At 44.5% G+C, this 121,180-nt stretch overlaps 4 protein-coding genes across 13 annotated transcripts; 3 read left to right on the top strand and 1 right to left on the bottom strand.

The window, feature by feature from the left end:
- Window positions 1-354: 354 nt before the first annotated feature.
- Window positions 355-7,877, bottom strand: LOC126635129 (neuroendocrine convertase 1-like; the record flags this gene model as incomplete). Its single annotated transcript, XM_050306074.1, has 4 exons — window positions 7,558-7,877; window positions 5,881-5,985; window positions 2,382-2,492; window positions 355-501 (listed from the first exon to the last, which is right to left on the bottom strand). Coding segments are annotated over exons 1-4 (546 nt in total), but the record flags the coding sequence as incomplete, so codon positions are not given.
- Window positions 7,878-54,400: 46,523 nt separating this feature from the next.
- On the top strand, window positions 54,401-106,042 carry CAST (calpastatin). 10 transcript variants are annotated; one of them, XM_050306063.1, is made up of 30 exons: window positions 54,401-54,523; window positions 59,417-59,482; window positions 67,257-67,328; window positions 76,719-76,799; window positions 82,620-82,673; window positions 86,708-86,758; window positions 87,086-87,142; window positions 87,293-87,409; window positions 88,195-88,287; window positions 88,802-88,903; window positions 89,698-89,781; window positions 89,877-89,924; window positions 90,493-90,588; window positions 90,735-90,830; window positions 91,508-91,603; window positions 92,740-92,823; window positions 93,604-93,651; window positions 96,087-96,191; window positions 96,476-96,577; window positions 96,906-97,007; window positions 98,524-98,571; window positions 98,735-98,830; window positions 99,341-99,439; window positions 100,597-100,698; window positions 101,405-101,497; window positions 101,991-102,044; window positions 102,446-102,535; window positions 103,552-103,626; window positions 104,599-104,667; window positions 104,806-106,042. In XM_050306063.1, exons 1-29 carry the CDS (start codon window positions 54,482-54,484, stop codon window positions 104,647-104,649), a joined length of 2,304 nt encoding a protein of 767 aa, XP_050162020.1. In that variant the 5' UTR covers window positions 54,401-54,481; the 3' UTR covers window positions 104,650-104,667; window positions 104,806-106,042. The 10 variants fall into 10 exon arrangements, with proteins under 10 accessions (XP_050162020.1, XP_050162022.1, XP_050162021.1 ...); XM_050306065.1 differs by lacking the exon at window positions 76,719-76,799 and having other exon boundaries at window positions 103,547-103,626; XM_050306064.1 differs by lacking the exon at window positions 76,719-76,799 and having other exon boundaries at window positions 82,617-82,673; window positions 103,547-103,626.
- Window positions 106,043-107,654: 1,612 nt separating this feature from the next.
- LOC126635127 (M-phase inducer phosphatase 2-like) lies at window positions 107,655-112,664 on the top strand. The gene is given in 21 exon segments (XM_050306073.1): window positions 107,655-107,739; window positions 108,105-108,233; window positions 108,236-108,311; window positions 108,449-108,474; window positions 108,477-108,551; window positions 108,554-108,574; window positions 109,049-109,190; window positions 109,313-109,354; window positions 109,672-109,708; window positions 109,851-109,872; window positions 109,875-109,957; window positions 110,039-110,158; window positions 110,483-110,572; window positions 110,683-110,745; window positions 110,748-110,882; window positions 111,002-111,097; window positions 111,287-111,349; window positions 111,452-111,550; window positions 111,895-112,028; window positions 112,130-112,241; window positions 112,491-112,664. Coding segments are annotated over 21 exon segments (1,791 nt in total). The 3' UTR covers window positions 112,632-112,664.
- Window positions 112,665-118,242: 5,578 nt separating this feature from the next.
- Window positions 118,243-121,177, top strand: LOC126635124 (M-phase inducer phosphatase 2-like; the record flags this gene model as incomplete). Its single annotated transcript, XM_050306062.1, has 10 exons — window positions 118,243-118,352; window positions 118,490-118,617; window positions 119,101-119,152; window positions 119,382-119,423; window positions 119,744-119,780; window positions 119,928-120,035; window positions 120,116-120,235; window positions 120,561-120,650; window positions 120,792-120,965; window positions 121,085-121,177. Coding segments are annotated over exons 1-10 (954 nt in total), but the record flags the coding sequence as incomplete, so codon positions are not given.
- Window positions 121,178-121,180: the final 3 nt, after the last annotated feature.

Genomic DNA, 121,180 nt, shown 5'->3' with positions numbered 1-121,180 from the left:
CCCTCACACTGGCAGCAATCCAGTGAGGAGAACTTGACGGCCACTAAAAATTCCATAATTTTTTCATGGAGCTTTAATAATTCAGCATTAAACCACTGTATACAAACATGCCTTGGAATTAAATTCACTGAAGGAAAAACAAAACAACAAAATAAGCACCCCACTACCATTGCTAAGTAACATTCAGTTTCCCGTGGCACAGATCAAGTTCCAAATCATGCCTCAGACAAATATTTCAGTCCCTGTACTCTAGAACCTGACTTACAGAACAGACAGTGAGCTGCAGATGAGTGTCTGTACATCAGATTTACAACTGGTTAATTTATTCCATAGCACTCTAGTCCTCAAACTTACATAGTTGGCATAGATGTCAGTGTGATTCCACTCCAAGCCATCGTCCAGTACTGTGATAACAACTCCCTTGCCTGTAATCCCTTTTTGCCACACAGGAATAACATGAAGATCCAGCTTGGGCAGGGATGGATTTATTCTTGTATCTTGCTGGGAGAGAGAAAAGATTAAAATATGTCAACATTTTCTCTATTTGTAATAAACAGGTCCAAAGTCATATTTTAAAGACACTGTAAACTATCTCATCCTCAACTTGTATATTTTGCTCTAATTTTTCAAAGATAAAACAAACATTAGTTTCATCAAATACTTCTAGCATTGCAGGATTTACCCCACTACTTGAAGATCCCTGAAGGCCACCTCTGAACAAAGAGCATCTTGTATTTAGTGGAGGAAGGCAGCAGAAACATAGGAATGGTAGGGATGCAGTGATGGACCTTGGAACGCTGAGTTAATAATCAGACCTGCTAATGTTTGTTCTTCTCATTTGACAAGGAGCCAAGACAGTACCCACAGCACAGTGAGCTGGATTTCCTCCAAATGTGTTTTCTCCTCTGACATTAAAGTTAGCCAGAACAAAATAATTAATGGATAAAACAATTAAAGTAGTCGTGTGGTTGGGAGCAACTGTGTTGAATCACAACTTACTGTTTACTACCCTCATTACTGTTCTTGTGGTAAAGCGACTGTAAGTATGAATCATATATAACCTCCTCTTCCACAGTAAGTTTTTTTTGAAGTGTAGCTCCTAAATGGGTCATTTTTCCTCTCTAATTCTAAATGTGCAACATATACATCTAATTTAGAAAACTTGTTTATAACGCCTGTAAAAGCAGAGACGCAAAAAGAAGAATTTTCTTTCTGTTTCTCTATGCATAATTAAGTTAGTTGATTGCAGAGTTTTTTATGTATTTGTTTACAGAGAAATGTTGCATAAAATACGAGGCGTAGAAAAAGAAATTTTTTATGGGAATGACATTTCTTTCATTTTATGCTATCTTTTCAGACTACTGCCATTCAGGAAATTATTTGAGGTTTCATATTTTGTTCTCTGAAATCCATCAAATAAGATTTTCTTCTGGTGATGTGTGAAGGTACACTAAAGGAAGGGAGGGAGGGAGGGAAGGAGGGAAGGAAGGAAGGAAGGATGGAAGGAAGGAAGGAAGGAAGGAAAAGAAGGAAAGGAAGGAAAGGAAGGAAAGGAAGGAAAGGAAGGAAGGAAAGGAAACTATTATGTAAGAAATTATACAGGCAGCCTAGAGTTTGACCTGTTTTCTCTAAGCTGAACTGAAACAGAGAAAAGTATTTCCCAGCCACACAGGCAACATTTGTGCTTGACCTTTCTTCTTGATTTGTTATACCCACATATAATCCCATTCCTATTCTGAGTGAAAATAATGAAGCCTAGACTGAGGGAAGAGGTAGAAGCATAATGAAAACATGGGCTCTTGAAAGAAACCATACAAAACATAAATGATCAATAGTATTTCTGAGTTGTCACATGCAGGCAGAAACTACTGAGCTTAAGAAATGTATTTTCCCTGAGGTTTTTGAATATGTGAGCTGTAGAGACTCTCTCACATATAAATCCTAGTCCAAGAGGCTCAACGTGCTTGTCACATGCATGAATATGTTTTTGTTTTAATCTCAACTATGCATTCTGCACTATCACTTTTAATGAAGAAATACATGGTCAGCTTCAGACATGATAATGGACTTCTTACACACCAACAGCAAACGCTTTAAAATTATCCTAAATGTAGCTTTCCATTGTTAAAATTTCTAGTATCAGCCCCCATCCTAAACAGCAGTCTAAACTGTTTTTTAGAATCTTTGTACAAACAACACTCGAAAGAAAATAGAAGGTTTCCTGAAAATATTATGTACAGTGATCTCTCATTTTTACAGCATGTGCTAATGAAAGGGGCTCTTGATTTACTCCCTTCCATGCAATCACTTCGTTACCAGCAAAATAATGCAGCATAGCCAAAACCCATCATCCCCAGTTCCACAATGCAACAAATTCTTACCAGATACCACTGCTGATTCCACATAGGATCATTGAAAAGACTTTCTGCGGAGTCTCTCACAGTGGCACGCTTAGTTCGCTTCTTTTCATATTGCTGCTCTGCCCATGACACCTACAATTATTTGTAAAAATATGATAAGTGAACCTCCTTGGTTTAGGACTCTAGAGCACAAGGGTTTTTCTCACATGGAGAAATTTTGATGGAAGGATTGTTTATACTGTGGTACAGTGTGATCTGGGGAAGACAGCTTGGTGAAATCACGATGCTGTAGAATCAATTCATAAAAAATCATGAAGTGCAAGTTAACAGTAGAACTTCTGTGAGTGACACAGTGCAGCCTTTTATGCCAAATAAAACCATGCGGTATGGCTAGAAGGTGGTGGTTATCAAAGAGTGGTGGTTATCAAAACAAGGAAAATCATGGCCTGCTTCTTTCTCCTATCTACCCTTTATTCACACTCTATGTCTATGGGGAATTAAAAGGAAAGAAGGATTATCTCTGGCTTTAGTCTAGCAATCATAATGATGCTGTTACTCATAGACCAACTAGACCTTCAAGTCTCCTTCTGAGTGGTGTTTTGAAGTGTGATCAATTAGTAGGATATGAATATTGGACTAACTTCATCACTGGCTTGATTCCACTTAAGGCAACTGAAAGACAAATTCTTCAGCATGTTTTTCTAAAAAAAACACACTGAATTTCATGCACTTGCGCACAGATACAGCAACCTCTAAGTCACTTGGTTGTATTTTAAGTGTGTATTCTGTTCAGCTCCCTTGAAAGTATTACTGAACCCAATTCAAATCAAATCCTGACTATGATACCTCCCTCTGTGCTCTGTGTTCCTTTTGGAAATGGGAATAAAACACTATTCATAGTTCCCACCTGTACAGTCACTCTGACACAGATAAGGTTGTTGCTTTTCATCCCAACTTCTGACTGACCAAGGTAAACTCAAGTTCAGTGGATTGTCAGCATCCTGTGACAAGGCTCACATGCTGACTGCCTTGGATTAACCTTTTGCTTTCAACCTCTGAATAGATTTCATTCCTTTTATGTACTGTGATTGAACGGCTTTATGATCCTTACATTTATCACCACACACGAAACAATAATGACTCAGAAATTATAATGACAAAAAAAGTATTCATTAGATTAGAATGCAATTTTGTATTGAAAGCCTAATGAAAATTCACTACCAGGACATAAATCCTTTAAAATGGTATCTACACTAGGCATGTTTACTACTCTGTTTGCTATATATTTAGTCCTAAAACCCCTACAAATGTTAGTCAGTTATAGAAGATGAATATACCCACGCAAGTGTATTTTAAACTGTCCTATTGATATCTAGTACTATACATACTTGTGCACATGTTAGAGCAATTATCTTTATCTCTCTTCCCTACCTACAGCAAAGCTTGACTTCTTCATCACCCAACAGTAATTAACAATTGACAACCTCCATATTTGGTCATTTTGGTTTTTTTTCACTGTGGACAAGTGCAGCAAGGAAATGAGCTGATGAGCACATATGTCAGACAAACAAGCCAAATGTTTGTCACTCAGCACCTGGGTGAGGTTCCAACATCCACCTACAGCTAATGCTGAAGGCTCTGTGCCAAATCTCCAGTCCTTGATATATCAAGCAGTAAAAACAATCTCAATTCAAGTCTACTTGCAAGAAAGTAGATTTGGAAACTAGTGCAAATACTAGAAGTCATGGAACTGGATAATTATATCCCTTCAATATATTCACAGCCTTTATCTGTTTTACAACAAACACTACAGAAACCAGATAAATATTCAGATTAGAGCCAAGTTTTACCACAGCTCTCACACTTAACATACCGTAAAATTCTTGGAGGCATTATACAAACAAAAAACAGGATTCATTTTTCTTTCCCTTTTTAAAGGCTGAATTTAAAACTTTTTTAAAAAGGCTGTTGCTGAACAAGAACAGCATCTCTAGAGCAAAGGTCTGTATGTAACTACACGTTACATGATTGCTTTGTGTTTATAGACTTACATAAGGCATAATCACATCTCATTCATTCACAGAGTTAATTTGCATGCTAGATGGTAAATAAAGGGGAAATTGGAGTAAATTTAGCAAATCACCTGCAACACTTTGAAGCCCTGTTTCTAGGTCTAAGTATGCAAGTCTGCAGTAATGTCTGGTGGCAATGTGAATAACACAACCACTTCCATTCTGCTACCATTTTAGAATATGATGTATTGATCACTGTCATTCATCCCTGTATAAGAGATGTATTCAATGTATGAAGTCCAAAAAAGGGAGAAACTGCAACCAAAACTGTTCCTTAACATTGTACTATGATGACATTGGGCATCTGATCATGTGTCTTGGCATAAATTAGAACTCTAGTTTACACTGAAGCTGTGGGCTTGAATGTCCCCAAGTTGGAATTATTTCAACTTTAACTGTTAAACCAATGTTTGCAAGGACATAGATGGGAGTATATGGTTTTGAAAGACAAAAGGCAAAAAAAAAACCTGTGTCACCACATAGAGAATATTTCCTCCTGGTTGACATTTGCATCTAAAACCTCCAGCTAGTAAATTATTCATTCTCAAATTATTTGTTCTTATATTGTAAATTGTCAGTTTTTATGATTAGGTTACTTCACGTTTTGGACTGCTCATATTGTCACAATGATCGCTGCAATAATGCTGACCTGTAAATCAAATTATGGTGTTGTAAAATTTGACAGAAAACAATTTTTGAGAGAGGCTGACACCATTCTGGCCTGCTCCTCAAATTTGTCATGAACCTCAGTTGTTCGGTATGCTAACAAACAGGAATGCACCTCTCTTAAATGGAAGCCAGATAAATGGGGAGTCTTCTTCACCAGTGGATCATGCTTGAGATCCCTAGCTCTCCAGTATGCCCATTCTCTGACTGCAGTGGGATCCCAGAGTAAGAAAAGACTGCAAGTCTGGAAAGTGTGATGGATCCTTTGAGAAGGGGCTTTAGCTTGTCATGGAAGCCAATCAGGCAAAACCTCAGCCCTTTCCCCCTACTGCATTTTTTTACTTAATATTCAGCCACTTTAAATCAAACCTAATTCACATAGTAATTGCACAGATGAGGCCTAATTAAATTTAGTGCATGTATGGATTTTTACTTTGAATAAAGCCCTGTGGATCCCCGTTCACATTTTTATCAGTGACACATTAACATCTGAAATTAGAGTGCTGCACATCTTAGATCTTAATTTGGAAAGCTCTTGTAAAATATATGGTAAGGGAGGGTCAGATTCTGCCTGTTAATGACAGAATAGTTAAGTATTATTCAGCATGAGTACAGTTGGCTGAATATATTAGACTTGCAAAACAAGGAAAGCCTGCCTGTGATCTCATTATGAAGCCAGCAATAAAGCAACAGAAAAAAACCCAGACAAAAACAAAAACAAACAAAAAAAAAAACAAACAAAAAAAAAAGAGAGAGAGAAAAAGATTAAATTTAACACTCACTCGCTCATCATCAGAAAGTCTCTTAGTGATATGAATGGCACTTCTTCGGGACCGTCTGGGATGGCTTTTATGTCTGAATAGATAGTGGTTTTTGAGGGATCCAATCTGTAAGACATAGGCATACTTTAACTGCTGAGAGGAATTTCCCCATCGCCAGCAAGTAACAACAATCAGAACCTGACCGAATTAATTTCACTCAAAAGACAAAGGAGTAAGAAACTCACCTTTACATATTTTAATCTAAACTAGAAAAGACTCTCATGTAAGGAGTACCTATCACTGTGGTAAGTAACAAGTGCTTATCATAGTGTGCTGCCAGAAGAAACTGGGGGGATATTTTCATTTAGGCTAGTCAAGTGCGGTCATGACTACTACAGTACTCAGTAAGGTATCACCTCCAGCAGTGACTCACCGACACACCTTGATAGGGCCACAGTTCAAAGGGCAGATTATACATGTCGTCACACCCCAGTTTTATTTGCTCTTCTTTGCTGGACAGGTGTAAAAAGCTTTGAGAGGACTACTACAGTACTCAGTAAGGTATCACCTCCAGCAGTGACTCATGGACACACCTTGATAGGGCCACAGTTCAAAGGGCAGATTATACATGTCGTCACACCCCAGTTTTATTTGCTCTTCTTTGCTGGACAGGTGTAAAAAGCTTTGAGAGGCTGCAGATAACCTCACTGTGTGGCTGGTCTGAACGGGCACCCACTGCAATGGCATTTTCACTTGCACAGTAGCCGGTCACCGGGAGAGCTGGAGTGGTTTTAAACACCCCCCTCCCCCACGGACGGGCTGTTGAAAATCGGTGGTGGCAAAATGCACCGACTACAGAGGCAGAATGACCAAACCCACGAAGCTGGGGTCACACGTATGTGCGAGGGTTGAGAGTTCGGAGAATACGACCGTACCTAGACGTAGGGTAGGCGGTGGGAAGGGGTTCGGAGCGGGGCTGACACCCACCCCGGCCACCCACAGCTCTGGTCGTGGGCGGGTGGAGCGGGGTCCCGGCGCTGCCGGACGTGGTGCCCAGCACAGGACCCTCGCCGGGATGTGAGACAAGGCTGTTCCCTCACGGCGGTTACTCATCCCTGACAACGTTGACGTCACGGCATCCCAAAAAAGCGCCCGAGGGATGGCTGGAGGAGAAGCCCCGCGATGGCGATGAAGCCGACGGGAAGGGGGCGGCGCGGGGCTGGAGCCGGGACTGCCCGCGCCCTCCTCCTGCCCAGACTGCTCGGGGAGAGCCGGGTTGCCCTGAGACCCTCTGGGACAGCCGGGCGCCCGCTCTGTCTCCTCAGGAGAGAGGGGGTGCCCTTCCTGACTCTGTCTGGTCTCCTCGGGCAGAGCCAAGTGCTCTGCCTGGACATCAGGGAGAGCTGGACCCTCCGCCCGAGCCTACCCGGTCCTCTCAAGGAGAGCAGGAGGTCCCTGCCCGGCCCCTGACTGGTCCGCTGAGGAAGAGCCGAATGGCCCTACCCGGTCCCCTCTGGAAGCGCCGTCCCCGTCCAGGCGCCAAATGCAGACCCGGACTCAGATCCGGGCCCGCTACGCTGAGCTGGGGGAGAGGGCGCTTCAAACTCCCCGAAGCTCCGCGGGCGGCAGCCGGGTACAAGTTTGAGGCAGGGAAAAGCAAGGAGCCCCGTGGTGGAGCCGCCCCCCGCCCGGCAGTACCTGCCCCACGAGGTCGTAGTCCAGCTCCTCCGCAATGGCTCTGGCCGCGTCGGGACCGGCAGGGATCTCCGCCGCCCACTCGTTGAGGAAGAGCCTCTCGGCGCTGCCTCCTCGGGGCAGGCTCCAGACTGCCAAAAGCACGGCCAGGGCCGCGCACGGGGCGGCCCAGCGCAGCCCGGCCATGGCCGCGGGAGGGATGCGAGATGCGGGATGCGGGCGGGCTGCGGCGCCGCGTTGCTACGCGATGGCGGGGAGCGGATCCCTGCCTGCCTGCCGGCGCGGCTGCCCGAGGCTCCTAGACCCTCCGGAGCCGGAATGGAAATGAGTGTTTACACGTCAAAACGACGACAGCCATCCTGACGTCAAGTGTACCTGGCCCCCGAGCCGGGGGGGGTGATTCCCGGGAGGGGCGCGGAAACCAGTGGGAAAGGGCAGGAGGGGCGGGGGCGAAGCCTGGCGGGTCCCGGGGGACGGGAGGCGGGGGCGGGATGCAAGGTGATAGAGGGGGAGGCGGAGGCTCGGCGGGACGGGGGTTGACGGCGTCTGGTGCCCGCGGGGAGGGGTGCGGCTGCCCGAACGCAGAGGCTGGGGCTCGGTGCCGTTGTAGGGTCCTATCCATTACTGTAGGTTATCGGTAGGACCGACTCCGAGCCGAAGCAGAAGCAGGAGCGTGTACCCCGCCCGCCCCTCGCACCCATCCCGTCGCCAGCTGGGGTTCTCTCCCAGCCCCGCGTCTCCCCTCGCCTGGGTGCGAGGGTAAAGCACGGGGGAATACAGCATTTTGTATGCAGTAAAGCTCGTAACCCGGGATCCACTGGGAGGCACAGCTTGATTAACACGCGCCGACCCCAGACACCTCCGACACACCACAGATACGCTGCTTTAATGAGCCCCGCTGCCCACCCTGATGATGTAGCAAATACAGTTATCCTGAAGTACACTTACTCATTTTGAACAATTACTCATTTAAAAATAATTTCAAACTATATATGTATATATACTTAATCACATCCAGTGGTCTGCATGTTGCATTTTTCTCAGCAAATACTTCAATTTCTCAAAACTTATTTCCATTTGCATGTGCATTTCCACAGCTCCTTCTGTTTTATTTAACCTTCCATCTACCATTTCACTGTTTATCTCTGCATATTAGAAAATGCCTCTAAACGTTTCCTAATGTTTTCTAAATGCTCTTTCCTTTGCCTCTGAAAATGAACTTTTTAGCAGCTTCAGTATATAGTTCACTATATTTCATTGCTTGACTCTTCCAACTTCTAAACCGTAAATTTTAATAGGCTGCTTTTACATCTGTGCTTCAATACTGTTTTCCTTTTGTTTATTACAGACTGATAGATATGCCTACCCTACTCCTCACTGGCTTCTGAAAATGGGAAGATAACCAAAAACATAAATATGAGACAATGAGGAAAGGAAAACATTGTGCAAGACCAGTGTTTCAGTGTCTGACATCTCAGCCTCAGACATCATTTTGCCAAGGTTCTGAGAATCTCCAGTCCCCTTAAGGATGTGTCCCCATAAGGACCATGGGATTGTATCCACTGCTGCCACTAAGTAGGAGCCCAAAACAATAGGAATCTGAATGGATCTAGAGGGGGGAAAAGGATGAGTGTGTAGTAAGTGTACCAGAAACCCAAGAGAATATCAATAAATATTGTTATAGAACTGAATGCTGATAAAATGGCACTACAGCAGCATCCTGGTGTTCACCCAAACTCACTTTCTGCAACATGGTGAAACAACAGATCAAGGTTTGTCAAAACCAAGCCAGCAACCAGGGCATGTGGTTTCTGCTCATTTTAATTTACTTTATTCTCTGAATGATTTTGTCAGTGTTCACTGCCAAAAATGCATTTTCTTCACTTTCTCGGACAGATGCCTTAAAGATCCCTCTGTTCTATTCTTACCACTGTTTTTGAGGCTTTCTTTAAATGTGGTCATGTCACCAAGCAATTTCTGGTTCCATGGGTTTTTTTCCTGTGAAGTTATAGCCCCACTGTTCTACTCAAAACACAAAGGAATTTTTACCTCTCATTTCTAATCACTGAGACTACAACTTGGCTTGACTTTTACAGCTGGTGTTAAGGACCAGTGCAGAAACATTATCTCCATACAGAAATGAAATGAAAGTCACATGTATGTATAATGACAATAGATATCCTCAAACCTTTAAAGAGGTGTTAGAACATCTGCATCCCTAAGAGTGTTTTGAAAATCTAGGTACTCTTTTCTGAATTATTAATTCATTCACATGTTTTTGTTCATTGGGATATCCTTCTGTGCAGGAAGGTGGACTGTGTACAGGGTTCTGAGCTGTGATGGAGAATGAGCTCTGTGCTACATGGACTTGGTTATCCTATCCATTAAGGAAAGATGCTGTCCAACCCACTACATTCGCATTTAAAAATAGCACAATAAATAATAGTACAAAAAAAAAAAAAAAAAAAAAAAAAAGCTCAGCAGCATCAGGTGCAGTCAAAGATAATTGTTTCATGCTTCATAAACAATTTAGGTTTGTTGTTTATTAGTGAAAGTTTTATTTCACCCCCTAATGCACCCAGTGGCATTCTGCTTGAGTGTAAAATCAGAAACAAACATGAGACCAACTACAAAAATATTATTTCTCATTTGTAACTTCAGTTTAACATGATATTCAAGAGAGTTTCACATTCCTTTAAGGACCTCTTTGTTTCTGGTGCAGAACTGCTAGTAAAGCAGCTCTTGAGGTTTTTTCAGTATGTGGTATCTCAGCGGGAATCATTGCATTTCCCAAGCTGAAATGTCTTCTTGAAGACCAAGCACAAAATGTTCCCTTGCACATAGGTAAGGTATCTATCAATATAGAGTATAATACTGAAGATTGAATCCTAACTCACAAGGACTAGGAGTTTAACCAAGTGGATTTCTCTTCCTTCTTGTCAAAAGACATATAAAGGTTCCAGGCTATCGGTGTGGCTTTGTACCTGCATTTCTGATCCTTCAATGACTTGTCCATGAAAAAGGGAGACAGAGAGGTTTTGAAAAGCCAAGTACTTACACACAACACCCTATTTCCTTCCTTGTTAGTAGAGATAACACATTTGAAACTACTGATCCTTACTTAAGGCTTAAGTCTGTAATCTTGAGCCTTGTTCTGCTTGACTGCTGTGGCATGTCTCCAGATGCCCATTCCTGACTGCTGAGGCTGAGGCTGGTGTGAGGATCACTCCCTGCACCTGGTAGCATGTGTCTTCACCACTTCCACTCTGACCACAAATCTGTCCCATCAGACAGAACTGTGCAGGGGGCAAAATCTGCAGGGGAATATGCAGGGGAAGGATGGGGAGTTCAGAAGCTTCACCACCTCTGAATGGTAGCCAGAACCCTGAGAAATGTGTGGATTACAGGGTGAGAACCTCAGGCACAAAACCCTGAAACTCATGAAGTGAGAAAGCTGTCACTGAAATGAAAGCACCGCAGGAAGTTATAAAGTGAGAACATTACATTTCTTCTTCTTTATAAGCCTTGTAGAAGAGAAACCATTGTCTTTCTTGATGAGGCAAAGAAGGAAAGGGCAGAGATAAACAGTAACAGGGCATAAGAAAAACAAAAAAAAAAAATAATTTTATCAGCAGAAAATTCAGAAGTTTTCAGGGGAATGCTATTATTTTATCCTCCTATTGTTTTGCAGGCATATTTTTGATAAAGAATAAAAGAGTGATGCAGAGGCAGAGACAGAGACCTGCTTGAGGGAACAGATCAAGGCACGGGGATCAACCATCAACCAAGGGGTTTGGCTACTGTATATCACCAGCCTTCGCCATTTAAGAGTAACTCTCAGGGTGTTCTGCCACTTTTCTTTCTCCAAGTGCATTAATCTAGGAGAAAAAGACATTGCTGAAAATCTGTTGAATAAAGCGGCCACTGATATTTCTTCCTGCATGTCATTACAAAATCTCCCTGTTATTGACACTGCAAGACCAGTAGGTCTTATACAGATGTCAGGAGCTAAATGCTTTTGCAAGACAAAACTTCATGTTGCAAAGTATAAAACCAACCAGCTACACAGGTGTCCATATTATTTTATTGATTGCATTTATTTATTAATTGATTCTATCTGGAAAGTCCAATTTGAGAATGTTAACATCATTCAAATGGGAATTTGTTTTACATGTAACTTTAATTCGCTAAGTCAGGGTATCGTGTTTTAAAATGAGAATAGCTGGAAAAGCAGTGGATGTGGTGGTTGCTGTAGTTTAATAACTTAAATACTATAAAAGGCTGTGCTGTTTTTATTTAACTTGGCTGTGGACCAAAGAACACCCTTGAAACCCACTATTTTTCAGTAACACTATTTCTTTTTCTGCAGGAGACAACACTACAAAGTGACCAAAGGATGATATAAAAGAAGCCATATGTGTAGGCAATTCCAGAGAATAGGGAAAACAACTATTTTTCCATCGATTACTGCCTGCAAACTTGTGGGGCATGTTTACTTTGGGGGCATTACATTTGCTTGGGTAATGGCGCATGACACATCTTTACAGCAGGCAAATGCTAGGAACAGCTGATCTTGTCTGTACAAATGAAAGGCAAACAAGCCCTCTTAGGCATATGTGAAGTTAAACAGAGACCTAATGACACCAGGAATTGCTCGTTGCAGGATTCAAAGCCAGCAGGACGTAGCTAGTGAACAACCATCCATTTCTAGCAATCTGGCTTGTTCTGGGTTACCCTTCAGCTACTCTACCAATATTTGTAGAGCTCTTTCTCTTCCAAACAAATCACAGCAACTTTTGCTGAAATACTTGATTGTGAAAAATTCCTTATGTCCACTTGCAAGAACCACTTCAAAGCTTGCATTCCATGTAAAGAAAAGTTGACCTATTTAGCAGGAGGCACTTGGTGAATGATGTCCCAGGTCGGACTTGCCTACCAGCCAAGTGCCTGGACCACAGTGAAAAAGCCTTCCCCCTCCCTCTCCCTCCTCGAACAGACCGAAAAGACTATACAAAATTAAGAGAACCCAAACCAAATGAATTCCAAGTAACACACATTTATATATATAAATAGAATTATATACCAGATATCACTCACAGGGAGCCCCCCAAAAGAGAAAAGGAAAGGGAAAGGAAAAAGGGAAAAAAGGGAAAAAAGGGATAAAAAGCAAACACTTCCCTCAAGATAGCAGAAAAACTGCACCAACAACCACTGTCACTATCTGCTTCTCCAGGCCAACCATGTGCACCAGACCTCACTACTTTGCCCAAGTAGAATGACAGCAAAGAACTTTCGCCTTCAGTCCGCTGGAAGAAAGAGGGCAAGAGCTTCCTTTCCCTTCTTATTTATACTCTTGTTTACATAAAAATCGTATGGAATACTGGGAACATGGCCTTGGTTCCTTGGTTACAACCTGGTCACCAAGGAAGGCCTGGACTCAAAACTACTACACTGTATCTCCCGTCTTATAGTTGCAAGAGACAGCGCTGGGTTCACCATGCCTTATACAAGTCTGGGAAGGGTTGTGCAGATGAGTGGGGCAGATGCTGCAGGCTCTAAACAGTCAGGAAAACTAGCCCTAGCCACACACACTGGGATTACTGAATTTAGGGTGGAACCTGAGCTCAGCTCCTTGACTTCTTTTACTGTTCAATTCCATATGGTGTCTGCCAGTTCTCCTAAGAACTATTTCCTCTGTCATTTACAAAAGTAGCAGCTTCACAGGTCACTCGGTGCTTCATTCCCAAAGAGCCACACAAGAAGGAGAAAAGTGTGTGTCTTCAAAGCACTCTGCCAATCACCTCTCTTAGACCAAACAATCACAGAAGTTTATTCCTCCTGCCTCGAAAAAGACATGTTGGGATTTGCCCAGCTACCACTGCTGAGTGCAGGCAAGAGCAATCTTCCAGCCTTTCCTCTAAAAAAAGACAAGTCAGGAAGATCGCAGTGTCATGGCACTGGGGAGACACGAGAGAGGACCTTGCAGGGCAAACAAAGCTGGCTGTATAAGCAAAAAAATTCAGCTCCCAACAAGATAAAACTAATTCCACTGACAGTGGAAAATATTTGGTGGGTGTCTCAGGGTGTGACGAGGGTGTCTCAGCCCCTGCAGCCACATTCCCCAGCTGCCAAGATGCTACCTTTCATTGGTACTCAATAGGGACTATCTCCAGTGCAGCTTATAAACTTGTATAAACTTGTGGCCATTTCCTCTTTAGTGGTAAAGTTGTATTTCTTACAAGTAAGAAATACAAAATTTTATTTCTTACAATACACTTCTGGAATTGGATTCTTTTTTTTTCCCATTTGTCTCTCACACAAGACAGAGCAGTCACTACGTGTGAACCTGTGTCCCTGGTTCCCATGGTGGGTTTGCAGGTACTTGGACATTTGTGCATTGTTCAGATGGCATCACTGACTTCCCTCTGACAATTTGGCTGCTGCCTGGGCACCATTCCCTAACAGTAACCGAAAGGGATCATTCCCCTAGAATGTTCAGAAACCCTATTGAGAAGGTGTAGAGCAACTGCTTATCATTCTGTTGGCACTGCCTCTGCTACCTAGACCTGTCTGGCAAATAAACAAATAAACAAACAAAATCCCAAAACAAAACAAAACAAAACAAAAGCATTTTTATCAACTGAAAGTGTTCAGGGATGAGTTAAATTGCAGAAAGACACACCATTTGTTATGATACACAGAAAGCTTAGATATTACCTGAATGACAGGCTCGGAAGGGTCATGCAGATGAATGGGGCTCTTCCTCAGGAACTCATCCTATCACTATTCGGAAAAGACAAATTCCACCTGAAGGGTTTTACTGATGGCAATAGAAAGAGGCACTATTGAGGTTCATATCTTCATATCTCTGCCTGAGAGTAGAGGTGATCAAGAAATGGGAATATTTTAAGGGAACACTTTATCACCTTGTGTCAGGGAATGTTGGTATTTTTTGATCTGTGTTTGGCCCAGCCACTTGTGGAAGTTTTGTTCTTTGCCTGTCAAGTTCACTGATAAACGGGAGCTTCGTCCTTGGAGAGAGAGTTTCTTGTGTAAGCTGTTTTAATTGGTGCTCTATGATCAGCTCGTTGTCTGTAGAGGACATTTGAAAGAGAAACTGCAGAGGAGAAGATGAAGTAAAGCCCCCAGACCCAAACAGATAAGACCCCTTGAATGAAACAGTGTGAGTGCGAGGGGAATCCCCAAGTTCTCCCGCATGTGCTGAAGGGGTGCACTCACATAACGGGGGGAGGGACTGAAGGCCTCTGGCTGGGCGGTGCTGCCACACCAGCCCAGGGAGACATCACCGGCTAATTGGATAAAAAATGCAGGTGGCTCGTGCTCGGGGCACTCAAGCTTCACAGGAAGGACAACGTTGCTTCTGCGGGGACGCTCGCTGTCTTTGTGAGCCTGCAGCCTCCTCTATGGGGAATTCTGGTTATCCTGGGGTCGGTAAGACAACCTCGTAAAACACACCTGCATGGGTGAGGGTTTCACTGAGGGCTTAGTTCACTCCCCTCCTTTCCTGTCTCTTGGGTTCCCGTTTACTTGGCCACTTTTGTAATAAATATTGGGCTTATTGCTGAGTTCTCAGCAGCATCTTGGCTTTCAATCTCGGCATCCTTCGAACTCACCTTGCTCAACACCTTTATCTGCATAGATAGAAAACCTGACATTTTAAAATTCTGCATATTTGGGGTTTGCCTCTAGTACTATTTACTCACAGGAAGGACTTTATTGCCCTCACTAACAAGCTTTTCAATAAATCCCTAGAAGACGACCAATAACTTCATAAACTCATGACTTATTTTAAGAACAGCTGTACTGGGTTGATGAAAACATTTCTGAGAATTCAAAATTACCACTTTGGTTATGCATTTATGTTAAAGGGGGTGTTTTTGTAGAAGTCTTTTTAGAAGACTAAGTACGTGGATTAATTATTTTAAATGGCTCTTGTACAGTGTTCTTCCTCTTCATCTTCCATTTCAAGTAGGATGAAACCCAGGAGAGAGTGGAATGAACTAAGAGCATGAATACATGAGAGGAGAGTAAAAATACATGGGAAAACAGAGTAAAGCCTTCACAGAGCCACGTAAAACCTATATTTAAAAGATGTCAAGTTGTTCTGTCTTTTTTTTTTTTTTTTTAACTTATGGATGAGTACCAAGAAATTACAATAAATGGCAACTTTAGATTAAAATTCCAGAAAATTTTTCTTGTGTGAGGAAAGGGTAATCTTGCTGGAGAAAACTCAGAGAAACAACATTACCAATGCTCCCTACCAAAGCCACTCTTGGGCCCATAATATGCACACAGGAGGGAAAATAATCTGAGAACGGAATAGGATCATAGGAAGATTGAGGTTGGAAAAGACCCTTAAGTTCAAGTCCAACCCAGCCACTGCCAAACCCACCACTAAACCATGTCCCTAAAGACCCTGTCAACATATCTACACACTCAATTAAATCCCTCCAGGGATGGTGACCACAACACTGACCAGGCAGCCCATTCCAGTGCTTTGACAAACCTTTCTAGGCAAGTAATGGTTGACAACAGATGGTCATAGAGGGAGGTGCAGAGAGGGAGGTGGTGTCTGTACCCTACCAAGTCCCTTCCGGTCATTACCACAAGAACCATGGGGTGTGTGGAATCCTGTGACTTTCACTGCCACCTTCCCAGGGCAATTCTTTGTGTTCCACCTGACCAAGTGGGATGGTGCACTTCTGAGGCTTTGTCAAAGTCAGAGGTCACCTCACCGGGAGATGCACCAACCCTCTCCAAAACTTGCCTAAAATTGGGCTGATTTGTTCAAACAGCAGAAAATTCCTCCCCTTGTTTCACTGAACACTGGCTTGTATTTTGGTCAATGAAGAATAAGTTTAACCATTCTTAAACTAAAATTAAAATGTCCCCATGTTGGTTTGGCCAATACAGCAACAGGCTGTGGAGAAGCAAGGCTTGTGCCTGCATCTTGGTGCTCCTTGGGGCAGAATCTCAAGTGTCTGTGCTATACATCCTGCCCTGCACAGGACCATCCTCAGGAGTCACACTATGTGCTGTATGTTAAGTTCCGTCTCTCTCTGTGGTTGTGTTGACATCAATTTGGGTAAAATGTTGCTCTAGATTTGATTTCCCCTCCAAAATCATAGAATCGTAGAACTGTAGAAACGCAGAAGCATCAAGTCATAGCATCCTGGAGTTATAGAATCTCTGGATGGTTTGGGTTGGAAGGGACCTTCCAACCCAAGGGATCATCCAGTTCCCGTCTGCCTGCCACTGGCAGTCATATCTTCCACTAGAGCAGACTGGTCAAAGTCCTGTCCAACCTGACCTTCAGTATTTTTCAGACAATCTGTGCCAGTGCCTCACCAGCTTCACAATGAAGAATTCCTTTAAATGTGTATTTCTCTTAAAACAAGTGTTTGTCTAAAACAGGGAAACTCTATGGTTGTGCCATTTGCACAACAATCCTGCCTGCTTTTCATCTTGTGGGGCCCCAGGGACTGCCCACATTCATGGGTCTGAGGCCAGAGGGGAGGACAGAAACCCCCATCGACAATGTCTGGGAATACAGCAGCAAGGGTGCTAGCAGTTTTTTGAGATTGTGTGGCCCCTCCCCTGCTGCTGGTACTCCAACACATCCAGAAGTGTTACCCCGACATCATCCACAGATTTTGCTACTGCATTCAGCAAAGGGCCAGGGCAGTGCCAGGCTTAAGGTCTCTGCTCAAGGCCATTGAGTTATTGTGAATTCATTTTTGTCTGCTGCACTCCTGTGACATAAAGAAGTGCTTGATCCTGGGCCTTTTTTTTCCCTGTGAGGACTCACTGTGCTCTGTCAGAGCAATGATGGTTCTATGATTTCCTCTTCCCTTTGATCCGAGCTAGATGAGAATAAAGGCTCCTTACTTGCTGTATTAATAAGGGGGTTGGAAAACAAGGCACAAGTAGGAAGGATGAAAAAAAAAATTGCATTTAAGAAAGCAGATGCCCTGAAGGCAAGTTTTTTCATGTCAGAACACTTGTTGGCTGCTTGTTTTCAGTGTTTCAATTTAAACAATATACGAAAGGCAGTGGCCTGAATCCTCTCAGTTTGAGCCTTGGGGAGATCAAGGGAAGTGCCACAGCTGCTGCTGCACTTTGCTACTAAGCATATCTCAAGATGCTCGTTTGAATTTATTTTTAGAGATGGAAACCTTTGCTCTTCTATGATACGCAGCATTGCTGCACCAGGAAGGCTGTCAGAAGAAATTCAGTTTCTATGCTCCCTTTTCCTATGACCTTATCATCTACAGCTCTGAGCTCTGATCAACATTTCCAGCTAAACCTTATTCTATAGATTGTCTTGATGTTTTTTTAAGCACTGACGCCACTCATGAAATTTCAGAAAAATAAAATAATTAGTGCTGCTTGTAAGTAACTTTTAAGGAAATGTCATCTGCTTTGCATTCAGCATGTGCTCAAGCAGTGTTCTTCAAGTGCTTGAAATTTCATCTCCAGATTCCTGTGGAGGAACAGGTCACATGCAAGCTGTGTCATGACTCAAGTGGCATCAGAAAATTATAGATATCAGAAACCTTCAGTCTGTGTTAAATATGGAAGACTAAAATTACCACTGAAAAAAATAAAGTGAAGTGAGATATCTGGAAAGAGCTTTGTGCTAGTGGAGGATACTTACGTCACTGATTTTGGGAAGTGTGTTTATCAGAAATTTTGGTAATAGCTCTGATCTCAGATGTCATCTGCCCTTACAAAGTAGTTAGAAGTTGTCCTCCTCCCGTTCCTAGGGGTAAACAGCGCCTCTGAGCCCTTTTGTTTTGCAAGCTGGTTGACTTCTTTTTGAGAGGAAAAGTGTGAGTGAAGGAATCAGGGCAGTGTTGGCCAACCATCCACAGGACATAGGGTCACTGCCAACATCTCCATTGCCCTATTGGGACCACTGGCCTGGGAGAGCAGCTGCTGGCAGACAATCAGCTTCCACTGCTGGATTCATAAAAATGCTGTATCATTCTTCTCAAATGTTGCAGTGGTCCTGTGGTCCTCCATGTATGTTTGAAAATTATAGAACTAGATAAAAATAACGATCCCAACATGAAGGGAAAAGAAAAATAACTAAGCTAAGCAAGGTGCCAATGAGCCAAGATTCCTTTGAAATCAGTTGCATGCTTCAAAGGAGAGATATCTGACTGTATACTTTCTGCCTAATTGATGCAGCTGGCCCATTTCAGGCAGGCTACCTTTCCACTGCTTGTTCCCCCTTGAGAGAAGCAACAGCTTGTTCTTAGGTGAAGCATTTCTCTTGATCGCTGTAGTGCTCTCATGCTAATTGCAGCTATCTCATTTCAAATGTCTTCTTGTCTCACCAATTAGAATTCAGCCCGGGGTTAGATTCCTGTCCTCTTTGCTCCCCGCTAGGGAGTTAGAGGCTTGCAATCACAGCTTGAGCCTTGTTCCCTGTTCCCTGAGCTGACAGGTTGGTTCACAGGGACTGATGAAGGTGGGAGATATTCTTTGTGCGAGGTCCCTATCAGCAAACTCAAGACACAGCCTACAGATATGCACCCGCCTGTGCTACAGCTGACAGGCTGTGCCTTAGTAGCTGCTCAGTGTTACAGAGCCCTCCAGCTCTCTAATTCAAAAAGGGAAAAAAAGAAAAGAAAAGAAAAAAGAAAGAAGGGAAGCTTTCTGCATACTAAAGACCCTCCAGTTCTCTCAGAGCAGATGAAGACATGTTTCTAGCTGTTCCCCAGGGACAGAGAGCAAAAGTGTTGCCAGACATGGCCATGGGAGCAGATCTTTCCTAAAGTCGCCAGGAGGTCATGCCTTGGGTACTTGAAGGTGGAAGGGTTTTTCTTTGTTTGGGCTTCATCCCACGGAGCTGCTGGTACCCACAGCAAGAGACCTCTTGTGGGCAGAGGTGCTGGGCTGCATTCTTGAGGGGGCTCAGCCACCGTATGAATCCAAGGGGAATGATCCCAGAATGAAATTAGAGAGAGAGTAAGCCAACGTAAAGATCAAGGTTCCCATATAAACTATATTGGCTTGATTCTTGTACTCATCCCTCACTCCCCACTGATTCCAGGGATTTGTTCCTGATTTACAGTGGTGCAAAGGAAAGGAGCCCTGGGTGCTCCCACATTAATGGCAATGCCACTGATAATGGTTCACAGAATTGGACATGAGTGATAGAGACTGGGCATGGCCTCCTAGGGTCTGAAAAAAAGCTCAAATGCCCTGACTCCAAGGACTGGTAGGACAGAGCACACTTTAGGAAAATGATTACACATTCGTTTCAGTTCAGAGCTACATTTTTTCTTCCTCCCATATTTCCCCTTGGAGTCTGACTTGACAGGCCAGTTGTCTCATTGCAAGTCTGGATCATTTCTTTTTCTAAAAAAAACCCCAGAACAATTTATTTGAATACATATATGAAAGTTGCAAGACTTACATACAACCCCCACTGCCAAGAAAAAGGAAAAAAACCACCAACATTTGAAATGAATCCTTTTCATTGATGACAGAACTGTGCTTAGTATTCAGGACACTCCATCTGAATACATTGAGTAAATTATATGTGCCAAACTATTCAGGCATCGCCTGACTACAAGATTTACTCACATAAGCAGCCACAGAAACGACATAATAAGGAACCTTCAGCATCCTTCCAGAATGCAGATATCCTAGCTGGGGAGCCAGCCTGACAATACAGCTAGTGCTCCAAAAGAGGAGGGATCCACTTCTCCTTTAGGTACTCAATGGGACTCCAAAATCTGGCATTCAAGGCAGATCTGGTGTTTCCTGCCTATACAAAGCAGGTAACCCATCTCTTTTCCTTTGTCACTTCATTTTTTCCTTTATCCCACCTTTTTTTTTTCTACTAAAACAGGCTGTAGATGATTAAGCTGGATCTGTCAGGAGGTCTGAGTGTGTGCATCTTTTCCACAGAGCTGGTATATGGAAGCTGGACCAGTTGGATGAATGTACAAACCCCCATAGGGGCACTTCAGATCCACGGTCATGAAAATAAAATACACCATGCAGTGGCTATCAAAGGGACAAAAGAAAAAACAATGTTTTCAAGTGGCTTTCACAAAAAAATATCCAGCAAAACCCTGCCTGAAAGATTTTGATTGCATTTCTGATTAGAGCTGATAATCTTCTCTGAAGTGTTTTTCCAGCTCCCAGGTGTGTGAGAACACTGACAGATTTTCCATCTCTGATAAGTGTCCAACACAAGTCATCCCAAACAGAGACTGAGGCTTGCTTTGAAGTGTCAAGTCTCTTTAAACTGAAATCAGACTGAATGAGGGATTGGATCTGTTTCTTGATGATGATCTGAAGCAGCCACTACACACACATTGCCTACCAGAAACTCCACAGGCCTGGCGGCTGTTTTCATATCCTGTGTTGCACATACTCTATTAAACCACATCTTCCCTTCTGTAATGTTGCACTTGCATGTAGCTTTGAAGAAGGCTGAAAACCTGGACATGAAGACAAACCTGGAAGCAGCCAGGTCCCTGCCTGTGTCTACCACCTGAGCTTCTTGCCTCCTTCCTCTCCTCCAGCTGGTCCCAGGGTGCTAAAGAGAAGCCCACCATTAGCAGTCAGTTGGGAGATGGATGCCAAGGAGAACAAAAGAGCAAGTAGACAGGGTATCCAGTGTGTTCTGATTCAGAGGAAAGGTCCAGACACAGACAGCTGGTCATGACCAAAGGTGGGTGAAGCACCACATCTTTGCTATTAGCAAAGCAGCTCAACGGAGAGGACCCAAACAGAAAGCATTGGGTGATGAGTCCTTTGTGTGGTGTGGCCCACAGTGTCCAGGAACCATCACCTCACCCATATGAAATGTGTACAAAGGACAGCGATAAAAAGCAGGTGAAGGCAGCTTGGAAACAGGGATAAATAATCCTGGAGTGGGGAGAGCACAACAGGGTTTGTGCTGCAGGTGATGGCAAGTCTAGTGAAGGCTGAGAGATCTGGGGGTGTTGTCTAAGCTCCAGAGAGCCCTTAGAAACCCTTCCAGGGCCTAAAGGGGTGCCAGGAGAGCTGGAGAGGGACTTGGGACAAGGATGCAGAGTGAAAGGACCAGAAGGAATGGCTCCAAACTGACAGAGGACAGGGTTAGATGGGATATTGGGAGGAAATTTTTTACTCTGATGGTGGTGAGGCTCTGGCACAGGTTGCCCAGAGAAGCTGTGGCTGCCCCATTCCTGGAAGTGTTCAAGGCCAGGCTGGATGAAGCTTTGAGGAACCTGGTCTAGTGAAAGGTATCCCTGCCCATGGTGGAGGTTTGAAACTAGATGGTCTTTAAGGACCCTTGCAATCCAAAACATGCTGTGATTCCATGATTCTGTAAGTTTGCATCTTTGTTTTGCCTCAGGCAACAGAAGCTACAGAGCATTAGATCTGGTCCCAGATGATGGGTAAGGAGAGTACGAACCTTATTTATATATAAACTCTCTGCCTAGGCTGTGCATAATGTTTTTGTATTTACTGAAGCATGATTTTGGTGAGATTTGCCACCCTGCAGGGAAGCAAAGACTAAAGCTGAGATCATTAATCCCTAATACTAAATAGATGCAGCTTGTTAGTTTGCATTTCACCATGTAATTATCACTGCCATGAAACATTCTCAGAAATGCTGGGCTGCAATTCTGCTGCACATCCAACCTGAAAAGCTGGCAGGAGAGGATGTCTAGACGGGACAGAGGCCAATGACGTGATGCTGTGAGTGATGCTCCCTCATTTGTGAGGTGAAAGCTCAGCCAAAGACATTTTCTTCAGAAGCCTCCTTCATGTCTGTGTCAGTGAGAAAACACTGTCAGCAGCTTTGAAATTAACTGCAGATTGGGGCAATTAATCTGAATTTAAACATAATGTGTTCAAGGGTTTCATATGCAATTAATGATCCTAAATCTAATCTTCCCAAATGAAGTCCCAGTCAATCCCTGTGGGATCCCCAGATATAACCTCCCCTTCCTGGGTCCTTGACTGTAGCACCTGGGTCTGATTCTGTTGATCTTCTTGTACAGACTCATTTGCTCATGGATTCATCACACCCACCCTGAGAAGTGTATGACAACACGATACACAGTCTACCCTCTCCCCCACCTTCATCTCCTTAATTGCTCTGTTCAGAGCACTCATTCGGTTTAGAGCTAAAATGCTAAAATGCTTTGTGCGGGTTCTTATTAAAATCTGTGTCTTGAAAGATGGTGACAGTTCCAACCCGCAGGATGGATCCCCTACTGAACAGACACAACCCAGGCAACTTGCACTGTCTGCTCACAGAAGCGTGAAGATGGGTTCACACTTGCTGGGAAGTGACAGTCACTTGATTGGAAGGGGAATCAGCCCCTGTGCCATCAACAAGTAACCAACCAAAATTGTCTTCAGCCACAAAGGTTTTGCGAAACTACCACAGGGCTCTGCAGGGGATCAGTGAACATGTTCGGAAAAATAAGCCTCTGCTTGTCCCTGGCCAGGAGTAATGAAGAGAGCTGTGCTGGCCACAGCAGGACCACAGGATGGATGTGGCAGCAGTCACCAGTGGGTGCAGGGGTGGTAGGGTGTCTGGGTGAAGTTTTGAGATGTGACAGGGGCGTAGACATGAATTCAAAGCCTGGCATGACCAGTCAGGCTGCGGGTGACTGGTCCCCAGTACTGGTGACTGTGGAGCTGCTGGCTTTGCTGTGCACCTGCTCCTCTCAGTCTCCTGCAGCAGAGAGATCATCTCTTGACGCAGATACTCTGAGTATTGCCTTGCCTCATCCAGTCAGTGTGTTAACAGAGCAAATCCAGAGTAGTTTTCATTCCTCATATTCTTTAGAAGTCAGTTTTCAAGCACTGAAATACCTTACTTCGCATGTTCTCAATTTTTCCACTTGGAGCAAGTAATCTTTGCCCTCCAAAGGAAGGAGAAGGTGGTTAATTACTGATAAACAGCAATCTACCTTGCTCAGAGCTTTAACACCCTATGCTCTAGTGTACACTTTGCTGATACTAAATGAAAGTGAATGTCCAGAAAACAGTAGCAATAGGTTGGGGGGAAGGGGGAAGTATTTGTATCTACTGAAAGAGTTCAGAGATTATTTAATTTGCAGAAGACACACCATTTGTTATGATACACAGAAAGCTTAGATATAACCTGAATGACAGGTTACATTTACTTGGGCAAGCAAATTTTGTAAGTTCCCCTCCCAGTTTACTGAGGCAAAGTGGCGGAGGAGGGGGATGAGACCTGGTGTACAGCTACTCATAGAGTTCACTGCTACAGCTTCTTGACAAGGGAGAGAAAGTCAGAGACTTGAGTCAAATCAGGCCTGAGATGACTTCAGTCTCTCAAGCCACTCTCACAGACCCCTCCCTCTGCCACAGTGAGCAGTGGGACACAGGAACCATGGACAAGGCCTGGTTGGTGACACACATAGGGCAAGACTGTGGGCTTTCCTTTGCTGAACATAGATCCAGCTTGGATCATTATTTGCATCCCAATTTCTAGGATTTCATTCAAAAACTTTTCTAAGGTTTATTGAGGGCAGGAGGTAAAATGATATAGATATGCAAAGTCCCACCTCTCTCTGATCATATTGACATCATTTTGTGCAAAGTGTGGCCCTAGATTTGATTTCCCCTTCCAAAATTACAGAACTGTAGAACTGTGGAAGCACAGAAGCATCAAGTCACAGCATCCTGGAATTATAGAATCACTGGATGGTTTGGGTTGGAACGGATCTTAAAGATCATCCAGTTCACCTCTGCCTGCCACTGGCAGTTACACCTTCCACTAGTGCAGGTTGGTCAAAGCCCTGTCCAACCTGACCTTCAGTGTTTCCAGAAGGGGGTTATCCACAGCTTCTCTGGACAACCTTCGGTAGTGCCTCACCACTCCCATTGTAAAAAAGTTCTTCCTTATTACCAATCTAAATCAACCAACCCTCAGGGTTTTTTAGCAGGTTATGTTAGCAGCACACTGGGACAGCACAGCATCCTGATGGCTGTGATGGACAGCCATCACCTTGTGCAAATCCCTTCGTCATCATCACAATCTGGTGCTGAAGAGGATGTACATAGAACTGCATTCAGATAATAGGAAATACCTTTTTAAGAGATGCATCTGCTTGCCCCGTCTTGTGAAATGAAAACATCGAAGAAGGAAATCTGCTGCTGCATGACTCAGGGGCAATCTGTCAGGTATTTATGTCCATCCCTGCCAGCCCCTCTCCCCCCAGCTACCAAAGGCTACCTGCTTCAAGCTGCTGTGTGATGTTCTGGAGAGCCTGCATGTCACCATCATGATATAATCTCCTTCTGAAGATTTAATTAGCACTGTGAAAGAACTGACCTTTCTCAAGATTTTATTTTTCCCACTATGCTAAAAATATCCCAGTGAATATGTCAATAGTATCCTTGATGCACAAAGCACTTCAATGCCCTGTTGTAAAGGAAGAAAGATTTTAAAATTATGATTGTTACAGAGAATGAGAAAAAGAAGATTTTTAAATACCCTTTAAAACAGCATTATTTGGAATCAAAGTTATTGTGAATGTCCTAGGCAAAAGAAAGGGCCATAGAAACAGCACTCACGTTTCTCATGATGCATTTTATAGCAATCCTAGTAATAGATATTTCAGAGCATTTTACAAAAGATCTGTATTTTTTAATCCATCATTCAAGAATAAAGAAGCAGGGAAAACTAAACTGATTTGCCCAAGCCCACCCCCTACACTGCCCTACACTGCCCATCTTGCTGGTTCTGTCCCCTAGGACACACCTGAAATATGCTTCTTTGTCATTTATTAATGTCATCTTTGCCTCCACTGCAAAAGCACTAAATGATGCTGCATAGTGTGATTGGTGTCTTTGCAGTGCAGCAACTACATATATATATATATATATATATCTCTGTATATAATAATGGCCAGTCTTCGCGAGCGAAGATCCGGGGAAGGTCTTTCCACCTCCCAGCCTGGGCACTGGATTTTTTAGGTGAGACACAGTGTGCGCGGAACTGAGCCCACCCTTTAATCCTAAGGTTCATCTGCCGGGGCCAAGCGAGCTTGGACGGTGGCAGCGAGGTCCTTAGGACGTAGGTGGGTTGCCTTTAAGGGCTAACGAGCTCCATCTGCCCGGGAGTGGCCCTGACCGGGAATCGAACCCGGGCCTCGTTGGTGACAGCGCCGCGCCCTTAACCACTAGACCACCAGGGGCTCCATATATGTATATACACACCAAAAAAAGTACTGTTTTAGAGTGTAGGCTATCTACATGCAATTTGTTGGCAATCCCACTGCATCTTGACAAGTGACAGTTTCTTGCTGGCAAACTTAACCTTCAAGATAAGTGAACTGTCAAGATAAGTGAAATATTCTGTATTTCTACACACAATAAAAAAACTTCTATACTCTTCAGATACCTGTTCCTGCTATTTTCTTATGAAAGAAAGTAGCAGGTGGGTGCTCCAGCTGGGACAAGACCCATTTCTACCCTCATAGTAGGTAGTGGGAAAGCCACCCTGAGCTCAGAAAGCTCAAATCTTCATCTTTGGCACGAACCAAACACCTCACCTCTAAAGTAAACATACATTTCAAAATGGGGATTTTTTTTTTTTAATGCATTTATGGAAATAGTACTAGGCAGTGCTAGTCTTCAGACACAACACTCTGCTCAGAAAAGTTGTCAAATTTTATGGTGAAACATGCTCAGATTTTCTCCTCCACCTTGTTTTTGGAATCTCTTAAATATCATGGTTCTTTCCAGGCAGTCTGGCTTGAAAAGGAAGTTGAGCTTCATCATGGACTCAACCCTGCAGCTGGAAAATAACATACACCTGGCCTTAATGCTACTAGTTGCTGTGCTGTACAGTGTCAGTGTGGCTGTGACCTGGTGCTTTGACTCCCTGGGTCTATAATAGCCAAGGACATGAAGAGATATGCACTGAACAAAATCTATAAACCTTGTGAGCACTCAGCCATGAGATCAATAAGGACCAGAGAAGTGCCCAGATGGACCATGTGCATTGGAAAAAACAAAAATGCCAAAGGGACTAAATGGTAGAAAAAGAAAGTGCATCCACACTTTCAGGGGGCAATTATGACTACTGGTAAATGGAAAAAAAAAAAAAAAAAGGTCAGAAGTCTGTGTCATGCCCACGTAAGTGACTTATACCAGCTTCACCTCAGTATCATAAAACTGACATTGAGCCTTCTCATTTGCCAGCAGCTATTTATAACGCCTTACTTTCCTCCTTTGGCATTGCTCAGGGAACAAAACAGCAGCACCACGACTGTAAAACAGCCCAAGCAATTTTGCCTTTTTTCTGTTACTGTTCAGGCTCCTCTGCCTCCTGAAGAGTTAAAAATGTTTGTGTTTTCAATGTTCTCAAAATGAATAACATTCTTCTGATTTTTGTAGGCATTTCGAGGTTCCATAGCAGTATATAGCAATGTCATGCAGCTGTTCATAACGAGCCTTGGTGACATTACAGCATCAAACTAAATAAGGATTTTAGCAGATATAAAAATTGGCTTTTGGTGCAGGTGCAGGACAAATGATAGTAGGACCAACAAGAAACGGAAACAACACGTGTTTTTTTTTCATGAAATTGTGGAGGTTTATTTAGTATGCAGTTCCATGAAATGGAAATACTTTTAATTTAAAATTAAAGTGGGAATTGATCTAGAATTTGCCCTTCAGTGCCTTCTTTGTGAATTGATAGCACACTGCAGGCTTGGAGGACCTGTAAAAGCAATTCATAATGATAACTGTCACCCAACAGCCATCACTTCCAGGGTGGCGCTGCAATTCCAAATGTAGCCTATCCAAAAATAGAAATATATGGTTACTCTAGCAAGGTACATAGTTACCATAGTTTCATTTATCTCCTGGGCTGTTGCTCAAAGTTTTTCTTGAAGGTAGAATTTAATACCAGAGTATGTAAAGCAGAGAAAAACCTTCATATGCAGGAAAAGTAACTGCCATGTAATGAAGAGAAGTCAAGGAGACTGACACAATGATGATTAGTCATTTTTCAGATATCCTTTGCATAGCCATTTTTCAATAAAATCTTTATTGTGCTACAGAGTGGAAACTCACAATCTTGAAGAAAGCATCTTGAAGTCATTTTTAAGAATGTTTAAAGAATAATTCACAAAATACAGCATTGAGGGGGCATAGTCATCTGTCCCTGATATGTCCTGCAGCCCTCTCTGACCAGTTGCCACTTAGAGGCATGTTTGGGGTTTTTTTTGTTTGTTTGTCTAAAAAAGGGGTTCTTGCTTACATTAAAAATGAATAGCAAGTAAGTTTCCCAATCAGTTTCATAGACAACTTAGCCACTTCTGTATCTGGGTCAAGTGAATGTGGGCTGTAACCTTCTCATCCAGGGGATGGGATGGGATGGGATGGGATGGGATGGGATGGGATGGGATGGGATGGGATGGGATGGGATGGGATGGGATGGGATGGGATGGGATGGGATGGGATGGGAGCCCTCATGCAGCGTTTAGTGACCTCTAGTGGAAGCACAACAGTTCCACATACGTCCAAAAGGCACACAAAGTTCCATGTCCAGAGGACACTCCACCTGTTACTCAAACCCTGGAACAATCCAGATGACCATGAGTACACAGTAGATGTCCACCCTTGCAGGGATTGTGTGTGCACAATATTCCTGCAGCGGATGTGGGTACAGGAGCTGATGCACCACCACTGCAGGATGGTGCCAGTGGCAGCTCAGATACCTCCTTCACCCCTCTAGGACACAAACATAGGCACACAGACCTCGACAGCCAAAAAGAGAACAGAGCTGGGAAACCTACACTCATGAGCACAAGCCTGTCTCTGGGTGAGCTTCCCTAGGCTGGGAGGTTGTGGACAAACAAACCTCAAAGACAATCCAGCTGGAAATTGCCATTTAAATCTCTTTTCATCAAATTTCCCTCCAGGACCTCCACAGTACCTGCTCCCATTTAACCAGCTAAAGGCAAAGCTCATCCTTGGTATTATTTCAAAGCCTTCCTGTAGTTAACCAAATGTGATGAATTTGCTATAGACCACCAAATCAGTGAAAACAAATTCCAGAAAAATGCGAGCACAAACAGAAGTCAATTAAATTGTACCAGAGGGGCACAGGAATGGCTGTACCTTGCACAAAGTGTTTAATCAGAAATCAGTTATTTTAGTGTGTGATCAATTTTAATTTCTTATTTCCATCCATGATGTCTTGGGTAAAGCTCTTGAAAGATTAAATACTCCCTACTTTTGAAATTATGATGAAATTATGATGAAATTATTTCTACCTTTTTTTACCATTATTTTACTGCTATAATTTTTTTTATTAGTTTAGAGTAGACCAGTTGTGCTTGTTTTCTCACACATATTCTTGGTTGACAGTAGAAGAAACCTTTTTTCTATCCCACAGGATTTTTTTTTTTTTTAATTAAATGCATTTTTGTTTCCTGAACGGATAGGAACACAGTGTCTGTGGGTTGCAGTTGTGAAACCATGTGCCTGGAAGGTAGGATGTCTGTATCAAAGTGCCTTACTTGCAAAGAACAAGACTAATTGTTCATTTTGCTCCAGAAGAGTAGCAGGGAAGTGACAGATGCTCAGAGCACACCACTACAGCCTGGGCAGCCACCTGCTTCAGCCAGGATGTGACCCACAGGCTCACGTGGGATCCGTCCTTGGATGATTTAATCAGCACCAAGAGCACTCTCCCACTGCAATGCCAGATCTGCCTTGTCACTCATCTCTGATTAAGAGTGAGTCACTTTCTCACTCTTCCCTGGCTCTTGTGCCTGCAGAATAATTTGAATTAAATATTTATAAAGAGCTCTGCATCGTCACATAGTTACTGTGAAGATCAAACATATTGGAAAAAGTGTGCAGTGTAGTGAGTGCACTCTGACGCTGTGGTTGTGTAATATCAGGTAATCCTATTGGAAAAGGGTTATTCATAAAAACCAAATTGTTTTAACTCCCCGTATCCAAGAGGATATAGTCAGTAACTCATTTAGATGGTCACTGCATTCCCTGGCTGCCCAAAATATCAGTAAAAAAGACATATGACTTCTCATATGGTGTGTAATAATAATTTTCTTATAAGCCATTTGTTAATGGTCAACAAGTCATATATCAATAAGTTATACTTTATTTGACTCCAAAAAAAGCTGCTCTGTGAATGTTACTTTCCCAACAAGCCTGAAGATCCTGTCACAAGGATGCTTTCACAACCAATCCCCCTGGCTCAGGGCTGTACGTATTCATGATATGGTGACAGGTTGCCAGAAGAAACTACTAATAACAGCCTGCATACTTCAAAATTCAAACATGGGTGGGTTTTTGTTTTCCCTTCCCTGTTCTCTTTTGGGGGTTTTCTGATTTATAGACTTTATTTGCTAAGTTATCTTAGGGTACAAAGTTTTTTCACACCTGTTAGAGAGTATATTGTTTATTACTTTATTGTACTTTATTATAATCTGCTATATAATCTGATTTTGGGTTCCAGGATTTTTGGATAAATGCTTTATCTGTCTGATAACACCAGCTCTCTCTGCTAGTACAGATACCAGATGCACTGCATACTTTCCTTTAAGGATTATTTGTGGTCAAAGGCTTTTTTCTTCCTAATAATGTTTTTATTATTTCACACAAACTACTAATACTTTTACTTTGTATGAGATGTGAGACCATTCAAGACCTTCTGAGAGCACAGTTAAGGGGGTTTTGTCAACTATTTCTAAGCTTTTCCTCCCTCTCCCTACAAGAAAACCTCACAAAAAGAAAAACAAACAAAACCAAAAACAAAACAAAAAAAAGAACCAAAACTAAAAGAAAAAAAAAAAAAGTCATTCTAGTTGTGTTACTCTGGAGAAAAATGAAGAGTGAAAGGCAAGTTATGCTTGAACAAGGAGCATTTTTGCTATACGTACACTTCAAATTAAAATGCTTTAAAGCAATTCCCATTTTTTTTCTGCAGGTTAATTAAGCCTTGGTACAAGATTTTATAATGGTAAATGTAAATATCTTAATTTTGCTGTTGGACACAAATTCAGTTACACTCATCAAGCATAAGGTTGACTGATGAGCAGGCAATCAAATGAGCAAATTTATCTCATTACAGACACCCAGTAACTGATGTAGAATCAACTCTTTTGTGCTAATCACTTTTGCCAAAATATACAATATAATGAGATGTCTTCCCAAAGTAGAATACAGTGAATGAAAATAAGGACGGCAGAGATATGGTTGTGGCTCCTTTCTGGCTACTGACTTTGGTTGCTGTTGATGTGTCTTACATCTTGTGTATGTGCAAAGAAGGGCAGGGTAACTATAAAAGGTCCCAGAGCAAAAGTCTGATGTGGAGTAGCAGAGGGAGATGAGCTTGTTTAGCCTGGAGAAAGTGAGGCTCAGTGGGGACCTTATTTTTCTCTAAAACTATCTGAAAGGAGGTTGTAGCCAGGTGGGAGTAGCTGCCTTCTCCCAAGTTACAAGCAATAGCACAAGAGAAAATGGTCTCAAGTTGTGTCAGAGCAGGTTTAGTTTGAGTATTAGGAAAAATTTCTTCACCAAAAGGGTTGTCAGGCTCTGGAAAAGGTTGTACAGGGAAGAGGTGGAGTCATCATCCCTTGCGGGGAGTGGGTTTAAAAGACTGGTAAATGTGCCACTTGAGGACATGGTTTATTGGTGGGCTTGGCCATGCTGGAGGACTGGCTGGACTTCATGATCTCAAAGGTCTTTCCAATCTCAATGATTCTGTGTCTCTGATTTATAACTGACACAAGGGAAAATGTTCTATTTCAGTATGCAGACTTTATTAACCAGATTATTCATGGCAGGTTTCCTTCTGCAAAATTGAAAGAAGTTGCTGTGCATTGAGCATGAGGATCAGCAAAACAGCCTTGTGTTGCAGTTGACCATGTGTGCCTTCTTAGGACTGAAGTGTGGAGTGAAGACAGGGAGAGTGGGAGAAGGGAAGATTGACTGCTAGTCCTAAGGAAAAAGATGTAATGAAAAATTTTTGAATCCCTACACTGACACATGTTAGTTTTCATTAATATTCATAGAAGGGAAAGAATGTATATGGTTACCTTCATTACTATTAATGATATAGAGAGCTAGGTGGATAAGCTAGCTTCCATTTAAATATTAAATAGGACAGCTTTTTTAACTCATATGAAGATGCAGGCAGGAGGACACCAATAGAGCGCTCAAACAAGCATCAAGGATAGTAACATTTCAGCTTGCTAAGTGTGTCTATTGCTTTCCCAATATTACATCAATAAAATTCCCATTTTCTTGATGTAGGACATCCATTTCCACATGGGTTGTTGCCAATTATGGTAATGAACTGATCAATAAAGTAAAATGATGGGGATTCATGAATGTTAAAAAGTCATGCATAATTTACAGACCATGCTTAATTCCAGCATGCTGGAAATGAGGCAGCTATAAAGCAGTGTAACTGCCATGCAGTGCAGATGCTAGGAAAACCAAGTCAAATTTCTGCTTTTAGTTAAGGTATAGCAAGCATTGTCCTGATATTTTTAAAGCAATCAGGAGATATGGACACAGACAAAGATTTATGACTCTGATTATCTTTTGTCTTGCTGACGTAAATTAGCCTTCTGGGAAACCAAAGTTATTTCTCAATATGCTCTTAATGGTCTGAGTCAGAACTGCAGATGATGTCTCTCCTACAAGGGTTTTATAGTAAAAAACAGAGGTGAGAGCTTCCGTTGCAAAGGACAATAGAAGTGGGAACAGAAATATTTCATGGGTGTGAGCTCATCCTCCAATGTGTCACAGGCACTACTGCTCAGCAAGCATAGCTCTAGCCATGAAAATAAAGTGTTTACTTTTCCGTCTGGATCAAGGCAATGATTATTCCAGTCACTGACATTACCTCTGCAAACAAGGAATCATGCCTTAGACTGGTAGCCAGGGTTTTCAAGGTAATGAAAGTTGCTTCTGTCTTGAGATAATCCCTGTGCTACCAACCCCGTGTCAAGGGGGGGTTGAATGACTGATGCACTCCAGCATCTCCTGTTGTGATTAATTGGCTGATCCTCCCAACCCTGCAGCTGGTTCCAGCCCAGAGTCCCACCTCACACAGCCCCACATTGCAGCAGAAGATGATTAGTGCAGGGTGTCAGTTTGTGGTGTGTAGCCACCACAAAGCCAGGAAAGAAAGGAGCTATAAAGTCAGGACATTGCCATATTCTGGACAAGACCAAGATGTGTTCCTGATGCTTCTGTTTCTTCATGCTGTGACTATCCCTTGTATAAGTATAATAATGGCCAGTCTTCGCGAGCGAAGATCTGGGGAAGGTCTTTACACCTTCCAGCCTGCGCATTGGATTTTTTAGGTGAGACACAGCGTGCACAGAACTGAGCCCACCCTTTAATCCTAAGGTTCATCTGCCGGGGCCAAGCGAGCTTGGACGGTGGCAGCGAGGTCCTCAGGACGTAGATGGGTTGCCTTTAAGGGCTAATGAGCTCCATCTGCCCGGGAGTGGCCCTGACCGGGAATCGAACCCGGGCCTCGTTGGTGACAGCACCGCGCCCTTAACCACTAGACCACCAGGGGCTCCTTCCTTGTATAAGTATGGCAAGTGTAACTGCAGCTGCACAAAAAGGTTTGTATGGACACCTGTAAATGAGCTGAGCAAAGAGGAAAGCCCACGGAATGCATTTAGATGTGCTTATCTTTTCACCAGTGGAATATCTGCCCTCATGACAAAGTTCCAGGATAGTTAGCGCAGTATATTAACCTCGGTGTAAAATGGAATAGCAAAGGTGATGATCAGATGCTGATCCAGGATGATAGCTGGTAACACAGGTAATTGCTAGGTGACCCCAGATCTTGCTGTTACTTGGTTGCTCAAGAGCAATATTTTAATCAAGAAATGGTTTCAGAGTACTTTTACAAAATTACCATCCATAGAAAAGACAAATTAATATCAAGTTTTACTGTTGTGGCTGAAAACCAGACAACCTGACAGTCCATGCTCCCACTCAAGTTGCACCAGGGGAGGTTTAGTTTGGATATTGGGAAAAATTTCTTCACCAAAAGAGTTTTCAAGTTCTGGAACAGGCTTTCCAGGGTACTAGTGGAGTCACCATTTCTAGAGGGATTTAAAAGACATGTGAATGTGGCATTTAGGGGCATGGTTTAGTGGTGGACTTGATGATCTTGGAGGTGTTTTCCAACCTAAAGAATTCTGTGATTCTATGATTCTTCTGTTTGTTCCCTGCCTTGCAATTCCTACAATCCTGCTTGCCAGTGGTGCTCTTGATCTGCCCACAGACACTGTTCTTGCAGTGATGCCAAAGGGGAATGCTCAAACTGAACATGTGATCAGACTGAATGAACCAATCATTTTATATTTTTATTTTACAAAAACATTGTATTGACTTCATGCACAGTTACTTTCAGTCCTACATGGACTAGAAACATCTTTTATTGAACTTCTAATAAGTTTTAATGCATTTAGACAATAAGTTCCCACCTCTCTATGACTTTCCCTCTGATGAATTATTTATTTCCACTTATTTCTTGGAAAAGAAAAAGATGGTGATGTGCTCTCTGCACCACCTACACAGTCCCTTCAAACAGAGCTCCACCTCCTCTCTTCTGTTGAAGCTGCTGCAGTACAAACTCATAGAGACAGATGCTTCCTGACAGCATCCACCTGCCTTGCAAGGATAATGCTTCCAGGTTACCCCAGACTTTGTACAACAAGCCTAGTACACCCTGTTATGGAACTGGGTCCTGCAATGGTGCTGCGTGGTGCTAGGAGAGAAAACGAGGCCCAAAAATACATATCTGAATCCTTAATATAGAATTTTAAAAATAGTAATTCTTTCTGGTTGTGTTAATGGCTTCTGTTCTGGAATAATTTCTTCCTTTTCCTGTATCGTTTTTCCTTACCTTATATAAATTATCTCACATCCTAATCCCCATAAATCACATGACAAAGTTTTCACAGACTCTGATGGACTCAGAAATGCAAAAATTTTTAACGGAGGAGCATGAATTAACCCATTATTCAAATGAGGCAGAAACCCCTCCACTGTTGTTGGGAGCACAGTGATGTTCCTGGGTGCACTGGGGCTGGATCTGCAGCCCCTTCCCCAGGCTGGAACAAAGAGTCAAGGCTGCAGCTGAAGACCTGTTCAGCTCCTTAGCCGCTGCTCTTCCCACTCCTGGCTGGAAGAGAGAGGCTGGGGAAGAGAGACGGCTCAGACAGTTTGTCCATGCTGCTAAGGCACAAATCAGCAAAATTAGTGCTTCTGAAACAATTTAGTCTCTTCCAGGTGGGGTCTCCAAAATGCTGCAGCAGTATCTTCACAAACAGACTACAGAGAATACATCACCTCCTGTGGAAGAAGAACTTCCCTAACCTGATTTTTAAAGACTTTTCTATAAAACACTAAAAACTGCCATTCGCTACCATGCCTCAGAGGCAACGTTTGGAAAACATCAGTAGAAATGCAGCAGCAATTCCTGTTGGGTCCTCCTGTTCCTCCTAAAGGTAGTGGTGAGGTAGAGGTTTCACAGAGCTGGTTTTTTTTCAAGGTTTACAACTCAGCAATAAACACTGGGCACCCTTTCCATGGCACAAGTGCAATTTGGCTGTGCTCTGTCAGATGGTGAAGCTTGTCTGAACCACGTCTGGAGAGGGTAGGAAAGGACAGGAGTTTTTTTGAGATGGTTGCCACTTGACAGAGCAGAGAATGGGGTTGGACAAACCTGCAGAGAGATCTGGCTGCTGCTCTGCAGATCATGGGAGATTGAAGGCTATATAAATCAAACAGTCATGGAAGAGATTATGAAATAGGATTACTGGGGAAAAAAAACTTTCTGTAGAGAGAAGAGCAAACCTTAAATGAAACAGGGATAAAAAGTGAATTAACAGAAGGGCAGCAGAGATGAAAGGTAGTGCTGGAAGGTGTATCTCAGTGGTCTGAAACATGGTGTTAAAATACTGCCTCCATGAGTTCAGAAATAAACCTTTCACCACCTTCAGTCAGGCCACAATTTCCCTTTTAAAACCAGGCTTAGCTGTACAGAAAGTGGGGTTTGGTAGACATCATTTCAGCATGGACAAACTGAGTTTTGTGATATCTTAATAAAGGCTGGACTCAGCTATATCCAGTGTGACTGCTCACACTATGTGTATGCTCATAGAATCACAGTCTCAGAGAATAGCCAAATTGTTTAGACAGGAAAAACCATCTAAAATCATCAAATCCAACTGTTAACACAGCACAGTCAAACCCACCACTAAATCATCTCCCCAGGCACCACATCTACAGATCTACACATGCTTACACACAAGATGGCAGGACCAAAACCCACATCACTGCACACTGGGCTTGTCCAAGTCCCTTCAATGCCCACTGAAACTCAGCAGAGCTGTGTCTCCTGATTCCAGGTGGAGCCTGGCCTTTAGAGTCTGATCATGAGTAGGCCTGCCCCAACATTATCAGCCCTCTGTGCCAGCTGAAGAAATTTCTCTGATTTATTTTCAGAGGTCTGGCTGCCAGTGTAAGGGGAGGGAGGCAAAAAAGGGCCCATTTTTTAACAGAAAAGCTGTTTGCACATCATCCTGGCTGTGCCCAAGGCTGTAGCCAGCCCTATGCAACAGCCACATCCTTTGACTTGCACTCAGCAGAGAAGTTCATCATATCACACAATCCAGCTGGCCTCTCTCATTAACAGCTCTCCCATGGCATTTTAGAGAAAAGTATGAGGAAAAATCTGCTGAGGCAAGCTGGCAGCTTGTAGAGAGGCAGCCAGTGCTCTGCTAACAAGCCATGAATGTACCCACTGATTAAAAAAGACTGGTGAATAGAACAGGTTATTCTTCCTCCTACTTAGCAAATTGATCGTTGTCCCAAAGGTATGACAGCAGGGAAGTAATAGCTTCAATCTTCCAGGATTCATATTCAATTGAAAAAACATGAATAGTTTAAGGCGTATTTCTAACAACAATCTGGAGCATTTGCAAAGGTCCAGGGCAGGATAAAGAAAAAATTTTACAGTTTGGCATCAGCCACTCCAAATAGTCATATATAATGGAAGATATTACAAGTGGAGAAGAAATTAGAAAGGAAATATAACATAACATCTGCTGGGAAATACTTGGTGCTGAAAGAGATAAAGGCACCCTTTATAGTGGAAAGCCCTGAGGAAAGGATTTCAGGATAAAATTTATTCTGCACTACCGTCCCAATAGCTGCAAAAATGCAAATCACTTGCAGAGCCAGTGGTGAAACTCATTTACTTTCCAGTTGTGTTGCCTCTGTAAGATGCAAATGAAGCTTCACAATAAAACCTACAATGGTTAATAATGCAGAGCTGATACAGAGGGAAGACACAGCAATTATTTATATGTCATTATGAATGTCACATTATGTGGAAGAGCTTTGGCTTTTCAAAGAAGGTATGATGAGAACCAATATCAGATTTTTCATCCTGATTGGAGTAAACCTCTGAAAAATTAAGCTTATGCAGAGGAAGGTGTTGCCACATATCGATGGCCTTTTTCTGTCCGTAAGACCTCTGCATTTCTGTAAATGCTAGAAATCAGGCAGTAGCGCTCATCCTGTAGCTCCAGGACAGAGATCAGAGACGTGTTGCTCTGAGAGAATAGCAGTTCTACTTTATCCTCATCCAGCTGCAGCAGCTCAGAGGTTTTTCTCAGTAAGAATGCTGAGAAGCATGGCCCTTCTGGGGTGGACATACACTGTCTCTACTCTGAGAGTCTCATTGAAATTCAAGCTGATGAATTCCCAGCTGTAACCCCAAAACCTTTGGTCACAGCAGCCATGCTCCGTAATGTCCTGTTTTTAAAGCCACAGGGAGTTCATGAATTTAAGTCTCCTCTTAAAGACAGGCAACACCCAAAGCAGTGCTGGAAACAAGCTAAATCTTGTCCAGGATAGTCATCATTACTAACTGCGTTTGTTTCCCAAGATGTTACTTCTGATGCCTACCTGTTCGTTCTCCCAGTTATTTTCCTAAAGCAAAATGTATCTTGCATTCTTAGCCAAATTTCCTAAAGAGCTTTGAACCCTGTGAAACTCTATTTTAAGTTTTTTTCCTAGTTATACAAGAAGTACAACAGATAGAAGGCCATACTAGGAATAACGCTGTGCTTTTACTAATTGTTGTAACTGGTATTATTTGCAAGGAAAATTTCCTTCAGAGTTCACAAATTATTAGACACTTGAGGGCGCTCTGCTTAGTTTCTTTCTTAACTTTTTTTTTTTTTTTAAGTTCAAAAGGCCTTCTAGTCTCTAACAGGCTGAAGCCTCTCTGGATGTGTCTCATCATACCTTCAGCATATACATCCCTTAACATCAATCAAGGAAGGTCCTTCCGCTGCAACCTCATAGCAAGTCAGTAGGAAAGAACTAGAAGGCACAACATTTGAGAATAAGGCACCTTCCACTCCCCGGATCATGGAGCAAGCTGTTTTACTGGACTTTAATTTGGAAAAATTTGCCTTTGGTTTTAAAATTATTTTTCTCTTCCTTAAGAGAAGTATGGTGGCTTGCTAAGATGAACAGAACTTGTGCTTTGGCCAATGTGTTATCTTCTCACTTGCTTTTGGGACTGAGCTTTTACTACAGAACTGCTGACCCTGAGTAGTCACAGACCCTGGGAGAAGGACAGGCACCTGGCCCGGAGCCACAATGAACGAAGTCCATTTGTTGTGGGTTTGAAATCACCCTGAACAATGAGGGAACAATGGACAAACCACAAAAACACTCCTGTACTTCTGGATCATCGCAGCATGTCACCGTTGCTCCACGTGTTACTCTGCTGGGTTGCATTTGTAAGGAGCTAAAAAGGGGTATGAACCGGCTGTGCAAGGGAGTACTTGTCATGTTGGAATCTAACTTCCCTTGTTGGTGGCTGGCTAGTTCTCATTCAGCTGTTCAGCTTTCCAAGAGAATATGCAAACACTGGAGAAGATCTCCAAAGTCCTCACATATGTAGACCTCGGTTCTCAAGGCATTCTAATAGTTGTCAAAAAACACAAACAAACAAACAAACAAAAGTTAAAAAGCCTGTAGCATGCATTAGATTTCAGAAACTATAGATTGCAAGAAAGGTACAAACACTGATACCATTGGCATGTGACCATGACCCAACAGAGCTGCCATGTGTCCACTGGAGTCCAGGTGTCTCACTTGCAGTGACGTTGGTGCTTCCAGTGTGACCACAAAACAACCAGAATGAATCAGTTTCATCATTGCATGCAAATTGTTTCATGAAAACTAGATACAGATTTAGTTTCAATGCATTCACAAGCAGACTTGTAATTATAGGGCAAGTCCTGCTTGACCAACCTGATCCCCTTCTATGACAACAAAGAAAAAGCACTGGTGAGGCTGCACCTCAAATCCTGTGTTCAAATTTTGAGCCCCTCATGATAAGAAACACATTAAGGTGCTAGAGCATGTCCAGAGAAGGGCAACGGAGATGGGGAAGGATCTAAAGGGTAAGTTATATGAGTGGCTGAGGGAGCTCGGGGTGTTTAGCCTGGAGGAAAGAAGGCTCAAGGGAAACCTTATTGCTCCCTACAAATACCTGAAAGGCGGTTGTAACCAATGGAGGACTGATCTCCTCTCAAAGGTAATAAGTGACAAGAGCAGAAGAAATCCAAGAGTACAAGATGAGATGAAGTAGGAGAGTTTTGTCTCTGCCCAGGAGGTCACAACTCTTCTTTGCAAGAAAACTCAGTCAGCCCACATAGTACAGAAAATATCGCACCTCTCTACCTAAGTCAAGGACTTCCACCTACAGTCCCCATGTTCCTTGCAGTTACAGCTTAGGGGAGGGTCTTACTTGATCAAGAGAGCCCCAGGAAGCTCTTGAGACTGGGTTTGCACTCAGGGTGAGGATGCCCAGGACCCACTGAGGCCATGGTGGGAACAAAGCCTGGGGCTTGAGGGCTGGGAGATGTGGGTGTGGGGCATGGATGGGGGCTGGAGCAGAAGCTCAGGGAGTTTCTAACCCAGAGTAAGAGCCAAGCCCATCAGGCCAGGGCACAGTACTGCCCTTGGGACTGGGAACAAATTGGCTCAGGACTCTCAGTGGTGCCAGGTACACCCAGCCCCCTGTTCCCTCCAACCCAGACCTTCTGAGCCCCCTTTCTTCCCACTTCTTCCAGGTCCTGGCTCTGCTGGCCATCTTGCCCAGTCTGAAGCAGGAGTACCAGATCAATGTGGCCACAGCCAAAAGCAGATGCAAGAGTGTGAGGAATATCGGCATCATGAGATGACTCTGCTGCTGCAGGTGACTGAGCAGAAAAGCAGGGGATGTGACAGAAGCCATTCTCCTTTCTGCCCTCCAGCAGCACTTGTTGTTTTGGAGTGCTGCAGCAGCCCCCAGTTCTGCTTGCTGTGGGCTGGCCATGAGAAAGAAGCTTCAGGAACCTCCTCAGTTTCTTTCAGTCTGCTGTTCTGTTCTCCCAGAGGTTGAACTTTATGTCTGCGATTCATTTGTGGACCTTCACAAGAGTCAAACAAGTGTCTGTGTGATGGCACTGATAATCTGACAACAGCCTCCTCTCTTTGGTATAATAACATCCTATGGATTGTTCTGTTTTTCAAGTGCCACCTTTTTTTTTCAGCCAGTCCTATCTCCCCATCTCTACCATCATAAGGGATGTGTGAAACTGGAGATTCACACTATTCCAGAGAAATCATTTCATTAGAAACAACATTTGGTGAGAAACCAAGGGGTGGGGCAGAAATATCAGCACTGCAGATAAGAGCAATGCAGATCCCAGCCTTTTTGCTGGCTTTTGGAAAATGTTGCTCTGCAGGCACAGTGTTGCCTCTTCCAGCAAAGCCAGAATGGCTCCCCAGGGAGCAGTATGAGAATTCTGGAGCTGCAGCTCCTGATTACAGCAATGCTTTTGGGTAGCAGGAGATGAACTGCAGGAGCTGAGCAGCAAGGACAGAGCCATGCCTCTGACCAGACTGCTCCTGTCCTGGTTCTGGTCAGGATATGCCCAAAATTTCCACCCACAGTGGTGCCTTGAAGGAACTATCTCTAGTTCCCCTCACAGCCCTAAGAAGGTGCTGTCAAGATCAAGAGAGTGTTGAGGTTTGTTTTTCTGTAACGTGCTCTCTTTCCTCAGAGCCTTAGGAGGAGAATTCCTCAAGCCAATGAAAGGAAATGGTTTTGGCTGCCCATGTGAATACAGAAGAGTAAACTGAAGTAAAGGTTTTCATTAAGACATCTTCATAAAGAAATTTTCACTGGGGAAGACTGCTGCTGTTATGGGACTATATCTTAAAGGACAACCTGACTCATGCAAGGTATGACAAACGTCTGCAATAACAAACAGCAAGAATTGGAGGAGAAGAATTCCCAGACTGTGTGACTCCATGCTTTAATGCTTTCAGGCTTGCTGCTGCAGCAGGATCAAATCTGTATTATACCCCAGAATACACACCTTAATGAAGATACAGAGAGAAGGTGCATTGTGTCACAGAGCTCTCTCTGTGACAGTAGCAAACCCAAATGGCCTTTCTGAGGAGAATGGCCCTGTTTCCCTGCTCACATTTAAGGAGGAGTCTCATCCAACGTCTCCAGCTCCATACCCCTGGTGTGGATGTGGGAGCACTGCAGGAGGATATGCTGCAGCACATGAGGGTATGCTGCACCTCACAAAGGGATGCTGCAGCTCACAAAAGAAAGCTGTGGCTCACAAAGGGATGCTCGCAAACTCCCCTTCTGATTTCAGCCTCACAGGTGTCTTCTGGGAAACCAGAACAGCCAAGAATAAGCAACTGAGGAGACTCCTGAAGCTTTCTTCTCCTGGCCAGCCAGCATCCCATAGCGAGCAGGACCAGGGCTGCTGCAGGTCCCTGAGGGTGGAAAGCCTCAGGCAGTCCCAGCTCCAGGGCCTGTCTGCGCCTGGCAGTGAGTTCCCATGGCTACAAAATGAGCTGCTTTGAGGGAGAAAAGATGAAGCCTGGCCTGGCTGTCAGTCCACACGAATCCTGGGAGCCGTGGCAATGCGTTATGTGGACTCGACAAGTGACGGAGAAGTTCCGACCTCTCAAAAAGCCGCCATATGCTCCAGGGCTCCCAGTTCCCAGGTGTTGCATGATATAGAGGATTGACCCTGGCCAGATTCAAGATACTCACTAAAGTCATTCCCTCACTCTCCCTTTGCAACTAGACAGAGGAGAGAGAAAACAAAAACAGCTAAGCATTCATGAATAGAGAGAAGAGCCAGGAGAGGTCATTTGCTGATTACCTTCATGGGCAAAACAGACTCAGTGTGGCGATAATACTTAAATATATTACTAAAGGAGCCAAAGAGTTAGAAACAAAACAGTTTTAAAAACACCTTTCCACCACCCCTCCTTCCTTTCATGTTCTCTCTCCTCCCCCATCAGTGGTGCAGGGGGATGGGGAATGAGGGTTGCAGTCAGTTGTTGTGTGAATCCACCCCTGCTTCTGTGGGGTCCCTCCCATGGGAGATAGTCTTTGATGAACCTCTCCAACGTAAGTCCACCCCTCAGGCAGCAGTTCTTCCCAAACTGCTGTCCCATGGGTCACTCCTTCATGGGGTGCAGTCCTTCACAAATGAGCTGTACTGATGTGGGTCCCCCACAGGGACCACAAGTCCTACCCAGGAAAAACCTGCTCCAGTGTGGGCTTCCCTCTCCATGTGCCACACGTCTCCAGCAGGACCCTGCTCCATCTTGGGCCTCCCACGGGGACACAGCCTCCTTCATGCATCCACCTACTCCAGCATGAGCTCCTCCATGGGCTGCAGGCAGGTCTCTGTACCCTGATGGTCCTCCATGGTCCTCCAGGGGGACAACCTGCTTCACCATGGGCTGCACCATGGGCTGCAGGGGCTTCAGCTCTGAGTCCTTCCCCTGCTCCCATGGAGTCCCTCCTCCCACTCCTTCTGCACTGACCTTGGTGTCTATGTTGTTATCTCATGTTCTCCCTCCACTCTTTCCTGGCTGGAATTTCTTCTGTGCAACACTCCTCTGTTCTTATATGTGTTATCACAGGGGCATTACTATTAGTCCTAATTGGCTCAGCCTTGGCCAGCAGCAGGAAGTCCGTCCTGGAGCCATCTGGCATCGGCTCCATGGGACAGGGGAAGCTCCTAGCAGCTTCTAACAGAAGCCAGCCCTGCAGCCACCCCCCCCTACCAAAACCCTGCCACAGAAACCCACGACACATGCGGACTTTGGAAAAGGAAAATGAAGTCATCCTGAGCTGTTAGAGGAAGAACTGAGCACTCCTTTCAACTACACTGTCTTTGGAAGGCTCTTGTCTCACAGACATGGAGACAGGCCTGTCCAGCTCCTGGCACTGAACGAGCCGTGTCTCCTTCTCCAGGGCATCACAAGAGCTGAAGCACAGCAAGGGCCTCCCTGGGCCCCAGCCAGAGCTCTGCCTCACTCCCCAGCATGAGCTGGCAGGCTCAGCATTGCCTCACTCCAAAGTTCACCTCTGCCTTCACAGATCGCTTCAGCAAGGAACTGAAAACATCATGTTAGGGGTGAAGTGTATACACACACACAGCTGCACACAGGAATCTCTTGGCCATGGGGTGGATTTCAGTTGTTTGCTCTGCCTCCAAATGGAAAGAAAGAGAAAAACAAAGGCAAAAACAAAGAGAAAGAAAGAGAAAAATTAGAAAGAAGAAGGAAGAAAAGGAAGCAAAAAGGAAAAGGAAGAGAAATGGAAAGGAAAAAGGAAAAAGAAGATAAAAGGAAGAGAGGAAGAAGAGGAGGAAGAGGAATAGGAAAAGAGAAAGGGAAAAGGAAAGGGAAAGGGAAGAAAAGCTAAAAAAAATTTAAAAATAGCAAACAGACCCTGTGACCTGATCAGATGGCACATGCTTCAGTGTTTCATGAGGAAATAAGGAATGAACCAACAGACTATGCCCTCATGATGGTAATCTCTCTTCATCCATTTTGGCTCCTGTTTGCAATTAGTAGTAAATCCATTAAAAAAATAAACTAAAAAATTAAACAGGCTCTCCATTACTAGTATTTCAGCTATGTCTTCTAATGTGTACTGGCAGAATACTGTCTGCATCAAATTTTAACTGCAATCAGTTCTGAGGTTGGAACCCTGGTGTTTTCATTTATAGCAGTGACCCATCACTGCTACAGTGCTCCCTTTCACCTTCTAAAACTGAATCGAAGTCTGAAAAAATTAGGATGTCTCTGATTGAGTCCACAGCAGTTTGCTCCTTCCCAGCTGTAAGTGGACTGGTAGTTTCCCAATGTGTCTCTCTTCACGCAAGCTGAGATCAGCCTGGACACTGACTTGGCAGATTGATTTTCATTTTTGCAACTTTCACAGCCCCGCTGAATCCTATCACAGGCCCAACGTGATGTCAGTGGTTCAATTCCAGCTGCAGGATCCATCAGCTCATCTCTTTGGATATGCTTAAGTATAGTAGCTCTTCACAGAAGCAAAAAAACTCACTGGCACATCACCAGTGGGCTACTCAAACAGATGAAGAACTGGGGGAAAAACCCTCACCCTAAAAGTCCTTATTTTCCCTTATAATCGTAGGAAGCCAAATCCCGAAGTTCAATTATGCTAAACAGAGACTAAATAATTTTAAGACTCCTACCACTCAGTTTCCTTCTCCTTCTGTCCTAAAATTTATATAAATAATGACACAAACCATTTCTGAGTGATAGGTGAAAACAAATTCAGTAAGGCAAGAGAATAACTAAAATTTTCATGTTTTCAATCCCAGAAAGGATTGTTTTCTTTGGTAAAGAAAGGATCACCTAACCCGAGCAATATTTCTCAAGACAGAATTTCTACTGCACCGTGCACATACAAAGGAAGGATCTCACCCAGAGCAGGAGAAAAACATCTGCACCCTGGTCACTTTTGGGATGCCACTCACCACAAAAACTCTTGCAGTTGGCATTGCCAACACAGTAGTTCTTCCCTTTATTCACCACTTAAGCTATTCATTTATACAACAAATCTGAGACTGAAATTTGAGACTACTTTTTGAGTCATTATTGCCAGTGTCTCCCCGCACATTTGCACAACAGCAATAGAAAATGGGTCTATATGGAGACAGCAGGATTTTCCCCTCACCTGGCCTTACATATCACACTGTATATGAAGCTTCACCAAGGTGCCCACAGGCAAGGTACCCTACTTGCTGCAGGAAAAAAGATCAGATTTCCAACAATGTGATAGTTTCACTAGTTTTTGTGACAAGTTTTGCTGCTGAAGGGGGAAAGAGAGAGCTCTGAGCTCTGGCAGCAGACAAGATGAGATGAGCCACAGGAGGAAATGAGTCATGGACCCAGCGGGACTAACGGAGTTCCCCAGAGAAGAGGCAGCAAAAATCAAAGCCTGCTTCTGGGGCACCCTGAAGAAGAGCAGATGCAAAGAGTACTACTGGAGAAGAGAACCCACCACCATCATACAACTGATGTTCAGAGCCATTTTGAGCAGCTGAAAGGGCTGTACAGGTCTAAGGGCTTAAACTCCTCCTATTCTGTCTTTCTGCTTTTAATATTTCTGAGTATGGGGAGGTTCTTGAGGCTACCCGATGTAATCAAAGTATCAGAAAAAAAGAAAAGTTGAATAATATAATTTAACCAAAGTAATGATGCTTAGTAGATGCTGTTCTGACTCCCAGTGTGAATTGTAGAAACCAGGGTACTCAAAGACCCATTCTGGAAGATTTAGGGGCTGAGGAGATGCAAGCCTGTGTACAGCAAACACTAACCTAGGTATCTGCCACCTTGAAAGAACCTGCACTGCCAGTGGGACAATTCTAAGCACCCAACAGTCCAAAAGGATGTGAAAAGTGCTGTGATGATACTTATTTGGTGAAGTCTACAAGAATCTTAACAGACATCTGCAACTGCAAGAGTATAAAATCTGGTACCTCCTGGGTATGTGGTATAGCTGATGACTTTTGGGGTGTTTTTATAGAGCCTTGTAACAAGTTCTGTGGAGATGGAGAGGAGGGGAGGCAGAGCAGACCCACTGACAGGGGTGAGATCCCCCCAATAGTGCAAGAACAGAAGTGTCTAACTTGTCCCAAACATGCTGTTGCTCTACACTCAGAAATTCAGATCCAAGCCAGAATGAGTTTTGACAACCTTTCTATGCAACATTTCTGGCAAGACGAACAAGAAAAACAAAGAGTACAAGTACAGTAATGTCAACAAGTTTGAGCAGTGGAGCCTGGCTTATCTGCAGAGTTGGGGTATGGACAGGAAAGTTTTGGGTTTACAACCCAGCTCTGCCACAGCCTAGGCACTGCTATGAGTGAGTCATGCTCTTTGCATCTCATAAAAATCTGGGCTGCAGCTCTGCAGTAAACATTCTGGAACACAGGCAGCAAGGAGCAGAGGAGAGCAAGGAGCAGAGGAGAAGGGCAGGGTTGCGGTCAGAGGGAAGAAAATCAGCTGGCAGCCACACACCAGCTCCATCCAACCCTGGAAACATGGCACAGACTGCCTTCTCTCCAGAGATATGCCATCCTCCAAGCAAAGACTGATGCTACTCCCCACCTTATACCATGCTATGATTTCCACTGTGTTTTGGGGGTCCCTTTCGCACTTTGCTTTAGAGGTTTTATTTAGTCTTTCCCCCGCTTCCCCAGAGGTGTTCTGGTTCCCCAGGGATTATCTCTTTGGCATTGTGAAGCCTGCCCCCTGACTTGTGCTGTAAACCTCGTGCTTTGGCAGGAGAGGCAGAGGATGTGGAGGAAATGTCTGCGCTGGCATCACTGCATAGACACAGGCACACTGCCTGTTTAACTGTTTGCTCACCACACATATAAGCACACTATACACTGACAGTGGGTTTGGATTTTTAAAAGGATCTGGTATCTTCTGACAACAATATGCAACACTGAAGTCTTGTTTAAAGCAATTAACAGACTTTGGTGCCCTGATTTATCCTCCTTTTTCCATTTTTCTCCCTGCATGGGGAAAGGGGATTTTCACACATACAGATCTCTTGGCCTAGGTCATGCAAAGTACTGTTTCCACACTTTATTATTGCAGAAATTTTTTTTTTTGAACTTGATCTGAAACTCACTTAGGGCAGTGAGAAGCCATTATTTGCAGTGAGGTTTGAAGTAGGTCCTGGCAAGCATAAGTGACCATGTTTCCTCCAACTATGCCAAATTCTAAATGGAGATGGAGGATTTTAATTTCCCTGATGCCTGGTGTAGGAGGTGGGCACTTGTACTCATAATGTGCTGTTTGCAAAAATGTTGTCTATTTTCAGGGTCTTAGTAGCAGGACACTTTCTAGTTTTTCTCACTTGAGGCCATTAGTTTTGCCACATTTAATTATTGCACATTAATTATTTAGCTTTTTTGCTCCACCCCAGAGCTGCTGTGCTGTTGGCCTGAGGCCTCAGAGAGCAGAGCAGGACAGATCTGTCTGTCATCCTGCTCGCTGTGGGTGAGTCACAGCAGAGGTATGAGGGGAGCAGCAGGCATAGGGCGAGAATGTCTTCCACTTCCCAGCACAGATTCCAGAGGTTCAGTTCCACTTGCCTGACGGGGGTTTTCTCTGCTACTCATCCAGGAAATCTGGAGGTAGCACCTGGGGATCTGGACAGACGGTAGGGGTGCTCTGCTGGTGCCAAGGCAGAGCCCACCATCAGCGTGAGACAGGGTGGCTAGGCTGGTTTTGGCAGCACAAGCCTGGGCATGGTCCTGGGTAGTGTCAGAACGAGTCACTCCACACAAAACAAACGCATTTCCTCATAGAACTTCCTCCTTGTTACTGCTCTCCCATTCTATGGTGCAACACTTCAGGTTTTGCAACATTTGGGGTAGAGCATCAGCAGAGGGAGCAGAGCCTCATCTCCTTGGCTTGCCTGGCTCCATCAGCCTGTCTCAGAGAAACACCATGTGCCTCTGGGTAGAAGTGACAGATATGGGGGGTTGTGATGTGGGAAAAGAAAAAAAATATCTACCCTCTATTACACCTTATAATGATTTGCAATTCAGCTGCATTGAAATTGTGCTGGGTTGTCCTGCCAGAAAACAGGTTTTGCTGCAATGCAGGGCTACCCCACTGCACTTCTCAGGGCAAACACAAAGCCAACATACAGCTTAAAACAGAAAGGAGAGCAGAGAACTACTTCCAAGGGAAAGAGGTGTGTTCTGAGTGGAAATTATCCACACTTTGTCCTCATTAATGCCACATGTCTGTTTTCAGAGGAGCATGGGCAGTAAGGAGAGCTGCTGCAAGCAGAGTTGTCCTGAAGCGATGCACCACAGAGGCTCCCACCTTGAGTCTGGCCACTCAAGTGAACCAGTGCTTTGTATTATTGTACTATTTTGCAGCTACAAAATAGCTGCAATCAGTGACCAAGGTGGGAGTGATCTCTTTAGCACACAGTGAAACTAACAAAAGGTGAGAGTGTTCTGTTTTTTTTTTTTTAACTTGCTCTGAACTAAACATCAAGCCAAGCTTCACTGAGTGATGTAGTTCTGGTGCTCACTTATCTCTAGTTTGGCTCAGTGTTAGTTCAGTTTGCTTTCTTTTGACTATGAGAAATGTATACTGCCTTCAAAACAACAGAAAGCTGTAAAATATTTTCCATGTTACCCATGTTTCCCTTCCAAGCAATCCCAGTTCCTTATTTTTGCACATTTCTGAAACAGGAAATAATTTACTGCAAAGCAGCGTTGCAGTTTTCCATAAAACACTTCTTCACCAGCCCAGCCTTACTTTGGCTTCCCTTCTGTCATTTTTAGTGGAAGTTATGCTTCTTAAAAGGTACCAAGTGTGGTATTAATCTAAGAAGAGACCTGTGAAACTTAGTCTGTGGAGAGTATGCAGTTGCCAGTGAAGGAGAAGAACTTGAACTGAAAAAGAACTTGAACTGAAAAAAATATCTGAACAGGGAAGCAATGGCAGAGCAGTAGATGGCTATAATAGTTGTTAAAATTAATGCAGCTTCTAACATGATACTGTCGCTTTCAGATCAGGCACTAGTCAATCCAGGTTAAGCACAGGATGAACCAGATGCTGGCAAGGCTGTTAAATACTCAGTATCCACCAACCCCCACACCCAATCTGCAGCTATTGAGCAATGTGAAGCTCTCCAAAGGGATGGTATTGCCTGCCCTTATCCCTGTTTCCGGGCTTATCATGCAACTGTGATTGGCAAAGTGTTTAGCAACCTTTTCTTTTTAACTCCAGAGTGTAATTAACAGAATGTGTTTATACTTAAAATTTGTACATGATTGCACCAATGTGTCCATCTGCACGCAAACACATCTTGCAGACCTAATTAGACCATTACACGACTTCATGTTTAGATGGAGCTCAAAGTTGTTTCTCATGCACAGCATACCAAAGAGGACAAGCTATATAATAACTTAATTGCTGATATAGCCCCATGTTTAAGTCCAACAAAGTTTACCAGCAGCACAGGCAACAGCCCATTCCCAAAATGTGAGTGGAAGCCTGGGGTCTTCAAACCCTGCTGAGGCAGAGGCTGCACCCAGCTAAGAACAGTGGAGAAGAGCTAATTTATTTCTCTCTCAACAAGAATTTCTTGTTTTCCAGAGGTTTTTTTTTGTAACCTGTGACAAGTGCAGAGGGAAGCACTGTGGAAGTACTGTCAATAATTACTGACATCTTGTTTCACGGGCAGCTGCTGAAAGAGTATGAGAAGAGTCATAGAATCACAAAACAGTTTAGGTTGGAAAAGACCCTTGAGATCATTGAATCCAACTGTTAACCCAGCACTGCCAAGCCCACCACTAAACCATGTTCCCAAGAGCCACATCCATATGTCTTTTAAATCCCTTCAGGGATGGTGATTCCACCACTGCCGTGAGCAGCATCCCTCTCCCTACAACATAGGATCAGGGAAGAATTTTCAAACATTAGCAGGAAGCAAAAGAGATCTTTAGCAGTGTTGGCAAAAGAGCATTTTGTTTTTTATAAAAAACAATAGTGTCCAGTACTCTCCCAGCAGCAGAGTCCTGAAAGGCCACAAGGAACAGATGAAAAAGTGACCATCTTTTTTTGTATTAAGGGGTCATGGCCATTTTGTGGTGCTTCTGTCACTGATAGCTACAGGTGATATCCAACTACAGGCTGACACCCCTTCAAAAGGCTGAGTAGAGGTAGGTGGAAGAGATTTTTTTTCTCATGTTCCTCACCCTAAAGGATCTCCAAGGTTTCTATCAAAATCCTTTCTTAAGCATAACATTTTGTTATACCTTCAGTGTAAATTAATTATATCTTTCAGTGCTGTTTTGAGTTATTATCATCAGTCTAAATTGTCTTTTATTTTCCCTGTGAATTATGGGAATATTAGCTAGTGCTATAGTGCACTACATCATATACTCATATCACATACTGCAAGACAGACATACAGACGTGTACGTATGAAGGTACAGACACACTATATATAAAGTAGTTGAGTGTTGGGTTTATTTTTGCTTTTGCATTAGCTATTAACCTTCAATCTGGCTTGGGCTTTTTCAGCCCTGATTGTTTGTGTATCTCTGTATGGGTAGGAGAAAAAGAGAAATATAAACCAAAACCCAAGCAGAGATGTGGTGTTATGTAAAACCTCTTCTTTTGTTACCCTGGGATCAAAAGTCACCCTTGTAAATGATTTACTGCATCTTTGCAAGCCTAAGCAAACAGTTTTTAGCTTGTTTTCCTCGGTGCATTTCAGAAAACCACATCTTTTTTTTTCCAACCCTTCCTCTGTGGAGCCTCTATTAATATCAAGAATCTAAGGATTAATTTCACCTGAAAGAGAAAACTCCTCTGAGGGAAGCGTTGTGCAACTGGATGATTAGGGATAAGTGCAGTGTGGCACTGGAGGGGATGCTATCAGTCTCAGGCAAATAATCGTTTCTGTAGCAAGTGGAGATTAGGTGAGAAAATGTCCAAGAAGTATACATAAGTTTTAATCCCCTGCATGCGTTTTATGATTTGCATTGTATAGGGCTGACACAGATTGAAGCGTTTTCCAAAAGTCTACATGCTGACAGTGTAAACTGTACTTAAAAGTATGTGTTTTATTTTATTAACATGGATTTCTATTCATTTTGCAACTCTGGTGTATAAAGACTTTAAAGTTTACTTCTAGAAGCAAACAGTTTTTTTGTCTCACCTATCAAACAGACTTTACCAATCTGCAGTTTCGATTTACAGACTAATCTAATCCTACCGTTTGACAATGCAGGACAAATGCTATTGAAATTTTCGTATGTATAATCTCTACAAATCAGGTTAATAAAAATCAGTGAGGCCTAGTTCATACATTTTGCTGTGATTTCATAATTTAGTTTTAAACTTGAGAGAATACACCTCATCTTGGGCAAGTTCTTTTTAGATAAAACCACCACACAGACATGAGCTGCAGGTGAGCCACTCCTGCATAGCTGCAATGTTTGACATTCACTAGGGCAACGCCCAGCTCATTGTGCTGTTCTTCCTTTTGGACTCCCTTTGGAGTCATAACCTCATCTGTGTCTGCATCCAGTCCAAAGAAATGCCTGTAGTTTGCTAAATGAAGCAAGTTAATGATGGGAAGTACACATTCCTAAGTGGTTTCCAAATCAACAGTGAGAACTATTCTGGGGATAGTGTGGTCTCACCTTAGCTGCCTCAAATCTCTGCTGACTCCCAAAACTGATGGCTTCATTTGGCTTCCCCAGCAGAAACTGCCTGGGGAGAGAAAGGAGGACCAAGCACATGGGAATGACAAAATATCAGTTCTCAAGGAATACTCTCATTTTCTCTTGCTTGATGTCAAAGCTTATGACTTCTGTCTGTGAAAAAGAAATCCTCATTCAGCAGTGAGATGGAGTCCAGCAGGAAATCTTCAGACCACACTTAATGAGCAGAGAACATAGCATTTATATGATAAAAGAGAACATGCTTATAACATGTTCAAAAATATAGGTATTCATAGATATGGAAAGAAACCTTTCTTTTCAATAGTAAGGATTGGAATTACTGATTTTTAGAGCAAGGCTGTTATCAAACTATTCTTATCAACAGATAGGATTTCCAGAACTGAAAATTCCAATTTCCATTTACTGAACACTTTGTGAACAAAAGCAATAGAAGAAGAAATGAAATGTACTTGTCTGTCTTTGTTACAGCGAGTGTGTTAAAACAGGGTAGGACTGAATGCACCAAATAATAATTAAAAAGAAAGTAAATCCTGATGGTTTTGGTTTTGGGAGGAAGACAACAGAACAAAAACTTGGGATGAGTTTCTTGGTAAACCGTAAGAAGAGGAGGAAAGTTTTCATACTTAATTCAGACCTCTTTTAAACTACCCTAGATAAAAATCCAGTTACACAAGAGATTTTGAACTTTATTTTGTAAATTTGGGGAATGACTCATAAACTTGCAGTCATACCATTATGCAAGTCATATTAATAAAATATGTATGCTTGGCAAAAATTCCCTCTGATCCTGCCAGAATTTTGAACACCGTTTTATTCAGAAGCATTTGACGTCAACTGGTGCCCTTTGAAGATGAGGTTCGGTGAGGAAAATGGATCTGTGATTCTGGATTCCAATTTTAGACTCCTAATACTTTGAATTACATGGAAGCATATCCATGATGTATATCTATAAATGACTATTAAAGGCACACAAGCTCTTTTTTGAATACTTGTTCACATTACACATCGCCAGAGTAAAGAACCTGTGTGTCCTGCTCTTTCTCCAGTCAGTATTCATTGAACAAACTGATAGTTGGATAATTACTAGCAAGTGCTCCAATTAAATAGCCAAATCTTGACCCAAATGAGCCAAGTGTTTGAGTGGTGGTTAGGCCTGCAGTACTTCAAAGGCTGACTCAGGTACCCATCAGCTGACATCACTTCTGTCAGAGGAATAAGGACTGGCTATTCCATCCTCAGGTAAATGGGTGCTGTCTAAATCCTTTACATATAAAAGTAATCTCAACTTGTTAAGAGAAAATTTATGCAGAAATTGCCCATAAACAATGGTTTCTTAAAGCAGTGGCAAACCAGAGGAGCCTTCTAATAGAAACAACACTGCCAACCCCTTTACCCTAAAGCAAGATTTCCTTGCAAAGCTGGATGGAGTCCAGTCAGTTCCCAAAACATTGCAGCGTCTGCAGGAACTGGAGCAAGTGTCTGGGCAGCTCTCCTCATTCCTACAGACATTAACCTAACCCACTAGGAGGTCTTAGGTCTGGTGATGTGCTTCTCGGTCAGCAGAACCCTGAATGCCCAGCATGGTACAGACGGATATCACCAAGGGTTTCATTCAGTAGCCTTGCTACTGTGGAGCTCCACCATTTCAATTACTGTCATTTCCAGTTGTTTGTCATCAGGCACAAAGCAGTGAAAGAGGTGAAGCTTGCTGAAGGCTCCCTCGAGTACTGTGCCAGCAGGGAGGGAGGGTCTGCTGCCTGCAGCCGAGGAATGCAGTACAGTTTGTTAGACCTGCCAGAGTGACCCCAGGTAAAAGAGCACACACAGGTGCCCTGTGTAAAAGCCGTGCATTAAACATGGCCCTCACCTCCACCTCCTCTGGAGCTCCTTGCCTAGATGCACATCCTTGTAAGTGGTCCCATGCAACTGCTTTTTCATGGCCAGATGCAATGAAGAGCTCTGGAAAAGGTACTTAAAATTTTAGGCAGATGACCTGTCGAGTGGAATGAAAAACTAATATGTGTCACAGGCTGAAATACTACAGAGACCAGTCACAAATCTGCATGGATCTAATCAGAAAGGATGGGCAGGGGCAGCTTTATGCAGATGGCATGTCTGAACCATCCTCCCTCTACGCATATCAAAGCCATTCCCCAAGGCCTTGAGGGATTCACCCTCACCCACTTGTCTCCTTCATTCTGATAGGAGAGGGCATAGGCATTAACTGGGTTCAAGAGGCTTAGTCCTACTGCCACTTCCCCAAGGAATCAGGGATCGGGAGATGACCATTCCCTAAAAACTGGGGCACTTTTCTTTCCTTCTGCTGACAGGGCCTCCTCACAGGTGTATATGTTCAGGAACTGCTGCTGCTCTAAACTTTTCAGAGTAGTACAACTCATCCAGCAGGTATCCAGACTGAATCTGAGATTCCTTGGCACAGAACACTCCAGACACCTTCTTTTTTTGCTTCTTCGGTGAGACAAAGTCAGTGAACTGTGCCCATTACAGCACACAGGCTCTCGTACTTTCCATTTCATAGCCTCAGCTATGGCAAATTCTCTAGGTGTGTTAAACACCACGCTAATCCACAGGAAATGAGAATGTCTTCAAAACAAGGGGTGTTAGTGTGGCAGGAATGAGTTCAGGCCATGGTTTCGGGCTGATGGAGGAGCCAGGATGGCAAGACTGGAGGAAGGCTTGTAAAGGAGCTGGGATGCCAAGGCTGGGGGGGACGCTGATGGAATAGCCCGGATGCCAAGGCTGGATCAGGGCTGGAGGAGGAGCAGGGTGTTGCAGCAGCCCTAAGCACCCATTGCCCGGCTCCATCCAGGTGAAGAAGGTCGTGAGGGGCAGGACACACCGGTGGGAGCTGCCCTGGAGTCTGGAGCCACCCTAGGGTCGGCTGTCCACACCCAAACACTTTCCCAAGGGGAATGACTTTCGCGAGGAGAAGGAAAGTGTCTGTGCGCTTTTTGTCCCCCCTCACTTTAAGGAAAGCCACCCTTTATTCAGCTGAGCGTCGTCCAGCCAGGCACTCGACGTTCCCTCCCCGCCACATCCCGGCCCTGCAGCTCCCCCACCCCCCCGCCATTCCCCCGTCCCGGCTCGGCGCCCGCAGGAAGGGGAGGGACCGAGCGCCTTTCCAGCCGCCCGTGGAGCCGGGAGTGACTGGCCACCCCTGCTTCTCTTCCCCGGGATCGGTGGCAGGAGCCCCGCCGGCAATGTCGGAGAGCGGGACGGGGCAGCAGCCACTGCCCGCGGCGGTAAGGCGGGACTGGGAGGGACGTGCGGGATCTGGGGACGTGTGTGCGAGGAGGGCGGGGGAGCCGCTCGGCGCTGCCCCGGGCGCCCCGCGGCCCTGGCGGTGGGAGCGGCTCCGCGCCGGGCGCCGCCCTGGGGCGCGTCCCGGGCCGGGCCGGGCCGGGCAGTGCCAGGCAGGGCGGCGGGGAGCAGCAGCGGCAGCGCCATGGCTTTCGCCCGGTGGTGGTACGCCATGGTGAGTGGGGGGGGGGGACCCGGGGAAGAGCCCGGAGCACCCCAGGGAGGGCCCCGTTGGCGGGCGCAGGATGCGGAGGGCTCCGGCGGCCGGGGTGCTCCCTCCGCTCTCCGGCATTCAGGCTGGAGAAGGGGCAAGGAAAGGGTTGTGGTGGCTGCAGGTGAGCCAGTGTCTTTTTTAAAGGCTCCTGTAGCGGTGCTTCAGGTCAAGTGGGAGCGCGATGCCCCTCTTCATCCCCTCCGCAGCCTGACAACCACACTTGGAAACCAAGTGTTTTGGTGCTCTTGGAAGTTTTTCGTCATAACGCGAAATCGAGAGGTGACGAAAGTGCGCCAGGATTTATGTGTACCTGCTCTTGGGGAAAAAAACTCCACACAGTGCCTTATTTCCAGAGGGATGCTCTTCCCTGTAGGTGGGTGGCAGGGCTGCCTGGAAGAGCCAGGGCTTTCCACATCTTCCCTGAGTAAACCACATCTCTTTTGATGGCTCCATGCGATTTGGATGGACTTGCGTCGCTACTCGTTGCTGTGACGAGCCTGTGATTGTATTAAAAAGGCTTTTTAAAAAACCTTTATGGTTTATTAGTCATAGGAGGAAATGGTCCGTCTCTGTATGGAGTAATGGAGAAAAAAAATTTGCATTCTGTTAAAGTTTTACAGAAAGTATACATTGTGCAAGAGAAAACATCACTTAAATGTATTTCCTAAATATATAATCAGGTAGGTGAAACCTGCTGAGTTTATAAGTGTACTTTTAAGTTGCACCGTGTAGCTTGGATCAGTGTTTAGCCGTGTTTTCAGGTGTTGTTTGTTGTCAGATCAAGTCGGTGGTACTGTGGTGGAGGTGACACAAAGTCACAAGGAGGTAAGTTTGGGAATTGCTGCATTGAATGATGAAATGGGTGTTAAAAGCCTTGATAGTTCTGGTCACTGCATCCAGGGTAAGAAAAGATGCTAAGATAGGACTACCTGTGGTCAGAAGGAAACTGTTCCTACACCTGCTCTTTTGGAAACCCATCTTTATGATTTTTGGCACCAGAAGGGCACCTGTGTGAACACACAGGTCTGGAGATCTCTCTTGTCTCCAGACACAAAGGAGTGTGGCTCTAAAAAGGTTTTTGCTGGCTGGTGGATTTAAAGCAGAATGGGTTGGATGTAAGAAGAATCCAGGTTTCGCCATTTCATTTCTTACATGACTTGATTGTGGCTCTCCTGGCAGCTCTTTATATGTCAGTTTTCTGAGCAGTATCAAAGATCTTTATCCTCTTCACCGTTTCAGCTGAAAAGGCAGGTCAGATTCCCATCTCATTTAATACCTGAAGTGCAGAATTGCTTGACTTCGCCTGAGAGTCTTGCAGGGAGGCTTCACTTCTCGCTCAGTTACTGTGTGTCCTCTGAGATGCTGCTCAGTGTCACTGAACAGAAGGCTCGTTAATGCTGACGGGGCTCCCAAGGTTTAGGAGGAATTTCTTGAAGGAAAGGCTTTAGTAAGAGGTTGGATTTTTTGCACACACAGGTGTGTAGTCAGTCGTTAGTAATCTGCTCTGTGCTTTTCACCCAGGTCATTTACTTTCTAGTTTATAAATGCTCTTTGAGTCAGAAGTTAAAGGTGTGTCTCAAAATAATAGCATGGTGACATTTTTGTGCACTTTAGAACAGGATGAAGGTCTCAGGATAAACTTTCTTCTTCATGATGCATCTATATTTTAGTGAATGTGTGATTATAGGTAGGTTTGTGGGTTTGTGTTTTTTTTAGTTAGGAATGTTGGAAAATATTTTGGGCCAACTTAAAAGCTACAAGGAATTGTTCTCAGCTCTTGAGTTAAACTAGACGTGTAACTTCAGCTGTACGTCCACAGCTTGTGTGAGAGGGCTGGAGATGCTCTGACCACTGGCTTGGTTATGGATGTGTACCTTTGGCATTGTAAGGAGAGATGAATAAGAGAAGGAAAGAGTGCCAAAAGAAGAGGACAGCTCATGTCATCAGCTTGTGAATACAAAGGAGCAGTGCATGCACACTGTGCCAGGAAACCTAAGCTTAGCCTCTTGCCAAGCAGATTGATTTACTGTCTTTATTTTATTTCTATATTTATTTTCTTACTGGAGGATTCAAAGCTTGGAAATATAGATAAGGAAGGAGCCGTTGAAGGGCATTTTTGAAACAGGGTCCCTCCTCATAACTTATACATCAACTGTTCAGGGAACCAGCATGGTCTCCTCAGCAAGTGGAAGACGCTGCGCTTCCAAGGTTTCTTCCTCAGGATGGCAGACTTTCCTGCAAGGCAGTACTTTCACAGGCTGTTTAATTATCTGAGGCTGGAGAGTATCAGCACTTGGTGTGTACACAGTGCATGACTCCAACTTACTGGGTAAAAATTTACTTTGGTCAGACTGTATATGCTTTGTTCTCCCAGTAGGAATAAGAAGTATTGGGCCTCTAAGTCAAAGTCTTTTTATTATAGGTACAGTCTGTAACAGCATTCTGGAGGGAAGATGTATGCTTTTAATCTCTCTCTGACTTGAGTTTAGGTGTGGCAAAGTAGTGGTCCTTGTCCTGGTCCATTCCATGTCCTCCCTGGACAGTGAAGCTGCCCTGGGGTCCCTCAGGGACATGGAGTTGATATTCTGCTAGCCCCCTTCCATATCTTCTTCTTCATAGTCCTGGGGCTGGGTGCCCTTTTGGATGCCATGCTCATGTCTGCTTCAGGTTTCTTTGGTATGAAGATGAGGAGATGGACTTAGGGAGGAAGGGTGAGACCAGATTTAGCCCAGGTGAAGGTCTGGCACGTTCAGTAGGAATTACGTATTTAGTTCCTATATTCTCTGACTTGGTTAACTAAAATTAAAAAAAAAAAAAAAAAACACAAAAAAAAAAAAACAAAAACAAAACAAAAAAAAAAAAAAACCTGCACTTTGCTTGGTGTTGATGCTTTTAAAACCATGTCTGAATTTGAAGAAGAAAGTGAATGAAAGCAAGGAAATACACGTGGTGTGCGGAAAGACATGCATGTTTCAATAGCTGGATTAGCTGGATTCAGAGTAGCATTTGGCTTCTAAAGAATTGTGATGCTGAGGATATTCATATAAGACGAGAGCCCCATCAACACACCTTTGCTGGGCAGGAGCTGAAGCTCCTGAACCTTAAAGCACTGCTGTCTCTGGAATTACTGTTCTGTCAGCAACAGCACTCACTGGTGTTGCTTTTACCAGTATGTATGTGGTATGCTTTTATTGTAGCAGTAAAAGCACAGATAAATGGGTTAATTGTATCTATACTTAAAGTGCTGTTACAGGGCACTGAATTAATTCATCTCATACGTGAAAAGACCAACTACAGGACTTGTTTTTCCTCTGAAGAGGCACAATTGAAATATGAGAACAGCATTTTGAATTTTAAAATTTGTCAAGTACCATAGTCATGCCCAACTTATTTTAAAAACTGGAATTATTAGAGGTTGTTCAAAACAATTATTGAAATTTTTATTGTGTTCCAGTATAATGGAAACAATTAGAGACATGCTACGCTTTTATTTTCTAGTTTTATTTTCATTCAGCTGTAGTGTTTTCCCAGCCTGTCTGCTGATGTACTAGAACAGATTTCTGTTGAAGATAGTGCAGTGATACATGGATCATTACTTTCTCCCTATAGCCATGTAAAGAAAAATCTGTAGGAACTCATTACTTAGTGGATTAGCAAACTTTACCCCCTGCTGCTCAGTCCTCAAAACAGAAGGGAATAAATGAGTCTTGAATCATCTCCTGTCTTTACTTAACAAAACAAACCTGACGGGAATCCTTGCTTCCAGATGTCTCACTGGCTGTGGGAAATTACAGTAGCCAAGAGACTAAATAGTAGCTATATTATGTTGCCTTTTATATTAATTTCTTTTTACTTTTAATTTATTATTTTTGGAAAAGGTTTTTTTGAGGGACCATATTCACCACATTTCAGAAGTGCAGAGAGTTGCAATGTGTGATGAGCAAACTGTCTCTTTGTACATTGCTGCACATGGGAAGCAAATGGGGTTGCACATCAGGTTAGGTGAAAGGAAGAGGTTTAGGGTCTTGGAGTACATGAAATTTTCAGGAGGTTTGGGAATCCTGGAAGAACTCTATTTCCTAATGTGTACCCATGCCTGAACTATTAGAGCATTTATTTTTTTCTATATCAGCACCAGAATTATGGAAATCATGATAACAGCTTTCTTTCAGGTAAGGAGGACCGGGAATAATGAGCATTTTAGTGTGTCTGAGGGAAATTCAAGTGTTGGAGAGGATTGTACTTGTCCTGTTGGTCTCCCTGGGAGCTGTTCAGTTTCTGCTGAAACCTGTGAGACTGACAGCATTTCCAAAGCTGTTGAAGAGTGCTGTGCTGGTGAGGAATGAGTGATAAGCTGAATATCTTCCAGACCTTTTCACAAGAGCAGTCATGTTACACATACTGTCCTGGAAGTCCTGAGCTTCTGGCTGATTCCAGATGAAGTTACCCAGCAGGTCATTTAGAAATGCAGTCCATTAGCGAGAAGAAAAATTTCATGCTTCCTTCTGTCATGTCGTATATGATAGAAGTCATACTTGCAGTAAGATGTTTGGGAATTTTGCTATGTAGAAGGTATAATTTAAGGCCTTACTAACTACACATCTATTTTCTCTGCTTACAGCATGGTGACAAGAAGGCAAGTGGAGATTCTTCCAAGCCAGGAGAGAAAAAAGCAGAAGTCGCAGAGGTAAATTCAAGTGTTTGAACATATTAGGAAAAAAAGTCAGGAACAAATTTCATCCTGTACAGATTTTTGCCTTTTGATAGCAAAATGGGAGTTTTCAGAAAATTAACTGGTGACTACAGCCACTCACTGTTCTTTCCAGGAATGTATAGTTTTGTCTTGTGCTGCTGAGAGTCCTACTGGGCATATTTCTTTGCTGTGTTCATATTTTCCCAAATATTTCCTGTTAGTATCTGTGGAAGCTATCTCAGTAGAGTATGTACTGTGCAGTGCCAGGACACTGTGGGACACACATGGTTTTTCCGTTTCCCGGAGGTAAAGGTGAAGTGAGGGCACTGTGACACTTTTCGACCTTGTTTGCACTCTGGCTTTTCTTCCACAGCCAGAAATTCAAATTCATGCATAGATGTTGCACATATGCTGACACACTTGGAAATATGTGGCCTGTGCTATATTTTAAAAAAGGCAGTTTTCTGCCTCCTCAGAAACTGGTATTTACATTGAGTTTACACAAGCAACTTTACGGTTGGAGCACAGCAGCTATTGCACACCATCAGAGGGCATCAAGGGTTGCAGGCAGTGTTTGGAGAGTATTTGGACTGGTCATCTCTCTCCCAGAAGCTCCCTGTTAGCCACTGGGTGGTAGGTCCTTATGTGCTACAGTGAGTCAGGCTGGTGATGCAAAGAGAAGGTATTGTCCAAGCCAGGTCACGAGTGCACTGATCATCATTTCCCCAGAAGCCTCTGCTATTCCAAGGAAGGTATAATAGCAGATTAAAAAAAAGAGTTTGTAGAAATGACTGTTGCAAGTTGTCTACTTGTCTTTAAATGTTAGTCGTTGGTCCAGGGAAGCCAGAAATAGATATGCCTGATGCTTTATCCTTAGGAGAACCTATGTGGGAAATAGCTTTGCCTAAGCTTGTTTAACTGCATTGCAAATAAGGCTAGTGAATGCTTTTATTGCAACCCTCTGAAGTAGATGGTTTAGGCAATTGCCTTTCTTTCCTGTCCAGAAAAGCAAGGAAGGCTGCTCTAGCCTGGGAACACATGCCTCCTTTCCTTTCTATAGATACTTTAGTTTTTTCATAAATCCCATTGTTCATTTATACATTCTTGATTTAATGACAGATTCTTGGACTGTGCATTTTTACTCTTAACAGAGAAGTGCTGACTTTTTTGTGGGAAGTGCAGGAGTTGAGGCCTGTAGGTTGGGGTTGTGGAGTTGCCGTTTCTGACCTCTCACTGAGAAGATCTGTTTCTAGCAGCAGAAGACTCTTACTAAATTTATTGTCTGGATACTTTTGCTTTTTGAGTCCTTGGAATACTGCATGCGTGTTTCCTCTTTTGAATTCTTTCTATGTTTCAATCCTTCCACTGACTTTGCAGTGCTTAAAAGTGAAAGCAGAGCAAAGCCCTTTTCCACAAACTCAGTGAACAGTGTCAGCCCCGCTGTGGTTCACACTTACCTCCAAAACACTTTGATTTGTTAAGCAGTTGAGGTAGTAACTCATAACAGTTGTACACAGCTCCCAAGAGTCTGCTATGTTACATTTTTGTTTAAAAGTCAGAAGTTATTTCCATGGTCTTTTATTTTTTTAAACCGAAGTTTATAATCCATCTGCAGATAGTTTTGGGCAGTTTTGTCTAGATTATCAAGGTTGTTCACCTGCCTACTAGAAAAAGTTTGATAATGCATTATGAAATGGACAAGGAAATAGGAAAGTTCTTTGAAGACTTTATATCCATATTGAAAGGAAAATAGTAAAATCCCATATGGTTATTGTTTAAGTAAAAATAACAATAAAAACCTCTGTTTCTCAGATTTTTGGGTAGATAGTCCTGAAGGAGTGAGAGAAGGAGAGTAAAGATTTAAAAAACTGTGGTAGGAAGAGTGACGCTAGGAGATGCTAATCACCCACAACATCAAGGAAAGCGCAAAATGAATGGTGTTAGGGTATAGAATAGGCTTCTTAAGCTTTACTGCCTCAGAAATTTAAAAGTAGATTGAGAAAAACCAACTGGCTTACTGCAGATAGAAACCTACTTGGTAAGATACACCCTTGTATAGAGCTGCTGAGGAGATTAAATGGTTCCATAGGATTTTTCCAATTTTAGCCTCACAATCCAGTAATATAAAACAATGCTTTAAAAGATTTAGGAATTAGCTGTGTGAAGATGATCTATTTAATAACTCCCTAGGTTTGGAATTACATACACTCATTGCAGGGAGTACATGTAATTTGTGTATTATGTGCCAACAAACACTGGTTCATAGGATTGTTTCTTCAGGAAGTATTTACTTTTTAGGTTTCCAGTGATGTTCTGCTTAATTTTTGGGAGTATTTTCATCCTTGGATCTTGAAGCATTGCATAAAGGAGAATAGACATGTTGTCTGAGTGACATAGATGAAATGTGAGAAAGGTGCTGAAGCACAGAGCTGGAGTTGCCTTACTTCAGGTCATCCTGCTGCTCATCACGACAGAAAAGAACCAGGTCACCAAAGTAGCAGGCTAGTCCACACAGATAAAAGCTCAGTGGGGAAGCCATGAACTCAGTGAAAGCAGTGAGCCTTCCCCTCTGAATCCTGGAACTGACTGCCCTTCCTGCACGTATGAGTAGCACAGCTGCAGCCTGTGTCTGTCACTTCAAAACTTTTCTACAATCCCTTGTGTTCCACTACACTGGCCTGGCTGATGCTGAAGTCACACAGCTGTAGCTTGCAGACTGGCTGGAAGAGACAGATGGCAGGTGTGTTGAGCAGCTGTTTGCAGCAGATGCCGTTCTACTTGGTGTCTTTATAACTTGTAAACTAAAGGATGCACACAGTCCCTCTCTGTAACTCTTCCCAAGGGTCCACTCCCGCCTCTTCTGCTCTGTTGCCAGAAGCATCAGCTTATTGCAGTACTGAGGTTCCAGCTCTTCTGAAGGGCTAAATTTAGTCTGTCCAGTTTCTCAAAACGAAAACAAAGATGTGGCCTTAAGGCTGTAATACCCATTTTACTTTAACACTGATCCTTCACAATAGCCTGTGGTAGTTACTTGGAAGACCTTTGGTCGTGCTAACATTCAGTGCTATTGCATCTAGCAAAGGAGAGAAGTATTGTGCACAGATTTTGGAAGGGACAGAACTCTGATATCATAGCCCTTGTTAGCAAAGGAAAGGTACTGCCATACTTGTTTGTATCATTTCAGGAGTGCTGCTCAAGCTTTCACCATAGACAGAGGTGGGGTGAGGGGGCTATTTGAATGGGAAGGGTCAGCTTTGGGTTGAGGTACACATTGTCAGTCTACTGGTGAGCAACTGAGTGTGTATCTGTGCATGGTGCCTTGTTGAAATAGGCAAAAGACGTGCCGGAGGGACAGAGTTGGAAACTGCAGGTGCATTAAAAAATATAATTGGAAAAAGATAGAGGCAGTTCTTCATCATGGTAATTGACTGTGTTTTATGTTGTATTGGGCACTGCTCGAGGACAAAGGCACAAGTCACAGGGATGTATCTTGTATCTCTATGTCTTGGTTGTTAGAACCTTTACATTTGTTGAATTCACATCCTAAGCAGAATCAGACACTTGTTGAAAATCTACATCAGCTTTAATGAAGTGTTTTCATTTCTTATGAATGTGTGTATGGTAGATGTTAACAGAAACAAAATGATCATTGTGGGAATTGGTGGTTGCTCATGCACTTGAAGCTGTTGCATGGTTTTGCAGCTGGGATGCAGCTGCCATCCAGTGAAGGTGAGTGATGTGCTGCAGTTTTCCCCATATCTGCCCCGTTTTCTCATTGCATTGTTACATAATGGAGCTGAGTCAATATGTCTGCAGCATACCATTGCAAAGTGTATGAAATAATGAATTTCCTTTCTTCTCCTGTTCTCCTGATCTTTCGGGGCTTTCAGCAGTTTGTTAACATGTGAGGGACAGCTGGTGTGGTTTTTCCTTACCCCACAGTCTTCACCTTACATATGCCCCTCTGTCAGTTTCATACCACTTTCTGAGACCATCAGGGCACTGGTACTCTAGAAGCTTTTGGATACTAAAAGATAAATTCTTTCAAGGGGAGATGGGACAAAATCACTGAAGAGAAACCCAGGATGGTTTAAAAAATACACTGAAATTTAGAAGTCCCCAGCCCACACATTATCTGAGTGTGCAAGAGTATTTGGAAGAAATATCGACATGGACCTGACCTATTTCTACATCACTGGTTTTGAGATTTTTTTATATCAGCTGCTAGAGACTACTTCTAGAGACAGGGAAATATTAAAAGTGAAGCTCATCCAAACTCAGTAAGGCAGGTCTTGTTTTGTAATGGATTGCATGGTCCTGGTGTCCTGTTCTTGCCCACCATGTTCAGTGTTGCCCTGTCAGAGGGCTGCCCTTGGGACACAGTGTGGTCTTAATGCTCAACCACATTGTATTCCTAAGATCAAGGCAAAACTAGTGCTCCTGTTGTGTGTGACTGTGCTCTGAAACCCCTCTGCTCTGTTTTGAGTGGATTCAGGCTCGAGTTAATAACTGCATGTAATCTGGAAAGACCTATTCTCTTTTTGCTGTCATAGAGGGAAATACCAAGGAGAGGTTCTTTATCCCTGTAAAAGCCCATCCTGTGCATTGCTGCTGTCAGGATTTGAAAATGTATTAAAAGACGGGCACAGCCATGTATTTCAGGAATTTGAAGCCCCAGCTTAGAGTAAGGTAACATTTTACCAGATATGGTATGAAACTGGACCCACTCTAAAGTGTCCTGACATTCCAAGCCCCGCTTTACAGTAGTGTGGACGAAATCCGTCCTGCTTGCTCAGATCATTATACTTTACTTCGCAGGAAATACATTCTTTACTTTGAGAGGATTATAGTGATAATTGGCGCTGAGGCATTCCTACCCTTTTAGAATTGTTTCTTTTCTCTGAAGCCAGGATTTCGGTGATACTTTTTAATCCTGAAGCTTGTCATTTAGGATTCCTTATCCAGAAAACCATTAGAGTCACTCAAGAGTCCCGGGGCATAGTGCTGAGTAAAGGTATTAATTATGACTGGTGACAGTCTCTTGGAGTGCTCACTGCTGGTCTGAGTTGTGCATGCATTTGTGAGGGGTTTTTGAATGCAGCATTTGTGAGGATTTTTTTCTACTTTGGTACCAAATTGTTTACTTCAAACTGCACTGTTTGTGTGTTTTCTTTCTGCCCCTGTACCCCACAGCACTGTGGGCACTTGGCACAGGGGATTGTGGCCCTCGTCTATCCTCAGTGGAGGGGTTATGAGAAGCTTCTTCGTCATCTCCACTTTCTGTTTTGGTGGTTCTTTGGCTAAAATGCCAAAGGTAGTTGAAAAATAACATTATTTCAGTTAAATTTTTGGTACTCAGTGAGAGCTGTTGTGATGTGAGGCTCTTTCTGCTGTAAGAAGAAATATAGTGTGATTTCTGCTCAAGCAAATCTTGAATGAAAGATTGATAGGAGGAGGCTGAAATGCTGCTGATGGTTGTCAGAGACATTTTCAGAACAGAAATTGCACATACTTTCCTTTTGTGGTTTGGTAGCTTTTTTTTTTCTATTAAGCCAACTGCACCGTGTCTTCCCTTGGAAAATATGCATATCAAAAGGGTTTATATTTCATTTCTCCTTTATTAAACCTGTAAATTAATATTCCACTCTGAAACAGTGTTTTGTCTTTTTGTTTTGAAGCCACTGCTGATAATGAAGAGTAGATTATAGGTACCTATGTGCAACAGCTTTTATTCCTTCTCACACAATTCTTTACAGGCTTGTGATTCTTTTAATTCATTTCACAAAGAAGCTGTGCTTTGATAATTCATTGGCTCTGTTATTATCAGGTTGGAAGGCGAGATGTGAGTACAGCTGCAAGGTAATTCTTCAGCTGTTTGGGTCTGAGACTTTCACAGAGGAAAAATACTGTTCCACTTCTTGGAGGGGAGAAGATGGGAACAGCCCTGATGTATTTGTTGATAAAGGGGGTCAGAGCCGGCTTGCATGGAGAGAGCATTTTGGGAAACACATAATATCATTATATTAATAAGAGTAAAAGAAGGATGAACCGAACAGTATGATGTGGCTAGTCTTTGAGCTTTTACAAATGTTTTAAGTACCAAAGAAGTTATTTTGGAAAGATGATCCTGGGAGCTAACTTTACTTAGTGTGTGGTGGACAGCATTCAGTAAAGAATACTCATTTGTTCTGGTGGCTTAACTTTCCATGTAGCTTATCTCTAGGTAGTCTCTCTCTACTCCAGAGGAGAATGTATTTGCTTATTTTTCTTCTCTCTCTCCTACCTTTATTTCTCTTCTGCTTACCACAAAACAGAGAAACATTTACATTAACAATTTTTTCTTTATTCTCTTTAATGGGTTAACATAAGTTCATATTCAGGGCAAGGATTTATTTCACTCTGTTAGTTGTTTGTTTGTTTTGGGTGGGTTTTTTGTATTTCAGGCTTGGTGGGGGTGAGGAAAGTTAGCCTTGTGCTTGAATTTTTGGAGTGTGTTGATAGGTGTCATAAAAACTCCTTCTGTAAAACAGTACTTTATGTATGGATTTGTGGTATTTTGCGATTCTGAGATTTTTCAGAGCATCACAGTTGTGTGAGACATATTCTTTAGTAACTAAAGTACATCCTGAACACCATGAGCCATGAGACCCTGAACCAAAGGCTGAGCCTGAGGTGTCAGTCAAGATCTGTGGTACTGAAGGCATACACAGAATACTGATTGCTCTTCAGAGGTGTGCTCTTCTCTTTTTGGTGATTTTTTTTAAATTTCTTTTCTCTCTGAAATTGGGAGAGTAGCACTTCAAATTTTTAATTGGACAACCTAATTAGAAGTGGAAGGATCTGTGGATTACAGAGTCTATACTGGGCAGTACTGCTCTGTACTGGGCAACACTGGACTTGAGCAGTTGTGCAGGAGGACCCTGGGCTGGGACACAAGGAGGAGCAGCCACACTCCTCTGTAGCAGGAAAAATCACTTTTACTCTTGGTTTTTGAAACATCCTGTGAAGTTTTACTGGGATGTCGTTGTTTCCAGTATGGCCAGGACTAAGTGTGACATCCTTGATGTACATGTCTCTAATCATTTCCGTTTGTACCTTTGAGAGATATTTTGGTGATGTTAATCTTAGGTAAGTGGCCACAGTGGGTGGCCCACTGCGCAGGCTCTAACTAAAGGTGACTGTTCAATGTGCAGCTTTTTTTACTCCAGATGATCTCCAAATTTTTGAGCTAAATCAGAAAGAGAACAGAAGCTGGAACTGCCTTAATGACAGAGCTCTCCAGATCCCCCAGTCTGTTCCAATATCTGGTTCCCAGTCAATTAAAAAAATGGTGCTACTGAGTTTTCTGGTGGAATCTCTTGTCCTTCTGCAGCCTTGCCTGCTTGTGGAGAGCAGCTGGAAGTGTGAATGCTGTAATTGTGTTATAAATCTTGAACTTCTTAGAAAAACTATAATTTTGCCCTTAGCTTTGTACCTTTACCTCCCTCCCTGAGGGTGTTACCTTCTTGATTATAATTCAAATTATGTCTGAACAGCAATAGCTTGACCTTCTTATTTTTGATATCTTTCATTAAATTATATATGGTTTCTGTTGCTTTAACTGTTACTTAAAATGGAGTCACTCTGCCACAGGAAATAGCACAGACATACCAACCATAAAACAGTGCAAGAGAACTCAGCCTGTTCTGGGCTGGGCAACACTTTTTTTATTTTTTTTTCCCTTCATAAATATTTCTGATGTTTGCTATGTCTTTCTTTTATTTTGTAGAAAAAACAAGTAAGTGCTAATGTTAGCCAACCCCCCAAAACACAGACAAGGGGAGCACCTGCTGCTGCTAAGGTAATGCATACTGAAGGAAGTGGTCTTTCTTACTATTTTAACATTGAAGAGGATATGGTGTGGCTTCACAGAAAACCATTTGTTCAACAGCACTAGGATGCTCTTCATGACTTGATAGAAATCATAGTGAATTGAAATTAAGGGGGAGCACAAGCCACTGTTGACTTCCTGAGGAAACAGATATGGTAGCATTCTCCCCTTTCGCGTGTTCTTTGTTGGTGTCCTAGTTATTTTAAAGAATCCTGGTCCCATTGATATCAGAGGCAAACTTCATTTGACTTTAACGGCACTGTGGTTCTTTATTCGTCATTAGCTGTATTTTTGGATTCTGTTTACTTGGTGGAACCGGGTGAGATTGAAGCGCCGAGAAACTGTCTTTGCTCTCATTGTCCCTGGAGTGCCTGGAGTGTCCATTGTCCCTGGAGAGGCATTATAAAGCTGAGTTGCAAAGGAGCACAGATGATACTCTGAGGAGCAACAGGGTGCTCAGGTCTTGCAGAGTATTGAAAGAAGGTGTTGAAAATCTTCTCATGGTGGTTATGCATGAACTGATGGCTGTGCTTGGTAGTCATTGTTACCTGCTGTTTGTCACAGATGACTGAAATGCAGCTCACTGGAAAGAGAAGCAGCAATATGCTTTATTGAGGTAAATTAATAATTTGACAGTTTGATGGAAATTAATGAAGATTAACGGTGGTTTGACAACATTCAGTAAGTTTGATTGCCAGGTTCACCTCATTAATTACTGCGTGGAAGAAACATAAAAAGGAAAATTGAGTTAGAATTGAGTTGGAATGATTCACACAGAGAGATGAAAAGGGTAATGGAGACCTTCCCGCTGCGTTTCGAGGTTCAGAGTATACCCCCTTGCTTTCTAAATTCCTGATGGACCTTAAGTGTGGCTGAGTTCAGACTTAGTCTCAGATTTGGGCAAGAGTTTATGTCTAGTGGAATTATCCAAATAATGTTTATAACATGATTCAGCAACTGTATATGGATTAGTGCTGTTTCATAGCATTAATTCAGCACACTGTCAATCAATCACTCACCGAGGATCTATAGTGAGTAAAGGGTCTCTCTGCCACCAGTGAGGAAAGATCTCTGTCTCAGGTGAGGGATCCCAAACCTCAACAGGCCTCCTTGCTCAGGGGAAGGGTCTGTGGTGTGCAATCCTGCTGCAGTTCAGGGAGAGCTCAAATCAGGCCTGTCTTGATAGCAGAGTGAATTATTTGGCCGCTGGTCCGTAGCAGAGACAAGATTGATGTCTTTGTTTAGCTCTGGTACCTTGTTCTGCACTTTCATTATCTTGCACTTTCAGGTTTTGAAAGCCCTTTTTAACACATTTTTCAACACACCTTCATTCCTTTGTATGTGAGCCAGGGGCTTTGCAGCTCATCAGTTCACACCAGGGATGTGAGGCTGGCTGCTCCTACAAATTACTCCAAGGAGTCCATTAGTCCACCCCAGAGTTCTATATCTGGAGATAACCCATTGTTTGAAGGACCCTATCAGCAGGAAGTGTTTCTGCTTTTGAATGTGATTTTTATTTTCTTAATCAAAGCTGTTGTAAAATAATACCCCTAAAGATTTCTCTGTGCCACCCAAGTACTTATTTTTTCCTTTCTACCTAAGGAAGGAGGAGACAAGGATATAAATGCTGTTTTCACTTTCTTCCAATGCTTTTGTCTAATGCTTTAAGGACATCCCCAGCTTTTCTTTCTATTCCTTGTGTTTTGCCAGGGCCTTTCTCCTGCTAGTCAAGCTGGATGTAGTTGTCCATATGTAGTTCCCATGATAGGTGAGACAGTCTCAAAGATCATCCTTCTGCTTAAGAATCTGTAGCTGCATAGTCCCGTGGAAGCACGTATCTAATTTTCTAACTAACACAAGTTTTCTTTTGGTATTTGGTGGGGGTTTTTTTTCGGTTCATGTTCTTTTTATGATAATGTGTCCTCAACCATAAGTGTGAAAGGCACGATTTCTGGTGGTGCTGCTAAGCATGAGAACTGGAAGGTAGTGTCATGAAAATAATACAATGCAATTGCCAGGAATTGCTTTATATTGGGTTATGACAACTTAGGCTATGTATTTCATCAGTACTTGGTGTTTCTCCAGTTTCTGTGACATTCCGAAGTATTTATAGGTGAAAATTATATAGTATGAAAATACTCACCTCATGGCTGTCTAATACTGACTGGTTTTGGATAGCTATTTTAAGTTTAACTGTTTTAGTTCCCACTCAGCCTTTTCTGCTTTTCTTCACTAAGGCTAAATCTCTTGTTAATTATATATTTTAATAATATCCTGTGAGTCTGTAGTGTTATTTAAAATAGAGCAAAACTCAGAGATGTCTTGTTCTTGTAGTTTGTGCCACCTGTACCTTTTTCAAGCCATTTGGCTGGCTGTATTCCTTTCTGCCCTTATTTTGGTCTCTAAAAATACTTATTGGAAACAAAAATTTTGCAGAGCTTTTTTTTTTTTTTTTTTTTTTTTTTTAAACAGGAATTTTACAGGAAGAAGAGTATTTCTTGAAGAGCCAAGGCAGTTCTTTCTCTTTTGCTGTAAGCCAATCAGATCTTTTAATGCAATCAGAAATACTCCACCTGCTCTTAAACAATTTGGGACTACTGTTTCTTCCTTTATTTCTTTTCCCCTGATATAGATTTAATGTTTTCTGTGTGCAAAACCTCTTTTGGTTCTTTAATAATTCTGTTGGTCAATAGGACTTGTCATTGGTGCACTTTATCCCAGATAAATTTTAACTCCTTAGAAGAGGCAGAGGAAGTAGGATAGTTAAGTTTGGTTTTTTAACCCATTCGTACACTCCAGTGAAATTACTTACTCTGAACTGAACAGCCAGAGGGGGTTTTGCTGCTCCATGTTAGGCCCAAATAATTTTTCCTTTTAGTTAGTAAGTAATAATAACTGATGGCTTGTTCCTTCTTGGGTCACCTGCATTTTTGAGTTTTAAGGTGCAGGAACTTGTGTGTGATGAAGGTTTGTCATTGTGTCATGGATACGGGTAGTCTGATTGTCCTGTGATGGTACCTGTCACATGGATGACTCCTAAGGGACAGCACTTTGTTTGGCTTTGTTTGTCTGGCTTTGTTTTAGTTTCCATCTGAACAGTTCTTTGTGCCTTCCTTTTACTCCTGTGCTCTTTGTTTGGTCACTCTCGAGTTCCTGGCATTGCAGCCAGGGTGTACTCATTGCTTTTGCTCAGTCTGTTCTTATGGGGATGTTATTTGACTGCCCATGGCAACCTTGATGTGCCTGGTTTCTGCATGACTCAAACCTAAATTAATAATTTAAAGGTGTTTAACAGAAACAGGTGCTCTGACTCCTTTGACTATGTGTGTTTTCAGTAAGCATTTATCTGCCTTGTCAGATAAATGAACTGAAAAGGTAGATTCAGGTAAGGTTGTGATCATCAATATTTAGTGGTTGCCTATGAGCAGCCTCTTCCTTGTATACATTAACTGCAAAGGTGCCCAAACCAGGAGGTCATGGCTTATTAGTATTATCAGACAGCAGTGAGGAGGAAAATCTGATCTAACCTCCTTCCTCTGCAGAGGATGTGTTTTCTTTAAAAGCCTTTAATGATAGTGTTGCCAGTTCCACAGCCATCAGGAAAGCCAGTTTCTAGCTCAGTGTTTAATCATAGCTATTAATAGAAGGCACTGATAATTGAACACAGAGGAATCCAGCCACCTTTCTTGGATCTTTGTGTTCTTTTGTGGTAATTCCATTGATAACAGATGTTTTGCTACTTTTTATGTAGCAGATTTTTTGCATTGCTCGTAATGAGTAATCATTTTCTTGTGGCTGGCTGTAGCTTAGAGAAGTGAGAGTCTTTGTCCATTTTACTATCATGGAGTATTTTTTGAAACCGTGCTGGAAGAGCTCAGCAACAGTGGAAATTCAGTAAGAATTACTTTTATTTCAGATCTTCAGAGAAAAGCTTCTTGACCTTAATGATTTAAGAAATTTAAGGTTAGTTGCTTTCGACTGGCATCCAAATTACTGCTGTCTTAAAGGGGCATTCAGTCTGCTTTCTTATGCAATGAACAGGAATACAAGATAAAAAAAGGGCAGTTACTAAATACCTTTGAGTGAAGTCCCACTGTTTCTGCAGTGGAGAAGTTTATCTAGTTTATCATCAAAAGTGGTTCCTACTATCAGTGTATTTACTGTTTAGGTTTCTTTCTGTTGCATACCTTATTTATCTGTCACCAGTTTTTTATTTGGTAGCCTTTGCAGAGGCACCTTGCGAAGGAAACCATTTTTGAGTAAAAGGTGTCTGAAGTCACAGTCCCATATGACAAGTATTGAGAATTTGATTACGGAGCCAAAAAAAAAAAAAAAAAAAATCAAGAGCGCGTCACTATGGGTATTTCAGGAAGAACCTTGTAACTTATTAATATAAATTAATATAAATTAATATAAATTATTTGGATTTGTTATGCTTAAAAAAATTCCTAGTCAAGTTTTGATGGCCTTGACAATGACTTTCAATTAGTAACATTTGTGTACTCTGGGAGCCTGTTTAATCAGTTCAACTTTAGGGAGGGTATTTTGTAGACTTCTAGTAGGAATATTGGTCTTTTGAGGGGAAGTGAGTAGATTCCTTCCCGTGGCACCAGTGCAACTAACTCTTAAGGTGAAAGGCGAGCACAGCTTTTTGAAAGCTGACTGTTGCACCATCCTAAGCAGGCATTTCAGCCCTGCTTTTGCTGCGTGACGCTCGCCGTGTCAGCCTGGTGACAGCTGTCCCTGCTGGAGGACCTTGGTCCAGCCACCTCCCGAAGTGACCCGGGAGTGGGAGGCAGGCTTGCTCATTGTGGCTTCTCGCTTCCACCGTACTAGCAGAGCCTGAACCTGCCGGTTTGGGTCCCCTCCCCTGGCACGGTGGGGCTGTGCTGGCAGTGAGGAAGCCGTGCTGCTGGGTGGAGATTGTGCCACTCAGCACACGGGCTCGGCTTTGCCAGCGCTCCCGGAAGCCGCAGCCACAGCTGCTCCAGCGCGGGGGCGAAAAACAGCCGCGTCCTGCCATTCCTGATGGAAACAGAAGGCACACGTCTATCCGAAGTGAGTTAGCTATTTTTGTTTGCTCTGCTTTCCTGCTGCCTCTGCTTGAGGCTCCTTTGTGTTCATGTTGCAGTCCGTTTTTTTTTATTGTTTTTCCTTTCTCCCCCTCCCTGTCTTCCGGGAGTTTTGTGGGCTGAAGTAACACAGGCCGCCAGCTTCAGGGCTGCCAACGTGATTCAGTTGTCAGCAGACTTGAAACGCTACAGTGTGTGTAGTTAATTAGCTTCTCAAGTTATTTTAACATGCTGGAAACACCCTTTTTAGACACTGTAGCACCACCTGACAAAAGCAGTTGGAAGAAGAGAGGGAAGGAGAAACAAACTTTTTTAAAGTAGTGTCTAAGTTGTTCTTATATTGCTGTTGTATTTATGTTTTTGTTTTGGGGTGTGGTTTGCATTTTTTCCTTGCTCACAGCCCGCGCTGTTCCTGAGTCCAAGAGCCATGTAATTTTTTGGCATACAAATGCAGAGCCTATATGCCTGTGGCATATACAGGGTATTGCATAGTCAGGGTGTGGTGATCTGTAAGAGCAACGTCTTGGTTGAACTGTGCTTACGTATCAATACTTTATTATTATTAAAAATACATAACCTGAAAGTGCTGAAAAATCTGATACGGCACACATATGGAAAAAATAAGACTTTTCAATAAATTGTATTCTTTCTATAGTAGTAGAAAGTAGGTAGGTGGGTGTTGCTTAAGGTATGCCACTGTTTGCTTATTGTTGGTAGTATACTTACTCCTCTTTTCTTTGGAGAAAGTGCACTAAATAGCCCAGAGTTCTTGAACATTGCAGCCGACTCTGCTGAGTTTTTGATCTCTTTTTTTGTTAGGGTTTCTTAGATTGATATAAAACATACAATAAGAACTTCTACATTAGACATTCTCTTTTCTAGACTAGCTTATTTGTTACTGTCAGCTTTTTGTATAGAGTGGGGCTTTTTTGGTTTAGGGGCTTGAGGGTGGGTCTTGTGGGGTTTTTTTGGATTTTGTGTTTGTTTTTTTTTTTTTAATTTGTTTTTGTTTGGGGGGATTGGGGGTTTTTTTGAGTGATTAGGTATGTAGGGTATGTAGAACTTGAAGAAAATTCTGTTTCTGATCTTGGAGTGGCAGAAACAAGCTCCATGACCAGTTTTTCTCACAACTCTGATTCTAGAGCTTTGCACTTCAGGCAGACACTCCCAGTTTGAAATCTAGGCGAAGCTGTGCTGCTCTGGAGATGGTGGCTCTTGGAGGATGGGGAGTGGGGGTAGAGGAGAAACCTCTGTCTCCAGAAAGCAAAGGAACTGCTTTTTCAGTGAATAGTTCTCCAGCCTCTGCATTCTCACCATTTCTGCCCTTTGTTATCCTGAGATGAGAGTGCACTCACTAATGCTTGAGTCTCATCTGTCAAAGGAAGAGCCTGGCAGGGAGACAGGAGAGTTTGGTCATCTTGGATACTCCTTGGGAGCTCCTTAAGGCTCAGAAACCCTTCTGGTTCTGGAAGAAGTCAGGTCTGTGCCTGGCTTTATGCCATGCTTAGTAAAAGTGCTTGGACCAACTAGGAAATTAACATTTTTGATCCCCAGCAGAGAAGTCATCAGTGAAGCAAGTGCCCCAGTCTGCCTCTTTTTAAGTGGAAATGATAAAACAATGTTGATTTTTTCTAAAATGATTGAAGATAAAATCCCAACCACACACCACCACCCCTGTTTATGCTGCGTTATCCCTAGATTATCTTTTCACAGCGAAGTTCTGTTAAGATTCCTTGACTTGGTGTGTTTTGTTTATTCTCCTTTATTGGTTTCCATTCGTTTTGGTAACTACTGCCACCGTGACCATTTGTGTATCAGTTCATACAGCTTCATGAATAATATTTTGTTTGTGCATCTTCAGGGTGAAAAATGCAATTTCTAATTCAGAGTACTGCTCAGCTTGAGTATGGCCTGGCTTGATTGTTGTAATAGAAGTAATTGAGCTCATAACCTTGGAGATCTTCAGTCCTAAGATGAAGTCCTCTTTTACGTATCATTTCTGTCTTTTTAACCCCACCCTGCCCTCCCTTTAGAGAGTATTGGTTCCGTTTGTAAATTCCCTGGTTCTGGTTGCAATTCCCTGGTTCTGTCCCGTCTCTGCTGAGTAGGGCTTTGCAACACTGCAGACCAAGCGACACAAATCCTAGCTGAGCTCAGCAGCGATGTGTGGCATGTGGCTGGCACCTAATCTCCTGTTTCCCTGGTGTTTACTTATCAGCCTGCAATTTGCAGACACAGATAGGTGTGGAACATTCTCGTTTTTGAAACAACACACAGAAATGGAAGCAGTTAGCTGTAGCTAAATGCTAACAGTGTGCAGGAGGTAGAACTGAAAAGAGGACTTCTGAGCTGCCTACAAAAACAGGAGGGCTCCTCTGCAGTGACCAGCTCATACATTACTGTAATGCTGTATTGTGCAGAGTGGGAACCTGAGAAGAGCTGTGACTGAACTGGGGCATTGCTTCTAATATTTGAGTATGACTGAATGAAAGTGAAATTTCAGTGTGCACCAGCTTGTTGAATTTATGCTCGCAGAAACAGGAAGTTTCCAAGAGGAGGTAATTGAAGAGCACATTTTAAAGAGAAGTAAGAATGGCATGTTTAAAGCAGATTATTGATGTAATTCAAAAGAAACAAGGCGTGTGCAGCCTGTGATATTGACGCGGTCTGTTTGCAGACACACAGATGTGAAGGCAGCAGATGAAGTCTGTACCCTGCTTGGCATGTAATGACCTTCTTTCCAGGTCACTTTCCCTGATTGTGAAAGGACATTACATAGAAGTTGCCTTCGTATGTAGTAAAGCCTTTGAAGCAGGAGCCATGCTGCACACTGGAGTTTAAGTAATTTCTTGTGGTCACAAGTTGCCTTGTGAGTATGTGAAGGTTCTTCGTGTTTAGCTGCTGTGCATGATCTCTGACCAACTATCAAACTCCTTTACTGCTTCCAAAAGAAGTAAACAACCACAAACTAATGCACAGTGCTTCTTATCATCACCTGTGGGATAATTCTAAATTTTCCTGCACAACCCTAACTTCCTGCATATAAGTAGTATAAACAGAGGTGTTGGAAGTTTAAGAAAGAGTCAAATGGTACAAAAACTGTTTAAAGTGAATCGTCATTCACTGTCCTCAGTTATTTTTTAAGCATAAAGCTGATACAGAGACTTAACAGTTAATAAAATAAAGAAGAGCTAACATACCAGTATTAAGCTTTGAACTTGAATTAGATTGCTGAAATCCAGACATCTTAAAATAGACATCTAACCTAAGGGTGGTTTGGCAGATCAGTTAGTTTCTAGGTGGTGTGAAGCCTTGTTCTGCACTGTGGTAAATATAATACAGATTTCATTCACTGGTTTGCTTGATAACATTTGAAGTAGTGTCACCAAATTCAAATAGGTTTTCTCAAAAAACACTGCTTAAAAAACCTGTTATGTTAAAATTGGGCAGTATGGTTAGCCAGCTTTAGCGGATACATAAAATACATTCAGTGATGAAATATTGTCAAGTTTCTTCTGTGTTCCAAAATAGCAGAAATTTTATTCTAGTATTCAAAATAGAAGAAACCAGTAGGAGTGAGTCTGTGTTATGGAAGTTGTCTGGCTCAGTGTTCCATGATGATCAATAAATTTAGCAGCACTTGAGGCTCTAAAAAGGCTTTACAAGCTAATCAGCTTTTCAATTTCCTGGTTCAGACCATTCTCTTATAAAAATCTATCATGTTTTTGTTTTAGGAGCAAATGGCTTTGTTTCCTATGTGTCTTTTAGCATCTCTCAGTGATGGTTGATCTTGCTCCTGGGTACAGACTAGTAATTGCTGCAAATACTTGTTCTGTGGGGTTAGAAAATTGCAGAATAATGAAATTTTGGCATTAATCTTCTCCACAGTAGCAAGCCAGATCATCTTCTGAACTGAGTTTTGCAGAGAGATATGGTTCTGTGTTATCAGCAATCTTTGGATCTGGTCTCTGATTTACTGTGGTCGACTTTCTAATGGGGGAAAGAAGCACTAACATAATCCTCCTGTTTGTTACTAGTTTAACTGTCATTTAGGAGGAGAGTGCATTTGGAGATTTTGGAGGTAGTCAGACAGCAAATCCTCTTCTGGTGGGCTCCTAGGATGGCACTTCAGACAGGAACATCCTGAGTCTTTCTTGGTGGTTCTTCCAGGCATGGTCCCCCCACCCCTCCCCACACATCTTCTCACACACGGACGTTGTTCCCTGAGTCTCAGTGCAGCTTAATTTTGTTCTGAACATACCCTTTGAGGTTTGTCTGTCCTCTGCAGATGCGTGGCCTTCAGCTGTACTTCACCTTATTCTTCACATTTACACTGGGCTGTGAGTGCATATTGGCACAAAGCAAAATCGTAAGTTTCTTAGCTCTAAGGGGCAGTCAGTTTTTCTCTAAAATTACATTTTTTGTTGTCTTTACCAAGTTGTAGAAATTTAAACTCTAATAATAGATTTATTATATATGATATGATCTATAGAATTAATGTATTTATATGTAATTTATTTTATATATTTATAATTATAGTTATATTCACCAATATAATTAATAATATTAATATAATTAATAATATTAATTATATTAATTAATGTATGAGAAATAATTAAATTCCTTATAATTCATGAATTATATGATATAATCTATAGCAACAAGATTTTACACATTTTTCATTTATATTCCTACCAGCTGAGTTCATGAATGATGAAAGCACAGGAAGCATCTGTAGAGAGAGAGTTTCTTCTTGTTGGTTTGGGTTTTTTAAAGACAAATATTTAAAACCAAGTATATTGATGAGTTGATCTGCAATAGCATGAACTAAAAAAACTGCCTCAAGTAACAACTCTACCAAAGAATTTTAGATTGAGGTAGATCATAGCTACAGAAAAAGTAACTACCAACTGTCCTCCGAGAATTGTTTTTTTCCCATCCCCCCTCAGTGGCTGGCAGGAGCAGTAGGCTTTGTTTATAACATGCAGTGTTGGTGAGTTTCAGTAATGATAATTTAGAAGCTTTAGAAGTGAAAGAGGCACGTGGCAAAGTCAGTCATTAGAATTTGCACCGTAAATTGTTTAGAAATCATTCTGATCACTTCTGCATAGAAACTGATCACAACAGGACAACATAATAGGCTGTATATAGTAGCAGTGTTCTATGTAAATATACCAGTCTCCGAGTAATACATAGGTGCTAATTGGAAACCTGTATCCTGCTGCTCCATTTCATTAAGTTCTTAATATTAAACCTCTACAAAATTAACTGAGAGCCTGACATGTTGAAAAGAATATTGTTTTCTTGGTTGTGTGGGGATTTTTACCTTTCTCTTAAAATGGTGGTGTTTTTTTTGTAACAACTTAATAGCATAACTATATATAAGAACAGTAATTAAAAAAAAAAAAAAAAAAATGGAGCCCCTGGTGGTCTAGTGGTAAGGGTGCGGCGCTATCACCGCCGAGACCCGGGTTCGATTCCCGGTCAGGGCCACTCCCGGGCAGGTGGGGCTCGTTAGCCCTTAAAGGCAACCCACCTACGTCCTGAGGACCTCGCTGCCACCGTCCAAGCTCGCTTGGCCCCGGCAGATGAACCTTAGGATTAAAGGGTGGGCTCAGTTCCGCGCACACTGTGTCTCACCTAAAAAATCCAATGCGCAGGCTGGAAGGTGTAAAGACCTTCCCCGGATCTTCACTCGTGAAGACTGGCCATTATAATTAAAAATAATAGATATTTCCAAAATTACTTTGGATGAAAAATGACACAGAAGCACTCAAATTCGTAATTTTAAACTCAGCTGTTATAAATACCACTACAATAAAATTTATATAGTTATTGCTGAATTTTTTGCAGTTTTAAATCACGGCATGTCTTAGCTGCTGCATTGCCTTAATATATATATTTATATCTTTATACTTATGTATTTATTTGTACATGTACACACAGAGAGATGTTGGCTCAGATTATGTACTCACTCCTTGTGGGCTTAATGGAAAATTAATGGAACTGTGTTTATGCCACAGATCACAGAACTGTGTAGCCCTTAGCACATGCTATCAAAGCAAGTGAGACATTTAACCTGTAGCAGCTCAAGTGGTATTTTACACTTCAGTGAAATAACCCATTATTTTTCACAGTAGTTCTCTAGAAGAGCTTTTGCTGCCCACATCTTAAAAGTGCACATCTTAAAGCTTAGTATCAGAACCGTTCCTGTAAAGAGCCATTTCTAATCAAGTAGATTAGGTTTTCCCTCACATTACACAGCTGGTTTGAGGTAACCCTGTAAGTTAGTCATATTAGAATCAGAGTTGATGTCAGCTCTGAACCTGAGAAGCTGTCCCAGCTCATTCATATGTAAGATGTGTTAGGCCCAAAAGAGTATTCGGGTGGCACTTCAGTATCTGTTTTAGTCTAACTTCAAGGTAGATCATTCAGAAAATACTTATATAAATTCTCCCAAGGGCTGCCAGGGCTGGAGGCACCTGGTTCATCTGAGTAGTCTTTGCCACAGAAGGAATTCTTCCTTCTCTCCAGGAGGGCTATCTTTGAGCTCTGACTTGAGAGATTGTTACAGAGTAAGTCAGTTTTTTCTTTGTTTCCCATCTTATTGGCTTCCTGACCAGTGTGCAAAGGATCATGTGCTGACTTGCTTTTCCTGTCACCAAGTTATACCTCATACATACTTTTTCTTCATTTTTCCCCCCCTAAATCTGTCCTCAGATCTTTCTTTATCCATATGTGCTGCAGTGTGATGGCCAGAATTGTCCTAGCATTTGACCTAGAGGAGCTCACGTCAAAAAGGTTGAAAGTTGTATTTCACATTTATGTTGTCACAGTAACAGATTATTTTCTCCCAGATCCCTCTTTCCTTATTTGTTTTTGGCAAGAGTGTCTCAGCCTGTGGCACTACAGCCTTCACATATTTTTGTCAGCATTGCTGCTGGTTTGGGGGTTTTGTGTTGCTGCATCTGATTGTCTTCAGCCTTCCTACAATTGTCAGAGGTCCCTTCAGGCTGGGCACTGATTAACTTCCCTGATTCATTGAGAAAACATCACCTCAAGTACTGTGAGAAGTTGCACTGACAGCATGTCCTCCTCCGAAGGTTCATTGCTTTATTCCTGACCAAACTGTTCATTCTCATTTATTCTCTTGTTATCATCTAAGTGTCTCTGTGCACCCACTAAGTGGGTTGCTTGGCAAATGCTTTCAGCATCTCTTCTGGTTTTGAATGTCTCTACCAGGTGCACTGTGCTCCTTTCTGAGGGTGGGCAGTGACCTCCTCAGTGTGACAAATCTTCTCCATCAATTTCCAGAACTTAAAGTGTTAGTTGACAGTATCTCTCACTGCATTGCATATAGGGTAGTTTCAGTGATTTTTGGCTGTCTGTAACCAAGACCTCTCATGAATTTCTTCACCTGCTGTTCTCTTTTTCCAAAGGGCATCTGCATCCGATCATCTGAGCTGTTAAAATTGTTATCTTTTGGTATTTGTCACCATTTCTTTCTTCTTCTTCTGTCACACTTTTTACTTACAGATTTCTGAAGTACACACAGTGAGACTAGATAACCAATTTTGGGTAGATTTTTTGTGTTGTTTTACTAACTTCTTGGCTTCTATGGCTTTTCTCTTTCAACAGTAGAATAAAGACTAATTTCAGATTAGATTCCAGGTCTCGTCATCAGCTCTTCCTGGAAAGCCATTCTCTAACTCAAGATCACCTGAGGTCCTTTGGTCAGCTCCTGTCCCTGTCCCTGTCCTGCCAGCAGCATGGGCTGGTGAGAGGACAGGCTGTGACCCTACAGCTGTCACACTGCCCATCACCAGAGTGGGGTAATTAACAGGGGACCAGTCTTTACTTAATCACTGTTATCCTGTAGCCTCTTCTCTGTCTTTCAAGTCCCTTCTGTGGTGGTTGTGGGAGTTTGATGCGGGGATCATCTCCATGTGCTCTCTGCCTGTGGACTACTTGTGGTCCTGGATGTTTTGCTGTGGATTTGCCTCCACTCCCAGCTCACAGAACTGTGTGACAGACAACGCTCAGGCTGGGACCCCCCTATGGGTCATGACCAGGGCTGGCACAACACCCTCCAGCACCCATGCCTCTTTCCAGGCAGGAGAACAGGAATCAGCACTGATCACACTTATTTTTCCCTCTGCTGTTGGCTGTGCCCTTCAGGGATTCCTGACAGCTCAAATGACACCCCTCTCTCTCTGCCCAGCTCCAGCCTCCTGGTCCAGTCCATCCCTTGCTGTTTGGCATCCCAACCTTTTAGTGGAGGGGTGTCTGGCCCATGGCATGGTGAGATTCCCCTCCCTGGGAACGAGTAGGGTGTGCCTGCCTGGGCCAGAGCTGCTCAGCAGCTCTGCGTCAGGCTGTTGTTATGCTGGTTGCCAGGCAGCACTTGAATATTTACCTCCACGCCTGACACTCGTCTGAGTGTTGCTTCACCCTTTCTGCAGCCTGGCTGTGGGGCTGCAGCAAACTGCAGAGAACAGCTGGGGCACAGCTGGCAGGATCCTCAGGGACGGGAGCACCAGGACAACCCGTGGTAAGAGGATGACCCCCAGAGCCAGTCTGGTGCTGACAAAGTGGCACAAGGGTGACCAGATGAAGGACTGGATCTCGGCAGCCTCTTGGCTGTCAGCCTGTGAGGCTCAGCTTGGCTGCACATCCCCTCACCTAAGGGCTGGAAGAATGAGGACCCTCTTCTTCCTTGTAGTGGCTTTTCTGGGGGACAGAGTGGAAAATTGGAGGTCTTGAGTATTGTGGAATTAAGGCAGAAAATAAGTGAGACGAGACACTCTGTGGTGGTGTGACGGAAGGTCACGGTGCTTTCTCCCTGTGTGCTCTTCCCCTCTCTGACTCCCCAGGACAAGGCTTTGTTTCCCTGAGTCAACCCCAAGTGTCCACAGGGCTCAGTGTTCTCCACAACCACTGATCAGCAGCTGTTCGTTGAACTGCTTTTCTGCTTTCAAACCACTTCTCTTCCTCCATGAGCATTTACACTCCTTGTTTCTCTTGGTCACTGCCCTCCAGCTGAACAGGGCAGAAAGAAGCAGCTGAGGTTTTGGGAGGTGTTTGCTAGTCTCTGCAGGCTGTAGTGATGCTGATGTGCTGGGACTTGGGAAGGAATTTTTCAGTACATTGTAAGACAGTGGCTTGGTAGGAGTTTTCTGAGGGGAGGAAGGGAGAAGGGCTCAGATAAATGTTTTTATTAAATAGACAGAGACTAGGATGACTAATACGAAGGTGTAGAGCAGATACCTACTTGTTAGTCATGTAGAAGGAATTCAGATTAATTTCTTGGAGAAGAAAGAAAAGGACAGGAAAAACTATTAAGGAGCAAATGAAGAAAAATACTGTGTTGCCTACAGATTTACCTGATGGTATAGAAATATATTAAAGGGTTATTGAAAACCTTTTGTTACTGTGAAGGAGATGGCAAATCATAGAATCATAGAATAGACCTTTGAGCATCTACAAAATACAGCAAAACGCAGCTTTGAGCACAGGAATGTGAAACAGGAATAGAGGAGTAGTATTACATTTGTATAAAGTATTGATGAGACAACTGGAATATTCATGTCTAGGCTTTGAAGTCTGAGGCAGCCACAACAGAAGTACAACATGCTGTTCTTGAATTGACATCCCAGAAGTTAGGGAAGCAGACCATCATGTCCTTTGCAAGAGTTCCAAAAGGGTTACATGACGTGTGGAAACGTTTGTGTGTGTGTGTGCGTTAGGTAGATATTAAGTATTCCTTTTTATCTCAACATATTTGAGTATGCTACTTTAGTATTAAATATTTTGTGTGACAGACTAGTGAATCCAAAAGTACATTTTTGCTAAAAAGAAAAGAAGTGTGGACAAATCCTGCACAGTAAGTGTGTGTGCCTCAGTGTGAGAGCAGGATTCGAGTCTGTCTTGATACTTGATGCAAAATTTGGTATCATTACATGTGCTAGGAAAAAAATAATGTTTCAAGTTCTGTCAGCGTCATCATACTGTCAAAATTCTACATGTATGTATTGTAGAAATAACCGACCAGGCAAAAGATCTAAAATGATAACTAATTTTTAATTTTTAGCTGGATAACTGATGAATTCAGATTGTTTATGCTTGCTTAATGCAAATGTATAACAAAGGTAAAGTTCCTTAATTTATTTTTTTTTTCTCTCAAAAGCAGTCTCCTTCTGCGGATGCATCAAAACCACAAATTATGAAGCCATCTGAAACCAGGGTAAGAACTCCTGAAAAAATTCTACTTGCAGTTAAACACAAATGTATGAAGCCATGGAATTTCTTTTTTTGCACTTGGATACTGATTGACTTTACTTTCTTTATTTCTTATCTGCAGCTTAGTTCCCTCTGCAAAAGGTATTGATAAAATACTATTTGGAGCATTCAGAGGTTTTTATGATAGCAGTAAAAAACAAAATGTTAATGACTGTTTAATTTTAGCTCTGTCACACTTTGTGACACGTATATAGCTCCCCCCAGTGTAGTTGCAGGGTTATTTACCTGGTTATAATTTTTCACGTATTCAACAAATTCAGGACTAGCTTCAGCTTTTTCTGTACATACGATCTTACCTCCTCATTAATTTCCCGTCTTTCTCTGTCTGACAGCTCCCTTGTCTTTGTCCTTTATGCTTGTTTTGTCTTGTTTTATGACTAGAATTTCCTTGGTCAGAGCTGTGTCATCAGTCATGTACTTTACTTGTTAGAAGACAGTCATAATCCTCCCTTACGCCTCCGTTGCCTAACAGAAGTTACCTGTGTTGTTTAAACAAATGATTAATGACTCTCCCCCCTTTCATTTTCCACAATCCTACCAGTGAGACCAGCAGAAACACTGAATACCAAAGCAGGCCAGCAGGGACTTGCATGGCAGTAAAGGTTAGGGCTGCCTGCACTTTGAGTAAGAGCCAATACAGGGATGCCTTCAGTGTCAGGGTGGAAGAGGCCCCTGGAGGTCCTGTTGACCAGACGGAGCCAACTTTGTGGGTAAATGGCACTGCCAGACACCTTTTGAACACCTACAGTGTGTTACACAGGATACCTGGGCAGCCAGATTATGGCATCATTATGATGATTTTTTTCCATTTATCAAATGGAAAATTTCTTTGCTGTAACTTTTGTCTCTGGTCATTCTGACATGTGTCTTCATCTAGGTGGAGCACCTGTCTCCACCTTCTCTGCATTTGAGCTTACCTATTACATTTCCGTCAGCCTTTTAAAACTTATTCCTCTCTGCACACATCTAAGACTGATAACAGCGAGCTGGATGACATTTAAGCCTTTTCCATTCGTGCATGATCATCGTTACTCATAAATGAAGGTATCTGCAAGTCTTTGGTTTCATCCTCCTGTTATGTTTGTGGGCAAACTCCTTTGTATCATGTTCATTACTGCTGCAGTTCTTCATATGGTTTAGCCCAGACAGCGATGGTCTTTCCCTACTTGAAATTTAAAATAACTCTCAGAAGAACATGGTAAATGAGCCAAAAATAGAGGAGCAGAGGCATTCTTCAGCACTGTAAGTCTGGTAAACACAAATCTCTTTGAAACAGTGTCCTGCATTTGCATGTGTTAAGATAATTAGTGTTTTCTTTTAATGTCTGTTGCATTATTGATGTTTTTCCTCTGCTGGATTAAGAAAGTCACTTGCATTTTTGACAGTAGACTTCTTTGAAAAGAAATAAGGTTGCTGAGTCACTTTATTGTCTAGTCCTAAACTTCTTGCAAATTGGTAACTCTTTCCCGACTGCCTGCTGTAACCACACAGTCTCATTTGCCTTTCCTAGAGTCTTTCTAGTGTGCCACTACTCTTAAACATGCTCTGGGCCCTTCTTTAGCTTTCATTTCTCTGTGTGTGTATCCTTGTCTCTGACAAACCCACAGTATTATGTCTCTCTGAGAAAGCTGTGAGCTGCTGCGGCAGAGGAAGGAATGTGGAACTTCTTGTTCTGTAGGCAAAGCCTGGGTTTAGGTGGAGAGTTTAGAGGACCAGACACCCTGTGAATCTTGCAGGCGGATTAGAGGAAGCAGGTGCTGCCACTGCCAAAACCACATCCTGTTCAGCTCTCTTTCTTTTGCATGTGTGAAATAGGGAAATAGGTAAAAAATACTATTTTCTTTTCCAGGCTGTCTTTCACTTTTCCTGAGACAGCTTAAAATGCCTCCTCTCAGTTCCTGACACAGAGCTGGTGGGAGTAGGCAGTTGAAGGGGAGGTCAAACATCTTCTTCCCATAGGAATTCAGTGCACACTGTCAACTGATGCCATGGCTTCAGGCTGTGGGTCTGCTGTGACTCTGCTTAAAGGATGACTGAACAGTTCCCTCTGAATGTATAGGCTCCTACTAGAATTGTTTTACTTGCCTGCTGATTTTAATTGGATTTGAACTTTGTCATTGCTAAAAGTATATTTAAATAGATGTGTCTGTGTGTGTGAGCATGTGTGTGTTTGTGATCATGGATTTTAATGTGGCCTTAGCATACCCATGTGTGTAAGTCCTGAAACAAAGCATATGGACCCCCACATGGGTCCATACTTTCAGCACTGTCATAGATAAATTTATGGTACAAGCAATTCGGCACATTTTAAGACAGCAAAAGAATAACAAGTAATGCATACAACATGCAAGAGATGCATTAAGTATTTAGTAAAAAAATATTTACAGTATTTAAAAAAACAAGACTTGCAGTTGCTCATATCTGGTTTGGCAGGTTGAAAATTTGTATTTAATGTTCTGTGAAGGTTCTGTCAGGTGTTGGCAGAAATGCAAGTACATATATTTTATTGTCCTGCAAAAAAGGTGTGTTTGGTCTTCTTCTGAAAAGTACTTAAGGAAAACCTGAATTTGTGCTCTGACAGCAGGGTACTTAAAGTCCTGAGCAGGCAGCAGTCCCACAGGAGAAAAAGTCAAACTCTGTGTTTCTTGAACCTCATCCTTACATTTCTGTCCCATTTTTGCAGTCTTACGGCTGAAGAACTTCTCACGTCTCATCTTTGCTAGAGATGTTACAGAAATACATCAAACCTTACTTAGATTAAAATCTGTGAAAATTTAGGATTACCCTTTCAGTATAGGATTGTTTAATGCACAGGTAGAAAAATGGATGTGTGTGTCTTTGAGTTAGAGGATGGACAAGTGGGAGAATATAGAGCATGACTGAATCTGAGAAGTGCTGTGTTTTAATCATGTTAGGCATCAAGAAAAAATACAAAACAGGCAGTCTGGGGGAACAGGGTGGGGGAGTCTGAGAGCTTAACTGATTATTTTCGGTTTTTTAAAACTTATTTTTAACTTTTTTCCTCACTTTATGAGTTTTTTGTTCTTCCTCTCCATCAGTGTTCTTCCTGTGGTGACTGACCTGTGTGTGGATGTGTGTTCCTTACTGTGGTCTACAGCATCTAAGTTTTAATGCATGTTCAGGATTTCCCAACCAAGTTGTCTGTAGTTCAGTGTGTGGGTGTGAACACTTGCCCAGCAAGTGCTAAACAAATTTAGCAAATTTCTCTGTGTGGTCAGCTATAAAAACCAGAAGCTGGGTATGTCTGAATGGTAATGAAAATTTGGCAGAAAAATGTTCCGGGCCATCTTGCTTAGATTGCTGTGAAAGGTTGGACTGGATGGTCTGTTCTGGAGACCTCTGATTACCCTAGAATTAAAGCAGTGAAAGAATTTAAATTACCACCTAACAGTGTTTTTGTTTTCCTGACTTATCAGATATAACCATTCTTTTATTTTTCAGTGTTAGTTCTTACACGTTTCTGTTGTGTGTAGTATAAGGATACTAATTGCACATATCTATCCCATCCTGTGTATATCCTATTAAATTTAAGTCATTAATGTCTATTCCATAAGGACTGTGTGTATTTTTATAATTAATTTATTGAAAAATGATAAATTATAATTTATTAAATAATATTTGACGTTATTTCAAAATTTGGTAATGGTAATTTGGGGGGTTTTTGGTCAGTAAATCAAACTACTCATTCATTATATTTAGTTTCTTCTTTCCCTCTCCTTTCAATCCCCCCTATGAGGAGTGTGCGTGGGTGTGTGTTTTTACACAATTGAATGCTCTTAGATCCCTGACCTGGCTGCTTCTGCCAGGAAGTTGTAAACTGCAAGTTCAAAGCCCTGTGTGTTGGTTACACAGCATGTGTGCTCACAAGTGTGAACCTGTCTGATATTCTGCGTTATATAAGCCAACCCTTTAGAAATACTCAAGCATATTAATTTCTGCCTGTTGTTTATGTTTCAGTCAGCACCAACAACCAAAGCAGGATCTGAAAAAAACACCCAGTCAACCAAGGTAAATACTTAACTTTCGCCTTTGCAGAGTTGTCATACTTTGGTCTTTTACTAACTTAGAGGCAAAATTCTTTGCTGTTACTGTGCCGCACGAAACTGTTGTGTGATCAGTAACATACCTGTGCACAAAAGAGCTGGGAGCTGCTGGGTGGAAATGTGGTGTTTGGGGGGAACAGTCAGGATGCTTTATTAATTCAGGACAGCCAAAGAAGTGTTTTCTTAACCATTTTTAAATCTGTTTTGTGCTTATTTGAACTAGCATAGATCACGTTCCATAGCACTGAACAGCAGAGAGGGTAAATAATCTCAATATTTTATTTCATGACAGCCAACAGACTCTCAAAATAAACAGCTGTCTGAAGAGAAGCAAAAGGAACCCAGTGATGTAAGTTGTATAATTTTTTTCTCTCTCCCTTAATTTTATTTTTTTAGTGAGGGCTGCATTGGTGTTTTTCTTCTCTTTCATTTTTAAAAACAATTAAAAAGAAATACAAAGCCAGCCCTCCATATCTAATAATAGTTTATCTTTACACAGGCAAAAAACCAAACCTCACCTTCTGTGACAACAGGTTCTAAACCAAATAATGCTGGAAAAGGAACTACAACTGAGACTGACCAACCTCCACAAGCAACCCCCCCAGAGACAGCAAAGGTACAAGTATAAGCAACAACCAATTTTTATTATTTATGATATCGAAATCCACGTCAAGGTGGATTCTTAAGCTGAATATTGTCAGGTGAGACTAGGCCCCCAAAAACCACAGTGTTGAAAAGCTCAAAGGCTGCCTTGTGTTTAAACTTGTGTATGACAAACATCCTTTCCTACTCTAAAACCTGGGACCTAGAAATGTCACACTTTTTGTCACAAGGGTAATTTCAAAGGGGCACTTGTGGAGAAAAAACACAAAGCAAAAGCATGTGGTAGAGTCAGGGTCTGGATCTTTTGGTCTGCTCGTGTCTGGGTAGCATGAAGGGCTCCTGTAGCTCTACTACATCCCCCTTATTTTTCTGCAGTAAATGAGAGTGTCAGTAATGCAGAAGTTCGGCATTTTGTGTGGTGTTGCTCCTGCACCTGACTCCCTGCAGCATTTTTCACCCTACCTGCTTGAGCACCATTTCCTCTGGCTTTAATAGTGTATTGAGAGTTGCCAGGAATAAATGAAGGCTTTCAAGAGAGACTTGGAAGGGGCCTTATAACCCTTCTGCACTGCAGATTTCTTTTACTGGCAAAGTAAAAGAAAGAGGTAGAGTACTTAAAATAGCATCCTTTCTTTCCCACAGCAGAATCACTGTTATACCAAGTGCAGATAAGAAGGACAGTAGGTGTGGATGCCTGAGTAGAGCACCTCTGTTTTATTTTGTTTTGTCTCTAGCATTTTTAACATAGGACCATGTTAAATAATAAGCCATGTCTTCATTTTACTCTTATTTCTCCAGCCTAAATGTGAGATGTCCACGATGGCTGGTGCAGCTTCTGCTGGCACAGCTGGTGCAAGTGTGGTTGCTGCAGCTGATAAATCAAGTGCTGAGGTTGGTAAACACAGTCCCAGGCAAATGGCTTCCCTTGTAAAAATGTCTCAGAGGGTGCTTTTCTCTCTGAAACACTTTCAGAAAAAAAAAAAGTGTAACTGCTTAAATTTTTATACATAATAGTTAAATATGATGGTGAAGGGCCATCTGAATAGGTAAAAAACTACTAGTGTGTCATCTGAGTTTTGTCAAATAGGACTTATTTAGAATCACTTTTACCACAACTTTCAATTAAAGTTAATTACTCTCTTCAGTTATGTTTGCATATATGTGCATCTATGCCAGGTGAGATATAAATACAGATTATCTTGTTACTGATGCTGGAGAACAAGCTTAAGAACAGTTCTCACTGCAAAAAATGTATGAATTTATAAATGCACACATAGTGCATGTCCTACTGAAAGCAGGGGTTTGATTTGGTTTCCAGGGGTCTTCTAAAGATTCACCAGATTTTTTTTTTTTTTTTTCCTGTACACAGCATGGTAACTTCTATGATGGTTTGCTTATTTTGTAGCCTGGTATGGATGAGTCAGCACTGGACAGCCTAATAGATACCCTGGGTGGACCTGAAGAAGATGTGCCCACTACTCCTGTTTACACTGGTCCAGAAGTTACGGTATTCTACACTTTGCATTTTCATTTCTTAGAAATCCATCCCCAAATTATGTCTGTAGTTGCTCAGTACTACATTGATCCAGTACTTGTCACTGTGATCTACTAAGAGTTAAAATAGTGTGCATAGTTAACATTTTAATGTTGTTTTCAGTATATACGGAAATTACACAGTTTCGGATCTATTGCAATAGAAAACACTTGAAGTGTCAATGAAGTAAGTTTGTTGCATTTTGAGCTGACTCCAAGCATGGTCTGCAATGGATTTACAAAAGGAGGTGATGGAGGGAGGTATAAGAGTGTAAACAACCGAGGAGGTTTCATTTCTGCTTGAGAAAGAGTAAAACACTGGGAATTTGGGGAAGAATGCACATCTTTCTGAGTGTGAATTGGAGAGTCACGTGAGAAGCATTGTGTTTACAAGCTCAGTGGTTCAGTACAGTACTCAGCCATGATAAAAATCTTGGAATTTATAAATATATATAAAATATATATAAAAATTAGTACAGCAATCCATCCTCTGGTCTGAGACACTGAAATTGCTTAAATTAATGCAGAATAATTTGGGAATGGACATGCAGAGTTCTGCTTGATGTTGAGCACTGCTGAAGCTGGTCAAGAGGCATGTGCATGATACTAGATCCTGAAAGACGTTATGTAGTCACAGCCCAGGTTGGCCCTCTGACAAAGCCAGAAGTATCTTTCTTTCCAGAAGTATCACTATAGGTAGCTCTACATCAGAAATTTATTTCAGTAAAGAGCAGTGCACAAACATTAATTTGTGCATTCTTTTCACAGGAAGATGATATATATTCAAGATACTTGGAAGAACTGGGTAAACGGGAGGGTAGTCTCCCTCCAGAGTATGTTAAATTGTTGAAGGTCAGTGAGATACAAAACACATTCTTCGTGCGTGTTTTCTTTCATGTTTGTATATTTTTGCTTCCCATTTACTACAAAATTAATTCTCATTTTAGAGCAAAGCCAAAGACGGAGTCCTACCAAAAGCAAATGAACCAAATGAAGTAAGACTTATTTTTTTACACTGGAAGGTGAAAGTAACCACTGGATTCCTAGGAAAATGTAAATGTTGAAATTTTTTCCAAAAATCCCAGGAAGTGGGAGTGCCAGATATCATAGCTACTGATAAAACTAAATAGAACTTGGCACAGGTGTTTTTAATAAAGGTGTAGAAATTTTCAGAGCACTGAAGCTGAAACAAATAAATGCTTACAGAGATATTGGGCATACTAAGATCAGAGGGGAGAAATAGTAAACTGTGCATTGAAGAGTCTCTCTGTAACGTCTTTAGCAAAGACTACTTGGATTTCTGCAGTTAAATTAAAAAAGAGAATTCTGCCAGCCAGCTTAATTTTACCATCTGTAATTTCAACATACTAAAATAAAAACTTATCTGAAAAATGAATCAACCAGTGAGGGAAAATATCTTTAATTTTTTCTTGTGTCAGGGGCACGTGCCAGTGAGGTCACTGTGTGAGTAAGCATGGGACACAGTCAGACTGTAAACTGAGCTTGACCTGGTTGGATATTTGAACTTTATAGTCATAACTTGGTTTGCAATTTCTTGCTCAGAAACCAATGACAGATGATGAGCTTGCCGAGGCCTTGTCATCTGACTTTACCTGCAGTACTGCTTCTGCTCAGAAAGAGAAGACAAGTCTGACAGAGGTATTGATACTTTTCCTAGCATCGCAGGCCTTTATTGCTGAAACATTGCCATTATTGTCTTTAATATTTCATTTTAAAGCGATATTGGCAATTTTCCACTTCTTTTTACTTTTGCAAATTTGCCTGTAATTTCATCTCTCTCACAGAAACAAAGTAAGGAAGGAGAAATCGTGCAAGCACAAGCAGCAAGTTCAGTCAAGACCTCAGTTCCTCCTAAGGAGAAGAAAACAAGATCAAATGAGGTATACATAGCCATTCTTCCACTAGTTAACTTGTAATTAAAATTTACAGGCACGTGCCATATTATGTGTGTCTGATCCCTTAAAGATTCTCATCATTCTTTCAGTTGTAAATCCTCTTTATCGTAGAAACAGTAGGAATAACAGGAATTATCAGTGCTCAGATATCCCCTGTCTTAAAGATTTGGCCTTAGTGAGTCAGATGATTTTCCTTCTGGATTCTTCAGAATGACTGTGGCTCTTGTGACTAGAAGCAGTAGAGTAGAAAAATTAATAGAAAGACTGTCTTAGTTATGTGATAACATGTATAAAACTTGGGTATGATGTAATTTCCCCATATTTTACAAACCTTTCTTTTTTCCTCTGTATAGAGCAAGTGTGACCTTACACTTCCTTGGTTTGCCATGTCAAACCACATGACAGTTGTGTTACATGAAACTGTGATGCTGTGGGGTTTTTTACTTCCCCCCTTTTTTTTCTTCTCAAGAGAAGCCGTAACCTTATTAGACTGTGCTAATGGTGTCGCATAATTTGATGTTAAGGAAAGTGGATAAAGCCAAACCAAAATGACAAATCTGATGCTGGCTGTTTGCTTCACATAAAGCAAAAAAATACATAAGGTAAAATCTGTGTAAATTTAAAGAGATAATGAAATTATTTGCATATTTCCTTAAATACAGGAAATTAAAGAAGATGCAGTGGAAGCTCTCCTGGATACTCTTGGAGGACCTGAACCTGAACCTGAAGATCCTAGCCCTGTTGTAGAGGTGTCAGAGGTAGCATCTTACTCCTTTTTTACCCTGGTTTGAGATTCTTCTGTGGAATCCTGAGTCCTCTTTGTTAGATCCTGTACAAATGTGTAAAATAACAAGAACAGCCTACATCAAAGGCCTAAGAAATGTGTGAGTCTTCAGGGATTAAGAAAATTTTAAAAATTAAGAAATCCCAAGTGGATAGAGGTAGAGTAGAACATAATAAGGTGGCCTGGGAAATTGTAAGCGTATCATTTGGCTATACAAACGTACATACCTGCACCTTCCCCTGTGGTAAATACAGTTGCTCTTTGTTTTTTTTTTTTTCCCCCAGCACTGGGTACAATTTATAGCCAGCTTTCATTTTGCACATACTTGCTGTTTGATTTTTAATTGACTTCCAGTGCATGTACTCCTTTCTTCCATAAAACCACATTTTCTTTGTAATCTGAGTCTCACCTTTCACTGTCTTTTAAGAGTTTTGCTTTTCTTCAGGAGATTTTTGACAGTATCCCTGTGTTTGCATTTTAAACTGTCACTTTTTAGTTTAGGTTTGCAGACTGCCTATAACCATACTAATAGCAGGTTTTTTTCCTGTCTTCACCAGCAGCTCAGAGAAAAAAAATTACAGGGAAATAGTAAAAAAATCTCCTGTTGCTGGGCTCAATTTTGACAAAAGAAGAGCTGCTTGCATTGCAGATTCAGTCAGTCTAGGCCTTCAGGTAACTCAACATTGCTTCACAAAGGAGGTCCAGAGAATTAAAAGCTGAATTTCAGTGCCAGTGATGGAAAAAGATACAGAATTCTGGCTTGTGTAATCAGAGTGATGAAATACAAGAAAATCTGAGAGTTTTATACACATAAAAATTCTAAAAGTACCTTCCACAAAATAAGAGCTCTGAATAGTATTTAATATTTGGTATTTAAAATAATGCAGCCATATTCACAGATGATGTTGAATCTTAAACCATAATGATTTTACCACAGACGTTTGGTAGGAATAAATTGAGGAATTTCAGTATTTTGGTATATGGAATAATTTCATCTGATGCTATCTCTTCTACACACAGTAAGCTGAAGAATCTTGATAGTGAAGTTGAGTGTACCTCAAGTTTTTATTTTAATTTCTTTATGTGTTTTTTATGTTCCTTCTTTTGAAGGCAAAAGCTAAAGAGAAAAAAGAAGAAAAGGCTGGAGAACGTGATGATACAATACCTCCAGAATACAGGTTAACTCCAGAGTTGGTAAGTTTTCTGTACCTCTAATTTCCTCCCTTTCCTTTGTGGGCATGACTGGGTTTTTCAGGCATTCTGAGCAAAGATCTGATCTTCCCAGGTCACACATTCCTTCTCCAAGAGTGGTGTTTCTTGTTTCTTACACTAAATTTCAGCAAATCACTTTACAACAGTCCTCTTTGGTATCATTCTGTAATGTAACCTTGAAACACTAAAGTGAAATGATAGGAAAAGTACACTCTTTTTTCTGGATTGTTGCATCAAGGGATGGGTATTTGTTCAAGGTTAAGCAAAACAACAACAGAACTGAGATGTGTTCTCGATAAAGTTCAGAGTTGGAAGTTTCTGTGATGCTGCATAAACTGGCCTTGCTGGAGCTAGATGTTAATATTGAGTGTTGAAAGGTGCAGCTTTACACCTCTTTTTAGAGACTTCAAGACTGCCCAGCTGCAGACCTGGGATTTCACCACATCTTTGTTCAAGTGCAAAGGTTTAGTCAAAGCTTGTTTTACTACTGGATGAATTCCTGCTGGTTTACTACGGAATTAATTCTTGCTACATGTTGACACCGATATGAATGAACACTGGTCTTTTGTATGGTGCTGACATCATATTTGCTTCTTTTATCCACTTACCTGGCAATGTAAAGATTCCCCATTTAGGGGAATTCCTGTTACTGTGTCAGTAATTTAATCTTGTGTGTGGAGTTTATTTTGCATTATTTTTTCTGGTGATTACTGAGTATGGCACTTAAAGCAAAAATGTCAGTAATGCTTAATTCACTTTTAGGATAAGGATGGAAAACCAATATTGCCGAAGCCTGAAGAAAAAGCAAAGGTTAGAAAACTGACAACATTGTAGGAGTGTGACTAGATATTCCTGTTTTCTCCCTCTCTGTCACCTCATCTCTCTCTGTGCCATTATGTAAGTCTTTTGTGTTTGCTTCCTTCCACAAAACCTGCTGATCTGATGTGTCAAGTGAAAGTTTTTTTTATTGAAATGCATTGACTGTGAACGAAGAGCTCATAGTATGGAAAAGGTTTAGACACTATTAAGACACAAGAGAGTTACTGAAATTACTGCTGACACAAAGAAAGGCTGTATGGCAAGTTAGTGAAAGATATGCTGTAAAGGTCTGTTGGAGCTGTTGAAGGACAGAGAGAGGTGAAGCTGGAAAATCTTGTGTTTTCTTGACAGTTTCCTCTCATTAGTGATCAAATATAAAAGAACATGACTGGAAAGAAGGGAAAAAAAGCTGCTGTGGACATTTTCCTAATCACAAAGACCAACTTGGACTTAGCAAAGAGCATCCATCATGGCCTAGAAAAGTGCAAGAGAGAATTAAAATATTGAATGAGAAAGTTGCAAAGATTAATTTAAAAAGCACAGGAAGAAAGCAAAAGAACTGTGCGCTGAAGAAACTGAGGGCTTCACTTTGGAAATACTGTGAGTTGAGGAATGCTGCCAAAAATGGGACAAGTACAGGAAACCTCCATTCTTCTGGAACGAGCGTGAAGGTCAGGACCAATCTGAGTGAGAATGACCCTGTGCCCTCTTATCAGAAATGTGAAGTAATTTATATTATTCAAGGTTAAGGTGTGTAGGAATGCAAAGGCAGTGGTGAAAAGACTTTTGGTGTCTAAAAATTTGCGCGTCAGTCTTAGGCAAGACAAGTCCTGACCTGTCAAGCTTGTCATCATATAAAAAGTGAGCAGCTGTGGCCCCGCTGTCAGGAGACAAGCCCTCCTATTCCACAGAGAGCACAAAGGAAATGGCAAACACAAAAAAGAAAAGTTTCAGAAGAGAATGTGGCATGAGTGAAGGGAGGTCAGTTCACAGTTTGACCCAAGTCCTACATAAAACCAAGGTAGAAGGTAAGCTCAGAACCATGAGGTCTTATGCCAAAAGAATTTAAGCGGTTAGTAGAAAAATAAGTATTCCCATGCTCTTCTGCCTTTCTCAATGGGAGACACAAATACAGTTGCGTATTTGTTCTGTAAGTGAATCACAGTAGTACTGCAGTATTTTCCTGAGCTTCTCTTCACTGCTTGCGATTTAAATGAGGGGGCTTTGAGCAAGATGTGTTCACCAGTATTCTTGTGGTATCACCACTGATTTACATCTGTGAAGCCAAAATCAGCAAAACAAAAAAAGAGCTATGCTAATAGCTGGAAACTTTCAATCACATACAGTTGTTCCATGATTTCTGGTGAATGCAAAGTTCTTCCATCAGGATTTCAGCTCAGGCTTGTCTTGCTTTGGTGCTCCACTCTATATTCCCTTAAGCACATGCAGTGCATAACTTTTGTGGAAAAAAAAATGGTTTTACCTAAATGCCTTTTTTTACTGTCTGAAAGAAGATTTCAGACATTATGAAAAGTGGGGCCTTATGTGTTGAGACATTTTGTAAAGGCTTTTGGGGAGGGAATGAGGGAGAGAAAAATAGGAGACTCTTTCACAAATGTCTTTTTTTTTCATTATGAATCTGTCCCTAACCATCTAAGTTGCATGTAGGAAGTGAATGGCCACCACTGCTAGCAAAGATTTAAACATTCAGCTGTGAACAGTAGTTTGGAGGATCCCAAAAGCATCAGGTATATGTACAGTGCATAGTACTAGATCACGTAGTATCAATAGATGCAGTAGTAGACACACTGTAGGAAACTAAAACTCCATTTTTTGTTCAGTAAAACATGCACAATGAAAGCCACTGAGTGTCAGCAGTCAATGGACAGGCTGAGGGATCTGTGAGGTGACACTGCTCCTGAAGGAACTCTTCTTCTGCTTGGAAAAAAATTAAAATGGGCTGATGGTGCTGTTTTCCACTACTTGTGTATAGTTTACACTTGAAGTATTGTAACAGCATGATGCTGTTATAGTCAATACTAGCTAAATATTAGCATTTTTTCCCTAATTAAGTGGTTGTATTTAGAGGTTATATTTATTATAAGAGGTCGTACTTGTAAGTAGCCCTGTAGACAGTGTTGAACATTATGTATCTGGGTCTCTAAATTAAATTTTATGTTATCTCTATAATTCTCTACCTTATATTGACTTTTGATGACAAAGCAACTGACTTATTCTGAAATGTGGGAAGTTCATACCGTTATACAGTGGGAAGTTCATGCTGTTTTGTTGCATATAAGTGTGAAAGGTTATTTCACTGTAGGGTACAAATATTTTCCTTCTTTCTGAGTAGCTGAAATACAGTTCTTGGGGAAAAAAAAAAGAAAAACAGGCAGTGAGTCACCTGTATCCCCCTTTTTTTGCAGCCTCTGAGTGAATCTGATCTTGTTGATGAATTTTCAAAGGACTTTGCCTGCCCTGCACAGCCTGCAGCACAGTCCAAACCTTCAAAGCCCAGCAACATCTCCAAAGTATGTTTTTCTAGTTCATTGAAGTTGCTGACACTGATAGTTTTATTAAGACTGGATAGTGCTACTGTTCTTTCAAGAAATATATTTTCTTCTCTTTATATTTTTCCTTCCCTATTGCCTTTGTTGGAACATGCAGTATTGGCACTCAGCTCTTAATTGAGCAGCTTCTGCCTTCAAATTTAGACTTTTCCACCTTGTTTAATACTCTGTTTAGGAAGAAAAAAAAACATGTTTTGTCTTTCTAAGCATATTCAATAAAATACAGTGTAATTTTTCTGTTTCAGAAGCCTTCGGATTCTGTGTCTGCAAAAACCACTGAGAATAAAGTAGTCCCTCGTGCCACAGCTTGCACTGTGCAGTCTTCAGCTCCACCAGCCCTGTCTTCAGTAAGTAGTGGATCTAAAAGCAAAACTTAGTGCTTCCTTTATGGAATGGCAGGGCATATTGTCAAGATGCTCATTTCAGCATTGCGTGTTCTTCCTCCACAAAGGTTGAGTGGTTTCCAGAAAAAATGAATCGAATGGGGAAGGTCAGTAACCTTCTTCATAGAGGAAGACAAACTGACAGTTCTTGTGGTCTCCTCTACCTCTTAATGCTCTAAAGAGGAGGATGTTTGTGAACACAAAATGTACTGCAGAAAAAGACAAAACCAGGTTTCTTCAGCTGCAACTGAACTCCAAAGAATTGTTTTTTGCTGTATCAACACCCACACAGGTTGGTCATGTACCAGATGAAGCACTGGAAGCCTTGTCCAGCAGCCTGGGAAAGAAGAAGACTGATCCAGATGAAAAAAATCCAGCTATGGACAAAGTTAAGGTAGAGGAAAAAAAATCAGACCTCAAAAAATAGACTGTTGATGTAATTGCCTTCAATTACTGTATTTCCTCAGGCTATAAAAAATATAGATATAATATTTTCACTTAAAAAAAAAAAAGAATTGCTGTTGAAACCAGTTTCATTCTGCTTAAGAAGTATTGGTAGTATTTCAGTACAGTGACTGCACTTTTTTAATAATTATGACTATGGCAGTAAAGTAGTTCCCTCAGTTTCTGAAAACTGCATCTTCCATACGTCTTACTCCTGCACCAAAGCAGAGTTAAGATGCACACAGAGGTTGCACACAGTATGGTCTTTGTCCTAAAGGAACCAAATTTATGATGAGTAGTTTAAATTAAGGATGGATGATGCATAAAACTTTGGGCTTTATCCCAATCTTGTTATTTAAATTGGAAGTCATAGAAAAGTCACTGAAATACATGTATTCTGAATTCTGTTCATAGTTACAGTCTGAATACCCCAGTGCCATGCTAAACCATGGGCCAGATGGAATTGAGTGGTGTCAAAAAAAGGAAAAAACAGCCCTTCTGGAATTCTGTCAAGTGAAAGTTCCCAGGAGAAAATGCTTTCTTTTAATTTTCATTAGATTTGTAGTTGGATTGAATGAAAAAGACATCATTTGAATCAGTAGACTGAAGGCTAAAAGTTTGCTCATTGTGCATTTCTGTTGAGATGCAATTAGTTGTTTTTCTTGCTATGATTTCTATTTTGCCTTCATAGGAGAAAACCAAAACAGAACAACACAAAAAACTGGGTGAAGATGAAGAAACAATTTCTCCAACATACAGATTAACAGGAGCTAAAGTATTTATTTAGTGTTGTCTTAGTCTTACTTTCCCTTCATTCCTCAGAAGAGGTGGATGAAATGAGACTCCATTTTATTCTGTAATGTTGGTGTCCATTTCAGCCAGTTTTATAGTATCTAGAAATTCCAGTTTAAAGTTCCCAAATACCTGACATCTGTCATTAGTTGCCTGCATGGGCATACAGGTGGTTTAGATGCAGATGAATAATTCTGTTTGAGGTTACTCTGATGCAGAGTAACTTTTGGTATTTTAAAACTTAATAAATTGTAATTGGTTTAAGGTGTTAAAAAAAAACAAACAATTTTTCAAGGTGGTATTTTTGCAAACATCACCACACATACTTGACATAAATGGGTTGCTTAGGTCTAGCCAAGACTTTCACAACATGTGCCACAGCTGAGATTTTATTTATAAATTGTTTTATTTCCGTGGAAATGGAAACACAAAATAGGGAAGCTCAGAGTACCTCACACTAAATCACTTCTCAGCACTCATGTGTTCTTAAGCTACAGGACCTTGATTTTTTTAAGTGGCACCTTGGGTAACAGCAGGAGGTACCAGAGGTGACTAGTTACATCACTTTTCTTGTGTAATACTGTCTGTGTTGCTCAGTGAGTGCTCCCAGAGTACCTGTATTGCACAGTTATTTATGCACTGGTTGGTTTAATAAAAAGGATCTCTCTTTGTAGGATAAAGATGGAAAACCACTCTTAACAAAACCAGAAGAAAGGCCACAGGTAAAAAAAGTGAATATTCAGATAACTGTTTCATTCATGAATTACTGGCAAATGTCACTAAGGGTAGTCAGTATTCAGTTTAAAAATGGACTGTGCTACCTGCTCACTCTTTAGGAGATAAAGAGACTTAAAAGCCTCTTTTGTTTTTTCTTTTCAATAATAGCTGATGAGTGAAAATGATCTGTTAGAGGGTTTGACAGAAGGATTTTCCTGTTCTCCATCACCACCTGCACCATTACCTAAGTCAGTTGTACAAAAGGTAAGTATATTTGATTTCTGACATTTGTTTTTATTTTCAAGTTTTTTGAATAATCTTGACATTTTACATATTTCCTTCAAAGTTTATGTAAAGTTTCTTACATAAAATCCAGTAACCAAAAATTTAAAGTACTTTTTGCGGCAAACTAATAGAAGAGCAGGGAAAAAAATAGTCGTCTTATCTTTTTATCATAACTAATACTTTGCAACTGAGAATTTTACAAGTGTTACATGGGAATATGGATAGCCTTGGTGAATTCTTAGCTCTTCTGGAGTCATGTTACACCTCTGACGAGGTTTAACTCAGTAGTTGAGATGGAGGATAGACCATGAACAAAGTGAGATGCAGAAAAGTTCCATCTCAGTGGAGGGGATTTCAATCTGAAATAACTAAAGCTGCTGAGAAAAATAAACTCCTAGAAGTAAACTGCATGGGCACTGTGTTTTAGATGTGTGGAGTTCGATGCATATTTTCTTCCTGTGTTTGTCATGATGCTGTGCCTTGTTCCAGAAAACCAAGGAGGGTGGGAAGCCAACGGGTTCCTCGGATGTTATCTCTGCTGCTACAGTTTCATCAGTGCACTCAGCAGCTCCTCTGTCTTCTACCTCAGTAAGCAAACTCTTCTGTAGGTCCTTATCCTAAAAGAAGTGAGGAGAGACAGTAGTGTGGCCTGGTCAGTTCCAGCAGTATGGGCTGTTGCAACATTCAGTCATTTATTGCTGATAACTGGCTGCTGCACGGAGGGAGAATGTTCCCCTGAGGAGAAAAAAGGACAAAAAAAAAAAAAAAAATAAAGGGTGATTTTTCTGGACACCCTGTGTTGAACAGACTGGGGACTGGCCTGCCCAGTCTCCCCGAGTTCCAGTCAGTGCTGCATTTCAGACTCCTTTGGAACTTCCTAACCCATGCTGAGTCCTCCAGGGTCACTGAGGATATTGGGGGATGTGTCTGTTCCCTTTCTGCAGGGCCATGCAGGCAGTCACCTCTTTTCAAGTGTTTTCAATTTTAGGCTTGAGCTTTTAGCTGAACTTTTCCTCTTTTTCCTTTTCCTTTTTGCCTTTTCCTTTTTTGTTTTCCTTTTTGCCTTTTCCCTTTCTTCTTCCGCCTTTCTTCTTTCCCCTTTCTCCTTCCCTTTCTTTCCCCCTTTCCCACCTAGGTAATGAGAACATTTAAAATAATCCCAGCATAGTCTTTACCACAGTGGCCAAGTCAAGCCTATAAATGGAGAAGTCAAAGGTTAGTGGAGGAGCAGGCAGTGCCATGACCCTCTTTGAACACCAAGAGAACCTCCCTTCCAGCCATTTATTGTAATGTTGCTTATTCCTTCTCCATTTTGATCTGTGCAGAGGGATCTTCCACTAATGTTTCCAGCCTGGTTTGGAGGGGGAATATAAAGCTTCACCTAACTGTGTTTTAGTTGGTTTTATGGTCTTTTTTTCTTAAGCAAACTGATGTTTGCAAAATGAACAGAAATTGCCAAACAGCCATCGTTTTATAGATCTAGTCTCTTTACAAAGGTTAGGCTTACATATAACAAAAGAAAACCATTGAAATAAATCCCATAAACCCTTCCTGAAACGATGTTTTCTGTAGTCTAAATATTCTGTGGGTTTTCCCCCCTACTGTTGCACAACATTGCAATTACAAAGGGAGAGTTCTTTGTTCATTGAAGTTGACAGTTCATTAGTCAGTACTTATATTAGCTTGATTAATCAAATTATTTTTGCAGCACATTTGCACTTACAAATGTGTTTACACTTTGTTAGGGAGGAAAAGAGATGGATGAAGCCTTGGATCTCCTGTCTGATTCCCTGGGACAGAGGGAGCCTGACCCTGACGAGAACAAACCAGTTGTGGATAAAGTAAAGGTGACAAAAGACATTCTGAAACTTGACCAGTCTGGGGTGAGGTATGGGAAGGAATAAACCAAACCACCACCCCAACAACAACAACAACAAAACCAAAAAAAATACTTCTCATATACCTGTAGGAATATATGGCATGGGATTTTGGAAGTGAGAGTAAGGTTATTAGAAAAAACTCCATACTCTTATGTTACAGAAAATTTGAAACTATTTTATTTTAATGCTTTTTATTGTCATTATTCTCATTATTTTTCATGTGTCTTCTTGGGCCTCAGTTTCTAAAATTAATTTTCTGGCTGAATTTTTCATCAGGCTTTGACTTTTAGACCCACAAATACCAAGTTCATCAACAGAGGTGTTCGTTTAGTCACTCATATTTTTGAACTTGCTTGTTTATGTTTATTTTGTCTTCATTCAGTCTTTTTTCTAAAATTCTATAAAGACCCTTCTGTTAATAAGAAAATCAATTTCTGCATAATAGTAGTAGTAAATTGTAATCTGCAATACCTAAGGTAAAGAACGTTACTGAGGGAAAACAAAGCCAACTTCACTTCATGATGAAATCCATATATGCTTCCTTCCCCGGTAGTTTTAAAATTTTAAAGTCAAAAAGGGCATCTGCCCCAAGTTTCAGAAGCCCTCTCACTTATTCTTTGCTAATATTTCTAACGTGCGTATTAAAGTTGTTAAAAAATTTAAATGCTTTCAGGAAAAGGCTAAATCTGAACACAGAGACAAACTTGGAGAAAGAGATGATACCATCCCACCTGACTATCAAAAACTTCTGGAGTCAGGTGATCAGGTAATGAAAAGCTGTAATAGTTTTTATTTGCAACACTGGAAATTTGAGTGTGTGACCCATTCTGTCCTCTTCGGAACTACAACATGAGAGAGTAAATGTCTGTACGGTATTTATGTGTTAGGGTTAAACATGGAAATATCCTGTAGTTAGGATGGCTCTAGCCTTGCATGCATGTAAGTCAAAAAACAACAACAAAAAAAGGTAGTCCCGTTCTTGTTTTGTTGTGGGTTTTTTTTTTTCAGTTGGGCAGTCTGAACAAATAAATGCTTTGAACTACCCAGTAACAATCAGTGTCCTGGAGGGTTAAAGTGACATGACCATGAAAGCACAGCATGAACTGGCTGTGAATACATAGCAGGAGAAATACAGAAATAAGTTGAGAATAGTACAGGTTTCTTGATAATCTGTGAACACTCAATGCTGTGTGTAAATACTTGTCTTAAACTAATCTGACCAGTTCAAAATGAAAGATGTACTCTTTCTTCTTCCCAAGGGTAAAGCAGCAAAGCCAACAGCAAAGGATGACGTAAACCGCAAAGGACAAAAGGTAACATGTATTATGTTATTTTATATATATATATATATATATATGATTTATTTTCAAAGTAGTGTCACTGTAGGTTTAAGGTGTGATTCACTGCAAATACTCATAAATGCTCATGAATGCAGTAGGTAATAGTAACAGTGTGGGCAGTAAAACTTTTGTGAGGAGTAACTCTTCACAATAAATGCAGTTTTTCTGTACAACTGCACTGTGAGTGCTCAGGTCCAGTAGTCAAAGAAATTGTGCCTCTTGGAATCCTCAAAATAGACATCTCTGTAACATATGTATAGAGTTTAGGTGTGTTTTTCTTTAAGAAATGGATAATTATAGCAGACATAAATTTCTGAATCATAAATTGGACTGTGGGAAGTATTGCATGTTGTATGACTTCAAAATTATTGCAGAAGCCTAGAGATGACAGTGCAGCTATTGATGCCTTATCAGGTGACTTTGACACTTGTGCGAATGCTCCTGCTACACCACAGCACTCAAAGGTAGGACATTTTCTGCTAATAACTTGCAAAATAAACAGGTTTTCAATCCTCACTTTTCTCTGCAGTAGCTCAGTTTAGGTTTACAGGAGCCCTGTCCAGATGTAGGGATTGTCTTGCTACTGGAAATGGAGATTTGATACATTTTGCTGTGTACTAAATATTTGTTAGAAGGAAGGTTTGTGGTGTTTAGAGTCTTTTAAAGAGGTAAGACAGAGTTGGAGAGGTAAGTTGAGCAAAGAAGTAGGATAACAGTTTTTGTACAGATTAGAGTATCCACCAACTGTAGAGAGGCAAGGAATCCTTTCATCAGTGATGGCATGCACTGCCTAGCAATGGTTGTAGGCCGGAGCTGAGCAGCAGTTCAAGAGGGTTTTGTAGAGAGAAATGCAGGGAGCAGGAAGAGTTTTAGGTGTGTTAGGGAAAACAGTAGAGCTGTCAAGAAAAATGCAGAAAGTATGGACTGGAGAGGTCTTGCAATGAGAAATAGAGCATTTATTTCACAATAATCCTCTTAAACACAGCTAACAAACAGCATTCAGACTTTTCCCAGCACGTCTGTGACATGTTCTAGCCTATGCCCTGGTCCCTCACCCCATCAGGCAGAAGGAATGATTCGCATTTTTTTTATTGATAATAGATTTTGTACTCTGCTGAGCAAAGCAGCTGCCCTTGTCTGTCATCTGCTGCTGGCCTCTCCCAGCTCATGCCTCCCTTGTTTCCTGCTACAGTGACCTCCTGCTTCTCCTTTGAGGAGTAAGAATTAACAAAGCTTGAATTCACGAGATCTTTGAACAAACCAGTATGATAGCTATTGAGAAATTAAATCCCTTGGTCAGATGAAAGTGTGGAAGCATAACCAGTTCCCAAGTGAAATTCTGCAGCAGCTTCCTTAAGCTTACACTGCAAGGCACCAAGAATTAGGAGTTTCTCCATTTTTAAGTGTTGGTTATGATTAGATGTGTTTTTATGCACTATTCTCTTTGTAACTGTAATTATTTTTTTTCTTTGGAGTGTAGGACAAAAGCGGAAAGGAAACCACGGCGACTAAACCAACCTCAAAGGACAAAGGAAAACCCAGAGACCCTAAAACGGTATAAACACACATACTATAGTGTGGACAGTCGTAGTTACCGGGCACTGTAAACATACAAGATGAGCAGCTGGATTTTAGATTCATATCACATGACTGTTATTCTGGGGAAAATTTTACATCAATAGGTCGAAATTGATTCATTGTTGTAAACATACTCATAGGAGAAAGGTTCCTGACTGTTTCGAGGGAAGTCGGCCAAAAAAATACTTACCTTTCAGAGAGTATGGTCTTCCGCAGTGCATGCTCTACAGGTTTCTCCTTCCCAGATTTGCTGATCTAAGAGTCCCACTTCACATGCCTATAGCTGCCTCAGGTGCGATCCCCATCACTTCTTTTTCTTGACAGTTTTGAGCAACAGCATTCCAAAAGTGATTAGAAAGTACTCTTGCAATGACACTCAAGTTACTATCATGATTTATTTTTTTTAAAATTAATGAAGACCTACATACAGTCGTAAATAAGTATGCAGAGTGAATCTGATGGGAAAAGGCAGGCAGCTGTTTCTATATTCAAAAAAAAAAAAAGGAAAAAAAGGGGGGGAAAAAAAGACTAGAAGAGTTGCTTGGCTTTTGTCATCCAGAAGCACAGAGAAAGGATTCAGGTAAGGGTGAAACTTCTCCCATCACGTTGTTCTCTCACAAGGATATGCAGGTAGATGCCTGAACCAGATGGTTACATCTGGCCTGGAAATCTTACGTTTCTCATTGATTCTCTTAGATTTCTCATTGTTATTGTGAAATCGCCACAGGTGTCTTTTGTGTAACAACAGAACTGACAATCCTGGCTGTAAAAGTGGGGGATGTCTCTAACTCCTCTTCAGGAGGGTGCTCTGAGCTGTGACTAAATTTTCTGTATTTCAAGTGCAGATCATGTTTATGTCTGAATTGTGATTCTGATGAGTGTCTGTCACTGTTTGATTTCAGATTTTTAGCTTAGTTCACAGTTTCTCACTGTCTCATCTTCTCTTTAGGCAAAGGGACAGTCCTCCAGCAGCAAATCTGAGAAGCAGAAAACAAGCTAAACATTAAAACATTATCAGGTGAGATTTCTTCTTCCCTGGGCTACCACAAAGACAACTCATGTTCATGTTAGTAAGCCCAGATTTATGTCATGAGGTTTATTTCCATGTCACAGAAGACGAGCACTCTGACTTTTCTTTGGCTTTCTTCCCCCCCAGGATCCTGGCACATCGTGTAAAATGTCTTCTTTCTGTGGGTGGATAGTTACTCCTGAGGAACAAAAGCTGATGCTGAAAGCACATGGTTATTCTGGGTGGTTTTTGTACAGTGATAATTGCTGCACTTTTTTTTCATCTTTCCTTTTTCCCAGTAGTAGGCTCGGGTGGTTTGTTTCTTTCCCTTAGCCATTCAGTTCATTAGACTCATATAGTCTGACTGTTTTGTAATTTCCTTCAGTGTTCAGAAGAAAAGAATTCTTCTATTTGCAAGAAATATATTCCACCAATGAAGAGCAATGCAAAAAAAAAAAAAAATTGCTGCAGACTTCTGCACATAATCTCCGCATAGTGCCTCTAACTCTCTGAAGAGTTCGTATGTGCTAGCATTTTTAACATTGCAGTGAATGCCTTAAGTGTTCTGGAATATAGTGAGCTTTAGTTATCCTCAGCTGGGGCTGTGCAGGCTTTGCTCAGGCCGGATCCTGGTAGGAAAACCGCAGGTCAGCTGTGGGTGGATAAAGGCTGAGAAACTGGGGATTAGGCTGCTTCTTCCAGCACATCTGGTAATAAAGCAGGTATTTGGGATGCTGCCTTAACTGTAGTTAAAATACACTAGGATAGGATTTCCACCCCCCCCCAATTCCCCCAATTGTATCTGTACTGTTACATCATAATTTCAGGAGTCTCCTGGACTGAACAAACACAAGTCTTAGTGTAACAGTGACGCTGCTACCATCACAGAAGGGGAAATTGAGAAGGGGCAATGAGTCTTGGCCAAAATTGAAGTCCAGGTCCACAGGCAGTCTCTTTTTTTGTTTAAATCTTATTTTGCACTGTTTCTAGTCCTTCTGTTCCTCGCACTCCAGCAGGGAATGCAGAAATAGGGCCGAAGTTAACACTGCAGGGGACAATGTCCCATTCTCCTGCCCTGCGAGAGAACAGGCACGGGCAGGCACCTTTCACGGGTCTGCTGCAGTCAGGGCTGTCAGGACAAGTGTCTCCGTGGGTTTCCCTCTGCCTTCCTCCCCTGCAGAACATCCTTTTGCTCATCCTTACACGTGTTACGGCTCCTCCCATCAGCTGCCGGAGGAAGGTCTCCTACCGACACCAAAACCTGGCTCTGGGGTGTGGCCCTGGAGGCAGAGACAGCCTGGAGACTGAAGTTGGGGATATTTAGACTCGAGACTGTGCTTCCAGTCTGCACCGTGCCACACTAATAAAAGTTTTTAAGGATGCACTGTGTTGTTCCTTAGCTTTTCATTTATCCCCTACTTGTGTCTAACAGCTGTTGTAAGGCAAAAGAAACCCCCAGAAATCATTAAAAAACTCCAATACATTGACATATTAAAATTGAAAATTAAAATCACCCTGTTGGTGATGCTCTGTGAAGCCTTTCACAAACTCATCAAAATCCTGCTACAGTTTTTTCCCTCTTTCCTTTGGATTTCAAAGCTGTATCTCAGTTAACTAGGACCAGATCTAACTTAAGGACTCCCACTGTGCAAGGGAAGCAGCTGAAAGATCAAGACATAAGCCTTGAGTTTTCAGAAAAGAAATTACTTTGCTGGAGAAAATTCCAGTTAGAATTTGTGTTGAAATGTGCTGTGTACAAATAATTAACCATCACCCTTGGGGTACACCAGTGGGTTTTGACTTGTTGGGCAGGTGCAGTCCAAGTGAGAGAAGAGCAAGGCACGGTCAAAAACTCAGGACTGATTCCAGATTGTTTTTTTCTCAAACACTTTACCTTTGTTAAAAGTTTCCACCTGCTTCAGCATCTCCATGGAGAAACTGAGGCAGGTTGAAAATAAAACAGCAGGGCTTCATATCAAAGGTGTGGTAGAAACAGCAAAGAAATAAGTATATTTAGGCACAAGAGGAGTTGATTTTTTTTCTTTTTTTAAAGTTTAGAACAGAACTGAAAGTTTTCTGCAGGTAAACAGAGAAGACCATTCACAAAAAAAGAAACTCTGCCAAAAGAAATTCCACCTCCAAGATTTCAGTTTTGCTTTCTTGAGTAACAGTCACTTCTGGCAATGGAATGGGCTGCCCAGGAAGGTTGTGGATTCTCCCTCCCTGGAGGTATTTAAGAAGGGACTGGATGTGGCACTTAGTGCCATAGTCTAGTAACTGTGGTGGTAGTGGTTGGTGATCTCAGAGGTCCTTTCCAACCCATCTGCTTCTATGATTCTAAGCCCAAGATAGTACTTTTTCCCAGAGCAGTTACCTTCCAGTTCTCATTATTACCCAACAGGTGAGATATAAAGACCCTTAGGAATGATTTGAACTACAGTGTCAGCCAAAATATGGGGCAAAGGACGATGCTCCCTCAGGATTGCCTGAGGCCAGCACCAATATGATGCTCCCACTTCCTACTTGCCTACATCATCAATTCCCTGGAATCCTGCCAAGCCTAGCCCACGCATAGCAGGAAGAGACAAACGCTGTGAATAACCAGCAAAAGCCATGAAGGATTTGGCAAAAACAAACTTTGCCATAGAAGCCTCATGAGACAGAAAACGGGTTCTCCGCAGCTACAAAGCTCTCATGGGGTGTTTTCGGTGTAACTCCCTGCCCAGAACATCGAGGCTGGGTGGGAAAGCACAAATAAAAAAATGATTCATGTCATTCACCTAGAACAACGACAGGAGGCAAATCCTTTTCTCTCAGCCTAAAGCGCTGAACACCCAAGGGAGGAAGAAGAACCTACTGTTTGAAAGTGGGACTGGACTTTTGGAGTTAAAAGGGCTTGACTGTCAGTCGGATGTCTCCAGGCCAGCTGTGTCACCTCAGCGTTTGTAGATACGGATACTTTACCACATCTGCCACATCTTCCACTCACTCTCCGCATGTTGAACTTGGGGCACGACGAGTCAGACCGCTTTGAGCAGAACCCCAGAGGCAGCCGCGGCACCCCCTCTCAGCTCCGGCCCGGCCCGGCCCCTCCAGCGCCTCCTTCGAGGCCCGCGCCGCTGCCCCGCCCCTCGCACCGGACACGCCTCCTTTCTGCTGTGGCTCGCCCCTGCCCGCCGAAGCCGCACTAGCCCCAGAGCCCGCCTCTCGTTGGCTGCGGCCTCCCCGCTGTTGTTGGAGCGTTGTTGTTGTTTCGTTGTTGCGCTAAACGGGAGCGAACCGGGAGCGAAGCAGGCGTGACCGGAGTGTGAGCCGAGTGTGAGCCCAGCGTGTCACCTGCCGCTGACAGCTCTCGTCTGTCCCTGTCACCTGTCACTCTCCCCTGCCCCCGTCACCTGTCACTGTCCCCTGTCCCTGTCCGCTGCCGGCCCCCGGACCGGCCGCAGCCCGGCACAGCCCGACAGACCGCGCTCCGCTGCCGGCGAGGCGCTGCGCCGGACACCGACACTCGCTCGCTCGCTCGCTCGCTCGCTCCCTCCCCGGCCATGCGCTGTGCGGCGGCCGCGGGCTGCCAGGCTGGCGGGCACCTCCCCGAGGTGTCCCCCGCTGCCCCCGCTGCCGCTGGACGCAGGACACCCTGCGGAGCCGGGCAGGTGAGGGGCTGGGGGCGCGCTGCGGGAGCTTGCGAGGGCCGCTTGGAGGATCTCGAATGCCCCGCTCCCTTCACTCCCCGGGGAAGGGCCGACCCGCACGCCGGGGCACGTGACCCTTCCCTCCCGGCCTTCCGCAGGCTCTGGGACACCCCGAAGCGGCGGGGCGAGGGCTGCCCCCGCCGTGGCTCTCGCCCACCCTGTCCCCGGAGCCGGTGGCCTCGCCCCCGTGCCCGGACTCCGTCCGTCCCAGCCCTCGGATGCCGGTGAGTGATGGAGATGCCTGCGCCCCCACAACCGCCCCCAACCGCCCCCGAGCCGGGGTCGTGCACTGGGGGTTGCGGGAGTGTCAGGGGTCCCCGCACGGGCAGGGAGGGCTTGGCCGAGTGACTGCCGAGAGAGATTGAGGCGAGGGCTGCTGGGGGAGGATGGACAAGAGCCGCCAGCTCTGCTCCCTGGGGCTCAGCAACGGACCAGCCCGCTGGGCTCCCTGCGCAGGAGGACACGGGACATTCCATGCGCGACCGGTGCCACCCGCCTCAGGATCCTGGGGGCGGGTTCAGGGACCCCGTGAGGGCACAGCCGTTGCCCCTGGCCCTGGTTCCTCCGGCGCTGGCTGGAGCCCAGAGGGCAGCACAGCCGGCATGTGGGGGCTCCTGCCCGGCCGGGTCCTGCCGCGGGCCTGGGATGGGGGCAGGAGCCCGATCCACACGGGCTACTCCCGCCCCTTCTTCCCGCAGGACTGGGGCTGGACTCCACACACAGCACGACCTCTGGCAGCGGAGGGCGTGAGTGCCAGCCCACGGTGCCCCCGCCGAGCAACCCCTCGCCCTCCCCTGCCTCCACGGGCACCCAGCGCCCGGGCTCAGCCTTGCTGGGAGGGCTGAGCCAGCTCTGACCCCCTCACCTTCCCCCAGTCTCTTTCGGGGCGGGGGGAAGTAGCCACCTGCTTGGGCTGGGACATGGGTACCACGCCCCTAAGCCCAGCTCTCCTCTGCCCACAGCTTCGAGAAAATGATCCTGAGTTGCAGCAGACTCCTCCAAGGGTAAGGGAAGGCGCTCTGTCCCTGTCCCAGTCGCAAAAGCCAAGCTGTCCCTGTGCCCAGCCTGTCCCTGTGCCGGACCCAAAACCCCAAGGGCTCTCCGCCTTCCCTCTCCTGGGGTCCCGGTCACTCCACCGGTGTTTGCTCAGTGCCGGAGGTGGTTTGCCCCAGGATCCTTTGGGGAGCTGGCACAGCCCTGGGCAGGTCTCACCGCACTGGGAGGAGCTGGGGGACACAGGGCGCCACGGCAGAGGGGTGGCACACTGCCGGCCCAGGACACCTGCTCTCGTGTGAACCCTTTCCTTTGCCTGCTCTTGCAGCCCAAAGCTCCACCTGCGGAGGATTCGCTCCTTGCCAGTAAGTAGCTCCTGGAGGCTCTGCAGGGCTGAGCACAGGGTGGCGGATCCTGTTCTGTGCCTGGCCCAGCTGGGAGGAGCAGGATGGAGCCAGAGAGGGGTGAGGGGGCTGTGCAGCACTCTCAGCCCTCCTCTGTCCACAGCCGTGTGCTGTGGAAGCCAGCCCGATCTGAAGGACATCTCCCGCTCCGGGGAGTTCAACGTCCGCAGGGGCCGAGTGCGGAAGGCCAGCAGGGAGCCCGAGGATGAGGTGAGGGGGGCAGCGAGGCGAGGCCTGGGGAGGGCAGGGCAGGGGCAGAGGGGCGCTAACGTTGTGGCCCGCACCGCAGAGGACTTTATCCCCAAGAAGCTGCCGAGGCTGGACCAGCAGAGCCGGCTGGCCGCCGGCTTCAGTGGGGCTGCCAGGAGGGACCCCCTGGCCACAAGACCCTGCTCCACTTCCAGCCTGCTGGTGAGAGGGGCTGGGGAGGCTCAGGGAGGACCCGGGGCTGGGGATCCTGGGGGCTGGACGTGGCAGCTGCTGCTCCAACCTCCCCGCCTGCCCTGGACACCTGTGGATGTTGCAGAGGAAGGCGCTGGGGGGGCACGGCACACCCTCTCTCCAAATCGAGCACGCATGGGGCTGGCCCCACTGCCGAGCTGTGGGGCCATGGCCTGTGCCTGTGGAGATGGAGGGACCTTGGGCAGGGGATCCCTCGCTGCCCGGGGCTGGCAAGCAGCCAGAGGCACTTTTTCCCCTCACCATCTCCTCTGCTTTCCCCCGTGCCCCCGGCAGCCGCCCTGGCAGAGTGATGCCACCGTGCCCCGGGGCACCGCTGAGAACGTGCTGACCTCGAGGATGACGAGGAAGGAGGAGGCAGAGCTGGTAAGTTGAGGAAGAGCCTTGGGGCTTGGACAGAGCCCCAGGCTGCAGCCTCAGGTGGGGCCTCGTCCCCTGCCCTCCTGGTGCTGGGGGCTTGCCGGGCCCCCGGGCAGCCACACGGCTCTCCCCACTGGCGTCCGGGGAAGCGCCGGCAGTGCCGGCAGCTCTTCTGCCCGCCTCGCCCTCGGGGACCAGCAGGGCCATCAGGCCCAACCTGAAGCGGGCACACCCCTGCGATGAGGACACCCCTGTCAAGGCCAAGAAGCCCAGGACGGGGACCGGCAGCCCCTGCCAGGAGGCGTCGCTGGAGCCGGTGGGTGACGGGGAAGCCCCGGGGGGAGATCCAGCCTGTCCCCGGTGGGACTGGGCCGTGGCCCGGCTCTGCTGGAGCCCCTGCTCACGTCGGGCGCTCTCTGCTTTGTACCCGCACAGGAAGAGGGGCTGCAGCGTTGCAGGTCTGCCCAGCGTGCGGAGATCGAGAGCCCGCTGGACAACGATGACCAGGACCTCATCGGGGACTTCTCCAAGGTAGGGCCACGAGGATCGGGAAGCTCTGGGGGTGCTGCCCCCCTTAACCTGAAACAGGGACCGCCATCCCCTCCCCTGGGTAAACACAGCTGGCAGCTGGGCGTGGTTCTGGGCTGGGGGAACAGGTGGCACCCTCTGGGAGGTGTCCCTGGGATGCACAGGACCCCCAGAGCCCATGGTCTCCTCCAGGCTCACCTCCTGCCGACGGTGGAGGGGAAGGACCCCGGCCTGAAGTACATCTCCCCTGACACGGTAAGGGGGCAGCAGCCTCTGCCCAGCCCCGCCGTGAGGCTCCCTGCCTGCTCCCCCACCGCCCCCCAGGCGTTCCCCCTTGGTGACGGGCTCCCCCCGCAGCTGGTGGCGGTGCTGACGGGGCAGTGGAGCAGCTTCCTCGAGAGCAGCATCCTCGTGGACTGTCGCTACCCCTACGAGTACGAGGGGGGCCACATCAAGGTCAGAAGGGCTCCTGTGCCCTCTGGGGCTGGGAGGAAGGGGGCTGTCTGAAACCCACCGAACCTCGGAGATGCTGACACCCCCACTTAAGGTCGAGCAGTCCCCCCAGGAGGTGCTGAGACCGCCCCAGAGGGGCTAAAGAGCCCCCCCCAAGGGTCACCGGCGTTCCCCAGAGGCCAAGCCCACGCGGAGGGGTTGATCCCCAACTGGAAGGAGGAGGGGGATGGTGCCCAAGTAGGCTGGGGGATGGTGGTAGTGGAGGGAGACTGGGGGCAGTGTCCCGGTCTTCCTGCCGATGAAATGGGAGGCAGAGGGGGAAAAAGGTGCCTCCTGTCCCTCCCCAGGGTGCTGTCAACCTGCCCCTGCAGCGCGATGTGGAGCGATTCCTGCTGGAGCAGCCCATCCTGCCCCTGCACCCCAGCAAGAGGGTGATCGTCATCTTCCACTGCGAGTTCTCCGCTCACCGCGGGCCCAAAATGTGAGTGGGGCAACGGCGGGGCACACTGGGCTCTGCCAGCCCCCCAGGCACGCCCGCATCCCGGCACGGCGATCATGCCGTGGCCTTTCCCTGTGCCCCAGGTGCCGCTTCCTCAGGGAGAAGGATCGCTCCTGTCACGAGTACCCCCAGCTCCACTACCCCGAGCTCTATGTCCTGAAGGGCGGCTACCGGGACTTCTTCCTGCGGTACCCGGTGAGTGCCCCCACTGCGTCCCCTCGGCGGGAGGGCGTCCCTGTCAGCAGGGCGAGGCCTGGGGAGGTGAGGGGGGAACCCCCTGGAACCCCTGCCCGGCCCAGCGGGGAGGGGGAGCTGCGGCTCCGAGCATCCTCCGGCAGGGGGGAGGATCTCCAGGGCCGGGGGGCCGGCGGCGCTGGCTTTGCCCCGGGCTGGCTGGGGACCGGGGGCTGCGCTGCGCTCGCTGACAGGGCCCTGGCTTCCCAGGCACTCTGCGAACCGCAGGACTATCGGCCCATGGAGCACGGCGCCTTCCAGGAGGAGCTGCGCCAGTTCCGCTGCCAGAGCCGGCCCCGGGCGGCAGAGCGCAGCCGGCGGGACTTCTGCAGCCGCCGCCTGCCCCGCTGAGCGCTCGGGGGCCCGCAGCCCCTCCGTGGGCAATGGGCGACCTGCCGACTGCCAGGGCTTCCCTTGGCCGGGCAATGTGCCTTGGCTTGGCCTGCTTGGTTAGGACTCGTTTCATGTCTTGATTATTGTTGGGGGGGGGGTGGGTACTGTCTTGGTTAGTGTTAGGATTGGTTTCATCTCTTGGTTAGTCTTAGGATTGGTTTCATCTCTTGGTTAGTCTTAGGATTGGTTTTCTGTCTTGGTTATTGGTAGGAGCAGTTTCATGTAGTGGTTATTGTTAGGACTGGTTTAATGTAGTGGTTATCGATAGGAGTAGTTTCATGTCTTAAGTATTTGTTACGATTGGGGGTTCCTGCCTTCTTTCTTGTTAGGATTGGGTTATTGTGTTGCTTACTGTCAAGATGTTCCTTGTTCATTGTTAAGGTTGCTTCTTCGTAGTCTCTGTTAAGGAACTCCAGTTGGAGGGAGAATAAACCTGCTCTCCTGACCTTTGACTTCCCCCTACGCACGCTTCCAAGAAATTATCTCCACTCCCCGTAGTATTTATATTGTAATCAATTTGGGTTTCCTAAAAAAAAGTCTTGATAACTTTTGAGGTCCATATTTCAACTACACAGCTGAGGCCCCAACACACACTTGAACATTTGAATCCGTGTTTCTCCATTTGCTTCAGAGACGCTATGACTGTCCAAAAGACACCTCCAGGGAAATGGGTAGTACTGACCAGCAGCACAACTGGCTTCAAAGCCAGCTGGGTTTTTTTAATGTGAAAGTTTAGTGTCTCACTTATAGCTGTGATGGGGTTTGTGTCCTGTGTATTGTTTGGATTTTTTCTGTGTCTTATTTATTGCTTATTTATTGTTCTTGTACAGTGTCTGCTAATAAACTCCTATTGGAGGGAGAACAAACCTGTGTCCTGAGCTCTGACTGCCCCAGCACACCAGGGGGGTGCAGGGGTGGGTGCCCCCTCATCTGGGAACTCGAAGAGTGCGGGGAAGGGGGGAATTTTCAGGAGGTGGGAGGTGTCTGGGGTCTTGGGGACAGGGAACGCAGCTGACAGGGGACAGCCCGGGGGTGATGGCTGCCCTTCCATGGCAGCCCCTTTCCAGGGCGTGCCAGGCTCAGCAGGATTCCTGGGACCGCCGGCGTGGTGGGTGACATCCAGTCCCTCTCCCGGAGACCTCCAGGGCACCTCCACAGCCGTGGCACTCTCTGTTCTGAGGGTGATCTCCTGAACGTTGCAGGACCTCCCATGGTCAGAACATTCAGGTGTATTCCTGAGCGGCGCCTGGGCTCAGTAGGACCCCAAGAATGGTCACAGCCACTTTGGGGGTGGTCAGGGCTCTGCAGGACACTGGGGACCACGATCTCTGAGACCCCCTGGCGTGCTGACACCACCCCTCCATGGCACCCCCAGGACAACGACAGCCCTCTTGATGGGGGATGGACTCATCAGGACCCCACGGGCTCTGATACCTCATCCCTCTCTCTTCCACCCTCACGGCCATCACACGCTTCACTGGAGGGGGTCTCCAGGCCTTTGCAGGACCCCCGGGGCTTTGATAACCCCTTTTTCTTGGGACAGGGCTTGGTGGGACACCGAGGGCCTTGGCACCTTTCTGGGTTTGAGCCCTTAACGCAATGGTCCCCGCCTCGCTCCCGCTCAAGTGGCCTCCGCTCATCCCTGGGCTGCCTGTCCTCCACCCACTTCCCCAGCTTCCCGGTGAGCCCACGTCACTCCAAAATGCCCAAGGGGACTCTTCCAGCCAACATCTGGAAAGCTCTTCCCCATCCAGCTGATGGTACCCTGGTTATTGGTGTTGGCCCTCACCTTTGCTTTGGTTTGTGCCCCACAAGAAAATCCATCACTGCCCAAAATCCCTCCGCAGCCCACGGCCCCCCATCCTGCTCCGTGCCGTGCTGCCAACGGCCTCGGGATCAACTCCTGCCCAGGTTGGGGGCAGAATCAGGCCGGCACAGGGCACGGATCTGTCCCCTCCTGCGGCACTCCTGACGTCCCCAGCGCAGCAGAGCTGTGGCAGCGTCAGAGCTGCCAAGCCAAGTATGCAAATGCCAGCGCTCAGATTGATCCCAGTGTCTAATTTGCTTACCATGGACATTATAACACCACGAGGAGCTCGTTCACACAACCTGCACTCAGAAAGGGCCCCAGGAACAAACACCTTCCTCACACCAGCAAATGCATCCTCCCCTGCTGATCAAATTATTGTCCTTTACTGCTGATTTCACAGAATCACACAATCACAGAATCAATTAGCCTGGAAAAGACCTCTGAGATCCTGGAGGTGCTGTGTGATCCCACTCAAGATGATCTCTTCCACAACACTGCGGTCAGCCTGACCTGGATCTTCCTCCCGGCCCTTCTTATGGATGGGCATCACGTTGACCAACCTCCAGTCACCCTGGACCTCCCTGATGAGCCAGGACCGTTGAGAAATGATGGAGAGCGGCTTGGCGAGCTCTTCCACCAGCTCCCTCATCGCCCCAGGGTGGATCCCATCCAGTCCCGCAGACTTGTCAGGATCCAAGTGCCTCAGCAGGTCACTCACTGCTTCCTCCTGGATAACACGGGGGCTATTCGGCTCCCCGACCCTCAGCCTTTTCCTCATCTTTGCTTACTGCCTTCTCCCCGTGCCCAGCAAAGAATGGAGGCTTTCCTTGCCTTCCCTTTGCTATCCATGTAGTTATGAAAATACTTCTTATTATCCTTTACAGAAGTGGCCAGCTGAAGTTCAAATTGTGCTTTTGCCTCTCTGATTTCCTTCTGCATGACCTAACGACTGCCTTAAACACCGCGAGAGCTGCCTGTCCTTTTCTCCAACGCTGAGAAACTCTTTTTTTCCCTAAGTTCTTGCAAAAGCTCCTTGCCCAGACAGGCCCGTTTTCTTCCGCCCCGGCTCACCTTTCGGCACACAGGGACAGCCTGCTCCTGCGCCTTCAAGATTTCCTCCTCAGAGTGTGTCCATCCTTCCTAGACCCCTTTGTTTTTAAGGGCTGTTTCCCAAGGCACTCTCTGAACCAGCCCCCCCACTAGGCTCAGGTCTGCCCTCCGGCGTGCAGAGAGGGAATTTGGTGATAGCCCACCTTCTTTCACCCACTATTGAAAACCCCATCCTTTCCTGGTCCCTCTGCCCCACGTGGCCCCCAACCACCACATCTCACACCAGCCCCTCAGGGCTTGCACACAGCAGGTCCAGCACGGCCTCACCCCGGCAGGCTCACTCACCAGCCGCGACAAGAACCTCTCCTCCACACACTCCAAGAAGCTCCCACGCTGCCTCTTCTCCCCTGTGCTGCCTTCCCAGCAGACATCCAGCAGCTTCAAGTCTCCCACAGCAACAAGGCCTGGCCACCTTGGAACATCCCCCAGCTGCTTGCAGAACAATTCATCGCCCTCTTCACCCCAAACGGGTGCTCTGCAACAGACTGCCACCTGGAGCTTGGCCTTCTTGGCCTCCCCCTCATTCTCACCCATCGGCACTGACTGCAAGTTCTGCACAGTCCAGACACTCTCTAACCTCCAGAGCCACCTCTCCACCTCTCCTACCTCGCCTGTCTCTTCTGTGGAGCACGGACTCGCCCATGGCACCACTCCGCGCATCCCAGTCTTCCCACCCCCTTTCTGCCATGGCAGCCACGGCGCAGCTTTCCTGCCCCACGATGCCCTCCAGCTCCTATTCTTGCCCACCCACACTGCGTGCACTGGTCTACATGCACTTCAGCTGGGCTGCTGATTTCACCCCTCACTCTGGCTTACCACCCGTAGGCTCAGCTCCGGAGAGCCTGCTTGCATCCCCCTCCCCCTTCAAACCTACTTTAAAGCCCTCTTGATCAGCCCTGACACTTCATAGGCTTGCCCGGGCTTTCTAAACTCCCTCTCGGAGAGGAGCCTGAGGGCCAGGGGATCCTCTCTTAGTCCCAGAATTCCTCAACAGTTTAAACCTACGGAACTGGGGAGGTGTGACCGAGCCTTTGCACAGCTTTGTCCCGCAGGATTCAGGATGGCAAAACGGACGCATTTACAGAAAGATTACTAATTTCTCAGGACAAATGATTGGGCAAAAAGTCTTAAGCAGCATTATTGACTACCCACTACAGAAGCTAAAACTGCTAGGATAGTGCAGTGTACTGTACCAAAGCAATTCTAGGAAAGCAACTCTATTCCAGCTGGCAAAAAAAGAAACCAAACCATTGTTAGGTAGAGATGGATGTCACTCACCCACAACAACGACTGGAGGCAAATCGTTTTCTCTCGGCCTCGAGCGCTGACCACCCAAGGCGGGAAGAAGAACCTGCTGCTTGAAAGTGGGACTGGACTTTTGGAGTTCAAAGGGCTTGACTGTCAGTCGGATGTCTCCAGGCCAGCTGTGTGTGGTAGTTTTAATCTAGGCCTTCCTTGCTGACCAATCTGTAGCCAAGGAAGTGGCCATGCTCCCAGTACCCCATCCAATTTTTGCGTAAATCAGGGTATAAATAAGAAGGGAGGAGAGGCCTTGCTTCTCGTCTCTCCCGCTGAGGTCCAGGAGCAGTGGGTCCTCGCGTTGCTCTCGCTTATCCAGAGGCCGAGGCCTGCAGCGACCGCTCGTCTGCCACGCGGAGATCGGAGAGTGCTGGCCGTGTCTGGTGATCTTGCTTTTCTGAGGGACGTGGGGAGATTCGTTTCGCTAGTTCTTTCTTTTGCAAGTTCTTGGGTTCGATTGCGTATATCTGTTCTGTGGCCCTTTCTGTCCCTTTTTCCCCCTTTCCCTTCGGGGGGGTGTTTGGATTCCCTTCGCTGTGTACATACACAGCTTTCTAATTGCATATAACTGTAATATACGCAAAATAGATATTTTGGTGTAACTAGCGGTTCTTCAGTTTTTTATGGTTTTTTTTCCTTCGCCCTAAGGAAAGAAGAGAGGGGGAAGGGGTTGTTACTCTGAGTTCGGGCATTTGGCAGGGAGCCAGGTCCGAACCATCACACGGTGTCACCTCAGCGTTTGTAGATACGGATACTTTACCACATCTGCCACATCTTCCACTCACTCTCCGCATGTTGAACTTGGGGCACGACGAGTCAGACCGCTTTGAGCAGAACCCCAGAGGCAGCCGCGGCACCCCCTCTCAGCTCCGGCCCGGCCCGGCCCGGCCCCTCCAGCGCCTCCTTCGAGGCCCGCGCCGCGGCCCCGCCCCCTCCGCACCGGACACGCCTCCTTTCTGTTGTGGCTCCGCCCCTGCCGCCGAGGCCACGCCCACAAGCCCCGAGCCCGCCTCTCATTGGCTGCGGCCTCCCCGCTGTTGTTGGAGCGTTGTTGTTGTTTCGTTGTTGTGCCAAACGGGAGCGAACCGGGAGCGAAACGGGCGTGACCGGAGTGTGAGCCGAGTGTGAGCCCAGCGTGTCACCTGCCGCTGACAGCTCTCGTCTGTCCCTGTCACCTGTCACTCTCCCCTGCCCCCGTCACCTGTCACTGTCCCCTGTCCCTGTCCGCTGCCGGCCCCGGACCGGCCGCAGCCCCGGCACAGCCCGACCAGACCGCGCTCCGCTGCCGGCGAGGCGCCGCCGGACACCGACACTCGCTCGCTCGCTCGCTCGCTCGCTCCCTCCCCGGCCATGGCGCTGTGCGGCGGCCGCGGGCTGCCCGGGCTGGCGGGCACCTCCCCGGGGGTGTCCCCGCTGCCCCCGCTGCCGCTGGACGCGGGACACCCTGCGGAGCCGGGCAGGTGAGGGGCTGGGGCGCGCTGCGGGGCTTGCGAGGGGCCGCTTGGAGGATCTCGAAAGCCCCGCTCCCTTCACTCCCCCGGGGAAGGGCCGACCCGCACGCCGGGGCACTGACCCTTCCCCTCCCGGCCTTCCGCAGGCTCTGGGACACCCCGAAGCGGCGGGGCGAGGGGCTGCCCCCGCCGTGGCTCTCGCCCACCCTGTCCCCGGAGCCGGTGGCCTCGCCCCGTGCCCGGGACTCCGTCTGCTCCCAGCCCTCGGATGCCGGTGAGTGATGGAGATGCTGCGCCCCCACAACCGCCCCCAACCGCCCCCCGAGCCGGGGGTCGTGCACAGGGGGTTGCGGGGAGTGTCAGGGGGTCCCCGCACGGGCAGGGAGGGCTTGGCCGAGTGACTGCCGAGAGAGATTGAGGCGAGGGCTGCTGGGGGAGGATGGACAAGAGCCGCCAGCTCTGCTCCCTGGGGCTCAGCAACGGACCAGCCCGCTGGGCTCCCTGCGCAGGAGGACACGGGACATTCCATGCGCGACCGGTGCCACCCGCCTCGGGATCCTGGGGGGCGGGTTCAGGGACCCCCGTGAGGGCACAGCCGTTGCCCCTGGCCCTGGTTCCTCCGGCGCTGGCTGGAGCAGAGGGCAGCACAGCCGGCATGTGGGGGCTCCCTGCCCGGCCGGGTCCTGCCGCGGGCCCTGGGATGGGGGCAGGAGCCCGATCCACACCCCGGGGCTACTCCCGCCCCTTCTTCCCGCAGGACTGGGGCTGGACTCCCCCACACAGCACGACCTCGCGGCGGCGGAGGAAGCGTGAGTGCCCCAGCCCCACGGTGCCCCCGCCGACAACCCCTCGCCCTCCCCTGCCTCCCACGGGCACCAGCGCCCGGGCTCAGCCTTGCTGGGGAGCTGAGCATCCAGCTGTGACCCCCCCCCTCACCATCCCCCCCAGTCTCTTTCGGGGGGGGGGGTGAGAAGCCGGACTGCTTGGGCTGGGACATGGGGTACCACGCCCCTAAGCCCAGCTCTCCTCTGCCCACAGCTTCGAGAAAATGATCCTGAGTTGCAGCAGACTCCTCCAAGGGTAAGGGAAGGCGCTCTGTCCCTGTCCCAGTCGCAAAAGCCAAGCTGTCCCTGTGCCCAGCCTGTCCCTGTGCCGGACCCAAAACCCCAAAAGGCTCTCCGCCTTCCCCTCCTGGGGTCCCGGTCACTCCACCGGTGTTTGCTCAGTGCCCGGAGGTGGTTTTGCCCCAGGATCCCTTTGGGGAGCTGGCACAGCCCTGGGCAGGTCTCACCGCACTGGGAGGAGCTGGGGGACACAGGGCTCCACGGCAGAGGGGTGGCACACTGCCGGCCCAGGACACCTGCTCTCGTGTGAACCCTTTCCTTTGCCTGCTCTTGCAGCCCAAAGCTCCACCTGCGGAGGATTCGCTCCTTGCCGGTAAGTAACTCCTGGAGGCTCTGCAGGGCTGAGCACAGGGTGGCCGGATCCTGTTCTGTGCCTGGCCCAGCTGGGAGGAGCAGGATGGAGCCAGGAGAGGGGTGAGGGGGGCTGTGCAGCACCTCTCAGCCCTCCTCTGTCCCACAGCCGTGTGCTGTGGAAGCCAGCCCGATCCTGAAGGACATCTCCCGCTCCGGGGAGTTCAACGTCCGCAGGGGCCGAGTGCGGAAGGCCAGCAGGGAGCCCGAGGATGAGGTGAGGGGGGCAGCGAGGCGAGGCCTGGGGAGGGCAGGGCAGGGGCAGAGGGGCGCTAACGTTGTGGCCCCGCACCGCAGGAGGACTTTATCCCCAAGAAGCTGCCGAGGCTGGACCAGCAGAGCCGGCTGGCCGCCGGCCATGGGGCTGCCAGGAGGGACCCCCTGGCCACAAGACCCTGCTCCACTTCCAGCCTGCTGGTGAGAGGGGCTGGGGGGCTCGGGAGGGACCCGGGGCTGGGGGATCCTGGGGCTGGACGTGGCAGCTGCTGCTCCAACCTCCCCGCCTGCCCTGGACACCTGTGGATGTTGCAGAGGAAGGCGCTGGGGGGGGCACGGCCACACCCTCTCTCCAAATCGAGCACGCATGGGGCTGGCCCCACTGCCGAGCTGTGGGGCCATGGCCTGTGCCTGTGGAGATGGAGGGACCTTGGGCAGGGGATCCCTCGCTGCCCGGGGCTGGCAAGCAGCCAGAGGCACTTTTTCCCCTCACCATCTCCTCTGCTCTCCCCCGTGCCCCCGGCAGCCGCCCTGGCAGAGTGATGCCACCGTGCCCCGGGGCACCGCTGAGAACGTGCTGACCTCGAGGATGACGAGGAAGGAGGAGGCAGAGCTGGTAAGTTGAGGAAGAGCCTTGGGGCTTGGACAGAGCCCCAGGCTGCAGCCTCAGGGTTCTCCAGGTGGGGCCTCGTCCCCTGCCCTCCTGGTGCTGGGGGCTTGCCGGGCCCCCGGGCAGCCACACGGGCTCTCCCCGCAGCGTCCGGGGAAGCGCAGCAGGTGCCGGCAGCTCTTCTGCTCGCCCTCGGGGACCAGCAGGGCCATCAGGCCCAACCTGAAGCGGGCACACCCCTGCGATGAGGACACCCCTGTCAAGGCCAAGAAGCCCAGGACGGGGACCGGCAGCCCCTGCCAGGAGGCGTCGCTGGAGCCGGTGGGTGACGGGGAAGCCCCGGGGGGAGATCCAGCCTGTCCCCGGTGGGACTGGGCCGTGGCCCGGCTCTGCTGGAGCCCCTGCTCACGTCGGGCGCTCTCTGCTTTGTACCCGCACAGGAAGAGGGGCTGCAGCGTTGCAGGTCTGCCCAGCGTGCGGAGATCGAGAGCCCGCTGGACAACGATGACCAGGACCTCATCGGGGACTTCTCCAAG

This window comes from Myiozetetes cayanensis, unplaced genomic scaffold (assembly GCF_022539395.1).
Source record: "Myiozetetes cayanensis isolate MyiCay16 unplaced genomic scaffold, myiCay2020 scf110, whole genome shotgun sequence".
Lineage (NCBI taxonomy): Eukaryota > Metazoa > Chordata > Aves > Passeriformes > Tyrannidae > Myiozetetes > Myiozetetes cayanensis.
Note: the sequence above shows the minus strand (reverse complement) of the source record. Positions and strands in the feature narration are given on the sequence as shown.

Bases quoted from the DNA above. Each gene is read 5' to 3' on its own strand.
- CAST (XM_050306063.1), top strand. From the start codon at position 54,482: ATGTCGGAGAGCGGGACGGGGCAGCAGCCACTGCCCGCGGCG. The intron at 59,483-67,256 runs GTAAATTCAAGT...TTTATTTTGTAG, and splicing joins AAAAAGCAGAAGTCGCAGAG to AAAAAACAAGTAAGTGCTAA. The intron at 102,536-103,551 runs GTAGGACATTTT...TTTGGAGTGTAG, and splicing joins CTACACCACAGCACTCAAAG to GACAAAAGCGGAAAGGAAAC.